Source organism: Neolamprologus multifasciatus, chromosome 13, assembly GCF_963576455.1.
Source record: "Neolamprologus multifasciatus chromosome 13, fNeoMul1.2, whole genome shotgun sequence".
Taxonomy (NCBI): domain Eukaryota; kingdom Metazoa; phylum Chordata; class Actinopteri; order Cichliformes; family Cichlidae; genus Neolamprologus; species Neolamprologus multifasciatus.
Genome location: NC_140451.1, coordinates 34,040,338 through 34,173,699, shown reverse-complemented (window position 1 = coordinate 34,173,699; position 133,362 = coordinate 34,040,338). Strand labels below are relative to the sequence as shown.

The window sequence follows — 133,362 nt, the reverse complement described above, 5'->3', positions numbered from 1 at the left end:
GCGGTGCTCCTCGATCTGCCCCAGCACCATCTGACAGGAAACGGGAAGATGTTGCTTTATGTTTGCTTTCGACCAAGCGAGGGTCGTCTCCAGGCGACAGAAGCCCCACCCCCGTGTACCTGGATGCATCCCGCGAGGACGCTGGTGGTCATCTTCTTGTAGAGGCTGGCGTACTTCTCGCAGTCGGTGATGAGGTCTCGGAGCTCGGTGACCAGCAGCAGGTTGGTGCTGTGCTTGTCCAGCGCCTTCACCAGCGCCTCCTTGGTCCCCAGGCGGCACATGACCACGGCGTAGTCTTTGTTCAGAGACGCCAGCCGGTACAGGAAGCGGATGAAGAGCTGCACCACCTGCGGGAGGAAGCGGGAGGTTAGCGGATGTTGGCAGCGTTACCTGTGAGCGCGCTCGGCGCTGGCTGACCTCTCTGTCGTTGATGAAGGCCGTCATGGAGGACAGGCAGGGCTCGATGCTCTCGTGCCACGGCAACACGTCCTCCTGGTAGTTGTCCAGGAACTTGTTCAGGATCCTGCGGAGCGCAAAGAGCCAATCAGAGAAGAGCATCCTCATCAATATTAAACATTAAACAGGAAGAAGCTTCACAGCGCGACTGAGCTATAAACGTGTGGCGGCGGTGGGAGGGCACACCCCTTTACCAGCACCTGAACACAGCATTTTGATGGATCATCATCAAGGTGAGCAGGGTCAGAGGTCAGCATACCTGAGGATGGACAGCTGGACGGCCCGATCGCCTCGGTGCTGCTCAATCAGACGGACCAGGTCCTGGTAGGTGTCCCGACTGTGAGTCACCTGCACGAAGACGAGACGCGGTGTTAGAAACACGCCTGCGGCGCGTGCACGTGCGCTCACGCGTGCGTCACATCACCTGGCTGCGCTCCTCCTCCAGCTGCGAGGCGTCGTCACACAGCAGCTGCTCCAGCGTCTGGATCACCTCCTTGGTGGCCGTCATCTCCTTCAGGCTGACGACCAGCATCTGCAGCTCCGTGTCCTTGAAGTCGAGCTGCTCGCGGCTCTCTGCGAGGTTAGCGAGCACGAGTTAAAACGAGCACAATCTGAATGACTTTGGCGAGGGATCGAAGCGTGCGTACCTTTGCTCTCCAGCTTGTGCACCATGGAGATGTGGTTGAGCGCGATGATGGCGAGCATGGTCTCGGCGCGGGACAGACTCAGACACTTCTTCAGGACGCCGGTGACGTCGCAGGCGACCAGCTGCTCCGCGAGGCTCTTGTGGTTGGAGATGAGCATGATGATGACGAGGAGCCCGTTCCTCACCGACGGCACGCAGCTGCACAGAGAAGGCGGCGTAAGCGCGGGAGCACGCGGCGTTAACTGTACTCGCCGACCCAAAACTCACTCACCCTTTTGTGGTCAGCATGAGGTCGATGGCGGCCGGAATGGCGTCCAGCAGGCCTCTGGAGCCCTCGGGCGTGGCCGAGCCGATGCTGGCGAAGATCTCCAGCATCATCTGGGTGCCTGACTCGGAGAGCGGCGGGCTGCTGCCTACGCTGCGCAGGTCGTGTTTGCTGGCGCCCGTGATGACCTTCAGAGTCTGAGAGGGGGAGGAGCCAGTCAGGAATCATTTCACGGCAAAGCGGCAGACGAGCAATGAACAGTTTTCTCACCGCCAGCGCCAGCTGCTGCACGTGCACCGCGCCCGAGAACTCCTGCATGCAGGACAGGATGGCTTTGACCCCGCCCTCGGTGGCAAAGGAGACCCTCCACTCGTACTTGAGCATGAGGAGGTGGGTCAATCGGAGCGTGCTGACGACCACGTCTTTGGAGGCGGAGCCAAGCAGCTCCACCAGCAGCTTCAGCACTTTGTCCCTATGAGAGAAACACGCCGTCACTTCCTGCCAAACACTATGACAACCGGCGCCCGCCAGCGCAGCAGTTTTTACGGTAACGCCACAAAGAAATAAATCCGACCGCGTTTGTGACGAGACTCCGCCCACATACCGAGGGTGAAGGTTAACATCGGGACGACAGGAAACCGCTTGTCTCACCGTACAGTCTGAGCCGAGTCGCTCCTCGTGGCGTTCTTCTCCTGCGCCCCCTCCACCAGCCGGGTGAGGAAGAGGACGGCGGCGAGCTGCTGGGCGTGGTCTGAGCCCGCCCCGCCCTTCTTCAGGACGTCCACCACCTCCCCCAGCTTCTCCAGCACGGTCTTCTTGCCTTGCACTCGTGGGTTGTTGAACACTGCAGGAAGAGAACACAGGTGAGCGACAGCTCGCTCCGATACCGAGTCTGGAACAGGCCCCGCCCCCACCTTTCATCTTGTCCTCCAGGTCGTCGGGGTATTTGCTGACGTCCTCTGTGGGCAGGTCGCTCTCCGTCTCCGAGCTGCAGCAGCCAGAATCCACAGGAAGCTCTTTCTTGGCCTTTTTGGAGACGGAGCCCATCGCCGAGGACGCGGCGGTCGAGGCAGACGAGAAGCCCTGCCCTCCTCCGCCGCCGCCACCCAGCCCGGACGAGCTTTCAGCTGCAGAGACGCACAAACGAGCACGGTGAGACGAGGGAGTGTCGAGGACGCGCTTACGAGAGGCGTGTTTGTTTTCTTACCCAGCAGCTCTTCGTCCTCTAGGCTGGCTCCGCCTCTCTTCAGGTAATGTTTGGCGAAGGCGTGGGAGCACAGCAGGTCGCCGAGGCACGACGACGGCAGCTTCTGCTTCAGGTAGTGCAGCAGCTTCTTGGCCACGTCTCCGGGCACCGACAGGCCGATGAGAGACGAGTCGTCCAGCTCCGCCTCCTGAGGACAGACGTGGTGACGATCAGGCTTTTCAAACACAAACCCGGATCACGTTTCCCCGCTCGCCGCAGACGAGCCGGGCGGCCGCCGCCCCGCTCGACGCAGACGAGCCAGGCGGCCGCCGCCCCACTCAACGCAGACGCAGACGAGCCAGGCGGCCGCCGCCCCGCCCTCAGACTCAGGTTGATGAGGTGATTTACGTCTGACGTCACAGGCAGCTGGCGGTCAGATCACCGCAATGATCCGCCTCCCCGCGCTCTGACTTTAAACCTCAAAGACGAGGCGTCTCCTACCTGGTCGTCGAGGCTCTGCAGCAGGACGCCGTTGACCTCCTGCTGCTGCTTCGGCTCCAGTTTCTTGATGAAGAAGAGGATCTCCCACCACTCGGCTCTGCTCAGGGTGACCGGCTCCGTGTTCAGACCCTCGGACAGGTAGGGCAGCGAGTAGAGACCGCCGGGAGGCTTCGAGAAGAAGGTCTGGCTCACTGAGAGAAGAAGAGGCGTGCTCAGACTGCGGAGGAGAGGAGCAGCGGACGGTGCTCGGCTCTTACCTGCTGAGAGTTTGAGCGTCTCCGTCAACGAGGAGGCCTTCTCCTGCGTCTCCTTCTCGGCCTGACTGCTGCTGCCACTGCCCAGGATCTCCACCATGTGCCAGTGGACCCAGTAAGTCCTGGACAGGGAGTTCCAGTACACCTGAACACAGAGAGAGCGGGTCAGGAGCAGGCTCGGGTTCACGCTGATCCGAGTGCAGTTTCTAACTAAGTTAAGGACTCAAAAATAAGAGCACGAAATGTGGATGCACCTCCGTGTACTCCGAGTGCTTTTATTCTGAAAGTATTCACAGCATTAAGAAAGCAGTTTATTTATATATCAGCCCCCAGCTGAACACAAGTGCTGAACACTTGACACGCCAAAGAAAAATAGTAATAATAAAATTAAAATGACATTTAAAATAATAAAATTAGCACAAATAGCAAAAACAATAATAAAATAGTATAAAAATTATGAGAATTACATTTAAAACAGTAAAATCAGCACATTAGATTCAAACAATAAAATCAGGGTCAGACTGTGTCATAAGCCAAGGAGTAAAAACGGGTTTTATGACGCGTTTTAAAAGTGGACGGTGAAGCGGCCTCTCTAATGTGCTGGGCAGAGAAGGCCCCGCCCCTCTGAGCTTCCTCTTGGACCTGGGTACCTGCAGGAGCAGCTTGTCAGCTGACCTGAGAGACCTGGGGGGCGAGTAAGGACGAAGAAGCTCAGAGAGGTAAGTTGGGGCAAGACCGTTTAAACATTTAAAAACAAACATGAGAGTTTTAAAATGAACTCTAACATATGCAGGCAGCCAATGGAGCGAGGCGATGATGGGAGTTATGTGCTCTCTTTTACGAGTTCTGGTTAAAAGTCGTGCAGCAGCATTTTGGACCAGCTGCAGACGAGAGAAGACACTGACTAACTCCACAATACAGCACATCACAGTAATCCAAACGAGATGGAATAAAAGCATCGATTACTGTTTCAAGATACGGCTGAGATAAAAAGGTCTTATCTTTGCCTTAAATGATAAAAACTGGACTTGACAGTTGCCCTAATTTGACTGACTAATTTAAAATCACTGTCCATCTTAAAACCCAGGTTAGTAACAACAGGTTTAAAATACTCTGCCAGGGGTCCCAAATCAATAGCGGAGCGTTCACATGGTCCACTGGGACCAAACAGAATCACCTCAGTTTTGCTTGAATCTTAGAAAGTTTAGGGACATCCGAGATTTAATGTCTTCTAGAGATGCTAGAAGTGGCTTAATAGCAGTGGAAGGACACTCCATGCCTTCTGAGGATGGTTCCCAGGGGCTGTAAATATAATGAAAAAAGCAGAGGCCCTAAAATTGAGCCCTGCGGGACCCCAGACTGACAGGCAGAGGAGGACTCATACCCTGAAAAGTTAACACTAATAGTTCTGTCAGAAAGATCAGACCTAAACCATTTCAAAGCCACGAATGCCTGCAAGATGGTGAAGCGAGTCAGTAAAATGTTGTGGTCTACAGTGTCAAAGGCAGCTGTTAGGAAAAGAACAACATGATTACCAGAGTCACAGGAACAGAGGATATGACTAAAAACCTTTAAGAGTGCTGACTCTGCTATGAAAGTTTTTAAAACCTGATTGGAAGACCTCTAGGACACCGAATCCATCAACTGGCGGTGTACAATTTTCTCTAAGATTTTAGACGTAAAAGACAACGTGGAGAGAGGTCTGTAGTTAGCCAACACGGTGTGGTCCAGGGCAGGTTTCTTAAGCAAGGGTTGTTCTATTTATTTATTTAATTATTTAATTATTTTCCGCCTTTGTTGTATGTTGGTTTCTCTTCTTCTTACTTTAGCACCTTTGTGGTTCAGCTACCCAAGAATAAAGTTACGTTGAAACAAGCACACCATTGTTTTTCTTGTGACATTACCAATAAGTCTGATGTGTCACATGACCCTCTAACTATTGGAAAAACAAAAGTTGTATCCAAGATGGCCGACTTCTACATGGTCACCATGGTCACCGCCCATCTGGAGGAGTTTGCCCCTCACATATACTAATGTGCCACAAACAGCACTTTACTATCACCAACCATTCCCATGTTATTACGCTGTATCCATAGAAATGCTCCACCCTGTACTGACAGCCAAATCTTGCTCTACACCTGGATGAAGCCCCACCCCCCACTTCAGCCGACCTATACGGGTTTCCTCACCTGTACGGGTGGCGAGCCGTCGTTGCTGTAGCGAAACTCTCCTTCGTCGCCGGCGCTCACCTCCTCGTAGTCCTCCAGCATGCGGACCATCATGCCGCTCTTCAGGTTGTCCTGGACGTACTCCACGTAGGCGGAGCGGCAGGTGAAGTCCGAGCGCGTTTTGAAACCATTTGCTTTCTTCTTTGGTGGTGTGGCGGCGGGGGCCGCGCCACCGGAGCTGGTGGTTACAGTGACAGGGGAGGCGCAGAATCGAGGCTGAAAAATGGACCTGAGGACGGGGCGGGAAGCCTCCTCGCCTTGATCCTCCCCGCTAACCACAACTCCAGTGAGGTGGGCGGAGCCATCAAGCGGTTGGCGGTTACGGTCCCAGCCCATCACTCGGACCAGCTCCGAGATCAGGTTGGCCATGGCCATGGTGAAGTCAAACTCCCGCTGGACGCGGAGCTGCTCCGTCTGGTGGGCGGAGCTGCTGGAGGAAGAGGCAGGAGAAGGGCAAGCGTCCAGCTTTTCAGAGCCTGACTCCGCCCCCGCCGTGTTGAGCTTGTCCATCAGAGACGTGACGCACAGGTAACGCTTCACCAGGGAGAAGAGCAGCTTCCCGGGAATCTGAACACACACAGTCAAGCAGGTTTACTGCAGCGGCGCCCCCTGCTGGGCGGGGCCACACCTCTGACATAAAGAAATGAGTCTTACCTGCGGCAGGTGAATGCCCTCGAAGGAGATGCCGTGCTCCTCGGACGACGTGGTCTCGGCGAACAGCTCCAGCAGCGTGTAGCGGTTATCGAAGTCCATGTGTTGCTCGATGCCGTCCTGCTGGCTCAGAGACAGCAGCACGTACGCCCGGCTGCCTGCGGGCGACACGGCGGGACACGCCCTCAGCGCCTGACACGACTCGATAACAGATCAATAGGAGGCACTGGCCCATAAGCACACATTTATACTTTAAACCATTTACACTGTCAGCAGGGGGAGGAGCCAGGAGGGTGGAGGCGGTGTTTAACAGGGGCTTAAAACATTTGATCAACTTATTGATTAACTGATCTTTTCAGACCGTGTCAGAGTAACCGCGGCATCAGGCTCGACCCGCGTTAGCGCTCAAAGCTCTGAGGTGACGACGAACGAAGGAGGCGGAGCTTTAAGAGACGTCGAGCACCAGAGTCCATTCATAAAAACGCTCATTTAAGCCCGAGTGTGGAGCTGCTGCTGATTGGCTGCCTGCACCGACGAGTGCGTTTCTGGACCCTGACCGTAACAAGTGACAGGACGCACACTTTAACGTGGCGGATGTAGACAGAGAGCTCCAGTGACTGCTCGGCTTCACGCTGCTGCGATCACAGCTTATTGATTATTAATCATCAGCACCGTTCTATCACTGATCATGTGACACCAGGGAGACGAGCAGCTTCCCAGGAATCTGAACACAAACAGGTTTACTGCAGCGGCGCCCCCTGCTGGGCGGGGCCACACAGGCAGCATAAAGATCAGAGTACTGATCATGTGACAGGCGTTGATGTCACCGACTGTCAGAGGGAGCAGTCTACGCCAGGACTCCATCAGTACGGGAGTTCAGAGATTCTCAGAACTTTCTTCTTCTGCTGCGACTCCAGCGCTGACGTGGAGAGACGTGAGGAGCAGTGTTGCTTCTCCAAGCAGGCATCAAACTGCTCCACGCCTTTGTGGCGTGTAAACATGGCTGCTGTCCCTGCCTGAGGCCTGTTTAAAGGTTTGAGTCTTCAGCCCTCGACGCTCAGGCGGCTTCTCCAAAGTCCAGATCTAAATCTTAAGGCGACCACGATCTCGCCGTCTTAACGTCAGCTAACGTCATTCTGCTAACCTCGGCCACGGTGACACAGTACACTGAACTTCCTGTACGCGAGGGCTCGCCCAGTTTTTTCTGCTGAACATTTCTGTTGCCACGGTGACGTGATGTCAGGCTGTCTGAGGGTTCACAAGCTAAAAACGTTAGTCCCAACATCATGACCGCCTCTGATTGGACATTCTCCCCGCTGGAAAACGCTTCTCCCAATTCACGATCTCGGCAGCTCGATCTTTGTCGCGGTTTCCCACTGAACGCTCTCACACGCTGACCAATCAGCAATCAGCTCTTGTCGTGTATCTGAAACCAAACCCACTGAAAAACACCCCTCTGCTCCGATTGGTCAGCTGGTCAAAGTTTTATATTTTACGCCACATTTTAGAGCAAGTTGGGAGGAGGCGGCGGCGTAGCCTCGGTCTATCAGCTGATGGTGCTCAGCACAAACAGCTGTGACGCAGAGCGCACAGACGTCATTGCTCTGATCGCTCCTCACGCTTCACTTCCCATTTCATTCATCACTTAAACTCCAGAGCGCCGCCGCCCCAAACCTTAAAACACAACTGACGTCACTCAGGCAGGAGACCCAGTCGGTCCTTTTTTAATATTCTGATGATTTTATCTCCCACAGCAGCTCCGGCTGTTAATTCTGTCCAACTGAGACTGTAAACGAATACCGGCGCCTGATCCACCTGACTCTGAAACAAGCCTGCAGTACCCTCACAGCCCACCGGGGGAACTAAACCTGTGTCCGATCACAGCGCTGTTTAGAGACTGCTTACCTGCGTCATGCGAGGCAAGCGCGCGCAGCATCTTCCCGGCGCTTCGCCTCGTCTGAGTCTCCTTGTTGCACAGCAGCTCCATCAGCAGGTTGAGCGCGCCCGTCTCCTTAAAGACACCGACGAGCGAGCCGATGCTGGCGTAGGCGCTCAACACGTGGATGGTGTGCATGATGTTGATAGAGAAGTCGCTCTTCTTGGCCATCTGCTTCCGGGCTCGGCACACCAGGTTCTTCACGTCTTCCTTCATGTCCGACAGCTCCACCTCGTCAAAGGTGACGTCGGACGGGAACTCTGTGCCGCTTGAAATGCCCGAGTCGGACGCCTCGCCGCCACGCTGCTTCTCCTGCTGCAGGGGGCGCTGGGAGTCCATCTTCCTCTTGCCCAGCAGCGTGGGACAGTTGGCATACACGTCCTCTGTCGACATCCACATCAGGATGTTTTCTGGTTTGGTTTCTCCAGACACGGCGCTCACGGACCCGCCCACTCCAGAGCTGACGCCGACCGTCCCGCCCGCTTCGCTGGCACCGCCTCCAGAGGTGGAGCCATCGTCGATGGCGACGAGGCACCAGCGAATCAGGTATTCCGTCTGCCCGTCGTGGGTGCGTCGCTGGCGAATCAGCTCCTCGGGATACGCCTGCAGTTTCGGGCCGAGCTGGACCAGCAGGTTCCCATTGCGGCGTTCGCCAACCATGGTCACTGATGGGAGGAGCCAAAAAGGAGAAGTGGTTATTCAAAGAAAAGAAGGTTGCTTATTCATGTTTCAGTAAACTTGACTGCATTCTGATGTCAAGACGTTCTAAAATGACCAAAAAAGGGACCGGACTGGAAAGTGGCAACCAATGATCTCCAAACCAAACTCCAGCCAGAAATCTGCAGATTTTATAATCGTTATTCTTTCGATTCCTCTCTTTAAAACAATTACTCACTGAACATGTGTGTGAAGGAGGAGGACTTCTGAAATGAAAGTGAAAGAGTAAAATATGCAGGCCCAAAGAGAAATGCCTCAAATTTTAACTGTACTTTTGTGGTGGGAATAAAGTCATGCAAGACCACACCGAGTTTTATTGTGTTCTAAAATTATCAAAAATGTAACTGGAGTTTGGTGTCAGAGTTAAAACAGTGTACAACCAGCAGGTCTTCTATGACTTCTCATATAAAGACACTAAAATTAACCAGAATCCGACTAAAGTTTCATCAGGAGGCCACGAGAAAATGACATCACCTGAAGTATAACTCCGTTTTTGTTGAGAAAGAGGAAAATAAGGAAAAGTTGATCAACCCAAAGAAAATCGTGAAAATAACTAAAATGACCAGAAAGTCAATGGAGCTGTGGCATAACGACAAGTAATGCACGTGACTGTAGTGTGATGTCAGGGTCACATCTGCACATTTCTCACTGGAATCTGAAGAATGTGCAGAAATCAAACTCACTGGACTTGATGGGGTGAACTCTGCAGATGTGACTGCAGCTGATAGAGAAGATCACTCTAAGAGGATCACAACTCCGAGTGGATGTTGGTGTGAAATAAAACAGATGTGACGCTAGTTTGATGTCAGGGCAAAATTTGTGGAATTCTGACAGGAGTTTGGTGGAAGCACAAAGTCGGCTGGTTTCCAGCTGTGTTTCGGCCCTGGGACGATCCCAGTGCGTCTCCCCGCTGTCAGCTGAGCTCCAACGGCTGCTAGCTTCATCGGGCTACGTCTAAAACTTGGGTAAGAAGGGGACTAATTTCTGGAGTCACCCGTGCTCGCCGCTGCCCTGCCTTTAGCGCAGTGTCATTAATGAAGTCAAAGTGACTTTTCATTGCATCAGCTCACCGACAGTCCTGTAGATTCAGGAATTAGCCGGGCACTTGATTTTTTTTAATCTGAACGCAACAAGCTAACGCGGCTGCTAAGGCTAGTTTGCTGCCGCAGTTAGTTTCACCTTTAACCGCAAAAATCTGCGCTTTGTGCGCACTTTGTCAAAGCTGCGGTACGTTTTGTTGGTTAACCTGCCAGCTAACTACCCATCACACCTAACCAGCCAACTTTTACTCATGGTGAGCCATATGGACGGAGCACTCAAAATGTCACACCAAAGCCCGTGTAAAAAAAGCTCCATTTAACCTTAAACCGCCCGCTGATCAAACTCACTCACTCTTTTTTGCTCTATATAATATTCTAGTAAATTCGGCGCCTCCAACTTCCCGTTTTTAAACACAAGTTATAATGAAGTCTACATCCACAGTCTTCCGCTCTGCATCATCGTCACCTCAGACATACTTCAGAGGACGAGTCAACAGTTCCCGACTGAGCCCTGGTGGCGATAGCGTGCCGTATCAGAGTGCCGAACCGAAGCTCGCCACCGACAAGCTCGCCACACGTCTCAGACACGGACGGGGCTGCGCGTGTTTCTGTTCTCCGAAGAGCGTTTGTTCTGAATTAGCAGTTTTCTGAATGGAGTTTGGTGCGCCGCTCTCAGGGCGGCTCAGGGTGGGCTATGTGGATGTGAACGGAGGGCCTCCGGCAGGAAAGCGGTTCCGCGGGCATCCACGGCCCGGCCCGTAGGACCAGCCGAGTGTCAGCTAAGTCCGGCTTACCTACTGCGTCACAGGCCTTCCCCCCGCTCTGAGTGCCCCCCCTGGAGCGCTGTTTTCGCTTCCTTCCTAAGGTTTCGTTTCTCAGCCCGCCGGTGTGGCTCTGCTCGCTCTCAGCCAGAGCTCCGCACTCCTGGATGCGCATTTGCGCACTGTGACAGGAACAGCGTCACTAACGGCCTCTTCTTGGACGCACGCGCCGACACTTTTCTTCTTCGCTGGGTTCAAAACTACGGTTGAATGAGTAGCGCGCACCCCGCTGGACGGCAGTGAGACATCAGCCCAACGAGTCCAACAGGGAAGGCGAAAACATCAGAGAGGTCTGTACAGGTGTAACTAACAGGTACACAGGTGCAACAAATAGGTAAGTGTAACAGTGTAACCGCAGAGGGTCAGGTACAGGTGATATATGTTAAGCTAAGGACTCAGTGTGAATGGAGGAAGGGCCTGGCTAACTCTTGCACATTAATATTATTATTGCTGTTTGGAGAGGAAAGCTCCAAAAACAAAAGTGTTCTGTTTTCTGAGTTACAGACATGGCAGTAACTCCTCCTGTCCCGGGGTCCTCCTCCGATGTACGAGCATCCCATTTCACGCTGATTAAAGATTAAATATCAGTTTTTAATTTCTTGTATTTTCTTCATTTTTCACTACCTGATGCTTTCCCCTCAGTCTGCAGCAGTGTTGGGACTAACGCGTTATTAAGTAACGCGTTACAGTAACTACGTTATTATTGTGGTAACGAGCACGGTAACTAGTTATTATGCCAAAATCAGGAACGCGTTAGTCGTTACTGGGATTTAGATAGGGTCGTTACTCGTTACTTCGTGTGGTGGCTATCGCGGAGCTTCCACAGATTCTGTAACATTAGCAAGTGGTGGAGGCAGCAGGTGGAGGAGGGAAAGGGGACGCAGAAGGAAAAGAGACCCGAGGCGGCCGCCGGTCCAAGTGTGAACTGAACTTCAGGTAAGAAGTTATGACCTGCAGTCTATCTGGGTCAGATATAAACCAAGTTTAGGTGGAGTTTATTTTCGTTATTCTGACTTTTTCCGTACTGCGTACTAGCTAGCATGACGGAGTTTCTATACAGCTGGGTGGGTGCTATGAAGTTAATGATGTTGAACTTTATTTTGTTCATAAGTTATTAGAGTTGCCAACCGTCCGTCTGGTATTCAGAGAAAATATTACGCGTTTCTTATTGAGATGATAAGGAACAATTTGTCCCGTAATTCAGCTACAATGAAAAAGACACAAAGCTGGAGTTATTCTGTGTCTTTGCTGCACAGCTGCCTCTTCTTCTTTCATTCTCCCCCCTCCCTCTCCCGTTTCTACTTCAATCATGAAAACTGATCAATGATCAGCTGATCGGCTTTTCTCTCTTGTTTGTTTATCGCCCACTTTGCGCTAGAAAGAGGAAACCAGCCGATGTCGCCTTAAACAACAGCAGCACGTTTTAGCTTGATCAGCTGTTGTTATAATTTATTTAATATTAATTTCTAGTATCAGCTGATGTTTGCTGGAGCCACAGCTGCAAAAAAGCTGCTGGTCATGATGTGGGTTTGTTTATCTGGTGAGAGGGAAACATGAAGATGAAACCAGGAGATGTCCTTACTGAATCATCAGAGCTGAACAGGTGATGGAGAAACAGGTTTACCTTTTAGGTGACATGGATGAGTTGAAGGGAAGTTATGAACTGTTTCTGAGAGACAGATAACCCCAGGATCCTTTTTTAGGTAGCTGACAGCTGGTAACTGTGCAGGGGCGGATCTAGCAAAGTTTTGCCAGGGGGGCCAGGATGGGCATTAACAGGGAGAGGTGGGCACAAAGAAATACTTTTCTTTCTTATTCTCATTTAAAATGTCTTGCTTTTAAAAAATAATTATCTGAATCTTACAACAAAGGATTGATGCATATATACCATCAAAACAGTGAACATCACTGTCACAACAGCGTTTGTTTTCATTCAAAGACTTTATGATTTTTCCTATAATGGTGGGCCGGTCTCTAGTCAAAACGCCCGGGCCGATTTTTTGTCCCAGTCCAGCCCTGTATGCAGCTCATCTGCAGTCTGGTGTTACCTACATCTTCCTATTCAGAAGGCAGAATTTCCGAGTTCTGAGTACAATCAAAGCACCACGACTGCAGTTTTTGTGTTGGATGTAAAAAGCGCACATGATGCTGTGACGTAGGCTAGAATCATGGCAGCAGTCAACGACGGTCCAGGCGTGGGATTTCTCTCGTGGAAATATGCACATTATTTGTTCCTTTCTATTGGTAGGTGGCACAGTGCACTTGTGGCAAGTAAGCAAGCTAGAAGACTGGCAAAGTTGTGGAAGCAACACATTAATAAGAGAATTCTGAGTAAAACCAAAGTTACTTTCCCTAGTAACTAGTTACTTTGAAAGTAACGAGTAACTTGAAGTAACTGAGTTACTTTTGATAGAAGTAACTAGTAATGTAACTAAGTTACTATTTTAAAGTAACTTACCCAACACTGGTCTGCAGAGGAGCGCCTGGAGGCTCACAGGTGTGTGTGCTGCAGTCAGTGTTGGGAAGGTTACTTTTAAAATGTATTCCATTACAGATTACAGATTACATGCCCCAAAATGTATTCTGTAACGTATTCCGTTACGTTACTCAATGAGAGTAACGTATTCTGAATACTTTGGATTACTTAATATATCATCATGCTGTTTACAACTACATGAATGTACTGTTGCTGTGATTTATTACTGTTACTGAAGGTCCGCGGCTCCGAACCGTAGTAAAGGGACCTCTGACTAATACGGTGGGTTCGTGTCGGCTCGTAGCTGAAAACTAGCTTTACTTTGTTGTCTGGGTCAACTTTGCTAGCAGAGACAGAGAGAGGCGTTGAAAGGCTGCTCCAACAGAACTTATTGTTTCAGAGGAAAACACGAACACGGTGTACAGTCGAGTCTTAATAGCTTACTTACAGCTGGGCTCGTCAGGCTCTCTTCTTGGCTGCAGTGGTTATTATTATATTTACATGCTTCCAGCTCCCGTTTCTGCTCGATGACAGCTCGTACTTTTCCTTTTTCTCCCTCCCTCGCTCACAGACACATAACGGGTATGTCAGTCCATTCTCCCTGCAGCACGGACTACACTGTCCATGATGCTACATTCTTTAGAGCTATACCTGTAGCATTCTGCCTGTTAGCTTAGCACAACAACAGGCGCTCTCTCACCCAGGAAACACGCAGAGAGAGAGCGTCACCCTGTAACCATGGCAACCGTAACGCTGCCTGGAACAACAGAACGTAGCTGTCAAACAAAACCCAAACAGTCCTGACCCGCCACAATATGAAACAGGGAAGTACCGCCGTGTAATCCATTTATTTCAACAAAGTAACTGTATTCTAAATACCACCTTTTTAAACGGTAACTGTAACGGAATACAGTTACTCATATTTTGTATTTTAAATATGTATCGGCGGTACATGTACTCTGTTACTCCCCTTTACTGCAGCCTGCAGTAAAGCGTCCACAGCTGCAGGGGGTGCTGACGTTTAATCTGTGAACTGCAGCAGGAACTGACCGAAGAATGAAAACAGGAAAGGAAGTTTGAAGTCAGCTGGAAATTTGGTTCTAAATAATTTTGAGTCGTGAAGATAAAGATGAGTAAATTCAAGACAAAATCAGATTTTCATTTTGTTTCCAACATTCAGGCCTCAGCGTGAGCGTGTGACTGTGGGCTCTGAGTGTGGTCTGACATAAGGTGTGCTGCATCTTTTTTTTTTTTGCATCTGTTAGATCTGCCTGGACCTGTGAGGTGGATGAAGCTGTGCAGAAGTGAGCGTGAAGGTGATGCAGCATTTTTCATGTTTCCCTCTGCAGGAGTCTGATGTTGTGATGTGTGGATCACTGAAGGCACTTTTACCTTTAAGCTGCTTCAGCACTTCCCTTTTGTGCAGCTCATATTCAACATGAGGACAAATCTTACACAGTAAAACACACAAAAACACTCCTGCTTGCTTTAAAAAAGAAAGGTGGTGTGGGTGGAGCAGGATAACAGGGAATGAGGACTCCATCATTGCGTACAGCGCGCCCTACATCCTGTTTCGTTTCAGTTACGATCCATGAATTTATTTTAGAGCTTATTCTTCTGCTTTGACAAGTTCTTCTCACTCAGATGTTTGACGTTTTTTTCCTCAGCCTCCTCCAAAAGTCTCTGCTCCATCCTGATCTCCCCTCCGTCACCTCCTCCCTCCTGAGGGTAGCGTGTGGTCTGTTCCTGGACTCTCTGAAAGCAGCTGTGCATGAGTCCCTGTTCAGAATAATCCTTCTTTACCTGACACCAGCCTCTCTGTAGTTCATCCTCTGTCTGAAGCGAGATATTTAACTCCTCCCCATTTTCCACACAGCTTACCTCTGATTGGCTACCCCACGCAAACAGCAGGTGGGAGGGTTTCAGCAGGTCCCAAGAGTTCAAATCCAATGAATTAATGAATTAACAACTGCATGGAAACCTGACTCTGCATTGATGACCTGTTCCGATGCATTGGTGGCCTGATGCCTCCTCTCTCACGGCAGTTCTGCTCAGGTCTGCAGAGTCCTGACTGCACAAATCACCGGATGTCTGGAACAAACCAGAACAAAGTGGAGATGTTTGTCCATGATGCACAAAAGCAAACCGCTCAGACGAGCTGTGAGCTCCTCGTCCACAGTGATGTGACACACTGATGAAATCAAACAGTCACTCATACCAGGTTTAATGGGACCTGATGAATTTTAGTGGGTGTACTCTGTCTGAAAAGTGTTTATGACAGAAAGGGTGGTTCGTTTTAAAATGTCCTGTTTCCATGACGCCTGATGGAATATCTCACCCTGACATTCTCTCTCTTGACTCTTCCCTCGTTTATATTTTGTTTAGTCTCTACAAGATTGTTTCTGCATGAAAAGCAGCAGGTGGAGTTGAGACATCTTAGGCTACGTTCACACTGCAGGCGAAAGCGCATCAAATCAGTCTTTTTTGACCCTCTGCGACCCGTATCCGATCATGTTGTGACAGTGTGAACGGCACAAATCCGATCTGGGTCACTTTCGTATGTGGTCCTGAATCCGATACATATCTGATGTTTTAGAAAGCTGCTGTTTGATGGTCATGTCGCATTAAATCCATCTTTTACGTCACCGACACAAGACAGACGCCAATTATCAGCGCCGGAGAAGCGCCCGAGATTCCTGGCCATCCAGTGTAGATGTCAGTGAAACTGTTGGGAAGACAACGTTGGAGAAACGTGAACATTTTATTTGTTCTGTATAATCTGCAGATTCTGACAGAAATCTGCAGCTATCCTTTGAAGCTCCGCTCCTCTAAAACAGCAATAAGGATCATTATTAGGCCAAATGTAGATAACAAAATAACTTTATAACTTAAAGCAAAATTGGGAAACGTAAAGTCCGAAACAATCAAACAATACTGTTGGTCTGGGTCTAAACAGAGCGCGTTGTGTGTGACGTCTTCGTTTGCGGGCCGCTTTGAGCGTTCACACTACAGCGCGTTTGCTGTCGCATTTTATTTGTAGACAAAAAAATCGGATTTGAGCTTTAAGAGCTGCAGTGTGAACGTAGCCATAGTTAGAACTGTAGGGCTGGCTCCCCTGACGACCAAAAAGATATCCAAGCACCCCGGATGTTCCCATTCCAGTCCAGAAGCCTCCTCCTGCTCCAGGAGCTGCCTGGCCTCCTGGGTGGTGCCTGTGAGTGTAGTCACTGTGGAAACATGCATGAACTGAGTGTGACGGAGATCTGGAACAGATTCGGTTTGTAATATTAGAACATCAGGACGATGTCTCCCAGCTAAAAACAGAAGATGTCAAAAATTCAACATTAATTGAATTTCTGCATTTTTTGAGAAATTTGTGGACGCAGATCAGGATCAACTCCAAACTAAAAGCAGTTCTAAGTCCGAGCAAATATCTTCAGATGTTCGTTATTGAGAAAGATGTCCCACGGGAGAGGCGGAGCCTGCGATTGGTCAGCAGGTCTGACTTCAGGAGTCCAAACCTGGACGTTTCGTCATGTTGATCTGAGGGGCTTTAGGACCCTGTGGAAGGAGTCTCTGCTGACACACACCTCCTCTGTATTCAGCGCACATGCCTCTTCTCTCCACCTCCTCCTCTCCACCTCCTCTCTGCAGGAGAGTCATTCTCGGAGCAGACGGACACCCGCCCGCCCGCCTCTCTCCTCTTGCGGCTTTTTTGGAAATACGGAGCTTCGCATCGGGAACCCGCCGCCGCTCAGCCCGCTCAGAGCGCACCCAACGCGGCTGCGGGACGGCCGCGGGGGTCGCTGTCACCCTGGATGCGCAGATGGATGGACGATGAACGGATGGACGCTCTCGTGTCTCACCTTGGGAGGTGAGTATGTGCGCGTGTTTGTGTGTGCGCGCGTGTGGCTATCACCGTGCTGACGTCAGACCGGTGAGTGTCGGTATTCGGGTTTACGATGAGGGTTTTTCTGTAAACATCCTTGCACGTGCGTGTGCGCGCGGTCCATGCACGTGCGCCTGTTGGTGGTGATGGTGGGGGCGCAGCTTTGAAGATGAGCTTTATTATTAATGTGCTGTGGATTATTTGATGTGAGCCGCAGCTCAGAGTCACAAATACACCAAAACCGTCAGGAGCACCTCCAACACCACAGCCAAGGAAGCAGCACACTATCTGAAGGCTGTAGGGAGGGGGGGCCGAGGCACAAGATCCTCTATTAGAGCTCTGATATACCAGGTGCTTCAGGTGTTCAAGGTTCTCCAAACAGACCATCATCTGGTCCAAACATGAAGCAGCAAACTCAGCAGAAATGTCCCGTATGTCAGATTGTCCTCCTGCTGATGGGTTCCTGCCAAAACATAAAGCACCTCAGGTGTTCATCAAGGCATCTCATTGGATGCAGCTCAGCAGGTGAATCCTCTGACACACACACCACGGGTGCATGTGTCCGTGCTGTGAGGACAGCAGGACGCTTTCACAGACATCATACCCCTCAGACCCCGCCCACTACCTGTTTGACCCACCCTCTGCACCACGCCTTGGGTCGGTCAGGTCCCACACCTCCAGGCTCCCCTTGGCCATTCGGACTGTTACCCCACCCACTCGCCACACCAATCTGAGCCGTGTTCTGAGCGACCGTCACACACGGACCAGCGCCTTTCGTTGCACTTCCTGCGTTGTTCTCCAGCGTGCGCCGTGTCTCATTTTGTATTTATTCCTGCTGCCACAGTTGGTGTGGAACACCAGCACAATGACATCAAAGGGCTATTCTATTCTATTCTATTCTATTCTATTCATTTCTATTCTATCTTCTCTTTTTCTATCTTCCAGCAAAGTTCAGTATGCAATGCCTGACCCTTGACCTCTGACCTCTCTGAGAGACCCCTTGAGGAGGAAACGAGTTCTGAGGAGAGATGGAAGGTGGAGGAGAGAAGGAGAGCCGAGGAGAAGAGCCTGAAACCTCCTCCGGGCTTGGGAGCGTCTCGCGGAGAGGAGGAGGAGAAGCCTGCAGACAAAATGGCCTGATCAACACGCACAGGCTGGGGGCGGAGCCTCGGGAGGTGCTACTGTCAGTGTACTCTGCTCCTCAGTATCAGGGTCACGTGGTGGTGAGCACCTCCCCTCAGCAGGAGCACAGCAGGGGTCCTCCCCAGCTCCTGAACCCCAGCGCTCTCCTGCCCCAGCATGGCGTGCCAGACCCTCGCCTCAGGCCGGCCCCCGGCTTCTTCCTGTGCCCGGAGAGTGTCCTGCGGGCCTGGGGGGAGGCCGGGGGAGGCGACTGCTGTGAGACCACCTTCATCGAGGGACTTGGACCAGAAGCCTCCTCTTCTTCTGCCGCCGCCGTCTCCACGAAGGAGGTGCTGCTGTTTGCTGACGGGAAGTATCTGGAGTTCTCTGGTGAGGAGGCAAAGATTCACACGCTGTCCTATGACATCGACGACGATGACGACTTCCAGGAGCTCGAGGTAAATAAGCTCACCTCATGTTCACACACTCACACTCTGATGACGAGTCAGAGTCCAAGCACCGACCTTCTGATTGGTGGATGGCCCACTCTGCCTCCTGAGCCGAGGGGAGGGCAGCGGTCTGAAGAACGAGTGCCGGGACTCTTTTTGTAGCTCTGGTTGAAAAGTGTCATCGACACGTTCACTGAGGGACAACAGGCTGCAGTTCCTCTCATGTCCACTAGATGCTGCTGTGAAACGTCTCTGCGGTAGTCAAACGGGCTTCCTCGTGGGGGCTACCACACCAAGGAAGCATGGCTGAAACACCAGTGTTTTTGCCATTTACAGTCATTGCTATGACAACAACAACCACAGTTGGACATGGATTAGTGGTCCAGTCAGATCTAACAGAGGAAGACATGAGAGCCACTGTGAGTCAGCTCGTGAGGCTTGATTTGGTGGTCAGCGAGCTCGCCACGATGGAGGTCAGGCCATCAAATCGAAATAAAATAGCGTGTGAACACAAAGTGTCTGTGCTGTATGTGACGTTCATGAAGCACATCCAGAGTTGATATCAGCTGATCTCTGCTATCATCAGAGACATCAGGAAAGATTTAAAGTGTCTGTGGTGTTGCTGTTAGAGCTGAGCTCTGAAGCAGCGTTTGGCTGCCGGCTCGTCATCTTGGTGAGTTCAGGTCATCATCAGTCGCTCACAGATGCTCTAACACAACGTTTTCAAGCATTGCAGATGTTCTGACTACTTCAGACCTGCTGGTTGCTCCCCTTTGGGTATAAACGTTCATGTTTACTATTGTGACTGTGAGCTGTGGCATCCAAGGGCAGAAACAGCTCAAGGTGTCTGGGCTCTTCAGAGATCAGGGGAGGAACCTGCACTTTGAGGGATCTCAGAATGAAGGAGGTGTTTCAGATCAGGGTTGCTCCTGGATGCTTCTCTTTGGAAATGTTTTAGCCAGAAATACGGAGGACCACAAGAGCTTAATGTGCTTAATTAATGAACTGTAGGATAAAATCTGTAAATTCATTTTTGAATTCAAATTTTATAAACTGCACTTCAAAATCCATTTCCTGTTCGCTCAGGGATTAACATGTGGATTAGCAGTTGGATTAGCAACTTCATTTTGTAAGGATGTAAGGAGCTCTCTGATTGGTTGGTCAGACACAGGCTGGCAGACATGTTAATCCCTGAGCGAACAGGAAATGGATTTTGAAGTGCAGTTTATAAAATTTGAATTCAAAAATGAATTTACAGATTTTATCCTACAGTTCATTAATTAAGCAGAATGTTTTATTCCGATGCGCGTGGCTCTTGTGGTCGTCCATACAGACTCATGGAAACGTTAACGTTCTGTCTGACCTGGGAACACCTCTGGATAACAGGAAGTGAAGCTAGTAAAGAAACATCTGGATCTGATTTTTGAAGAGGGCAGGTGGGAGGAAGGATGGAAGGAGGGAAGGAGGGATAGAAGGATGGAAGGAAGGCTAGAGGGAATTACAGACAGACAGGTGGATGGAAGTCCGTCCGTCGGTGCGTGCTGGGAGTCAGAGTGCTTCCTGCAGAATGAGATCAGCACTCAGCTGCAGCTCTCTGAGCGACACGTTTGACCTCCTAACAGCCAATCGCATCAGAGACGATTAGCTGAGATTTTGTCTCACTGAAGTCCAGCGTTAATCTACTCTGCAGCTCTAATGGGTGAGTGTGTGAGTGTGTGAGTGTGGCAAGGTGTTTCTGCGCAGTGTACCAGGGGCACGGAGAAAAGTTGTCGTACCATAGGCACGAGGAGTGTGTGTGTGTGTGTGTGTGTGTGTGTGTGTGTGTGTGTGTGTGTGTGTGTGTGTCACACTCAGTCACATTTTGGTGAATCACCTGAAGCTGTGAAGTGAAACCAGCCCAGGAGTTTAAAGCTCACGGGAAGTTGTTTTTCAGAAGGTTAAGTTAAATCAGTAATGGGTTAGGGTGAGGACATTTGTGAGGACATTTGTGAGGACATTTGGGGGACATTTGGGGGACATTTGTGAGGATGTGAACCCGAGGCCTCTGCAGCAGGGACACAAACACCATCTGAGACGTTTTACAGCTGCCTCCATTTTGACTTGAGGCGTGATGCGAGCCTCCTGAACGTGTCACCCTCAAACCCCACAGCGAGCTGACGGCCTCTCTCTTCATTCATGCTGCGTCTGTGGAAACAAACAAACGTGAGGGCACAACCAATCAGGAAGCTCCATGTGCTGCAGTTCCTCTGGTGACCAGCAGAGGCAGCAGCACTGAGTCAGTCCTGTTAAGTAACAACTGTGTGTGGGAGGATGTTTTAATAACTCACCTGGGTTAAGGTTTGCATTGTTGGGGGCGTGGCCTCTTTGACTGACAGGTGGGTGGCGACACAGACATACACTTCTCGCCTGAAAAGCTGCTCTGGGTGAGTGATTGATTCGTGTTTTTGATCAGAGCGATTACTCCAGCGAATCAGAGAGCGAGGACGCCTTCCTGCTGATGCCTCCCAGAGATCACCTGGGCCTCAGCGTCTTCTCCATGCTCTGCTGCTTCTGGCCGCTCGGCATCGCCGCCTTCTACCTGTCACACGAGGTGAGGACTCAGCTGCATGTTTACGTTTCTCTGAAATAAGAAATCAAAGAGTTCTCGTGTTTTGAAGCCAGAGGCTTAGCTGCAGTGTTGAAGAGTGAACAGAACACTTTAACCTGCGATGTGCATGAACGAGGGAAACAATAGCAAGCGCACAAACTGAGACTGTAACCCCTCCAAACGGGAGCATTTTAGGTCAAATTACTCTTGAACATGAAGCACTGACTCTGTTTCACTGATGTTAGGGCCGTTATGGTAATCCCAGGCAGGGATTCAAATCTCGGCAAACAGCAAAAACAAAACGACGGTGAAAACTCTCCACCAACCTCCGTCTGTACGTAGTGTGTCCAGGTTTACCGTAATAACCCTTAAATCTCTGAAAAGCACAGACCACTGGAATTCTTTCAATTGAGCAAATGGTTCAGATTCCAGATGTTTGTCACAGCAGCAGGTTAGGCTGTAAAGCTGGGGTGAAGAGCTCGAGGCCGGTGCTCTGCAGGTTTAGACGTGTCAGCTGGTTTAAACGGCCTCCTCAACATGTCTTCAAGTTCTCAGAGTTCTCCTGGTGAAGAACTCATCACATGAGTCCGCTGACCCAGGGTGATGTCTAAAACCTGCACCGGCCCTCGAGGTCTCCACCCCTGCTTCAAAGTGTTAAATACATCTGTCCTTAACAAGGTTATTATCGTTAACAAAAACTAGAAGTGAAAAAACATTTTCGTTAACGGAAATAAAAATAAAAACAAAAAAAGGAAAACTAACTAAAACTATAATGAGTGTTCACAAAACTAACTAAAATTAACTGAATTTATAGCAGAAATGTGTTTAGTTTTCATTGATGTGTGCGTGTCATACAAGAGTCAAGGGTGAAAATGAAGTTTAGTTTCCAGATTTTTTTCTTGCTGTGTCTCATTATGCCAGCAGGTGGCAGCACGTTAGTCGAGTCGTCTGTGTTGCTGCTCCGTCCACGCGCAGAATCATGTCAGGAAAAGTCGGGAGCCAGAGTCCAATTTGGGATTACTTTGAATATGACTGTGTTTTGGATAAAGCAAATGTCTTGTAGTGGAAACAGACAAATTATGACATTTCTAAAGGGAAAAAATCCCACAAACCTTAAAGTGCACTTGAAAAGCTCACACAAGAAGGCTAACCTAGCTTAGCTTGAGAAGGTAAGGGAGCACACTCAACCCTCATCCCCAGAAAACAGAAGCTAACCCCAGGCAAGGCAGCGTGATGCATCCCGAGACAACAGGACGGGGATATCTACACAACTGTGTGAGTCAATTACCTTCAAAAAGTTTATCAATTCACTTGAACCAAAATTACGAACACCCGGTGCTGCGAGAGTTAATAGTCTCATTGGGGCCAAGATATACGTTTTATAGTTGCCTGGTATCAATGGTTGTTCATCTGCCTTTATTGATTTATTTATTTAAAGAACCCATAGGTGGGAATGTGAGTTGTCTGTCTCTGCGTGTTAGCCCTGCGACAGACAGGCGACCTGTCCAGGGTGCAGTATGGTAGCTGGAATAGCAACATACCCAAGGATGAGCAGAATGACTGATATGATGAAACTGGGATTTTGTTACACTTAATTATTGCAAACACAACTAAAACTATAACTGAAACTAATCAAAACTAAACTGAAACTAAGGATTTTCAAAAAAATAAAAACTAAACTAAACTAGCAAACAATTGGTAAAAACTAATTAAAACTGATATAAAATTGAAAATCTGAAGTCAAAACTAAATAAAAATAAAAACTAATGAAAATTGCAAAACTATTAAAACCCTGCTCCTTAACAAGCTACCAGAGGGCGAGATGCAGAGTACACCCTGAACCAGTCTGTGTGAGGCTGCGTCCACACTGGCCCGATAGATTTGAAAATGGCGTTTTCGTCTGAAAACACTCCGCGTCCACACTAGTGTGTTCAGTTGTTTTCACAGAGTTGTGCGTCCATATTGAAACGGCCGTAAACGCTGACGTTCTCGTGCTGCACATGCGTGAAACGCAAGAAGATTCGACCTGCCTCATTTCTGTCTGCCGCTTATTTACTTCCGTCTCGTTGAAACGTGGCGGCAGAATGTCGAGGAAAAGCAGCGAGTTTGTTAAATGGACTCACAATGAGGTGGAGTCGTTGCTGCGAGTAACACAAAAGTACTCTGCAGCGCGTACAGTCAAACAAAACAGCTGCTGTGTAACGCCCTCCGCTATCTTAGTTTAATTGGTCACATGACTGCATCACATGACTAACATGCGTCATCGTTTTCTCGGTTTTCGCTGTCCACACTGCGACGCATGAGCACCTTCTTCAAATGTGTGCGTTTTCGAGAGCGTTTTCAAAACGGCGTCTCAGTGTGGACGGGAGAGAAAACGATGCGTTTTCAAACGGAAACGCATTAGTGTGGACGTAACACAGAAGTACACAGACACCTGTTACTGAGTGAGAGACGCCACACAGCAGCCTGTCAGCCGCCCCACGCTGTGAGTGTGTAACCACCACAGCACTGCACAGCGACCACAGAGGGCTGAATGAAAGCACAAACAACACAAACAACAGAACTCAAGTCGTCCTACAGAGTTGAGACTAAAGCTCTGGAATAAAACGTGGCAACATTAACAAACTGCAAATACGATAACAGGTAACAGGCAGACAGGCAGAGTGCTCAGCCTGCAGCCTCGCTCTGCTCTCTCAGCTCTGCTCGTCAGGCCTGAAAGCATCTGATTGGCTGCTCTGCCCTCGTTGCTCTGATTGGTTCTCCGCACTCTGGACTCTCTGTCCCGTTCGGCTGCGCTGCACAGCATCAACCCCCCCCGCTTTTCCGCATGCCTGTCCTCTGCTCTGACACGATCGATATCGTTCAGCTGCGATAATTATTCCTGTTTGTCTAACTACAGTCTGCTGACTGCTACGTTAATGCTAACAGCTGCTAACTGCTACGTTAATGCTAACAGCTGCTAACTGCTACGTTAATGCTAACAGATGCTAACTGCTACGTTAATGCTAACAGCTGCTAACTGCTACGTTAATGCTAACAGCTGCTAACTGCTACGTTAATGCTAACAGCTGCTAACTGCTACGTTAATGCTAACAGATGCTAACTGCTACGTTAATGCTAACAGATGTGATGATGGGGTCACTGCTAACAGTTAGCAGCTGTGGTTTGTCTGTTTGTGGGATGGAGACGTGATGCTGGAATAAACTACCTGCATGAAACAATCACGTGACCCGAACATGTCGAGTGACCGTTACAGTGATGAGTCAATGTGTGTGTGGATCATTGCTTCAGAGCTGCGTCTACACACACTGACACAGTTCACCTTACATAACTGATCTGCAGTCAGCTGGAGGAGGAGAGATGCTCCGCCTCCTGTGACCTCACACAGGTAGAGTCCAGGAAGGAGAACAGCTGAAAGGAATAAACCCACAAACCAGCAGACAGCTACACACAGACCAGGAATTTCAAAATAAAACAGGAAACAGTCACACCTTCTGGTTACAGTCCAGTCATGCTTAAAGTTCCAGAGTGAGAATTAAAACAACGACTTGATTCCAGCATCAGTCCGACAGTTTGTAGACGAGGTTTGAACTTCCTGTTCCAGACTCTCTGCAGGCTTTGTTAGTTTGACAAAAAATGGCGGCTGACGACTGCCGATTGCTGATTGGACGGCAGGAAGTCTGAAGGAAGCGGCTAAAAATGCTGAAAAGTTTAAATGGAGCTCTGGAGCGATCGGAGGCGGAGGGTTTTGGCAACAAGCTTTCTGGTTGTCACATATGTGGTTTCCATGGCAACTGCACACCTACAGCTTCAAGGGAGCCTGGGCTGGTTGCCACTGACAACCCTTCCCACACTGAAATCTGTCAGTGAGAAGCAACAGAAAGCACTGCGGCAGGAGGAAGAGGAGGAGGAGGATGGTTGTCCTGTCTCTGTCAGAGGTTCATCAAACCAAAATCATCAAAAAAGAATATTTGAATCGTTTTGAGCACGAGGAGAGATCCTGCTCACGGAGTGAGCTTTACATCATGTTTGAAATAACAGAATCAAACCTTTAACCGTAACACGAAGAAGTCCCACAGCCTCTCTGAGAGCAGGCGCGTCGTTAAAGGTACGATAAAGGTCAGAAACATGACACAACATGTTCTCAGTAATAATGCTTCTTTGAGTCCCGTGGAGATGTTGCAGCTCTAAACATGCTGACATGACAGCGGCTGCAGCCAGTCAACCTGAGGGTAGTTGGACGTGCTCATGCTAAACGGCTGCGTCTGAACGCTCTGCTCCACACTGAGCTTCAATCCTCAAGTTTCTTTAACTAGTTTTTATTGTATTTACTGCAGTTAGTTTACTAACAGGGCAGTCAGACACCCTGGACCTTCAGTTACACGCATGTCAGGTACAGAGGGTAGAAATGTAACCTCAGTCTGATGCTAACAGAGGTAAGCAGGTCAAACACCAGGAAATACCTTTTAAAATCAAGGACGACACAAGCTGAGCTCACACAGGAAGACAAGCTTCCACACAGATTACGTGAACAGTGTGATTATTGTGTATGACGCCACATCAGGACTTTTGTCTCATGATGGAGGAGGAGAAAATGCTGTCAGGACACTTTTACTGTGAGAACAAACAGCTGAAAGTGTCCTGAGAGCAGACGGTGCCGTGCAGACTGAAACAATCTGTTTTTGTTAAGCTCCTGTTTATAATCTGATTTGGTGCTTTTAGAGCGAGTCCAACACGCACACACAGATTCATTTCCTGGAGATTAACTCACACTACTACTGGGACGACCCTAACCTTAAAAAGCATTTCCCTTTTGTCCCGGTCAGAAAGACGTGTCTCTAAACACACTGAGGACCCCACAACACCAGTAAAACCAGGCTACACGCACACAGTTTGAGCTTGTTACATAACTCTGGCTTCACACACACACACACACACACACACACACACAGTGGGAGCATCTCCCCACTGGACCAGTCACAGGAGGTCCTGAGCTCACTGGCGCCCCCTGTCGTGTGCTATGACAAGGAAACTAATTAAATCTTACTGGAAACTGTGGTGATTACAGTGGTTATTTCCTGCCCACGAGCCAGTTAATCAGGTTTACAGAGTTAGCTCAGCTGTCACCTGACACAAAGATAGATGGTCGCTGTCAGCGCACGGCGAACATCAGCCTCGGAGCTCTGACACACACCAGACTCCACCGATAAACAGAACAAGCTGCTGTCTCAGTCGGGAAGTTTGATGAATGTGGTGTTTTAACCTGTTACACTGCACAGTGTTGCTCTGTCAGCTCTGACACACGTGAAAGCAGTAAACATATTCAGACAGACTCAGGCCTGGTCCTCCTGTATGACGCTGTCAGGACAGCTGAGCACATCGCCGTCATGTTAGCAACATTTTTCAGGTCCACTCACTCAATAAGTGGAGTCCAAGCAGAAGCTGATGGAGCAGATATCTAACAGAGCCCTGAGGTCAAAACCAAGCAGGATGCTTTGATCACATCATCTTTATTAAAACGCGATTAAAGAGCAGAGGGACTGATGGCTCCTCTCTGCTGCTCTTCCTCTGCCTTTTAATCTCATTTCTTCTGCTGCTGTTTTGCTCAGCATCTCTTTGTAAAGCTGATTATCTGCCGTCACTCGTGGCGTCTCCCCCTAAGTTCAGACCTGAACGCTGCAGGTTTCATCAGAGAGAAGATGGAGACAGATCTTCATCACCTGATTGAACCAGAGGAAAAATTCTGATCGGTAACAAATACTGAGGTGTACCTGGACTAGAGACTTGAATCCTCTAACAGCAGCAGTGGTTGGTGGAGCTGCCTCACAGTGAGGTTTGTTCTTCTTCTTCCTGCAGGGTTTCTCTCCGGCTTCCTCCCACAGTGGACGGATGCTTTAGCCCAGTTTCCCACTGTCACTGCCGTTCCAGCTCACCTTTGTCGGCTGGAGCGTTCGTGCCGTTTCCTGTGTTTGTGTTTCTTTTCCCAGCTCGTGTCACTCGGACGAAATAAGGAGCTAACCTTTGTCTGACTTGTTTTTCCGTCTCTGTCCCTCTCAGACCAACAAGGCCGTGTCCAAAGGAGACTTTCACCTGGCCAGCTCCAGCTCCAGGCGGGCTCTCTTCCTCGCCGTCCTGTCAATTACCATCGGGACAGGTATCTATGTGGGCGTGGCCGTGGCGCTCATCGCCTACCTCTCCAAGAATCACCACTGGTAGCCTAAGACCACGGAGCGAACCCTCACCTTCCCCTGGAGTTCAGCTCCCCAGTGAGTGTTTCAGCATGTTGGCCGTCATCTCGAACTGGAGGACTTCCTGTGAGCGCACGATGGCGTCGGACACGCCGCTGTGCTGTTCTGAAGAGCCATTCGGATCCCAGGAGAGGAGATGTGAGAACAAAGAACCAGCAGCATTTTTAAAGCTTCTGCTGGCGTTGCAGTTTGTTTAAAAGAACATTTTTGGTGTGATTACTCTCATTTCCATCACTTTAACTGCACCTGCATGAAAAGTTCCTCATTACTGTCGGAGGACGTGACTCAAAAAGCTCGAATGAACCCTGGAGGTGATGCTAACGTTCAGGGTGTCACAGTTTCTCTCACAGGACGTTTTTAATGTCAGATGTTCAGCCTGAATAAAAGGAGGAGTTTAAAGGGACACCATCAGCAGCACTAATAAGTTAAATATGTATTTATATCCTGCTCTGTGGCAGGAAACCATCAGCTCACCTGGTTTAGCTCTGGACTTCACCTGTTGGCCTCCATGTAACACCTGTGAGACTTTTTGGATTTCATTCTTCTTTTGTAAATTTGCTCTCTTCACACTTAAAGACATAAAAGGCTAAATGGGACCAAACTGTAACAGGATCTACAGAGATGATAAACACAAGAGTGTGAAGGGAGAGATCACCACACACCTGTGCTCAGGTGGACTGGCTGCTTCCTGTTTGCGTATCAGGACAGACACAAAGACTTTTTATTCATTTATTTATATTTTTGGACAAACTGCTGAACTCTGTCAGCTGATCCGATGACCTCATCGTGTCCTTTTGGCTTTAAACCAACACAGAAACACCAACAACCCACCGGCTGGGACGCCGTGTCTGAGGGTAGAGACACATCTGTCACCTGTCATGGTCTCTGCAGGTTCAGCATCTGGAGGTCAGGCTGGGACTTCATTTAACATCTGTGTTCAGTTTGGTTATGAAATGTGGACAAACATTCGTTTATGATTCTTATTGTCTGTTTGGTTTTCATGCACACTGATTCTTCTCTTTGAAAGTCTACAGACTTCTGGTCCAGAATCAGGACGTCTCAGTGAATATTCAGCAGAAAACCTTAAAAGGAAGTGTTGTGATCATGGTTCTAATGCAGGACCCTGATTGGTGGATGTGTAAGACAGGTGCTCGGGTCCTCGTCTACAGGTGAGCACTGGGCAACGACGTGTCATAGCCATGTGTGGACATGCAGAAAATGTTACGTAAGAGTATCGGTGCGGGAATGTTGTGAGAGGTTTGTCCGGGTGTTTCTGATGTTCAAGTCCAAATAAGTTTGTCTGGATGTCCAACTGCAGATTTCTGTCTAGAACTTTTATTCTTTTGTTCATCCACAGATCTGATTGTGATTTTTGGGCTGGCCTCTCTGCTACACCCTTGGTACTGCAGGTTTGATGGTGGACTTTAAACAAAAATCCTTTGAGTGATATGGGAACATATGAGTCCTTAGACATCCACTGATGTGTGAACGTACTGTGGATTCTACATCTGTGTCAAACTTCAGAGGTTTTAAAACATCAAGTTTCATTTTGAGGGCATCGATCCGGGATTGTTATTGAAAGTCTTTAAGTCTCCGTGGTGCAGACCACCTTTATCTTTCGGTAAACAAAACCTTGCGTCTATCTCTTTGGTCCTGATCTTTGTTGGACACAACGTCCGTTCACAATCTTTGCTGAAGGCCGTCAGAAATCCAAGAGTCTCAAACCTGATGTTGAATCTCCACCAACATCTGAAACCAGTCTGGTGTTTGCACGTCTGCACACTCCTTTTTAGGAAGTCCACCCAGGTCCTTTACTGAAGGCTGTACATGTCCAAAACAAACTGAGCTCATGGTGATCCTTCATAGAGAAAATGTTAAACCAGGGGTGGCAACTCCAGACCTCCAGGGCCTGCAGGTTTCAGAGGTGTCCTTGATCCAACACAGCTGATTCAAACGGCTGAATGACCTCCTCAACATTTCCTGTAGTTCTCCAGAGGCTGGCAATGACCTAATCATTTGATTCAGGTGTGATATCTAAAACCTGCAGGACACCGGCTCTTGAGGCCTGGAGTTGCCCACCCCTGTGTTAAACATACATATCAGCTGTACAGGCTTTGTGAAGGTCATTGACTCAAAGTCCATCCAGCACTCGTGTTTAACTGTGAAACCGACTGTATCCATGATGAGTCATTATTTCCCAGTACAAACCTGCAGAGCTGCAGTGAAACCAAACAGAAGAACACCTACACATGTTCCTGAAACTCTGATAACAATCACTGCTGTCAGACCCTGAAGAATGATCTGTTAATGACTCCGCCCACCTAGGAGGACCATCTACCACACCTGATTCACTGCTAAGCTAACCTTCAAGCTAATCGGGCTCTGACTTCAGACCATCGGATAGAGTCTGCAAATACTGAGTGGATAATAAAGCCTGTTTTTAATGATAGTAAAGTCAGACTGAAACAGTCGTTGGCTGTTATGGATTTCTAAAATTAACGGGATGAGTCTCGTGCATTTCTTCACTGAAATCAAGCAGAATGACCCTTTAATCAGAGGTTCACTTCAGGTTTAAGCTGCAGGTGTGGCTCTGAAGGTGTTCAGATGGGTGCTTTTGTTTGGCGTGTAGGCGTACAGTGGCCGTGCAGCCACTGGGTAACGTAGCGGGATCGTTATGATTGTTAAAAAGCTGCGGTGCGCTTTATCAGCCTGGACTGGAAACAGGAAACGGTTCATCCTCGGCAGCTTCAAAGTCTGGGCTAAAGGGCTGCAACCCTCATCACACATGCTGTCCGCACACGCTCACTGAATGTGTTTGACTTTAGCATCTGCTGAATGTTTCAGATTGAACTCTTAATAAACGTCAGAATTAAAGGAGCTTTTTGTCAAACTGTTTGCTGTCTGTCAGTTGTTTGACTCTTAGCCTAACATGCTAAGCTACATTATAACTTCCTGCCCAGCTACAAATCAAACAGCTGCTCTGGTTAGCTGCTTTTAAGACTTCCTGGACTTTAAGTGCTCGCTAATAAAAATGTAAATGTTTGTGTCTGAGGTACTTTCATTGGGTTGTTTGCAGACAGTTCAGCCTCACACACATCTCCACCTGAGAGGGTGTTCCTGCTGCAATCTTTCCAACCACAACAATCCTCTCAGGAACAATTCTGGAGAGAAAAACACAGACTGGATTAGATGGTAACTTCACACAAGCACTTTTCTATACTTCAGTGGTTTCAAACATTCACACTCAGGTGCATGCAGAGTGAAGCAACCAGTAATCAAGCCAACAAGTATCCGATTACTCTTGAGTTATACTTGGGAATATTTCTTAGCTACAGCAGCTATATTTCTAAAGATGCACCGGATGTCAGTAACAATCCAAATCAACGGGTCGGTGCTGTTTCTCCGGTCACGTGGACTTTGATGGAGCTGTAAGCTGCACGCTGAGCTGCTCACAGTCGCCGCTTCTGGAAGTGTTCCTGAGCGTGTGCTGATTTATCAGTCGTGTTTTTCATGCAGCGCCACTGCAGTCATCAGCCTCGTCCCTGCACACATTCCTCCAGGGTGTCTCACTATGCTGATGATACTCAGTCTTCTCCCAGCACGACATCCCAGTGTACTTCAGACCCACACACACTCAGACACACACTCAGACACACACTTCATAAACACACAACATAGAAGAGCCACCTCGAGGGGTCGAGACTCGGCTGTTCATCTGCATCTAAAGGTCAAAGGTCACTCTTTGAGGACGCCAATGTTTACATGTTGGACAGAGAGGACAGACGAGTGAAGGAAGCATCTATGTCCACTGTGAACGACCATCTTTGGACAGAGGGCGGGGCTTAGCACACCAGCTGTCTGCCATCTATAATCCAGTCTGAGATCCTTCCCAGACGCCTTAACGCCCACCCACATCCTGCATCAGGTGACCTCGATAGGTCACATGATGGTGTGGGCAGGGTCTCACATAACGGCCCGTGCCCTTTTTCACACCTTGGCTCATTTGATGAGTCACATGATCAGCAGTGGGTCAGCGACCCTCTCAGGGACACGCCCACTAGGGCTTAAATACCTGGGACCCTCCACCGTTTGGTGTTACAGCTGAAGAAGCTGAAACTTCTTAAAGAAGAAGAAAAGTTCCTTAGAGTACCGATTACAGATGCAGCTTTTTCAGACTGCTCTCCAACATGCTCTTTTTATACCTAATCATGTGACTGACCTGCTTCCAAATAACCTGAGTGGTAGCTGTCACGGCGAGTGAGAAGAGCCGTGTGGAAAAGGAAAAAGAGGATCCAAATGCAGGCAATCGTGAAGGTGATTTATTGAACACAAAATATAGAGAGGCAAACAGCAAAACGGAAAACTAAACTACAGAGCACAAACAAGAACCTGAACATAAAGGAAGGAAGACGATGGTACATGATGATGACGGCAGGGAACACACGGATGAAACATGGAGTTTACACAGACGGACCAGCAACTACAATGACGGAGGACGCGACTTAAATGCACACAGAGAAACACAGGGGGATTATACACAGGTGGGAGTAATCAACGAGACGAGACAAGAGGTAAAACTGAACACACTCACATGAGACGCAGACCTTCACAATAAAACAGGAACAAGAAACCATCACACAAAGACGCAGACTCGACACTGAGAGAGAGACAGAAAATGACACATGGAACTGAACTAAACCTGCAAAAACATGAGAACACAAAGCCTACGAACAACTCCCTAAACAAGAATAACTGAAACATAGATTCATAATCATCATAAGAAAAGAATCCAAAATGCAAAAACACACCAAAACATGACAACTCAAAATACTGGGTCAAACTGACCCAGAACCGTGACAGGTAGCCAAATCTTCCTCCACCTGTTTTGTTTTAGCACCACCTCCATTCCCACTCATCCTTCCCAACTTTGTGAGACATGCCTCTGCCATCAAAGTCAACCTGAGGGCTCCCACATTTATTATGAGTAAAATATGAGTTAGATATGTGCAGATCATTGTATTCTGTTTAAATGTACACAGTGGTTTTAGGAACTGGGTTGTACACGAGCAGCTTACGGTGCATGGCTGAACGGTTCAGATTCACTTTACTGAGTTTAAAGACAGACATTCATCCTCACACTAAATGAATGAACAATGCAGCAATGAATGTGTCGTGAATTGCAGAGTTTAGGACCCAAATACAAACACATGGTGATGGATAAACTACACTTCAGTTTTATTTATAGAGCACAAAATAACAACAAAAGCTGCCTCCAGGTACTTATAGTATAAGATAAAACCATCAGATGCTAACGCTGAGAAGTGACCACAGCAGGAATAATAGACGTAAAACTAAACAAGACAGTGGAGACAGGAAACTATCAGAATAAAACAGGAAATGAGGACCAGGACGAGTTGAGGAAACAGATGAATGAACTTTAGGATAAGACAGCAGCCACAGAGGGAAGAAACTGTAAAACACAACCAGAGCTAAACACTCAAGGAAAGAACGATTAAAGAGTTCATTTGAATGAGCTGCAGGACGTCCCTGTAACAGCCATGATCACGTCTGCAACACATGCAGAGATACAACAGACGACAGTCGGAAACCTTCAGGAGAGCAGAGAGGAGACTACAGGGCGGACCAACAGGAGGATCGGCAGAAGAACACTTAAAATCATCCTTTGATTTTTCTGAAAGTCGACAGAGCCCCTTATAATCCCGTGTGCCTTATGTATGAACTCTGGTTGTGTTTACTGACCTCGAAACGATTTTATGTACACGGTGCTCGAAAATCTGTCAAATGTTTCAGTACGACTTTGCTAAGCTACGAAGCCGCACCCTTGATGGATTGTTGGAGCATTACATCAATTCAATTTATTTATATAGCACCAAATCACAACAACAGTCGCCTCAAGGCGCTTCATAGATACAGAGAAAAACCCAACAATCATATGACCCCCTATGAGCAGCACTTTGGCGACAGTGGGAAGGAAAAACTCCCTTTTAACAGGTAGAAACCTCCAGCAGAACCAGGCTCAGGGAGGGGTGGGGCCATCTGCTGTGATTGGTTGGGGTGAGAGAAGGAAGACAGGATAAAGACATGCTGTGGAAGAGAGACAGAGGTTAATAACAGATATGATTCAATACAGAGAGGTCTGTTAATACATAGTGAGTGAGAAAGGTGACTGGAAAGGAAAAACTCAATGCATCATGGGAATCCCCGGCAGCCTACGTCTATTGCAGCATAACTAAGGGAGGATTCAGGGTCACCTGGTCCAGCCCTAACTATATGCTTTAGCAAAAAGGAAAGTTTGAAGCCTAATCTTAAAAGTAGAGATAGTGTCTGTCTCCTGAATCCAAACTGGAAGCTGGTTCCACAGAAGAGGGGCCTGAAAACTGAAGGCTCTGCCTCCCATTCTACTTTTAAATACTCTAGGAACAACAAGTAGGCCTGCAGAGCGAGAGCGAAGTGCTCTAATAGGGTGATATGGTACTACAAGGTCATTAAGATAAGATGGGGCCTGATTATTTAAGACCTTGTATGTGAGGAGCAGGATTTTGAATTCTGGATTTAACAGGAAGCCAAAACAGGAGAAATCTGCTCTCTCTTTCTAGTCCCTGTCAGGAATCATTTATGGTAAATGGCCTGTTTGTGTACAGCGCTTTATTTAGTCCCTATGGACCCCAAAGCGCTTTACACATCCAGTCACACACTGGTGATGGCAGCTACATTGTAGCCACAGCCACCCTGGGGCGCACTGACAGAGGCGAGGCTGCCGACACTGGCGCCACCGGGCCCTCTGACCCCCACCAGGAGGCAGCGGGTGAAGCGTCTTGCCCATTTATAGGCGTTCCTGCTTGTTGCTTCAGGAGATCTCTTATTGTTTCTAGAATAAGCTTTGATATTTATCTTATCGAGCTCTGAGTTTGTTCATTTTTATTCTCCCGCTGGTCTCAGCAGGACCAGTTCTGGGTTTAGTGGAGCATCATCAGGAGTCACTTCCTCTCCTTTGTTTCCGAGCTCGTCTTCAGCACGTTCACCCTTTGAGCCAAACTCAGTGAAAGCCAACAGGAAGTGCAGTCACACAGAGTCAGGAAGTCCTCATTAACCCTTCCTGTCCCCAGCCTGCGATAAACGTTCACACATGTGCAGAGCTGCAAACGTTTTGCACAACGAGCGTGACTGCTTCACCCTCATCTAACAGGAAGGGGGAGAGGTGAGAGAGGAGGGGGTGGAGCCTGAGGTGACTGATTGGTATCAGCTGAGTCAGATCTGAGAGTGCAGCAGGAACCCTCGCTAATCTAAACAGGTACAGGAAGTGACGTCACCGAGGCGGACGGACCGGCTCTCTGTGGTCTGAGACTCGACACTTTGCAGGAAGCTCAGTGAGAAGGATGGAGGTGAAGATGCTCGTGTTTGTGCTCGCCGCTCTGGGTAAGTCTGTGTGTGTGTCTCAGCACAGTCAGAGGTTAAAGCTGAACTCTGTGCAGGTCGGGTTCCTGCAGCAGCTCCACTTTCTTTAAAACAGAAACTATGCTTCAACTTCAAAGCGGCGACTTGTCCCAGACATGAACATGAGCTTAATGTGGAGGAAATGAAGATGAAGATAACTGCTCTGGTTTCTGATTAATGGAAAACGCCCAGATATTTTAGAAAGTTGATCAAATATTTACTTCCTGTGCTGAGCGTCAGCTGAGCGTCGTCACCACGGCCTGCCTGCCTGATCAGTGTTGTTTACATGTGGCTGCTGTGTGGTCAGCTTCTTAAAACAGTTTAAACTAAACGAGGCTGTCGTCACTGAACTCCACCGTTGGCACATTTCAGACTCGATGGTCTCGATCCTGCCTGCATGTTTAGACGATGTTGAGGTCTGCTCGTCCCACACCTGCGCTGACCTCTGCTGACCTGCTGAGGTCACCTTCTAACTGACATTTCTGCTGCAGCGACGCTCACTTAGTCACGTCAGCAGATTTATGGGCCAAACCTTCAAACCTTCATCCCACATCTTAGAAACAGAAACGCTGGACTCTCTAAGTCTGTGGATGTTTCTGTAACACCGTTACTGGTTTCATTAACGAGCCGTTAATCGCTCACCGTGACCTGTTTACAGCTTCAGCCTTCACACCCAAACACCGGAAACCTCATCAGCAAGACTCAAACAAAAACAGCCGAACAGAAGCAAAGATCGCTGCATGACTAAAAACTGTCTATGAGAGAGGCGGCTCAGACTCTCGGTTAAACGAAGTCGGGTTGCTGTTTGCACTCAGAGCGCGGTGGCTGCAGACATGATGTTTAAGTCATGTTCAGTCTGTCGTGTTGAGCTTGACTTTGAGCTGATATTAGACCAGAGAGGCGGTGACACCACGAGTGCAGATGAGAAGGAAAGATTTCATGTGAATTTCGAGCTGCTGCTCTGAGCCACGTGTGACCATCATTAAAGATCAGAACCAGCATTGTTAGAAAATCACTGTGATGCTTTAATCTGATGAACATATTTGATTTATAAGCGTTTTAACTGTGATCAGAGCGTGTATCCATGCAGGTCAGACCTGCAGGTACCTGAACTACAGGCACAGACGAACGCCGTTAGGTGTGACAGCCGTGCGATGCTCCGGCTCGTCGCTGCAGCATGAAAGGTGAAAACTGTTTGTACTGAGCAGAGATGCTGAGACCATGTCTGCCTTTATGTCAGCCGTTTTTCAAAAGGCTCTAAAGATGTCAAACTACTTAAAGATTAAAAGATGCCTACACGTGTCATTATTATTAACTCTGTGTGAAACTAGCTAACACACAGCACAGCGTCTTTAAATGCAGTGAGGCAACAGGAAGTGCTTCTGTCACCACAGAAAAATGGTGCTTCCTCTCAGACCACGTACCCCGTCTGACTCACCATCCCACAGCCAATCACCACAGAGCGCCCCCCCGCCTGATCCACTCTCTCATCAGCCTGTTTCCTGTGGCTGTTTGACAGTTTGACACCCGCCTGAAACTCCTCTGAAGTTTATACCTGAACGTTCAGAGTGTTTGAGTCGTACGACACTCAAACAGGAAGCTGATCCCTGTTCTGTTTGAAAAACCTTTATGGAAACTCAGTGTTGACTCATCCGTCCTCTTCTGCGTGTCAGGGCTGTGGGGGGGCTGCAGGCCAGTTACCATAGGGCGGGGGGCGGGGCACAGACTGCCAGTCTCAGCGCTAACACGGACAGTCGCACGCATTCACACCTGAGGGCAACAATATTAATTTATCCAGCATCAAACCACAGCGAGAGCTGAAGGTGCTTCATGTTGTAAACAGAACGATCGGACGCCCCCCCCCCCGTGAAGAATGACTTGGTGACAGTGGAAAGGAAAAACACCCTTTTAACAGGAAGAAGCTTCTGACACGTCTCTGATGGTAGCTGCTCTTCTCTTCCAGAGGTAACGTTGGTGTCTGGCTGCCATCGCCGCCCCCCCATGCCCGGATCCCCACACAACATCAGCAAGAATGACCGCGGCCTCCAGCAGGTCGTCCTCAACGCCACCTACTTCTTCAACAACGAATCAAACGACACCTTCCTCTTCAAACCCGCCACCATCGACAGAGCACAGAAGCAGGTATGACGGGGTCAGAGTTCAACCTGCATCTGCAGGAAATATGGCAGGCGTGGGTTCATGCTGGCGTAGGGGGCGGATCCATGTGAGGCGCTCGCTAAGTGTGTGTGTGTGTGTGTGTGTGTTTCAGATTGTTAAAGGAGTTCGGTACATCGCAGATTTTCAGATTTCCAGAACGGTGTGTCGTAAACGGGACAAGAACAACGACCTGTCCAGGTGTGACTTCCAGCCACCCGGCCCGCTCCACCAGGTGAGTCTGAGCCGCCACCTGTAGAGGAAAGACTGACCCTGACCCTTTCTTTCTTTCTTAACTTTGACTCCATCCAAACTCTGAGAAACAGGATGTGTCATCGGTTATAATAAAACCTTTAACGAGAGCAGGAGCAGAGAAGACTCTGTTAGGATGAAGGTCGAGCCTCCTCGTCTCATCTGAGAGTCCGTACAGTTGCTCAGTACAAGACTGTAAACACTGTGAGCTGCAGTGCATCATGGGAAATGTGTGCATTATTGTTGATGCCAGAGACAGTTTGAAATAAAATGATTACATAAAACCACTTCCTGCAGTATCACTGGAAATCCTGGCAGTGGAAGTACTGCAGTAAAACTTGCAGTAAACTTGCAGTAAAACTTGCAGCAGAACTTGCAGTAAAACGCGCAGTAAACGTGCAGTAGAACTTGCAGTAAAACGTGCAGTAAACGTGCAGTAAAACTTGCAGTAAAACTTGCAGTAAAATGTGCAGTAAACTTGCAGTAAAACTTGCAGTTAAACTTGCAGTAAAACTTGCAGTAAACTTGCAGTAAAATGTGCAGTAAACTTGCAGTAAAACTTGCAGTTAAACTTGCAGTAAAACTTGCAGTAGAACTTGCAGTAAAACGTGCAGTAAACGTGCAGTAAAACTTGCAGTAAAACTTGCAGTAAAATGTGCAGTAAACTTGCAGTAAAACTTGCAGTAAAACTTGCAGTAAAACTTCCAGTAAAACTTGCAGTAAACTTGCAGTAAAATGTGCAGTAAACTTGCAGTAAAACTTGCAGTTAAACTTGCAGTAAAACTTGCAGTAAACTTGCAGTAAAATGTGCAGTAAACTTGCAGTAAACTTGCAGTAAACTTGCAGTTAAACTTGCAGTAAAACTTGCAGTAAACTTGCAGTAAACTTGCAGAGGTGTATGTTGTACTGTGAAACGATGCTGTGAAAACCCTGAGACGCTTCTTGTTTTTCAGGTGTTTCAGTGTCACGTGGATGTTTGGATGATTCCTTGGGAAAAACCACAGAAGAAGAATTTCAACTTACTTTGCAAACAGTGAACGCAGCAGCTGACTCCTCCCCCTCCTGCTGCTGTCGCCCATCTTCATCCACTGAATAGAAACTGTCAGTCGTCCCCGTTCATCTGTTCTCTGAATATTTCAGTATTAAAGATGAAACTCTGAACTCTGCGTGAACGTCTTTATTTCAGCGATAAATCGACCCATCGACCCGTCTGAGTTTTGAGGTTTCTCTCGTGGATTCATCAGGACTTTAAATCCTGTGGCTGATGGAGACGAGGCCCCCTGCTGGTCAGAGTGTGAACGCCTCTGCTTGCTCCATTAAAACCGTTTCTGTCATGAATCCCTGCAGAGATGAGCATGTGGCTCTTATTTCATTTAAAAGTCTTCTTTGTTTCCGGAGCTTTGGGCTGTCTGTGGCTCACGAGGACCAGTGTTGGGGAGTAACGGAATACATGTACCGCCGTTACGTATTTAAAATACAAAATATGAGTAACTGTATTCCGTTACAGTTACCGTTTAAAAAGGTGGTATTTAGAATACAGTTACTTTGTTGAAATAAATGGATTACACGGCGGTACTTTCCTGTTTCATATTGTGGCGGGTCAGGACTGTTTGGGTTTTGTTTGACAGCTACGTTCTGTTGTTCCAGGCAGCGTTACGGTTGCCATGGTTACAGGGTGACGCTCTCTCTCTGCGTGTTTCCTGGGTGAGAGAGCGCCTGTTGTTGTTGTTGTGCTAAGCTAACAGGCAGAATGCTACAGGTATAGCTCTAAAGAATGTAGCATCATGGGCAGTGTAGTCCGTGCTGCAGGGAGAATGGACTGCCATACACGTTATGTGTCTGTAAGCGAGGGAGGGAGAAAAAGGAAAAGTACGAGCTGTCATCGAGCAGAAACGGGAGCTGGAAGCATGTAAATATAATAATAACCACTGCAGCCAAGAAGAGAGCCTGACGAGCCCAGTTGTAAGTAAGCTATTAAGACTCGACTGTACACCGTGTTCGTGTTTTCCTCTGAAACAATAAGTTCTGTTGGAGCAGCCTTTCAACGCCTCTCTCTGTCTCTGCTAGCAAAGTTGACCCAGACAACAAAGTAAAGCTAGTTTTCAGCTACGAGCCCGACATGAACCCACCGTATTAGCCAGAGGTCCCTTTACTACGGTTCGGAGCCGCGGACCTTCAGTAACAGTAATAAATCACAGCAATAGTACATTCATGTAGTTGTAAACAGCATGATAATATATTAAGTAATCCAAAGTATTCAGAATACGTTACTCTCATTGAGTAACGTAACGGAATACATTACAGAATACATTTTGGGGCATGTAATCTGTAATCTGTAATGGAATACATTTTAAAAGTAACCTTCCCAACACTGACGAGGACCAGCTGAAGGTTGTAACTGGAAGTCTGGCTGTTCCAGGCTGCAGGTCCAACACCAGGACACAATTCAAATGTGTGAATGAAGAACGTGCTGCAGGCACTATTAACCCTTTAAACCCTAACCGGTTGCCAGCAATGGGTGAGGGTTTAAAGCTGGGGTGGGTTGTCCAGGCCTCGAGGGCCGGTGTCCTGCAGGTTTTAGATATCACCTGGGTCAACACCCCCGCTTTAAAGGGTGAATCACTCTGAGGCAGAGCAGAACAGCATGATGTAGGAACCAGACTTCACACTGCAGACACAACCAACCAATGGGCTTTGATCAGGGGCCATGACAATTTGCATATTAATGATCCTAACCTGACCTCCTCGCCCGTTGTTAGTCAGCGTCACTGTGCAGATGTGCTGTTTGAGGTCGGGGACCTGCAGTCAGCTGAGACTGAAAACGTCACCTGATGAAAAACGTCCAGAATCGACTTTTTAGGATGAATTGATCATGTTTGAGGAAGCAGACGATGCTTCACGTGTTCTAGGAGCACGCCGTCTCACAGCAGGGTATGTTGTGTTATATATTACATGTGCATGCTGTGGGATGTCTTTGAGGGTCCGTCTCCTTAACCTGACAAACCTAAAGACCAAGAAGCTGTGATTCTTGCAGGTGTGCTCGAGACATCATAAAATAAGGACTCTGGAGCTCTGCGGTGGGAGAACCGTTACTTCTGCACCTGTCGAGGAGCACGAGGAAGTTGTGCATGGACTCTTTTAGTTCTGTGACAGACAGAGAGTACCGTACAACAATAAAGTATTTGACCTCTGACCTCACAGCTACCTCTGTCACTCTGACCTGCTGTATGTGTACAGACTGTCAGGAGAAAAGCCGAGCTGCAGAGTCGGCGACAAACTGTAGTGTAATATTTTCTAAGCTCGAGTTACTCACCGGTAATCTACACAATCTGTGTAATCAGAGTAAACCTAAATGATGGCTCAGCTGGGCGGTCCATCCTCCCCCCTGGGGGGCTTTAGTCTCAGTTTCTGAGCTTGTTGTGTTTCTGTAAGCTGCACCGTCACTGGGTATTCCTTTCCTTCACCACCAGGTGGCAGCACCACACCAGCACAGAACCTGAGGGGACTTAAACTCAGCTGGTGCTGCAGGCAGTTTGTTCACGTCCTGCAAGCTCGGTTCAGTCTGAGCATCCTCTCAGCCTGTTTCATCTGTTATCAACAAACAAACACCCTCCACTTCAGTCTGTCTGTGGGAGTCTGGATTACATCACTCATGGAGACTGTGATCTGTGAGGAAGACGAAGGCTGCGATAACACTTCAGTTTTTATTGAAAGGCTGCAGGAAAAAAAAGAGGCGGTGCGACTGAAATACAGAGCTCATCACAGAGAAACACATTTGGCACAAATCAACAGAAGCACTGATCAATCATCACTGTTCAGGTAAAACAGAAACGCCACCAAACTGGACGACTTCACCGTGAAGTTCTCCGGCTGTGAGGAAACCTGTGGCTCTGACGTCACACTGATGATGTCACAGAAACGCTGCTTCTCTACACGGATCCGAGTCAGAGATAACGACACGCTGATCAGGAATTATTAGGAGAGTGCGTTTCAGCCTCGGGCCCCTTCACCGTCTCCAATCTCAGGTTTTGTTTGTTCGGCTCGTCCGTCGTGCTCTGACCTGCACGAAAGACGCTGCACACGTTTGACCTGACACTCTCCTGGGGTCAAAGGTCAGACAGGAAGTCGACAGCCAGTTTGGATCATTCGTCACATTTATAAAACAAAATGATTCAGTTAAACGAGTTAAACCAGTTCTGAAGATTAACGGACAAATACTGAAGAACTTCAACCCAAAGATTATTATAAAATCTGCTAATGCTAAGCAGCTCATTCAGTGAAACATCATCCATACTAAGCCACTAAACCGCCTGGATTATAAAATCAAACTAAATAAAGCACTCGTCAGTCTTTACAGGGACCCGCTCTGCTCGTTTCCAGCTGCTTATTTATCCTGTCTGAAACAAGCTGCTTCAGCTCCCGGCTCTTTAAGCCCCTCCTCCCTCAAAGCCCACTGTCCTCTGACTGGCCAGCTTCCAGAGGTCTGCTGAGGGGCCGCACGGAGCTGCTGAGCTGTACTGACAGTCAGAGGAAATCTGTGGCGTCACGACGTCATCAACAAAACAGGAAACCAACGGAAACGCTTAAAGTCGGTGACGTTTACAGTCGGTGACGTTTACAGTCGGTGACGTTTACGCGGCGCTACGGAACCAAAGCTGCTCGCCTTTAATACACGAGCAGAATAAGACGAGTTTGTAGGGTTAGACCCTAACCCTTAGACGAGGAGGACAAGAGGAGGAGGACAGCTCCTCGTAACAGTTCAGACTCGCTCAGAATGTGAGTCCACGCTTCGCGACGTCCAGACATCAACGTGAGGGACGTGATCAGCGAGGACATCAAGCTGCGTCCACAACAGAAGCAATTTGCTCGCCACGTTTCGTGACAGCTGATCGCACCGGGTTCTGGTTACCCAGGTAACTCTACAAACAGGCCATACCCGTGTTCATCTGTGGTATCCTGCGCTCTCATTGGACGACATTTCAGTCACCTGTCTGGAAGTTGAGAACAGAAAGGCTTGAAGCCGCCATGTTGCTTCCAGTGTGGACGCAGCTTCGGTGCCACAGGTCTGAAGCTTGGTCGCTCCCAGCTGATGGGCGAGTGGCAGCAGGAGGTCACCGACAGTCACCGGCGTGAAATCGGGACTCACAGAGGAAGCCGCTCAAAACGTCTTTGTGATCATTTTAGTCGCTAACAGAGGAGTCCTCTGTGGACACACTCAAACATGTCGCTAAGCAACGGTGCCTTCAAAGTAAAAGGTGCTTATTTTGTTAGTTTCTGTGGATAGAGACAGCTTTTATTTTGAAGAGGAGTCATCACTGGTTAGCTAGCTAGCATCTGCAGTCAGCATCTTCCACTATGGGAAACTGGAGCGACCAACTTCACACTTGTGACTACCAGCAACCTGCTGGGAGGACACATTTTTCCTTAGCGACCAGCAGTTGCCAGGTAATCCCTACATTAGTACTGTCACAAAAGATCTCCCCTATCCATCTATCAATCTAACCCTAAAGCTACGCCTGAATCCTCCCAAAGCACCCAAGCTAACCCGTTCAGACGCTAGCCCATCAAACTGCTATTGTATAAATATTTCAGTGCTGTCGGCCAATCAAATCACATTACAAAGAAATCCTGGGGGGGGCAAGATGATTGGTTAAACAGTCTAATGTGACATCAATCACTGTAGTACGTAAGCACAGTTACAGGTAGGGAGCTTAGCTCAGTCACACCTGTGTTAGCCTCTCTCATGGTTGGCTGTCACTAAAGACACACCCACAATCACATCCCAACGTGTGTGAGATTAAAAAAAAAAAAAAAAAAAAAAAGAGCAAGCGCAGTAGTGCAGACGATAGCCAATCAAAACACATTAAATCGTCCCAAGCGGGCGAAGCAGTTACTCAAGCAGCCTGTAATCTGACATCAGCGTTAGCAGGAAGTTGATCATCACGGTGAGTAACCGCTCTTCTTCTGTGTAAACAAAGTTAGTCAGAGGCAGCTAGGTTAGCTCAGGCTAACTGCTAATCAAAGCATCTGTAAGCCTGCACTATGACTGAAGGGAACAAACTCCGCCCCTAAGAGTGTAAAATAGGCCACGAGCTAACGTGCTAGCTTAAATCCACTAGGTAGCGTATGCTTTAGTTAGCTTGAGTTAGCTAGCAGGTGAACGCTGTAGTCGCAGTGGTTTTCAGTGAAGGAACGACAAAAGCAGAAACACAAACCTCGTTTGTCTGGACACTTTTGTTCTGAATAAAAAGTCTAAACATAGCAGTCAAACAAAATACCGTCGAAAAGGGAAGAAATTATCAAAAAAATCTAAATCTAAAGCTGCATGAATCTGAAAAGGAAAAATCAACAGAGATTAGCCAAAAATGGGAACGCCGCCCAATTCCTGGGACAGCCTGTAGGTGGCGCTGGGTGAAGTCATTCTCGGGATATTTCCAAGGCTGGAACGGGTTAACGCCGTGTTAACAAGTCACAAAAATGTCTGTCTGCGCGTCGTCTTTTTGAATCTTCTACACCTTGCTAAGGTCGAGTTTGGCGATGTACGGCGAGCGGAAGGAGCCCAGGTACAGATTCCCATCATGCTCGTGGACCTCGCTGATGTAGGCTGCAACCAGGCCGTTGGGGTCGTGGAAGCTCCGCGTGCACACGCCACCGTCGTGGAGCTCTGCAACCAAACTGTACCGGGGAACAAACTTCATCAGGATATCCTGGCTGAAGAGCTGCAGGAGGGGGGAGGAGACAGACAGGAAGGAGTTAAAGGGAAATCAGGCGTGCTCTGTGACGAACCCGGCGTGACCGCTGCTCATGTTTTCCAGTGTCTGATGCAACAGCGCTCGCTCCAGGTCAAAGTCTGCAGACAGAGCAGCCAATCAGATTACAAAACTCTGGGTTATGACTCATTCATGTTCCTGGACACCAGGACGAAGGCGAGGCGCTCTGACACGTGTCATCACCCCAGAGTTCACCGCCGTTTACCCCACAAACCAGTTTTAACTTTAGCAACGTTAGTAATGATCGTTAAATCGGTCGGGGTCAAACCCAGCTGACTCGTGGCGCTCACTCGAGTGTGTGCCGAGGATAATTAAACCAAAGGTCAAAGGTTGAACACTCTGAATGAAGTTTCCTCCCAGACTAAACATCAGAAGATGACCCCCGGTGACGGACGCTCCACGCGGTTTACGAAGCGTCTCATTAGCTGTAGCAGAGGCTGCTTCTGATTGGATCGCTTCCAAACTCGTCCCACCCTGCTACACAGCTCAATCATCTGATTGGCTCTCATCTCTGCAGATATTTTCATCTCGCTTTTATTCGTTGATGAAAACTTCATCTTTGTTCTCGTTCGCCATTTTTAATACATCGTCTGTTTTCATCAGATAAAAACTGACGGTCAGCGACATTAACACATGCGTCAGGTGACATCACAGAAATGACCCTCCCCCGCTCAGGCGCCAACGGATGTAGGCCGTGCTCCTGCACAAACGGCGCCTTTGCTCTGACGTTAACAGAATCCGCTCTCAGCATCCACAACGTGTCAGAGGCCATCACTTCCCCGCCACCATGTGACCGCCATCACCTCCCCGCCACCATGTGACCGCCATCGCCTAACCCAGACCATGTGACCGCCATCGCCTAACCCAGACCATGTGACCGCCATCACCTCCCCCCATTACCTCCCCGCCACAATCTCCCCGTCACCATGTGACCGCCATCACCTCCCCGCCACCATGTGACCGCCATCACCTCCCGCCATCACCTCCCCGCCACCATGTGACCGCCATCACCTCCCCGCCACCATGTGACCGCCATCACCTCCCCGCCACCATGTGACCGCCATCACCTGTGTATAAAGTCTGTTTTTACCTTGAATATGAACTTTTTGATCCAGGGTCTCTGGGACAGGAAGTCCAGCATTGAGAAGCCGGGGTTCGGTCTCACCGCCGACATGGCCACCCAGTAACCTCCGGTGGAGCTCGGGCGGATGTTGTCAGGGAAACCCGGCAGGTTGTCCACGAACGTGTCCATCCCGCCTTTATTCAGCCCGGCCACATGGACCCTGGTGCAGAAGAGCGTCACATGACACCGATCAGCTGTCTGTGATGCTGAGCAGCCTCTGGGGGCCCAAACCCAAACGCTCACATCACAGGGAACCTCACCCAGCAGCGGGTGATGTCACAGCAGATATATCCATTTTTTATTAAATGTTTACAAATGTTTTATTTATTTCAAAACAAAAGCGGCTTAAAAAACATTTTTCCAAACAGAACATTTATGTTTTAGTCTCTTTAATCAGAAAAGATGATTCAAGCTTAAAATCCTGCAGGTCAGACTGACAGCTGCAACAGAAACGTTGATTTATGTCATCGTGACCTGAGTGTAATCAAACTGCATGTTTCTGATTGGCTGCAACTCAAAACAGATGTGACCACAGACCTGTTTACTGTTCACACGCCGCTCAGGAAGGAAGCAAAACACCTGACACACACACACACACGCGCACGCACACACACACACAGACAGACACACACACACACGCGTACGTGCACACACACGCGCACACACACATGCACGTGTATTCATATCTTCGTGGGGACATCTCATTGCTTACCCTAAACATAACTGTAACCTAACCTGACACCAAAACCACATTTTGAGTCTCAAAAATACTTTCACACTGGGGGGGGCTGTGGATTTGTGTCCCAATAAGCACTGTTGGTCCCCACAAAGACATTAATACCTGTACACACTCACGTCTGTCTGTGTGTGTCAGTGTGTCGCTGACGTAACATGTTACGTAACCGTGCCTGAGCAGGTGTGAACTTCACTGACGGTCCTCGCAGCGCAGACGCGTCCCCGTGAAACAGACGTCCTCACTGCAGCAAACATGTGAACCCCACAAACGCAGAACGCGACTCCCTCGCTCACTCACACACTTGATGTAGGTTAAAAAAAGAAAAGAAAAAAAAGGGTTGGACGATCTCAGAGCCTGTTTCCACGGCAACCGAGATCCAGCATCAGCGCCATCGCGCTCCATCGCAGACGGTTGTTTAACATCCATCATACATGAGTGGCTCACACAGGAAGTTAAAGAGCGCAGATGGCGGCCTGGTTTGATTTGCTCGAGATTTTACGTTAAATCTTTTTAACTCTGAGGTTTCTCGTTTGTGCTGCACGTTCTGAACTTCTCTGCCTCGGATGCTCTCGCATGCACAGGTGAGTCGGGCGGGTTACCTGCGGATCCGGGCCATGGTGGTCTCCGCCACCAGCACCGACTCCTCGTCCGGCAGCAGTTGGATGCCATTTGGGAATCGCATGTCCTCCATCACCACCGTCAGCTCCTTGGTCTCGGTGTTGTACTCGAGGACGCTGCGGATGAAACGGCTCGCGTTAGAGAACCGCTGCCAGGCTTTTAATGTGACATGTCACAAACAGGAAGTAGTAATCACACTAAAGTGAACTGATACACAGATGTTTCAACATGGATGATTAATAAACGCCATTCTAATAAAACGTTAGACGCAGGTACCGGCCGTCGGGCGTGGCCTCCATGATGAGGTGCATGTAGTCTCTCCGCTGCCACCTGCTGCTGGAGTCGGTGAAGTACACCTTCTTTCCATCTTGCGTCACCGCCACGTCGTTAATAAATGACAGCTTCCTCCCTGCGACGACCTGGCCGCCGTTCACCAACCTGGTCGCCTCACCTGCAAAGAAACACACAGTCCGCTCCACCTGATCACGTGACTCAGCACGAACACAGTCCAGCTGTTAGCTTTGATCCAGATGTGCTACGGTAAAACCCAGAATTAGACTTTTGGGCGCCCAGCAGGCAGGAAGCGTGGGAAGGCTGTACGATCACTCACCTGTGGTGGGGTTGACCTCGAACAGACCCAGGTAGGCATCGGCTACAAACAGCGTCCCGTTGGGTCCGACTCTGATCCCCAGCGGCCTCCCGCAGTTGGGCTCGTCCTCTCTGGAACCTGCTGGACATCGACCAATCAGAAAGGGTGCAAGGTGTGCTTGGACACAGACGTGTGAGGAAGGTTAAAAAGAAATCTTCTCAGGTTGTTCGATTCTTTTATTTTGGCACAAACAGGCTCCAAACGTCAACAAAACTCAGAGCTTCTGCTTCCTGCTGGAGGAAGCACCACAGCGAGCTCACGTTACCTTCGCTGACCTGAACTTCCTGTTCCTGACACACCTGGCTGAAAGTTTAAACTTAAACCAGAGACTTCAGTTTAATCAGCTGGTTTGAGTTGGAGCCAGCAGACGGCGTGCTGTTACCTGCGTCTCAGGTGTGCTGTGACGCAGGTTTAGCGTGTCGCCGGGTTCATGCGAGGTCTCTCGCGTGTTTGTGTTGAAAGCAGCAGATCAGGGCTGAAGGTCGAACTGTCAGTTATTTATTGGGAAACTCCAAAGTGAAGCAAGCGTGTGGCTGCAGGCCGGCTGACAGTAACGCCTTGCTCAACGCAGGCTGACGGTTTGATCCCGTCACCCTCGCTCAGCATGTGACGGAGCTCAGGCTGCCTCACCTGCAGCTCCGTCACATGATGTGAAGTTTAAAGCCCTGAGCAGAGGGAGGCGGGTACACCTGGACACAGGTGAGCGCCGCGTCGCACCTGGACACCGGCCAATCATTTAGGTTTCGTCTAGCCGGCTAACACATGAAACCTGGACACGCTGAAGTGTTTCTAACCTGAAGTCCAGGCCACGTCCACAAACTCTGACAGCACGTGAAGACCGGAAGCCCACACGGGCACGACTCACCACACGGCAGCTTCCCGAGTCTCGTCACCACGTGGATCCTCCGACCGACCAGCTTCACGATTTTCCCGTCAGCTGTTCCCGAGAACAGAACATCTGCAGACACAGAGGGACAATCCGTCAGCTCTCGGCGCTCCTCGCCATGGTCGCCGCCGACGTCTGACACCAACCTCCGATGTTGGCGATGGACTCGGGGCCGATGAGCTGGTCCTCAAACAGTCTCTGAGCTTCTCGGAGCTTCAGGTTGGGCTCCCAGCAGCCCTTCATCATGGGCGGCTCCTTCAGCCTGCAGCGCCACGGCCGACCAGCAGGGGCAGCAGCAAAAACTCGTTAACTTTTATTTCAAAGAGGATTTAACGTGAATATTGTGACTTTCTCTGAGTTTCAATTACAGAGTTACTTTCTGTTTTTATTCATTAGTTGTTCCAGGATTGAAACATTGGGATCTTTCACACGTTTTTATGGATTTTATTTTGAAAATATCTAAACTCATTTCCGATGTTTGTAGCCAAACTAATTATTCATTAAGCGGCTGACTTGCGTCACTCACGTGAAGACTTCAGGCTTGATGGGAGACTCGAGGATGAGGATGATGACCAGGAGAGGAAGAAGCAGGAGGACGCCCAGAGAGAGCAGCGTGACCCGGAAGATCTTCCCGCTGTAGGTGCTGAGAGCAGAAACAGAGACGTGACTGCAGCGCGGGGCTCCTCGGGGACCCACCCGGGCTGACCCACCTGACCCCCACAATCAACCGCGTTTCCCACACCAGCTCCATTAACGCAGGCCGCCGTCCTCGTAAACACACCTGCACGTTTACAGGTGCGCATCACGAGCTAACGACGCGAGTCACCGTGTGTGCGTGAGAACACGGAGGCTAACAGAAACACGCAGCGTGTCCCCGTGGGCTGCTCGACACCGCCTCGATGAGAACCCAGCGGCTCTTACCTGGACCCTTTGTGCCGCTGCTCCGGCAGCTCGTCGGTGATCACCTGCGGGCGGTGCAGCCGCCGGAAGCGCAGTCCCGCCGACTCGTTCATGTTGCGCTCGGCTCGGTTCGGTTCGGCTCGGTTGCAAAGCGCGCGGTCACCGTGTGCAGGTTCGGTTTGTTGGAGCGAGTGAAGCAGCAGCTCTGAGCGAGCAGCGGATTCGTCTTCTTCTGAATGTTGTTGGCGGTTGGCAAACAACAAAACGGCGCATTACCGCCCCCAGCCGGCCTGCAGCGGAACGACCTCTGCAAAACCCTCAGTCCTCCCAAACATTTACCCTCTTTCACAAACGGGAACAAGGCCCGCTAACCTCCACTTCTCGAGTCCAGTAAATCAGTAAGATCCAGCTTCATCTTCCACCGAGGCTCTGGGTCAGTGGGTCAGTGGGCTCCACCTGGTACTGTGTGACATGATCCATGGTTTCCTCACATGTCCCTGTTATATTTCCCCACATCAACAGTGTGGTGTTCGAACCAGTATGTCCACATCTTATTCCTGAAATGTGACCATATTTTGAAAAACAGAGGACACTTGGCCCAGTCATGAAGAACTGTAATAATGTTTACTTAAAGAAAATGTTAACATATTTAAACGATGTTTTCTCTGTGCGGTTAATGAATGGTGAAATAAAAAATGTCATACAGGCTTTTAAAGCCAACAAGTCCAAAAACAACAACAAAAACTTAAAAACCTCTGGAATTAAAATAATGATGAAATAAAGCCTCATCTGCATAAGAAAATGACCGGTCCCGCGACGGTACGAGGGCTTTGGCTTCTTCTAAACATCATCAGCCGCGCCCTGTCTGTCTGTGAGGCAGAACAACCACTCACAAAGCAGCAGCTTGGGGATGATGTCACACATATGGGGCCTCTGTAGGCCTATAGAAAACTCTGCGACTCTGTTTCTCTGCCCGACAGAAGCTAACAGCCGGTTACTAACCTGTGGTTTGTGGCTTCCTCCGCAGCTCTAGCTGCCATTTCATTGGCTCTGACTCCACAGTGAGCTCCATACAAACCCACCTGTAAGTCTGTCATCTGTAAACTGGCCAACGGCGAGCTTGAGTCTGAACAGATGATGATGTCACGGTCTCGTGTCTTGTGTCCATTGAACAGCTGACAGTACTGGGAGCGTTACTGTATACTGAGTCCATCCGTGACCCTTTTCCCCACTTTGACTGGCTCTGATCTCTGATGCATCTGTTCATAAAATACTAATAATACTGATGAATGTAAGCCTGTGCTGTATGTGCGTTTAAAGTAAATGCCCTGTCCCTGTTCATGGAGGTATTGCTGTAACTCTGACTGATGTTGACCTGATGCTCTCTGAGCCACAATCCATCCACAGCCCAGATTTTCACCCAACCACAGTCCAAGAAACTTAAATTTACTCCCTCTAACTCCTGACTGTGTAACTGAAGCTTCACTTCCTCTCCAACTCTTTCCTGTAAAACATTGTTTTGCTCTTATCGACTGAAAAATTTAAACCCCACTTTTACCACCACTCTTCATCTTTCCCAGTCGCTCCCAGCAGGAAAAGATGAATTGCTCCATGGAAGGAAACCCCATCCCACCCTCTATGTCACATCATTTATCATTAAGGAAAATAACACCATGCTCCCGTTTTCTACAGGAAGCCTCTCCCAGTGAATTCTCACTCGAATTTGTCTTAAAAATCTTTTATCCACCTGAACATCCGCCCACTGGTTTAGATCCTCTTCTGAAACACTTTGATCTTTATATACGCGTCCTTTACTTTCTGTGTAGTGCATTAGTCTTTCATTCATTTGCTCCATTATTTTACAGATGACAGTCTGTATTTCCCTGGTTCATGTACGGGCACAACCTCTGCCTCCTTCCAGCTTTGCCACAGTTTTTCCCAAACTCTGTCCTATAACTCTAACAAACGACCATCATAAAGCAAACCTGAGCTTCTCCTGGTTCTGATTATTTGGATTTCTGGAGAAAAATGAAACTTCCTGTTTTCAATGCAAGCTGAAAAAAAAAACAAGATGGGGAAAAATGAAAACATAATAAAAGTCATTAATAAATCCAAACGATCTGAAACAGTTTAAAACACATAAAATAAAAATGGGGTCACGTGATGCGTCGAGCTGAGCAGACGTGAGTTTGTGAGCTCTGCACTGGACAGCTGGAAAATGTTGGTATTTTGGCTCATTTTGCCAACAAATTGCCTCGAATGTTTATATAACGTCTTTAGACGAGTCACACCCTGGATCGAGCAAACGGAGAGAACAATGCAAACGAGGAGTCAGAGCGAAAGCTGGCAGTGACATGGTAGCTAGCAGTAGCCCCGGATATGAAACCATGTGGGACGCTGAGGACGCGCTGAGCTCTCTGCGGGAAACTCCAAGAGGGAAGTTTTTTTGGAACTCTATTTTTGATAATATCAACTGGGATAAAGCGTGGCTTGTTCCTTTTAGATTTTGTATTACAAACAAAGTTAGAGAATTACATTTGAAAATATTACATAACATATATCCATCCAACACGTACATTTCAAGATTCTGTGACATTGATAGAAAATGTACCTTTTGTAAAACTGAACTTGAAAGTGTTACTCATTTGTTTCATGGCTGTTCATATAGTGCTACATTTTGGAGAGAGCTTGAAAATTATATACTGTGCAAGACAACATATGAAATCAAAGTTGAAGGGAAGAACATTATCACTTATTTTGAAACTAAAGAAAAAAAATATGTGATATATCTTTATATCTTATCAGGGAAATACCATATACATGAACGTAAATTTCAAAACTCAACCCCATCATTTAATTTGTTTTTGATTGAAATTGAATATTACTTAAACTCTCTTAAATTAACTTCCAATAAAAAAGGTTTGTCATTGATTGAAATTCATTCAGAAATGTTTAACGAATGAGCTGTCACAACTTTCAAGTACAAAGTTGTTATGAAGTCTGTCACATTCCCCCCTTTTTTTTCCTCCTTTATTTATTTATCCTTCTTATGTCATTGTACTGTATATTGTTACTCTTATTTGCCCTGTATGTCTACTGTACAAACTGAACTGGAATGACCGACTGTTCACTTTATAATTTCAATAAAGTTTGAAAAAAAAAAGTTTTCTGCGGGATGACGTGATTGTGGACAAGGTGACTTCTAACATATCAAAAGTATTGGACAGCAAGATATCCGAAGTCATAAAGACAATAAACTGAGAAATGCGACAATCTGATAGAAAGTAGGGCTGGGCGATATATCGAGTTTTTTAAAAATATCGATTTATTTTTATACGAGATATAAGATGTGACAATATCTTTTATATCGATATAGTCTATGTTACGTTATAATTATAGTTGTGGAGCCACAAGTTTGCCTCTCTTTCGTCCACTTTTGTCTTTACGCAACGTTACTCGGCCTCGCCTCTCCTTCACTGAACACAACTCCCCCTCCTCCCCCATCGCTTCACCTGCAGGCAGCGACAAGATGGACACGGCAAATCTCCGTTAACGAGTTACTGCGCATCGCCCCGTGCGTGGGGCTGGACGGCGTCAACGTGCTAACGAGCTAACCACGCTAACGAGCTAACCACGCTAACGAGCTAACCACGCTAACGCCATGCACGGCCTGAAATCCTTTCATTTTCTCAAAAGTTGACAGCGCGCCTTATGTATGAATTCTGGTTGTGCTTGATGGCCGCGAACCGATTTAATGTGGTACACCACGCTCAGCAATCTGTCAAAAATGTTGAGTTTGCTAAGCTACGGAGCTGCACCGCTTGATGGATTGTCGGAGCATTACGGCTACCGAGGAGCCTCGCGGAGTGATACGTACTGTGCTTCAACGTAATATTACCGTATTGTGTGTGTATAAGGACCATAAATGGCGCCTGTAAGACACACGGTTATGAAGCGGATTTCAAACTCCAGGCTGTCAGTCACGAACTTGGAAAGAGCAGCTGTGAAATCTGTCTTTGTTACTATGCTCAGCGTCTTTTAGTTTACATTTTGACTGCACAATTGTGAGCTTTTTGTTATGCACAAAAACAACATTGTTTTCTTTTATTTATGGAGCAATATTATTTAATAAATGCTCATAATTTATTTTTGAGTAGTTTTTTTCATGTACATCTGCGCTGTATGTTAATAAAAGTGCCCATGTGACATCTGGGACACAGCTTTAAATAAGAACTCTCTTTTTGTTCTTACCTTATAGCTTTATAAAAAAATATCGAGATATATATCTTATATCACCATTCAGCTAAAAAATATCGAGATATGAATTTTGGGTCATATCGCCCAGCCCTAATAGAAAGTCAAATCTACAGAATCTGAAACAGATTTAAGATCTTTATTGTTTTATGGTTAAAACTAATTTGATGTTGTTCCAACCTTAAATAAATCAAAGCACACAGACCAACGTGAACATTTACTGTTTATTTCTGTATTTACATCATCGTTGCTTAACTGCACAGTTTGATGATTTCAGACTATAAATGTGCTGAATTTAAGATGACATGAAGAAATAAAATACAATCATTTAAAAGTTGGATCCATTGGTAACGAGAGAAAACCGCCCTCAGTGTCTCGGCGTCTTTCTTCCTCCAATCAGCAGCGGCACTGACTGCCGCTCCTGATTGGAGCAGAGCCTTCACCTGTGCGTGACACCCCGCCCACCTCCCTCCTACTTCTTCTTCTCCTGTCTCTGTTTTCTGTACGCCTCGTGGGCCTCTATGATCTCCTTGACAACGGACGGGTCGTCCAAAGTCGACACGTCGCCGAGATCCTCAGTTGTTTCCATGGCAACCTTCCTCAGGATCCGCCTCATGATCTTACCTGAGCGGGTCTTCGGCAGCCGCGTCACCACCTGACAGACAAGAGTGGCAAACTGAGCTCTGATTGGACGACATAGCTGAACGCCAGCAAATAATGTGATCAATAAAATAATCAACGACAAATTACAAACGAAGAAGAAGAAAAACGTTTTGTGACCGAAGCAGGAAACAATCAGAATATATGGATGTAAATCTTCCTGTTTGTTGTTGTTTCTGGTACTTCCTGTTTCCTGCTGAGGGGTGTAGAGGCGAGTTCAGACACACACTGACCAGGAAGTGCTCGGGGACGGCGTATTTGGCGATCTTGGTGGCGACGAGGTCTCTGAGCTGCTGCAGCACGGCGGGAGCGTCATCACTGAGGTCCTCCTTTAAAACCACGAAGGCGAAAGGCACTGAGGGCGCACACAGACACACACACACAGACACACACACAGACACACAGACACAGACACACACACAGACAAACACACACACACACACACAAACACACACACACACAGACACACAAACACACACACAGACACACACACACACACAAACACACACACACAGACACACACACACAAACACACACACACAGACACACACACACAGACACACACAGACACACACAAACACACACAAACACACACACACACACACACACACACACAAACACACACACACAGACACACACACACAAACACACACACACGCACGCACACAGACACACACACACACAGACACACAGACACACACGCACACAGACACACACACACACACAGACACGCACACACACACACAAACACACACACACAGACACGCACGCACACAGACACACACAGACACACAGACACACACGCACACAGACACACACACAGACACACACACACAGACACGCACACAGACACGCACACAGACACACACACACAAACACACAAACACACACGCACGCACACGCACACACACACACACACACACACAAACACACACACACAGACACGCACACACACACGCACACACACACACACACACAGACACGCACGCACACAGACACACACAGACACACAGACACACACGCACACAGACACACACACAGACACACACACACAGACACGCACACAGACACGCACACAGACACACACACACAAACACACAAACACACACGCACGCACACGCACACACACACAAACACACACACACAGACACGCACACACACACGCACACACACACACACGCACACACACACGCACACACACACACACACACACAGACACACTCTCAGTGTAAACTTCGACAAACATCTGGAATCTTAAATCTGATTGGACAGTTGTTCTGCCCCTCAGCTCTCTGCCTGCAGACTCAGTGACAGCCCAGCAGGGGGCAGCAGAGTCTCATGCGCTTGATGTCATCATCATCAATAAAACCAATCAGACTTTGTCATCTCTCCCTTCCTTCCCTCCTTCCTCGTGTCCTTACCTTCTCCCTTGATGTCATGTGGGATTCCTATGACAGCTGTTTCTGGAACAGCTGGATGTTCGTCCTGCAGGGAAGAGCACACGCGTGTCAGCCGCTCGAAATCACACCTGTGGCATCCACATCAATCTCCTACGTCGCCTCTCGACTGATGGCTTTCATGTGATTTTCAGAAAACATGACCTTTAACCTTGACCTCGGGGTCAGATCCTTCAATGTGCTCAAAGGTTTACAGAGAGTAACACTCGGCACGTTTCTGAGGCCTGTGTGCGTCTCACCAGAGCGTCCTCGATCTCAGCCGTGCCGAGGCGGTGACCGCTCACATTGATGACATCATCCATGCGGCCCGTTATCTGGTAGAAACCGTCCTCTGAGCGGTAGGCTCCATCGCCGCTGAAGTAAAAACCTAAAAGAAAAACACGCGGCTCTTAGACGGTGACTCTACAAAACTACAGACGGCCGGGGTTCACGCTGCGACACTGACCAGGATACGGTTTGAAATACGCGTCGACGAATCTCTGGTGGTCGCCGTAGATGCTCCGAGCAATCCCCGGCCATGGCTGACTGATGCACAGCGCTCCGGTGATGTCGTTACCTGACAGTTGCTCGCCCTGGTCAACAACAACACAACAGCAGGACGCACAAACTGATGACAGAGGCGGTTTAAAAGCAGCTGATAACATGCGCTTCTGTGCTCACAGCCAAAGAAGAAGGAAGTCAAACCTCAGCTCAGCCTCAAAACTGAAACTGTATCCATATTTGATTTTGTGTGTATCTGTTGGCTGTTCCTTCTTGTTTTTTTAAATTTATTTAAATTTCTTTTTTTTCACAGGTGAACAACAATTAGTTTTGAGGGAACTTAACCATGGTCCGTTTTTTTTTTCATCTTGTCATTTTACTTTTTTGCTATTCTGCTAAATCATAGTATTTCTGCCACTTTTTAGTATATGTGCTGATTGCAGTATTTCTGCTATATTATATTTTTCTTTCTAAATATAGCATTTCTGCTATATAATTGTATTTCTGCTATGTTATAATATTTGTGCTAAACCAGAGTATTTGTGCTGAAACATAGCATTAATTTAAAATTACAATATTCATAGTTCATCACAGTGTCTCTGGGAAATCACAGTATTTCTGCTATGTTGTACTATTTTTCTAAATCATAATGTTTCTGTAATGTTTAAGTATTTTTGGCTAAATATATTCTTTCTGTTATCTTATACTATTTCTCCTAAATTCTTGTATATTTGAGAAGTTGTCATGTTTCTGGTAAGTTACAATATTTCTGCCAAGTATTATGTTTCCTCTAAGATATTGCAGTTCTGCTAAGTTATTACTTTTTAGCAAAGTTCTTTTGCTTCTGCAAAGTTTTTATAATTTCTGCAACTTTTCAGCTTTTTCAGCTAGTTTTTGCAGACAGCTTCAGCTTTAAAGCATCCACACTGCATTTTCGCAGGAAATGCAAATTTTTCTAGTTATTATTTGAATTATTTCCATTTATCAACCTCGTAAACCTGCAGTTTCTGTGACCTCCAGCAGAGGCAGGAGTGAGCCACAGACTCCCATGGTTACTGATACAAAAACTGTTTCATGAACCTGTTTTTACTGTTTGCATCATTAGGGGCGTGGCCTCTCTGACTAACAGGTGGATGTAGCTCCACCTGAACTGGACCTGTGGACCGTGTCTGTGCTGCTGGAGACTTTTTAATGACATCATCTGAAAATATCATGGCTGCTATGATGTCACTGTACTAAGGCTGAGCTCCAGGTTTAGGATTTTGATTGGACGTCACAGATATCTGAGTCTGCGATGCAGACGGACGACACCTGAGCGCTCCACCCTGAGAATAAATGCAGGGTGACATGCTCGCTGTGGGTGCAGGTACCCGATGAAGAGCCTCGAAGGCGCCGTGACGCTGTCGCTGAAGCTGCTTCCTGTGAGCTCGCCTTCACTCATTATTTTGTTTGAATAAAGATCCTGAACGTGGACTTACTGAGGCAGCGCGGGCGCTCAAAGGCTGCAGGAGGCATGAACTTTGCATTAAATGAAAGCGTGTCAGAGACTTTTACTCATATACTTCTGCTCCTGATGTCTGAAACACTGAATATCTGAAAGTTATTGAACAGATTTCCAGTAAACAACTCAGACCCTCCAGTTCATCCTGCTCTCTAACGTCTCACGTCGCCACCCTGACAGCGACGCCACTGTAAGTGGTCGGGTTAAATCCCGCACAGCCAGCGGCTGAACTGCGTTAACTCTGAGAGGATTGGAGTGAAAGTGACCTCGAGCTCCTCCCAGGATGAGGAGCTGAAGGAGGTCTAATCTAATTGAGTCCTCTCTGATGAAAAACCCTCAACGTCCGCAGATTACGCCTCTTTAACGAGCGGATAATTAATTTGGAGACGTGGCGATCGGAGTCCGAAAGTCTGTTAATCAAAGCAAACAGATGCTGCGGCGCCGCCTTAATGGAGAGATTAAAGAGGGTGTCACTGGAAGGCTCGCCATCTGAAGGTCTGAGCGCCGCTGATGAGACGCAGGATTGATGCGAGGCTGCTTCATCAGCAGGTCCGTCTCTGAACAGCTGCTTCATTCAGTACGTAATGATGCTTCCTGCTCCTCTCTGACGGGACCATTGGCTCCAACATGGACTTCCTGTTTCATCGTTAAAACGTTCGCTGAGGTCAGAGGTCACTCACAGGATGCTCACAGATGAGCTGCCCCCTGCTGCTCATTAGGAACAGTTTTATCGTCACGCTTCGTCTGAATCTGTTCTTTGTATGATGCTTCGAGTTCTGAAGGTCAGCCGGGGTCACAGGTCACAGGTTCATGGGGCTCACGATGACCCCAGCTTAACCTCTTTGTTTGGGTTCTTAAAGACGCGCATATGCCAGATACCTCCAGGTATGCAACCTGTAGTGTTGTCACCTCAGAGGTGGTCCCGAGACCCCCTCCCAGGTGACTGAGCCCCGACTCACACCTGGACCCATGTGACCCTACCAGCCCCTCCCAGGCTGGATATTTTATTTATCCGCCACGTGACCTTTCAGCTCGTCACGCATGCTCGTCTGATCACAGCCGCGCTGATCGAGTTTCATGATAATCGCCTGTTTGAACTGTATGAGGCTGAGCGTTAGCATGACTGGGGGCGTGGCCTCTTTGCCTGCCGGATGCATGGTAGTGTTAAGTCAACACAGGTACAGAATAAAGAGCAGAGACAGCCGCTCACCTTCTCTCCCATCAGGACGGGCTGGATACCAAAAAACGGCCTCATGGCCATCGCTGGAACGATGGGCGCTCCTTCGTCAGCCGGGCGTGGGGCGATGCAGACTCCGCCGGTCTCTGGGGGGGACAGAAACATCACGCCGCTGTGAGGTTATCACAGAGGACACTGCTGATGCGTTCCATGCTTTCTACCCGCCGCCACCAGCAGATGGCCTCAGAGGTCGCCTCTGACTGCAGCTTTAATTTCCTTTAATTTCTTAATTTATTGGGATTTTCCTCCTTTTAAGAGTCAGAAGCAGCTGGCAGAGAGTTTAAAGTCCGATTTAAAAACACACTCTCGGACACTCGGTGTCGTGATTGTCGAGGAATTAGGTCACACGCGCCCTGCTGTCGGTGATCCTGCACCGTCTCATCCCGGGGGGGGGGGGGTTCTGTGAGGCTGCAGGGGGGTCGGGGCATAAAGTGTGCAGGATTTGATCTTAATTCATTTTCTGCAGAGCTGCAGATGTTCCGCTGCTAATCGTTCAAATTAGGGTAAAGGCTTCACTAAAGAGAGAATCAGACGGACTTAGAGTCGGATCAGCGCCGCGAACAAAGACACCAGAAAACTTCCAGGAATTAAACCCGACCGCCGACGCCACAGCGAACACCCGGGCACGCTGTTCTTGGAAATGAAACTTAATAATAAAGCTGCACATGTTTTCTAAACGTGTGAGCAACGATGCGATCAAGAATATTTCCAGTGTTTGTTGTCATAACTTCAGGACCCGCAGACGCTGCTCACACCTTCAACTCGTCGATTCCAACTGTAAATAAACAACGTTTCCCTCCAAACCCTTGTGCAGCGAACGCCTCGGCTGTGACCGGGAGCGCCCACTCGGCACACCTGTGTGTGCGACCTGGCCAGTTAGTCAGACTTTGGCCCTGCCTCTGGGCCGTTGAGCAGCAGAGGCACACCTGAGTCGTTCTGCTGCTTCTCACAGCTGAGCTCAGGTAAGACTGAAGGCTTTATTCTTGCCCCGGCGCCATCGTTCATCGACGATCAGAAGTCATGCAAAAGTCAGGTGAGCACTCGCTGATAACAGTGTGTGGCTGAGTCTCACCTGTCTGCCACCAGGTGTCCACTAAAGGGCAACGCCCCTCTCCCACAACACTGTGAAACCAGTGCCAGGCCTCGTGGTTAATGGGCTCTCCCACTGTAAACGCACACACACACACACACACACACACACACACACACACACACACACACACACACACACACACACACGCACACACACGTTAGGACTTCTAAGTTTAATAATGAAACTCAGGTTATAAAACTAACTTTGTTGACATGTAGTGCGTAGATATTCCTCCCCAGAACGCTCAGAGCTGATAAAACCGTCCAACCTGATCCGAGCGTCCTCAGAGACGAGCGGTCGTACTTCTTCACCCAGCTCTCGTCGTACTTCAGCAGCAGTCGCAAAGCTGTCGGAGCGCCGTAAAACTGGCTGATCCTCAGACGCTCAACGGTTTCCCAGTACCTGCCTGAAGGAACCACAGAAACGAACATGTGGAAATATGAAATACAGATGTCATGTGACATGCTTTCAGCTCAGTCACATGACGTTTCAGTCACATGACTGAGCTGAAAACATGTCGTGTATTAAAACTTTGTTTGAAACAGAGACACCAAACACCTGCAATCAAAACCCAGGAGTAAAAAATCCACAGTAGTCTAACATCCATCACTCCATTAACATCCATCCATCCATCATCCATCCATCATCCATCCACTAGGGGTGCAACGATATACAAAATTCACGGTTCGATATTTTTTCGATACAAAAAAATGTTCATGCCTTTTTAATTTGTCATTTATTAAATTTTCACAGCACATTCTGCACCACATCTCTGTGCGTTCATCATTTGTTTGAAGCCAGCTCACCTCCTGCAACCACTTTTCAGAGAATACGCGCTTCTTTTGTGGTTCGGACTCCTTCTGACATTTCTTTGGAGGTGGAGGAACATCACAGTAACTGCTTAAAGAAGCTTCTTCGACATCTTTAAGAGTTCTAAACAAATGTCTGTCCTCCTCCAGAAAATCTTATGTACGCAAACACGCGTTGCAACTTCTTATCTTGTGCGCGTTTTTTATTTTGACAGCGAATGCGCACCTGTGGACCACTTATGTGCAGCCCTGGTTATTTAGCTCGTCATATTGCAGCCACAGAAATTCTTTTGTCCATGAAACCATAAAGCTGCACTTTCTTTTTGCCTTATAGTCTGATTTGTCATAACGTTTCCGTTTTGTGGTAAGCTTTTCTTTGGCTGTCACTGCTTCACCCTGACCTTCTTATTTGGCTCAGCAGAACTAAAATATATATCCTGCTACTTTTACACACGCACTCACATAACGCTCAGCGATTCTCTGCGCGATCAACCTCTCACATGTTTAAGCTGCGGGAGATTTCACTTGTCATGTTTGCATAGTAAGCTAACGATTGATAAGACGATGTCAGAGGAATTGGTGCGCAAATTATCATCACTCACCAATCAGTGCTGTCGCTCTCTATACACAGTTCACGCGATTGCAAAGTGAAAGCAAAGAACAAGCGCAAATTCAAACGCGATTTCAATATGTCACATATTCACAGTGGCTCACCGATGCCAGTGACATAATTACCCAGCTACATTTCCGAAAGAATGCAAAAGCATTGACATATATTTTTCCTTCCTACGATAGGCCGACGGGCAGGGCAGAGATAGATTTTGGTAGCCCGACTGGCAAAATCGCTAGCCCCGGGACGTCAGGCTAGCGATTTTGCGAGCCCGACGCAAAATCACTTTGAGAAACGATTGAGAAATCACTCATCTTTGGAAAAGAGAGTTTATTACAGAGAAATGGCTCTTTCCAAAATAAAAGCTCTACTATACGCTTCTTCTGGGCTATATTCTCAGCAGCATATTAAACATATCAGGTCCCCATAAGGAGAATCATGAGCTAACGGCTGTCTAAATGACTCGGGTAAAGTTTGTAGCATGCGTGCTTGTTGTTTTTGTCTGCTTCCACTTGTCTTTGCACAAGGATGATGTCAGAGTAAATGTGCAGTCATATTCGTTGTGTTCCCACTAGTGCTGTCAGCGTTAATCTGAAATGACGTTAACGCCACAACACGGCAAATCTCTGTTAACGAGCTACCGCGGATCGCCCCGTGCGTGGGGCTGGACAGCCAACACGTTAACGAGCTAACTGCGCTAACGTACTAGTTCCCACCAATTGAGCATTGCGTGACACATCCGACATACTGTTTTACTTTTGTCCATGACGCGCTTACCTTCAGGGTCATACTTCACATGAAGACCAAAATAGTTCCAAACGCCAGATCTGAATGAGGGTGGGGGAGGTTCAATTTGTCATGTTGCAACGAGCTTAGCTTCTTTCTCGCTAGCTTGCGCTGTGCTCAGTGGATCTGTGTTCGACTACTCCGCCTAGGCTGCACTGTCGGCGCAGATCCACTGAGCGCTCAACACAGACAGCACCGTCAGAAGAAAAGTTGATAAAATAAATTACAAATGTTGTATTGTTCGATACATATGCATACCGAACCGAAAGCACTGTATCGAACGGTTCAATATAGATACGAGTATCGTTGCACCCCTGCCATCCACCCATCATCCATCCATCCATCCATCCACTCATCATCCATCCATGTGCCCACCATCCATCCATCCATCCACACACTCATCATCCATCCATCCATGTGCCCACCATCCATCCATCCATCCACACACCCATCATCCATCCATCCATCCATCCACCCATCATCCATCCATGTGCCCACCATCCATCCATCCATCCACACACTCATCATCCATCCATGTGCCCACCATCCATCCATCCATCCATCCATCCATCCATCATCCATCCATCCACCCATCCATCCATGTGCCCACCATCCACCCATCATCCATCCATCTGCCCGCCATCCATCCATCCATCCATCCATCATCCATCCATCTGCCCGCCATCCATCCATCCACCCATCATCCATCCATCTGCCCGCCATCCATCCATCCACCCATCATCCATCCATGTGCCCACCATCCATCCATCCATCCATCCACCCATCATCCATCCATGTGCCCACCATCCAGCCATCCATCCATCCATCCATCCATCATCCATCCATCCATCCATCCACCCATCATCCATCCACCCATCCATCCATGTGCCCACCATCCATCCACCCATCCATCCATGTGCCCACCATCCATCCATCCACCCATCATTCATCCACCCATCCATCCATGTGCCCACCATCCATCCGTCCATCCATCCACCCATCATCCATCCATCTGCCCGCCATCCATCCATCCACCCATCATTCATCCACCCATCCATCCATCCACCCATCCATCCATGTGCCCACCATCCATCCACCCTCCCATCTATCCATCCATCTGCCCACCATCCATCCATCCATCCATCCATCCGCCCATCATCCATCTGCACGCCATCCATCCTCAGCCGACAACCAAAGAGACCAGTACAGAGGAGCAGTTGTTCTACTCCAAGGCTCTCCCTGTTCATCATCTGACCAGGACGCCTCCTCGCTGATTTCCATTGGGCATCCCCAACAGGAATTAAAACTGCAGAAATACCCTGAAAGATTATGTATCTCACCTGGATATTGGAGCACCTCAGGGTCTTTACCTTACAACATGAAGCCCCTTCAGGTGACTATTGTGATTTTATGCTATATAAATTAAATAAAATGTATTTAAAATAATGGAATATAAACCACAGCAGGGGATTAAACGTCTGGAGTACTTACTAACACTCACACTGAGTGTGAACCCATTAATCTGATTTCTTTTTATTTCTGATTAAATTTTACAGTTACTTCCTGTTTACTTCTGCACCCATCAAACAAGACCACAACATGACTATAAAATCACATTCACCTTGTGGCGCCTCTTTAAGGTCAGAGATGTTTGAGAAAACAGAGGAAGTACGGTAATAAAACAATGGAGGTGCGATAAGCTGCCTGTGCAGGTAATAAAACACCTTTAATGAGTCACTAGAACACCTGGTTGTACTTCCTTGAGGTCACCTGTGAGGAGAGGGCGGGGCTTCATGAGCTTCACGTGTTACTCTTACCTGGGTTTGGATAAACAGGTGTGCTCTCAAACAGGACGGTGGTGGCGCCGTTGCACAGCGGGCCATACACCACGTAGCTGTGTCCCGTAATCCAGCCGACGTCTGCCACGCAGCCGAACACGTCACCGTCCCGGTAATCAAACACGTACTGTAACAATAAGATTGTCTCAGTCAGCTGAGACTGAAGACGTCACCTGGATGACGAAACGTTTCTCCCACAAAACGCTACGTCCAGATGAACAGAGTCAACTTTTAGAGAATAAAGAAAAAAGGATAACAGACGCATTTGTTCATTTATGAATAAATTCGGCACTTTTGGTGCTCCACATATAAACTGAGTGTGACACACTAAATGAAACTCACAGTGTTTGTAGCTGAGCGGCTGAAGCAGCTGATCCGAAGCGTTTCAACCACAAACACCCCCCCCCCTCCCCCTCGTCGCTCCTTTTTCACATAAATCAGCTTTTGTTCTGTTTCACATCCAAACAACCAGCGAGCCAAAAACTCTGAGCCGCTAAGCAGCTTTAGAAATTAGCACTGATAAATATTTGGCACACATGGAGGTGTGTGTGTGTGTGGGGGGGTATGTTTATATTCATTTATGAACAACAACATCAGGTCATCATGTGACACATGCAGAGGAAGCGATGTCTCAATAAAGGCTAATTTAAAGCTTTTCAGAGGCAGGCTCGCTCTTCATCATCACCCTCTTCTTCCTCCTCGCCGCTGAGGTCATTGTGTTGTGGCCTGTTATGTAATTGCTCTGCTTTGTCTTCAAGGACACAAGCAGCCCATTCAAAAACATGAAACTCTATCAAACGTCCTGCCAGAGGAGGGTGAGGGAGGAGGGTGAGGGAGGAGAACCCCCCCTGCCTCCCCCACTGAGAACAACGTCTCAGTCATTCTCAACTCTGCAAACGTCGTTAGAACAGGTTTCAGGTCGCTGACATAGAAATCATGCCTGCAGCCAATCAAAAGTTGGCACCTGACGCCAGAGAGGAGAACCTGCACCTGAAACATCGTTCTCCTGCTGACGTTCCTCAGAACCTCCATACGGAACATTTTAGGAAGAGGACGAGTACCTGGAGTGTCAGGGACGCGTACAGCAGGTATCCCGCCTGTGTGTGGACGACGCCCTTCGGTTTGCCCGTGCTGCCCGACGTGTAGAGCAGGAAGAGGAGGTCCTCGCTGTCGAGAGCCTCGGGCGCACAGACGGCCGGCTGAGAGGACATCGCCTGCAACATGACAGCTCAAACGCTGATCAACAACTCAATATTCAGATTGTATCGATCAAGTATCGATCTCACCTCCTCCAGCTGGACGTCCCTCTCTCCCATCACCACCGGCGTCTCAGTCCTCTGACCGACGAAGACGTGCTGGACGGAGGGACAGGTCTTTACCGCGGCGTCCACGGTGGCTTTGAGCTGGATGACGCGGCCTCCTCTCACACCTTCATTAAAGGTGATCACAGCTTTACAGCCAGCTGGAGAGCAGCAGAGGGACAGTTTGTCATGATTTAACGATGAAGCGGCGTTCCTCAGGGCTCAACCCCGGGTCCTCTTTCATTTCACTTTATTGCTTCTTTTAAAAGTTTCCCCGCGGTCACGCTCAGTCAGAGATCACTCCCAGGTGTTTGACATGTGACGTCACCTGATCTGTTACCTGAGGAGCACACACTGAGCACTTCTTCTTCTCTTGTATGACTTTACAAACTCACTCGTCAAACGTTGTTACTCATTAACAGACGTTCCTCTGAGGGGTATTACAGTTAATCTGCTTTATGAATGCACTGTGTGTGTGTCACAGACACTGTGAGTTTGTCACAGACACTGTGAGTGTGTCACAGACACTGTGAGTGAGTCACAGACACTGTGAGTGTGTCACAGACACTGTGAGTGAGTCACAGACACTGTGTGTGTGTCACAGACACTGTGAGTTTGTCACAGACACTGTGAGTGTGTCACAGACACTGTGAGTGTGTCACAGACACTGTGAGTTTGTCACAGACACTGTGAGTGAGTCACAGACACTGTGAGTGAGTCACAGACACTGTGTGTGAGTCACAGACACTGTGTGTGTGTCACAGACACTGTGAGTGAGTCACAGACACTGTGAGTGTGTCACAGACACTGTGAGTTTGTCACAGACACTGTGAGTGTGTCACAGACACTGTGAGTGAGTCACAGACACTGTGAGTGAGTCACAGACACTGTGTGTGTGTCACAGACACTGTGAGTGTGTCACAGACACTGTGAGTGAGTCACAGACACTGTGAGTGTGTCACAGACACTGTGAGTTTGTCACAGACACTGTGAGTGTGTCACAGACACTGTGAGTGTGTCACAGACACTGTGAGTTTGTCACAGACACTGTGAGTGAGTCACAGACACTGTGTGTGTGTCACAGACACTGTGAGTGAGTCACAGACACTGTGAGTGTGTCACAGACACTGTGAGTGAGTCACAGACACTGTGAGTGAGTCACAGACACTGTGAGTGTGTCACAGACACTGTGAGTGTGTCACAGACACTGTGAGTGTGTCACAGACACTGTGAGTGAGTCACAGACACTGTGAGTGAGTCACAGACACTGTGAGTGTGTCACAGACACTGTGAGTGAGTCACAGACACTGTGAGTGTGTCACAGACACTGTGAGTTTGTCACAGACACTGTGAGTGTGTCACAGACACTGTGAGTGTGTCACAGACACTGTGAGTTTGTCACAGACACTGTGAGTGAGTCACAGACACTGTGTGTGTGTCACAGACACTGTGAGTGAGTCACAGACACTGTGAGTGTGTCACAGACACTGTGAGTTTGTCACAGACACTGTGAGTGAGTCACAGACACTGTGAGTGAGTCACAGACACTGTGAGTGTGTCACAGACACTGTGAGTGTGTCACAGACACTGTGAGTGTGTCACAGACACTGTGAGTCACAGACACTGTGAGTGTGTCACAGACACTGTGAGTGAGTCACAGACACTGTGTGTGAGTCACAGACACTGTGAGTGTGTCACAGACACTGTGAGTGTGTCACAGACACTGTGAGTGAGTCACAGACACTGTGAGTGAGTCACAGACACTGTGAGTGAGTCACAGACACTGTGAGTGAGTCACAGACACTGTGAGTTTGTCACAGACACTGTGTGTGTGTCACAGACACTGTGAGTGTGTCACAGACACTGTGAGTTTGTCACAGACACTGTGAGTTTGTCACAGACACTGTGAGTGTGTCACAGACACTGTGAGTGAGTCACAGACACTGTGAGTGTGTCACAGACACTGTGAGTGTGTCACAGACACTGTGAGTGAGTCACAGACACTGTGAGTGTGTCACAGACACTGTGAGTGAGTCACAGACACTGTGAGTGTGTCACAGACACTGTGTGTGTGTCACAGACACTGTGAGTGAGTCACAGACACTGTGAGTGTGTCACAGACACTGTGAGTGAGTCACAGACACTGTGAGTGTGTCACAGACACTGTGAGTGAGTCACAGACACTGTGAGTGAGTCACAGACACTGTGAGTGAGTCACAGACACTGTGAGTGAGTCACAGACACTGTGAGTGTGTCTGACGTTGTGAGCTGCCTCATTTCATCTCATTTGAAAGTTTTACAGTTGAATCCGAGTCCTGAGCTGCTTCACAGATGTTGTTTTAGAGAAAGTTTGATCCTGTCAGCTTTAAAATGTTCATTATTGTCACGATTACTAACATCATAATTCTCTGAATGTGAACATTTAAATGTGTTTTTGTGTCCGACAGTGAAAATCTGCCAACAGGAAGTCAAACTGTGGCTGAAAACTAGAGTCAACCTTTGAACTGCATAAAAATATAAGAGTCTGGTGATAAAACGTTGCTGCGTCTGTTCCAGAGGTCAGAGGTCAGTGTTGGCTCTGACTAAAGCGAGTGTGTGTCTGCTGCTGGTTTTGGTTCATGTGAAGAAGCTGTTGAAGTCCAGACGAACTTCCGCTCTCAGCTCACAATCTGCAGATAATCCCAGATTTAATGCAGATGAGCATCAAATACGCAATAACAGAAAGTTGCACTGCCCTGTTTGTGCTTATTCAGCCATCAGCCACAGAGGACGCTGGAAGGAGGCGGGGATTGGCTGAAAAAATATGTGTTGGTAAATTTACCAGCAGCAACAAGAAAAAAACTGAGAAATAACTGCAGAAACCCTAAAAAGATTCAGAGGACAGAAGAATCGCTGGTTTCCTCATTTCCTGCTGCTGCTGTCGGTTCAAACCACCGTTGGGTTTTATTGCTCCTCCTCAAACGCCACGCTTCACTGATTTGTTTCCAAAACACATCCCTGGACGGCGAGGCTGACCTCCACGTCCCTGAACCCTCCGACCAGACGCACCACAAGCTAAAAATGACTCTGTGTGATTCTGCGGGAATCGAACAGTCCGAGCTTTAAATGTTCAGTCTTTGTGAGAGATTAGATCGCACAGAGAGCGTGGGGGACTGGCATGCAGGAAATGGTCCGGCAGCAAACAGGTCACCTGTTCAGCCAGGTGAGGTTCAGCAGCAGCCCACAGGGTAAATGTTTAACATGCCGCGGATCCAGGATGCCCTCAGGAGCTTTGAATTAGGGTCACACGGTTTATTACCCGTGACCATCCCATGGTCACCGGTGAGCGGTGCAGGTGTCGACAACAATATAGACGCTAGGAGACTCGTACCGCTCGCTCTGATGGAAGGATGGAGGGAAGCTCAGGGTTCAGTATCTAACCCTAGCCATGCTCCGCCTCCTGACAGGCAACTTTGACCTATTTGGCATCATCGACAAATATGTGACCACAAAGGAACCGTGAGGCTGAAGAGACGCTGAACGGGAACATGTTCATGAAGCTGTTGGTCTCACGCACAGCCCGACTTCTTCTCTGGTTTCTTCTTTGTTCAGTGACTGAATGTGGAGCCAACGACGCATCATCAGGAACCATCTCTGTGGTGATGAAGATGAGGACCTCTGCCCACAGCAGAGGTCACATGATGACTTCATGCACTGCAGGCGTGCTTACACCGACGTTTCTAATAATGAGGTGTTTGAGATTTTCCTCGAGTGGCTGAGGAATGGTCGCAATCCGGCCTTTCAACCTGTGCTCCACATGCGTGCAGGTCAGTGACATCTCTCAGGTTTCCTCTGGTCGGTGGAACAGGTAAGACTGCTGAATCTGTAAGTTTGCTCAGAGGAATCATTACTCCCTCAGTGTGTCAGCGTTCCTAACATGAATGAAGCACCTTTACATGTCTGTTTGTTGGTGATCTGCACCTGCTGAAACAACTTTAGCATCCTCACCTCCTCAAAGCTCATCTTTCCTTAGAGACCCAAAGAATTCATCATAATGAACATCAGAGGGCTGATGATGATGATGATGATGATGAAAGAGGTGTACTCACCGTCTTGGATCCTTCCTGCTAGAGCATCAGAGCTGAATCCGGCAAACACCACGGTGTGCACCGCGCCGATACGGGCACACGCCAACATGGCTGCCACCGCCAGCGGAGACACGGGCATATAAATGGCCACTCGGTCACCTTTGTTGATCCCGTGACTCTTCAGGGCGTTGGCAAGGCGGCAAGTTGTCTCCAGCAGCTCCCTGCAGGTCAGACAGAGTGAGGATGATGACGGTGGCTGATTATTTCCAGCTTTGTGTATTTATTCTCAAAGGGAAGAGCAGCTTTGCATAACTCGTAGTTTGAAATAATCCTTCTTTGTCTGAGTTCATCATCCGTCTAAAACCAGCTGCTTCAGCTCCTCCCCTTACAGAAAACAGGACTAATCAGACAGCAGGACATGGGAGGAAACGATTTACAGCATCCTGCCATGCGATTGCATTTGTCTCTAACCATCAGGAACCCTCATGTTAACTTTTATCGAGTGGAAAGAAGTTAGCGTTCATCCTCCAGCTTCACTGTGTTTATGCTAACATAGCTGTGTTGCTAGCGATCACGTAGCACATCATTATATACCAGCTAGCCCAACTTCAGTAACCCTACAAACGTCACTGCTGTTTAGTTTTCTGTCTTTATTTATGTTGGAAGTGACAGCAGAGCTGTATGTTTTAACTTTTCATAAAGAACATGCTATATCATGTTTAGGTGGAAACTAGCGAGCTAACGTCCTGCTAACTTCTATCCATCCATCTATCCATTTTCTTCAGCTTGTCCGAGGCCGGGTCGCGGGGGCAGCAGCCCAAGCAGAGAAGCCCAGACCTCCCTCTCCCCAGCCACCTCCTCCAGCTTATCCGGGGGAACACCAAGGCGTTCCCAGGCCAACCGAGAGATAAATAAAGCTTTATTTAGTCTAATCTAATAACTTTATTCTCAGCCAAACCAATTTACTCCCCAACAAATAAAACACCCAAAAAAGCAAAACAATAACATTTTTAAGTTATCTAAGTGACTTATATATAATGTTTAACCTGAGTAGCCAAAGACCACGGGGGCGTCTGACAATGATGTGCAGGGAATTCGCTGTTGTCCTGGGTCAGCTATCGAGCTAGTGGGTAACAGACGTATCTGAAAACGTCGGAGCACTTTTGCAAATATGTGGTGTCTTGATAAACCGAGCAGATATTTGAAGTTTACACAGCTACATTCTCGCCTGAAAATATGTTTACGTTTATTTTGTGACCCAGAAAGAATAATAAGAGTAATATTAAAGCTAAGCAGCGGCCGCCATTGATAGAAACTGGAATTGGCGCTATGAATTCTGGGATATGGTGTGCCACGAAGGACACCCGACCCATCCTTCAAATCTGGGGGAAAGGAGGACACATTTGTCGACCAGATTCAGAGGACTCTACGAATTTGGACAGCCTTCTTCGCGTTGCAGGTAGTGATGGGATTTCCGGCTCTTTCGGCTCAGCTCACTAAAAAGAGCCGGCTTTTTCGGCTCCCAACCGGCTCTTCAGGTTGTTTTGTTGCTTTAATTAATTTATTATTAACAACAATATAAAATTATGCACAAAAGGAATTACTAATGTAAAAAAAACCCATGTTTTTATTTATATATGTTTATATATAAATATATGCGGTGTTTTGGAGCATGTACAAACTGCAAAACACATTTCTAGAGTTAACTGAACTTGCAAAACAGAGCTACCTAGATAACTTAAATTACACAATTGAAAGCATATGTGTGTTGTTTGTGTATTTATACACAAGCACTCATATATATTCAAATAATTTAAAAAAAAGTTCATTTACCTGTTACTACCACACACCAAATCCGGTCGTTGATACTTCCTGGCTTGTGTAGCCACCAGGTAACAAAAGCTCAACACTGCCCCCTACCATCCTGGAGCACTTCTGTTGTGTTTTGTATGTGCTTCGGAGTTTGTACGTGTTTTGGAGTTTTTACGTGCTTCGGAGTTTTTACGTGTTTTGGAGTTTGTACGTGCTTCAGAGTTTGTACGTGTTTCGGATTTTTTACGTGTTTTGGAGTTTGTACGTGTTTTGGAGTTTGTACGTGTTTCGGAGTTTTTACGTGCTTCGGAGTTTTTACGTGTTTTGGAGTTTTTACGTGCTTCGGAGTTTTTACGTGCTTCGGAGTTTTTACGTGTTTTGGAGTTTGTACGTGTTTCGGAGTTTTTACGTGCATTGGAGTTTTTACGTGCTTCGGAGTTTGTACGTGTTTCAGAGTTTTTACGTGTTTTGGAGTTTGTACGTGTTTTGGAGTTTTTACGTGCTTCGGAGTTTTTACGTGTTTTGGAGTTTGTACGTGTTTCGGAGTTTTTACGTGCTTTGGAGTTTTTACGTGCTTCGGAGTTTTTACATGTTTCGGAGTTTTTACATGTTTTGGAGTTTTTACGTGCTTCGGAGTTTGTACGTGTATATTTACGTGTACCGTAAATATACTTTTATTTATTCACTCCAAATGTAATACAGTGGGGCAAAAAAGTATTTAGTCAGCCACCGATTGTGCAAGTTCCCCCACTTAAAATGATGACAGAGGTCAGTAATTTGCACCAGAGGTACACTTCAACTGTGAGAGACAGAATGTGAAAAAAAAAATCCATGAATTCACATGGTAGGATTTGTAAAGAATTTATTCGTAAATCAGGGTGGAAAATAAGTATTTGGTCAATAACAAAAATACAACTCAATACTTTGTAACATAACCTTTGTTGGCAATAACAGAGGTCAAACGTTTACTATCTTTACCAGGTTTGCACACACAGTAGCTGGTATTTTGGCCCATTCCTCCATGCAGATCTTCTCAAGAGCAGTGATGTTTTGGGGCTGTCGCCGAGCAACACGGACTTTCAACTCCCGCCACAGATTTTCTATGGGGTTGAGGTCTGGAGACTGGCTAGGCCACTCCAGGACTTTCAAATGCTTCTTACGGAGCCACTCCTTTGTTGCCCGGGCGGTGTGTTTTGGATCATTGTCATGTTGGAAGACCCAGCCTCGTTTCATCTTCAAAGTTCTCACTGATGGAAGGAGGTTTTGGCTCAAAATCTCACGATACTTGGCCCCATTCATTCTGTCCTTAACACGGATCAGTCGTCCTGTCCCCTTGGCAGAAAAACAGCCCCATAGCATGATGTTTCCACCCCCATGCTTCACAGTAGGTATGGTGTTTTTGGGATGCAACTCAGTATTCTTCTTCCTCCAAACACGACGAGTTGAGTTTATACCAAAAAGTTCTACTTTGGTTTCATCTGACCACATGACATTCTCCCAATCCTCTGCTGTATCATCCATGTGCTCTCTGGCAAACGTCAGACGGGCCTGGACATGCACTGGCTTCAGCAGCGGAACACGTCTGGCACTGCAGGATTTGATTCCCTGCCGTTGTAGTGTGTTACTGATGGTGACCTTTGTTACTTTGGTCCCAGCTCTCTGCAGGTCATTCACCAGGTCCCCCCGTGTGGTTCTGGGATCTTTGCTCACCGTTCTCATGATCATTTTGACCCCACGGGATGAGATCTTGCGTGGAGCCCCAGATCGAGGGAGATTATCAGTGGTCTTGTATGTCTTCCATTTTCTGATGATTGCTCCCACAGTTGATTTTTTCACACCAAGCTGCTTGCCTATTGTAGATTCACTCTTCCCAGTCTGGTGCAGGTCTACAATTCTTTTCCTGGTGTCCTTCGAAAGCTCTTTGGTCTTGGCCATGGCGGAGTTTGGAGTCTGACTGGTTGAGGCTGTGGACAGGTGTCTTTTATACAGATGATGAGGTCAAACAGGTGCCATTCATACAGGTAACGAGTGGGGGACAGAAAAGCTTCTTACAGAAGACGTTACAGGTCTGTGAGAGCCAGGGATTTTCCTTGTTTGAGGTGACCAAATACTTATTTTCCACCCTGATTTACGAATAAATTCTTTACAAATCCTACCATGTGAATTCATGGATTTTTTTTTCACATTCTGTCTCTCACAGTTGAAGTGTACCTCTGGTGCAAATTACTGACCTCTGTCATCATTTTAAGTGGGGGAACTTGCACAATCGGTGGCTGACTAAATACTTTTTCCCCCCACTGTAAATAAATCATATAATACAAAAACCAACTATTTACATTTCAACTTTTAACTATTTAAATTTTCAGCTTTTTCCTTTTACAATTTTAAAGTGAAACAACACAAAACACTGCAAACCACAACACAATTAAATATAAATTAAAATATGAAAACAAAAAGAAGATGCATATTCTCTGTCATATGGACCTGCATGAATAAACTTTCTGAATCCTTTATCATCTGCAACTGAAAATAGTTGTGGATGATTACTATACCTTTTTAATGTGACGTTGTTGTCCCTGGCTCTCTTTCTCTCTCTCTCCCTCTCGCTCTGTTCCTGTGCTACTGAGTGTAACTAACCCCCCCCTGCCCAGCGCAAAGCACAAGACTGCAGTGTTGCCAACTTAGCGACTTTGTCGCTATATTTAGCGAGTTTTCAGACCCCCTAGCGACTTTTTTTCTAGAAAAAGTCGCTAAAAAAAGACGTGAAAGCGCATATCGCTTTTACTCTCAACAAGCAGCGGGTGCTGTAACGCAGTCAGTTCTTCTTTTACTCTTATGCTGTTTTGTGGATCAGGTTTAAAACTACTTATAAACACACACAAAGTAACTCCACCAGAGTGCCTATTTCGGGTCACTTTTGCCGGTCCAAGCCCGGGTAAAGGAGCAGGGTTGGAATTGTGACATTACAAAAAACAATAATTGCTAAAAGAAATTTAATTTGTAGTTCTAAATAAATTCTAAATGCATTTAGGACGTTTTTTGCTCACTTTATGTCTCGTCCACGATGTTATTTCTCTCTCCAACAACGTAGGTTACAATTACATTAGCATGACCAATTATGCAAATTAGGTGATGACGTCATTTAGCGACTTCTAGCGACTTTTAGGACAACCAATAGCGATTTTCCTTACTGAGGAGTTGGCAACACTGCAAGACTGGCGTGCGGAGTGAAGTGGAAAAAAAGTGCGAGACAGAGGGTGAGAGAAAGAAAAAAAACAATGAACGAGTCGGCTCTCAAAGCCGTTTCGTTCGCGACCAACACTTCACTAGTCGCAGGACTTTTTGGGACACAGCTCTACCCATATGGAAAAGAAATAGTAAAAACTTATATGACTTAACTCATGAAAGTGCCCACTTTCATGAGTTAAGTCATATAAGCCTGATATGATTTACTCATGAAAGTGGCCACTTTCTCATTACTTTCATATATTGTTTTAGTAAGTATCCAAAACATACAAGTTTCATTATATAATTTTTCAAGGGATCTTATATGTGTTTTTACTCTTGTATGCTTTTCATACAAGTTTCACACAAGACAGATACAAACTTTATAAGATTTATAAATATCTTTTCCATATGGGTAGAGTCATTGTGGTTACTTCCTGTTTTACTTTGAAGGTTAATCTTCTGTTGGGCATCCTTCTAGTTTTACATCCTGCCTGGTGTTTCTTGCTGTGTAATCTTTGTTCTCTTCGAGATGATGTTATTCCAGTTGGACTTTGCTGTGTTTGGATTTGGTTATCTCCTTTGGTTAGCTCCCATGCTGTTGGCAGAGAGACTCTCAGCTGAATATATCAATCAGAGCATCACAGCTGTAACTGAAACCCTGCAAAGTGAAGCTGCTGACAGCTGAGGTTTCTGGAGCCAGGTGAAGATGCACAGCACATCAGAAACACCTGCTCCACCTGTACGTTGCTCTAACACCTCTGTGGCTTTGCTGCGTGCTGATAAGATAAAGAGCGGTGTCATCTGCATAGAGGGAGGTCATGGCTTGATTTCTATCAGTACAGCTGATTAAATGATAACAGGTGTTCTTACCTGTAGGTGACCTTCACCTCAGTGCCGGGTTCATCTTGCTCCCAGATCAGGGCCACTCGGTCCGGATGTTTTTCCACGTGGACATCCAGGCAGTTCACTGACAGACAGACAGACTGAAGCTTCAACAAACTGAACTTTTTATCAAACAATAAAAACCAGATTCAGATCACACAGTGCTCACACAGATTTACACAGATCTGAGAGTCATGGGTCTTTGTTTTTGTAGAAAATGTTTCAGATCTTTGAGTTCAGCTCATGATAAATGGGAGCAAAAACAAAAGTGTTGAGTTTCTGTTCAGTGTAATATCAGTTTGTTTTCCTACAGAGCAGCACCAGGAGAATAAGCTTTAAACATTTCATGCACTGTCCCAGTATCTCCGATCATTTCCAGGGCCCTGTCGTCATTTAGTAGACTGGTGACTCCAAACGTGAGCAGAAACAGCACAAAGTGAACCTTTCAAAGCCAAAAATACAAAGTGTCACAGACAAGGCAGCTGCATAAACTCGAGGCTGGACACAAATGAGGACGGCAAACAGAGACAACGGCACGGGGAGACTGAGCCCATTAATACAAGGTGACCCAAAGAAAACCCAGAACCAACACAAAACAGGACGGCACTGACCACAGAGACCCAAAACCCCCACAAGGGAAGGCTGGGAACTACAGGGAATAAACCCTGACCACAACACGACTGGAAATACGCGGAGCTAAAGAGCTAAAGAGCAGTGACGAATGTGGAAATCAAGCTCAACTAAAACCAGAGCAGAAAGTTCACAACCTCAGAACTTTAACGCTCTACGACCTGAGGCACCTGTTAGTCAAAGAGGCCACACCCCTAATAATGCTTTAAGCTTCAGTCCTACATGCTACACCTGTAGAGGTGTTATGGGGGTAAATTATCTACAGAAACCAGAAATGTTTGTGTATCAGGCTGTAAATATGTTGACTCACCACTGCCTCTGCTGGACACTAGAAAAACTGCAGGTTTAAGGTTTCTTTTTCAGCCCTGGATGGCTCAATGCAGAATTCCTCCTCACGGCTGCTGAGTCCTGTCAGCAGCTACAGGAACGTCTGATGGAGGTCTGAAGGTTACGCACTGATAGATTTACAGACCGGTCTGACTCTGAGTCTCAGAGATGGTGTTTGTGGTGAAAATCACACCACCAATATTTCACTTTACTCACTTTGCTTCTGGATTTTAAGCCAGAAGGTGGATTTTAAGGTGGATTTCATACAGAAACTGAATAAAATACGATCAAAGCAAACGTTTGAAGCTGAGGAAACAAATGTTTCTCTTCATTGTTTAATAATCTTTAAGAAGACAGGATTCAAGCCAAACATCATCACACTCCTATATTTACTCGTTTTATCTCATCGGGTTTCAGTTCATCGTGAAAAAACCTGCAGCTGCAGCTGTGTCCTCTATCCCTCGTGTTTTGTGGCCTCAGCATCTCTCGGATCCTCTAATGATTAATTCTGCATCTGATGCAAAGTGCTGCAAACACATCGTGTGATGCAGAGCGTCTTCATTTATGTTCTGATTGAACATTAATCTGAAAATGGGCTTAAATCTGCAGATCCTGTCACGCAGCAGCTTTACAAAGTCATTTATGTAACAAAGAGCAGGAACAGAAAAGAAAAGCATCCAATCAGATTGGAGAGAAATCCTCCAGCCGGCGTTATTGGAATATTATTGGATTATTATTGGATTATTATTGGATTATTATTGGATTATCATGAGAGAGAGAAAAACAACAGAGGAGGATAAAGAGAAACGCAGTCAGGTCACACCCTGCAGCGAGGCAGATACTCAGTAAACCATTATAATTACTCACTGTCTCAGTTACTTCCTGTCATGTGTTTACACACTAACATGCACACAGTAAGCTGACATGTGAAACCTCCAGTCTGATCGCTGACTCTTATTTAACCCAATAAACAAACACTGACTTTAAATCTTGATTTCTATCAAATCGTATCAATAAAGCTCAACGAGCACAGTGACAGCAACAGTAACCTCTGCTGCAAACACTGAAGCAGAAACATCTGAACATCAGAAACTTCAGCACAGACCAGGACGTCACACAGAAATGTCCCAACAGGACGCCAGCTCCTCCCCTGCCTCAGGTAAAGAGCTGCAGGTGTGTTACTGTCAGGTGGCTTTATTGTCATTTTGACCGTGTGCAGAGGTTCAACACCCTGGTGCAGACAATCAGCATGAAGGGACTGCATGAAGTGCAAGTGTGCAAAAACACAACAACCGTGCAATAGAAATGTGCACAAGACTGAGCAGGATGTAACTGTGTCAGTCACGGAGTGTTCAGGAGTCTGGGGGGGAAGCAGCTGTTTCTCGGGGTGTGTGGCGTCCTCCACGATGCTGGTGGCTTTGCAGATGGAGCAGGTGTGGTAGGTGTCTGTGATGGAGGGAAGAGAGGCTCCAATGATCCTCTCAGCTGCGCTCACTATCCGTTGTAGAGCATTGTGATCCGATACGGTGCAGTTACCATTCAGACAGTGATGCAGCTGCTCAGGACGCTCTCGATAGTCGCTCTGCAGAAGGTGGTGAGAATGGCAGGAGGGAGATGGGCTTCCCTCAGCTTCCTCAGGAAGTAGAGACGCTGCTGGGCCTTCTTAGTTATGGAGCTGGTGTTGAGGGACCAGGAGAGGTTCTCCACCAGGTGGACACCAAGGAATCTGGTGCTCTTGACGACCTCCGCAGAGGATCCATCGATGTTCAGTGGACAGTGATCTCTCCGTGCTGTCCTGAAGTCAACAATCATCTTTTGTTTTGTCCACATTCAGAGACACCAGTCCGTCAGCTGTTGCACCTCCTCTCTGTACGCTGACTCGTTCTTGCTGATGTCGCTCAGTGTGGCGGTGTTGGAGATGCTGTTGATCCAGACTGTCTGAGGCCTCTGCGTCAGCATCCAGGTGCAGAGAGAGGCTCAGTTTAACGATCAGGTGCTGAGGAATGATTGTGCCTATGAACAGCATTCATCAGGTGTGTTACTGACAGGTGTGTTACTGACAGGTGGGCTTGAGCTGAGCTCTAGGGGTCACCAGTTTCTGCAGTAATGGTCTGAAACATAATCATGTGACAGTAAAGGTGACCTTTGACCTGTTGAATATAAAACGGCACTACTTGAGGGTTTGATCCGGTTTGGATGAAGTCCAGGTGAGTGTGTGCAGAACCAGAGGCGAGAGCTCTCGCTGTGTTATCAGCCACGCACATTCCTCCAGACCACGCCTCCTCCTTCTGCCAACAGCTCATTATCAGCTCAGTCAGCGGCGGTGGCTCCGCCCAGCAACGTGGAAGTAACGGGTGTGGTAAAAAACGGAAACAAACGAGCACATGAGGAGATGTGCGTATTCATAAAAAGGTGAATACGTGATGAGAGAAGCCAGCGGCACATGACTGAACTTTACCTTCATTTTATGATCATTATATGTGCTCACATGCATTAACACAGACACAGACACGCCCACACATCGATGCGTTTGTTTAAAAGGATTCATTCATGTGCAAAAACACACGACTGTCTGCATGAATAAAGCTGGTCTGAAAGCAGAGCCATTATTAACCTTTAAATAGAACAAACAGACACATTTCTGAATGACGTCTGGTGAGTCGTCCTTTCTTCTGGCCTCATTAGCAGCCACCGTACAAGCACTCAGACGGGCCAGAGCTTTAAACTGTGACTGATCAGCAACAAAAGAACACCCCCATCACACCCCCACCACCATTACACCAGCAGCTCCGACTGGAAGCAGGTTTCAAACTGAGCTCAGGCCTCAATGATCAAACTGTGTGACAACAAAACCTTCATTTAGCCTCTTCATCAGAGCTGCAGACCCAGAGTCCTTTACAAACACACTCCAGAGAAAACCAAGGTACAAAACTACTGACTTACACTTTATCAGATAAAACATTTAAACGCATCAGTAAATGTAATTAAAGCAAGCAAGCAATTTATTTATATAGCACTTTCAGATCAGCCCCCAGCTGAACACAAGTGCTGAACACTTGACACGCCAAACATGATACACTGAGCATGTTAAAGAATAAGAAAATAATAATAATAATAATAAATATATATATTAAAATAAAAAATAACATGATTATTAAAATGACATTTAAAATAATAAAATTAGCACAAATAGCAAAAACAATAATAAATAGAAAATAATGATGAGCATTACATTTAAAACAATAAAATCAGGGTCAGACTGTCACAAGCCCAGCAGCTGCTCAGCTCTGTTGTTACTGTGTGGAAACCGCAGACGGTAAAAATGGTGAAAATCTGACTGAAGTTCGGCTTTTTATCGACTTTTTCTTCATTACAAACTTTGACTGAAGCGCACAAACAGCCGCGCACACAGGCGAGTAAAATCAGGCACATTTTGAATGAAGTCTGGTGCAGACACTGGCTCCCCGCACAGAGGAGTTCAGGGCTCCTGCGCTCAGTATCGATCACTGATTAATAACCGTTATTAGCGTGTTATTGATTGGCACGCGCAGGAAACGTGACCGACACCGGGAAGTTTGACTGAGCACGACGGAGGAACTCGGATTAAATATCGGGATCATCAGGTTATTGATCGACGGGGAACTCACCGGACACGTTGAGCTTTCCTCCCAGGAACCAGCCGATCCTCCCGCTGCTCAGGTCGCAATCCCGGACCCGGTGGAACGGTTCCACCCAGCGGAGCCTGTCGGCGGCGGCGGCCCCCCAGAACCGATCCGGGTCCGTGACGGAGAGGCGGTACAGGTCCCCGTGGGAGAGCCGGGACAGCTCGGTGCTCCAGGTCCCGGGGGCAGGAGCGTGATAGGACAGACACCTGCCGGGTCCCGGAGCCCTGCGGCGGCTCAGCGCGGCCCAGAAGAGCCCGGACCCCCTGTTGCGCGCGGCCATGGCGATCCTGAGCGGTCATCTGTGAGACTGGAACACCTCCGCTCCTCAGAGCCGGCCCCTCGGCCCTCCCACCCCTCAGGTGTGTCCAGGTGCAGCAGGTATGGAGGAACAGTGGTGCCGAGTTTCGGTGCTCCAGCACCGTTATGAACATAATTATACCTGAAGTCTGAGTTTTGGATCGAAGAGTTAAAAATTAAATTCTTATTTATGAAATAAAAATAAAAAATGAATTCACTCATTATTACTTATTTAGAGAGTTTGTCTCATATTTATTCAGAAACATGTAATAAAAATATGTTTGCATTTTTAATCCCATAATGATGTTTTTATATTAAAGTCAGGATGTCAACTTTAATCTGCTCGTGTTCACTTTTTATTGTCACATTTATTCAACTACAAACAACTTCCTGTCTTGTCTTCTTATTGTTAACTGTTACATCACTTCCTTTGTGAACATAAGAAACTATTTAAACTTGAACTACGGTGTCCCCGGCTGAGCCTCATGAAGCTGCCCGCTCACATTAAAACCTGCAGATATTTAAAAGTGATGGCGCGCCTGTAAAGTCACACCTGTGCGAGCAGTTTGGGTGTTTTGCATTTCTAAAGGAGGCTCTGTGAGCCGAGTGTCCACAGGTGTGGAAAAACCTGCGGCACAGAAACAAGCAGAGCGAAACACAACTTCCTTTCTGCGTGTTTTATTAAAATGTCAGAGCGAGGTCTGAAGATCGCACCAAACGAGTCAAACAGGAAGGCCGTTTGTCATCGAGTGCATGAGGTCGTACTTCACACTCAGTTTTCGCTAAAGGAAGGAGGTGATTTGTCTTTCAGCCAGCGATGAGCACGAGGACGCTGAAGAGAAGCTGTTGGATTTGTACAAATGAAATGTCTGCAGTGGACAGATATCCATGGTTACAGCTAGGGCTGGGTATCGTCACTGATTTCTAGAATCGATTCAATTCCAATTCACAAGGTCCCAAATCGATTCGATTCACGATTCGATTCAATTCGATTTGATTCGATTCACTTCGATTTGAATCTGGGTAATTTTGACAGTCAGAAATATTATAATTCAGATCAGTACATTTACATATTTTTGTATCTATAAAAAGGAAGCTGACACACGCAAGACTTTATCAAAGGTGTGAGCATCACAGCAGAGGCCTTTGTGTCAAAGTAGCTGAAGATAAAACAGAAAAACATGAAGGAGATTTTTCTGGGATTTTATACAAATATTCTGCAGTACATCAAAAACGAAAGAAAACCATTAATCAACACATGAACATCACCTCTGACGTTACAGCGGTTTTATTAGAGACACGGCGTTTTGCATTTTGCATAATTTTAAAAAGTTTAAATTTGTTCAGTATTGAACAGAAATTAGGTTTTCTTTTCAGAAGTATATAAAACGAAAATAAAAAGTCGGCCGACAGCCTGTAAACAACGGTAGACTTGTGCGTAACAAGCAAGCGAATAATGCAGAAAACAGTACAGAGAGAGAGAGAGAGAGAGAGAGCTGTGCATCGTGTTGTAAGCAAAACAGCAAAAGTCAGAGTGAATACATGACGATGTTTATGTGAAGCGTAGTTTGGATCTTCTTTTGCTGCTCGTTCGGTCAATATTGTTTGGAGAGAGATCAAACTAACAGCTTTAGAATCAGTGCATAAAGGGCGTGAACACAAAGCTCGACCCGCCCACAGATCAGAATCAGCGAGCTGTCGGCTTTCAGCCCCGACCGTGAGAAAGGCGACATCTCACTGATTCTGATCCGCGGGTCGCGCTGTGTGTTTACGTCTCTGTGCAGAATCCGTGTTCCTGCTCTCATTTACTGTCTTAGCTGTTTGGTGTTTGTTGAAATTTTGTGAGATTTCACCAGAGATTCTGGCATTTCGGGCAAAATAAATTTATATTAAAAAATCAATTCAGGATTTTAATGAATCGATTTTACGTTATCCAAGCCAGAATCGATTTTAATCGATAAATCGATTATAAAAACCCAGCCCTAGTTACAGCCTCGACCAATAAGGAGCACGGATGCTGACGGCTGGTCAGCTGCACAAACAACTACTGTAATCTGCACATTTCCACTTTTTTATTCTCAGAATTTTCTTTATGTCTTTATGTTTATAAAGAGACGAGCTGAAACACGAGGCTTTCAAAGATTAGAGACAGGAAGTTACCGCCGAGTGTTTCCTGTGTGGATAGCAACAGTAAAACATGACAAAGACACGATGAATCTGACGTAAACAGCTGATTCCTGCTGTCACTTCAGCTTTAACCCTGTGAGCGTCTGAGCGCCTGACCAGCTCGCCGACGTCCACGTTAAATCTGCGGCTCCTCGCATGCCTGTCAGCCAATAAGCTGTCACAATTATTAGCCCGCATCGAAACTGGGATTAACAGCTGCAGCTCTGACACGCTGACATGGAAAACATGGCGGTCTTTAACAGGTAAACAGAGACAACAGTAGCAATCAGCGGTCGCCACGGTGATTAAACTGCTCAAACACAAAGGGTCAGGATTATCTGCTGATTGGATCCTTTAATCTCACCTCTGTTCAGCTGGAAAACAGCTGGATTACATCAGCAGCTATCACAGAGGGGCACGGGACACGACAGAGGTCAAAGGTCACAAAGCAGGACAACTGGTCAGACGGGAAAACTCCCGGCGCTCTATTCTGAAAGTGCAGAGGTGTGTGGGCTGGAATCAGACTGTATATAAAGAACGGTCATTCACCTGTCAAAGAGGCCACGCCCCAAATAATGCAAACGTCATTCTTCATTCATATTGAAATTCGGCACGGCGATCTTTGTTTTCAAAATAAACAGACGTCACATGACACATCAGTAATAAGTTATTACCAAACAGACACGAGTTTGACGACCACGCGGCGCCACGCTCACAGCTTTGGTGCAGAGCGCGACTGTGGCCGCTGAGTTCTTGCAGTTCTTAAACACCGTAAACACAAACGGCGAGTTCTTCCACTCGCCGTTTGTGTTTACGGTTTCATCGTTTTGCTTTAAAGACTCGACACCAGCTGGGCAGAAATTATGGATGCGCCCGGGACCACCTCCTGTTCGATGCTGCTGATTGGCGGGGGGGCGTTTCCCTGCGCGCCTGTCTGCTTCACGTGAGCTTTGGTCTGCAGGTGAGCCTTGAGAAAGGTGAACAGGCGGAAGTGTTTACCGCAGTCGCGGCAGCTGTACGGCGTCTCGCCGCTGTGGATGCTGCGGTGCCTCATGAAGCTCGTGGCGAGGTTGAAGGTCTTGGGGCACAGCGAGCAGCGGTACGGTTTCTCCCCGGTGTGTGTGTAGCGGTGGTCGCGCAGCAGCTCCTTCAGACGGTAGCTTTTCCCACAGATGTCGCAGTGGAAAGGTTTCTCCCCGGTGTGGCTCCGCTGGTGTGCGCGGTACTGCGACGGGTTCGGGAACTTCTTGCTGCAGACCTCGCAGCTAACGATGGCGTCGACGGCGGGCAGCTCGTCGGCGGGCAGCTCGTGCGAGTGTTTGCTGATGACGTGGTTTTTCAGGCAGCGGAAGCTCTTGCCGCAGACAGAGCAGAGCTGCCGCTCGCCGGTGTGCGTCGCCTGGTGGCTGCGCAGGTTGGCGGCCTGCGTGAAGCCCTTCCCGCAGGTGGGGCAGCGGAACGGCCGCACTTCCTGGTGCACCAGCTTGTGGCGTGTCAGGTGGCAGGCGTGGTAGAAGCCCTTCCCGCAGACGTCACAGATGAACGACTTGTCGAAGTGCGTGATGCGGTGCGTCTTCAGCACGCTCACGCAGGCGTAGCCCTTCCCACAGATGTCGCAGTGGCAGCTCTTCTCGCCGGTGTGCCGCGCCTTCACGTGCAGGTCGCGATGCGCCTTGTGGTTAAACCTCTTCGGGCAGAAGTCGCAGGTGTACGGCAGCAGCCCGTGATTTTTCAGCTCGTGTTCACGCAGTTTCAGGACACCAGTGAACCGCAGGCCACACACCGAGCACGCCGGGTGAGCCTTCTTCTCGTGGTCGGCGAGCCGCTCGCTGTTTGGAAACAACATGGCGCAGTGCGAGCACTGTAGGTGAGTCTCTGTTGCCTCACCAGACGCCACGATTCGAGCGTGCTTCCTGCGGCCGCGAGGCCTCTTCCTGACCCCGCCCACTGCCATTGAGGCACTGCTGGATGGAGGCGACATCGAGCGAGCGTACTCGTGGTCATCGGCCTGAGGCGCAGACGAGGAGGGGGAGAGCTCTGTCCCCTGACCTGTTATATCACGCGTGCTTTCATTTCCACCTGCAACAGAGCAACAGGAAGTCTGTGAGCGTTACTCGTAGACGGGACAGTCGGACTCGCACATCTTAAAAAACTATCAAGTAACCTGAGAAAGTATGATGTCACAGCCAATCATGATGCTGTGATTTCACGCTACAGACGACACCAAACAGGTGCCTGTCCGGAGGTGTGGCCTGCTGCATAACACCCACACCGTGGATAAGAACCTCCCCTTTTTCAGGTTTAATCAGTGACAAATCAGACTTCTCACCGTTAGCGTGACTCTCCAGTGACACCAGCACACACTGTGAGTCGGCGGCGGCGTTCTGAAAGACAGAGGACAGGTGTCAGTGCTCGCTCAGCGCTCGTTTTCTGGCAGTTTGCTGGACTCACTCACTGACCTCGTAAACCAAGATGTAGGTCTGCTCTGAGGGGGGGAAGGGAGCGCCACCGCCGCCTTCGCCTGCAAAACAGGAAACAGCAAGTATACAACCTGAGGCGTTTAGGTGGTGATGTAATCATTCTTTCAGGGACCCCGTCCCAGCTGTTCAACCTGCAGCCAATCAGAGGTCAGAGTACTGACCTCTGGCTGTCTCTGAAACATCCTCGCTCCCATCATGCATCTGGCCCACGTTCTCGCCGCTCTTCATAACGCTCAGATTGACCAGCTTCAGGATTTTCTCCACAGCTTCAAAACACAGATGCTCGACGAGAGCGCCGAGTTTCTCCTGTGAGGCAAACACACACACACACACACAGACAAACACACACACAGTTTCATGACTCATGTTTTCTGATGATAGGTGATGGATCTTCATTGGGAAAGTTCTGGTTTTTAGGTTTTCTTCACTGTCACTCCGACTCAACCAAACTGTCTGCACATGCTCACACATATGAGGGGAAAAGCTTCATATTTGATTCAGGATATTTCCCAAACACAATGCTGAACGCTGACCTATACTTGGAATCTGTGAGGTAAAAGCAGAAAAACAGCTCCTGCTGCAGGTGAATGTCTTTACCTGTGTGTTAAAGTGAAACTTTTCTCTTTCCAACTTAAAACATGCCGAAATGTAGGCGGCTTAGATTTCAGTCACAGGTAAGAAGGAGGAGCCAATTTTCAGGCTCTAGGTCTAAGTAGTCTCGGTTGTAATGATTTGTGTCACTGAGTTAATAAATTATTGACGAACTAAAATTGGAGGATTTCTAAATGGAGCTCGGGATGGTGACTTTGGGACTTTGGGAGTGAGTAAACCACTTCAACGCCTCGCGCTTCTTCTTCGTCTTCTCTCGCACGCACACCGTGAGCACGTGAAACCGGAAGAGCTGGAGTTGAGCTAGCTGTTAGCGAGAGTTAGCTGGGCTGGCTTACCTCGGCTTCGAGGCTTTGTCTGTTTAAAGAAGCTCCCTCCACAGCGCTGAAAATCTCCGTCACCACCGCCCTGGCCAGGCTGTTGACGACGAGCGCCACGTCATTCCTGAAAGTGCTTAAATCAGCCATTTTTAGGAGTTCCCGCTCTCAGTGGCCAGTTAGCTTAGCAACCAAACCGCTAATGTGGATAGAGGAAGTGACGTAATTGGCTGATCCCGCAGGCACTGGTCGGGAAAGGGAAGCGGAAAGTGAATAAAAGTACATTTATTGATTTTCTGCTGAATCTACTGAAGGTGTCGCGCATTAGATAATAAACATTATGAAAAACCCTTAAATTACATGATTTTAAAATAGAGTTCGAGGGGGCATCCTAGCACGGAGCTGGCCTTTATGAGCTGGTCCAACTGCTTCTTCTCAGCTGTAGATAAGTTGCTGTTCTAACAAACAACATCATGATGGCTGATGATACACGTGTAATTTAATTCAGATAACACAGAAAAAAACTGTATTAAATGGTATAAAAACATTTTTATTTTCAAAGGTGCCTGTTTTTCTTCTAATACCGGCAGCAACGCCTAAAATGGAATTAAATCATATTTTCAATTCATCCTTCAGTTTCATTACATTTGCTTTATAACAGAAAGATGAAGATGAGTGAATCTCTTGGCCTTTTATGAATTTTATTTGTATTTTTTCACCTATCTGGTTAATTTTGGGTACTGCTAAGTAGATATGGAAGTCAGTGGGTGGCAAAAGTGATAGAAACAATTCACAAACCATTTGAATTAAACATTTATGGTACTCAAAGCTTCCTGTAAAAACTGAATATAGAATTTGGAAACTTTATAGAATGATGCTCTTTTAAAACGAGTAGTAAATATGTGCCTCTTTTTTTTCAGCTGATGTGTAAAATTAAGTTTTAATCAGTGTTTGTGTTAATAAATCACAACAAAGCTCAGCTGATTCCAAAAATACTTCTTTATTTTCCACCCTGCTGAATCTCCACCTGTACAAGCATATACTAATAATAATAATAATAATAATAATAATAATAATGATAAAATGTTTGAAATCTTACATTTAAATTACATTCACAGAGTTTCAGTCAAGCAGGTCCAACTATAAAACACAAAAACCAACAGGAAGAAAACATTAGATATTCTCAGACTCCCAAAAACCATGGATATAAAACATAAACACACACACACACAAACACACGTCTTTCACAGTCTTTTAGAAAAGACTCGCTCCAACCCCTCGAGGCTGATCTGAACGTCACAGCATCGGTGTTCATCTTAACGATGAACATTAGTTTCCCAGGAGCACAGCGAGCACAGCCAATCACTATTTTGTTGTTTCAGAACGTAAGTTAGCATACATCAGTATGCTAGTACTGATTAGCATGCTTAATGCTAGTGCTCTGTTAGTATCAGGCTATTTTAGCACACTAACAACACTTTGTCGCACAGTGCAGAAATTACCACCGTAGCATGCCACTAGCATGGTAAATCTGAAATGTTCAAATATTAATACAAAAAGTTAATAGTAGTGATTAAAGCTTTTTTGAAGTGCTAAAGTTTGCTAGCTGATCCTTATAGTATAACACTGGGTTTACATATATTAGCATGTTAGCTAAAAATAGCTTTAAGTAATAGCATTTTCTATCAAAATATGTTATCATGACTAATCATATTTTCCCATTATTTGTTTCACTGTTAACACTTATTGACAACTAAAACTTAAAATCATTGTTTTTCATCTAAAATCAGAACTTTTTTTTTGTCGCTAACACTGAGAAAATAAAGTCAGCTACAAAATGCTTACATGATCAATCCTGCTGATATTTTAACAGGTGTAGCACACCAAAACAATATTTATATTAGCTCTTAGCTTTGTTAGCAAACCAGCAGCTAGCGTTTGAACACACTAACTTTGCATAGTAACAAGTAAAGTTTTGGCTGTGTTTGTTTCAATTGGCTGTGCTTCCTGAAAGAGCCAATCCCATCACAGCGCTGCCTGAACAGAACACCTTCCTCCTCTTTGGTCAGATCGCCTTCAGCTATGTTCGTCTGATTCGCTGCAGCTTTGTTGCTGTGGTGAAGAGGCGGTTCTTATCGAGGCTCCGCCCTCCTCCTGCTGCTGCTGTTTAGATGAGCTGGACAGGTCAATGGCCACCTCCTCCTCCCCCTCGTCCTCTTCCTCCTCCATCAGCTTGTCCTCCTCCGGCTCCCGGGCCTTGCCGGAACCTCGTCGTTCCGAGGCATCGCAGAAGGAATCGGAGCGCGTCGAGTCGGACGCCGGAGGGCTGGAACACTTTTTGGACATTTCCAAAGACTTCTTGTGCATCCCTGTGGGGGCGGAGTCACATTCAGGTTCAGTCCAGTGCGAACTGCAGTGTTGTTTACATGTTTGTTCACTGCTATGGTAACATGAAAACATTCAGGCCCGTGTTACACGCAGCACTTCATTGTTTACTCTAGAGGCTTATTGATCACTGATCGGTGTGTATTGATGCTGCTGTGGTGCACGTGTGGCACTGACGTGCATGCGGCTCACCGAGCAGCCAGGGGGCGCACGATCCCATCATGCCGTTCTTGGCAGAGTTGAGGATGGACTCGGGCAGCGGGATGGAGTGTCGCACCATGGCGCCGTACAGACCGTACTCCGCCATGACGCTGCTGCGACCCCAGCACTTCTCACGCTTACGCCACTTGGCCCGCCGGTTCTGAAACCACACCTGGAAACAAAAACAAAAAACCAGGAAGTACAGAGGTCAGAGGTCGTGCCCAACACTTGAGCAGGTAAACGAATAAATAATGTGTTACACAAAGAAATAAAAACAACACGATTTCACATGTTCACAACATTTCTCAATAACACCAACAAAACAGAACAAAGTTCAGATCAGATTAAAGCCCAAATATTAAAAAGCAAACAGCCTCTTCAAATAAATTCATTAAATCAATAATAAAAACAATTTGAAAAAATACTTTTTTTTCAAATTGAGAAAACTTGTTTTTACGCTGATGTTCCCCTCACAGGAAATCTGAATGATTCCGGGTTTTCTCATTACAGATGTTCCTCGGATCAGTTCTCCACTCTGCTGATTGGTCAGATTGATGTCAGCTGATCGGGACCCTCACCTGTATCCTGTCCTCGGGCAGCTCCGTCTTCATGGCCAGCATCTCCCGGGCGTACACGTCGGGGTAATGAGCCTCCTGGAAGGCCTTCTCCAGCTCCTCCAGCTGGTGGGAGGTGAACACCGTCCTGAACACAGCAGCAGAGCCGATCATGTTTCATTCTTCATCTTCTTCATTACTGACATCACTGATTATTTTATTTACACCTCTAAGAATTGTTCATGACTGAAAATTAAAAAGAAATCAGGTTAAAATATTAAATCTTTTTATTTTATTATTATCATGTCTTCTCTTCTTAATTAAATAAATTAAATAATTACTGGAACCTGATTATCGATTATTATTTATTAAATTCAGTAAAGAAGCCACGGTTTGGTTTGTTCCTCCTTTTTTTTCTGTGATTTGATTGAAAAATGTTTTCTGCTTTTCACTAATGGAACAATCACGATTCATCATCAACATGATAATATTTATGACACAAAGCTTTCAATAATAAAATAATAATAAATGTTTTAATAATCACGATGAATCAAAGTTTTTGTTTCTGTTAAAAACGAATTAATTCGTAGTTTTAACTTAATTAAAATATATTTAAGCCTTGCGTGAACCTGAAATGTGTCTTTAAAAATCATTTTTTCGTTTCTTCTTTCTTATTTTTGCACGTTGCTGAATTCAGAATAAAAGTCTGAATGTGTGTTTGGGTTTTTTCACCGTTTCTCTTATTTGTATTTTTGTCCGAATCCAACGGAAACAAACACGCAAAGAACAGAATAAACATTTTAAAAAGCCCAAATGTTTAAAAATTCGTTTTAAAAACATTCGTCTCGTTGAGTTCTGCAGTTTTCCTCACCGGTGTCTCCTCTTCTTCCTCTTCTGAGAGTTTCCGGAGCTTTTGGAGTCGTTGCGGTCCGACAGACACTCTTCATCTGCGACAGCAAAGAGAAAAAATCAAATCTGAACGAAAAATCATCAGAAACAAAATAAAGTTGAGATAAAGGAGCCAATAAACTCGGGTCGGTGATGACGCTGAAGGCCTCGTGACTAAATCCAGATTAAAAGAAGGCAAAAAATATTTTAGGGACGCGTCAGCACAGAACCCGAGCCGGAGCGAAGGGCTCGCATCACGGACCCCTCTTCCAGCCTGTCTCCGTACCGGAATAGGCCTCCCGCTGGGCCTCCAGGTTCTGCAGGTAGTGGCTGTCGGGCCGGGCCTGCAGCAGCGGCAGGTGTCCGGGCAGGAAGCACGGCGCCCCGGCGGGCTGCTGCGCCGCCAGGCTGCACAGGAAGCCGAGGCCAAGGGGCAGCGACCCCCCCGGGAAGGAGAAACCGCCGAGGCCGGGACCGGCCCCGTGCTGCTCCGTCCCGGGGCCCGAGGCGAAAGGGGCCCCGCCGGGCTGCTGCCGGGCCTGCAGGTCCGTCTCCAGGCCCAGCAGGTCGGTGATGGCGAAGCCTTTGGAGCGGAGCCCGGGGCCGTGCAGCCGGCTCTTGTCGATGCCGAAACCGGGGGACAGCAGCTTCACCCGCGGCTTCTCCTCGCTGAGCTCCTCCCGCCCGGTCATCATGGAGCAGAGGAGGTGATGATGCAGAGGAGGTGATGAAGGTGGAGAACAGAGCGGCAACAGGCGGCGGGCAGCTTTATCAGGCCCGGGATCCCAGCGGCGGCCAATCAGGGCACAGAGCGGGAGGGGGTGGGGGTGGGGGGCTCAATCCCAGAGGATTAATTGCCACCAATTTCCCTCCAATCCGATCAGGATTTCAGAGGAAGAGGAGGAAGAGGAGGAGGAAGACTGTTTATCTTTGATGCGGCCAAACATCACAGAGCATCCACCAATCAGCTGCGGCCATCAGCACCATCAGATTTCACAAACCTAATCTAGGCTCCATCAGGGCCGCTCAAACTGTGGGGCGCGGCCCACGGGGGCCGTGCTGACAGCAGGATGGGTCCAAGGGAGCCGCCGACTGACCGATGACCCTGGTGCACTTCTGTTTGTGCTCTTTTCATGACCCTACAAATGACCTCTGACCTCTCTTCACAGGTGTTTGATGCTTTGGATTTGCTGTAATCTGACTTCAGCTGCTGTTAAATGTACAAAATAAAGAAAACTGGACTTTAAAAGTGCTGAAAAGTCCGTTTTAATGATCGATGAATTTTATTTACAGACAGAAAAATCTAAACTCAGCAAAATAAACAATTAAGGAAGTGAGTAAAGAATCAGATGCACAGTTCCTACTTTATCCGTTGGACTTGTTTCCTGGATTTGGTGCCATTTTATTTATTTTTTTAAACATTGATTTATTTATTTTCCTTTCTGAGGTTTTGAACCTCCACACACAGCATGTTCATCTTTTATATTTCATTTATTGTCATTATTCTGACAATAATGTTAGAAGAATCGAATAAAAGTGAAAATAAAGATAATAAAGACGATGATGCGGGTGGAGCGGGTGGAGCTGATGAGGATAAACAGAGAAAATCAGCTGTTTGTCTCTTTGGGCAGAAAACGAAGCTCCTGCTGATGAAAGTCAGGCTGGAAATTAGGGCCAAGTTGGCGGTTAATCCCTCAGGATTGACTGTGTGTGTGTGTGTGTGTGTGTGTGTGTGTGTGTGTGTGTGTAAGAAGGTAAAAATGGTCAACTGGTTTTAAAAGCAATTAGAGGAATCTGCTTATCAGAGATAATTAAAGCAAATTTGGGCTGTTTTTAAATCCCTCTCTGTTCTCCTTCTTCTCTTTTTTTATTGTGGGCGTCACAGTTTGAGCAGATTACAGATTAAATCATCCGACGCGTTCATGCGCTCGTTAATGTGCTCGTGTTAAATTAGAGCAAAGAAGCTCATCGCTCTCACTTCATCGGGACGCCCGAGTCTCCGACATTCGAGCGCCAAACAAAGTCAGGGGTCGTGTCCAGATTCATGGGCTGCGTCCTCCTGAGGACCCGGCCTTCGCGGTCTACGTGGGCCGGGTCCTTTGAAGACCTTTGAATTAGCGTCAGCGCTGTCTCTGTGCAGTTTAATAAACTCGGCCGTCTGCTCCTTGCTGTCTAAAATATAACAGGACACTGGTGTAAACTCTCGACTGTCTCACACTTCTGATGATCAGCTGTCTGTTTGACGTTTATTCAGCTGTGTGAAAACCACCCGATGGATTAATAAAGTTTTATTTTATCTAATCTAATAACTTTAATCTCAGCCAAACCAATTTACTCACGAACAAACAAAACACTGAAAAAGCCCAACAATAACATTTTAGGTTGTCTAAGTGACTTTTATATCACGTTTAACCTGAGCAGCGAAAGTCCGCGGTGATCTGAACATGATGTGCCGGGAGTTGTGCCGTTCTCAGCGGCTTCAGTGACCCTCGAGCTCCCGGCGAGCTGTCAAGCTGGTGGGTAGCAGACGTCTCCGAAAACGTTGAAGCACTTTTGCAAATATGTGATATCTTGATAAACCGAGCAGATATTTGATGTTTACACAGCTACTTTCTCTCCTGAAAATATGTTAAAAGTTTATTTTGTTACCCAGAAAGATTAGTAAGAGTAATTTTAAAACTTAGTAGCGGCCGCCATTGTTGGAAACTGGAGCTTGGCTGGGCCGCGCTATGAATTCTGGGATATGGTGGGCCACGAAGGACACACCCGACCCATCCTTCAAATTCGGGGAAAAGGAGGACGCGTTTGTTGGCTGCATTCGGAGGAGTCTACGAATTTGGACAGCCTTCGGCGCGTCGCTGTGACGTAATCGGTCTACAGATGTGGCCTCAGGAGGATGCAGCTCATGAATTTGGACACGACGTCATTCCTGATCAGTCAGCTGCAGATCAAAGGTCAACACACCTGCTGCTTTACTCTGAGCTCATTTAACAATAAAACTTTATTGATTGTCAGTTTCGGGATGAGTTCCTGCCCCAAGTGGAGGAGTTCAAGTATCTCGGGGTCTTGTTCGCGAGTGATGGGAGAAGGGAGCCGGAGATCGACAGACGGATTGGGGCTGCAGCTGCAGTAATGCGGACGCTGCACCGGTCCGTCGTGGTGAAGAGGGAGCTGAGTGTAAAAGCGAAGCTCTCAGTTTACCGGTCGATCTACGTCCCTACCCTCACCTACAGCCACGAGCTGTGGGTAGTGACCGAAAGAACGAGATCACGGATACAAGCGGCGGAAATGAGCTTCCTCCGAAGGGTGGCTGGCCTCTCCCTTAGAGATAGGGTGAGAAGTTCAGGAGGGGGAGGGGCTCAGAGTAGAGCCGCTGCTGCTCCACATCGAAAGGAGCAGCTGAGGTGGTTCGGGCATCTGACAAGGATGCCTCCTGGTCACGCTGGAGAGATTATATCTCTTGGCTGGCCTGGGAACGCCTTGGTGTTCCCCCGGATAAGCTGGAGGAGGTGGATGGATGGTCGTCAGTGTGACGACGTTAGCCGTTATCGCCCAGACATCATTTTTAAAAAGTCAAACAAGAAACTAGAGAAACACGAGAGACTGAGACAGAGCTGCACAGGTGAACCTTTACGTGCACGCCAAGAGTAGGAGGAGGAAGCTGATTGGATGAGCGGTGGAATTACTCAACCTCAGCTGAAAGTCTGTAGAGTCTGATTCCTGACGAGAGCTGAAACATCTGTGCACATCTGTGCACATCTGTGCACATCTGTGTCCAGGAGGAAAGGGGGAGACCCTGAACGCACCGCGGCGGCCTGCAGAGCCCACGAGGCGTTCACAGACATCAGTTTATCTGCCTGTGTTTGAGCTCACACGTGTTTCTACAAAACTTCACCAAATTATTCGTTTTTGTGTTTCTTATTTTATTCGTTCAGTTATATTTAATAACTTTTTATCCTTTAGTGATTTTTATTGGCTTGTTTTACCTTCAGTGTTATTTTTTCTGTCTTACTGTTCAAATCTGGTTTTAACCTTTAACCTTTGCTGCTGTTTTAATGTTTATGTTTTGTTCATCATTTTATTTTGAGCTTTAATGGTTTTATTAAACCATTAAAGCTCAAAATCACATTTGAAATCTGAGACGGCTGAGTAAAAACACGACGTTCTTCTTCTCTGCCCCTTTAATCGGCCGCTCACATTTGCAGGAAGATGAAAGCAGAGCTCGGAGGGTCATCAGGACACGCCCATCTCGCCCCGCCGCTCACAAACAAGATGGTAACAACAACGAGCAGAGGCGGCACGGCTCGTTATCTTCTTTAATCTGAGGGCGCTCTTTGTTATCTCACTGATAACAAAACTGCAAAAACGGCTGAGCATTGATGCGGCGGCCCTCAGCGTGCCGCGGCGGCGGCGGCCCTCAGCGCGCCGCGGCGGCCCTCAGCATGCCACGGCGGCGGCCCGCTCTGAATCAGTGGATCTGTGGGTCAGTGTGTCCTGAACCAGCTCACACACAGACTGTATATAAAAGATGGACAGCGCTTCTGTGAAACATGAACTCATGTTTGTCCTGACAGACGCGAACCCGCCCCCGCCGTCACGAGCAGGGGGGCGGTGCAAACGTTTCTCATCAGAGCTTTTAAATATCGATGACGTGTAGCAGACCTGAATGTTTACGGAGGAAACAAAGGGGGAGGAGCTTCAGGAAGCGGAGTGGCTCGCTGGGATATGCAGCAGGTGGTTTCTCCGTCTTCACCACGTTGAACCAAACTTTCATGGCTTCTGCTCGTGACGGCGGGGGCGGGTTCGTTGATTATTTTGGCGCCAAGCCGCTCTGGGTGAAAGGAGGAGGCGGGTTTCCCCTGAGAGCGTGGACACGCCCACATAAAGGAGCAGCAGGAGCATCCATTCGTCAGGCTGCCGTAACCTCCACACACCAGCCTGACCTCTGACCTCTGCAACAACAGAGACTGACTGAGAGGCACAGCCCTGCAGAGCAGTCATCAGATTTCACTTTTGCATCACGCTTATCAGCCGGGGTGATGCAGAGGTCAGAGGTCAAAGCTGACCGTTTTCTACTCTGTGGCGTCGGCGGCGCTCACGGCGTGCTGACACGTGAGCGTCTGTGACTTTCATGAAGTCTCAGTTCTCGTTTCAGCGTAAAGAAATAAACCAACAATAATCTGATAACATCGATATCTAAACAGAGCGCTCCATCCTGAGGAACAGCCAATCGTCTGAAGATGGCGCGCGGAGGCGTGGCCTATGACCGCACCACAAAACACCTGAGAGCTGGGGCTGAGAGCACGCCGTCTGCAGGAGGCGGCAGGACGGTGAGGTCGGCCAGCCTGAAGCACTGCGAGGAGGAAACCTGCACCAAAGAGCCGAGACAGCTTCATAGGCAGGAACGCAGCAAAGGGGAGGAGCTTCATGTCGAGCTGGGAGGAGCCCCAGCACACTGACACCGGCGCCGCCTCCTTGATGTAACTGAACACACTTCCTGGACTCGCAGTGATGTCAGTAAGCTTCACAGCTGACCTCTGATCAGCGGCGACGGCGAGCGGCACGTTAATTACAGAACAAAATGATGAAGGATGGAGATGAAGCTCAGAGAAACATTCAGACCTTAATCTGAAGATTATTTAGCGCTCGTAATCAATCAGTTTCCAAATCTTGGTAATCCACGCCGTTTGAACATAAGTTTGTGCGCTGATGTTTAATCCAGCCTCAAACTGATGTTCAGTTTATAATCTGCACACAAAGAAGAAAGAGCCGAACGCAGAGGAAGAGGAAGATGAAGATTGAGGCTAAAATGGAAAAGATTAAATTATCTCATAACTCAGAGAAAAGCTTCCACAGCCGTCAGTAAAAAGTTACGTTAACAATAAATCACAACAAGGTGATTAAAACCTGCACGCTCGCTAACATCCAGCAGGGGGCGACTCCTCTGACTGGATAGAAGTGTGTAAGGAAACGAGATGACCTCTGACCTCAGTAAACTGTGTCCTGATTGGTTTCTGCTCCAGCGTGCCCTCTGCTGCTCGTCTGCACTCCAGGGCCGGGTCCCAATTCATGGGCTGCATCCTCCTGAGGACCATCGCGGTCTACGTGGGTCCTCAGGATACACGAACGGCGAGTACTCTGAAGCGTGCGGTCGCTGGATTGGGACACAGCCTCTGCCCTTCTTTTTAATATCCTCCTCTTTATCAGGTGTTCCTGACTCCTCCCAGAAGGGGGCGTGGTCACCTCACCGGCACACCTGTTTCCCATCTTCACCTCGGTCCTCCTCGCTGGACCGCGAAGCTTCAAAGAGTCAAGTGCCGCTTTGTTACCTGCCTGCTCACCTGTGCCACGTACTGGCCCCGCCCACCTTCAAGCCTGCAGAAATCAGAGCTGAGAAACGTACCTGCACCCGTGTTTGTGAAACTGTCAGGTAACGGGCTGTGGGAGGCAGGAAGAGGACCCGCTATTCTTTTGCTGTAGCAAGAATACTAAACAAGAAACAGGAAACCACGAATGAGGAACGACGACACAGAAACTAAACTGGGAGCGTGGACGACACGTGGAGGACACGTGGGCTTAAATTCACAGAGGAAGGAGAACCACGCGGGGAACGCAGCGGGGAGAGATCAAACACAACGCGACGGGGAGGAAGCCAAACTGAATACACTGACACGAGACTGTCAAAGTAAAACAGGAGGCAAGGAGACATGACTGACAGAAGGTGCACGAACGCAGAAGAAGACTCACCTGTGCTAACACCTGTGGAACCAACAACCACTCACCCGAGCCGGCAACCACACAGCCGTAGCTGGACGTGGTCGTGTGGAGGACTCAATACTCACCTGTTGTTCACCTGAAAGTCTTCATTAAACGTCGTTGTTCGTCTTCTAAATGGAGGTTAGCGTCAATAAAAAGAAACACGACAAAGAAAAAAGACGAGGACAAACAGGCTGACGGCAACAGGGGGACAAACGACAGGCAGGAAGTAAAAGCCCGAGCACACAAAGTAAAGAGGAAATGACTGAAACAGACAATAGTGTCTCACAGACACCGATGCTTCTGTGTGGGAAAGAGCTGAGTCGTGATTTGTGGGAGAAAATCATTAACTTTCACATTCTCATCACATTTTAATGACCAGTGTGATTTAATAAAACAGTTTCAGCTTTTATTTTGAAACTCTGTCTCAGCTTGTGTAAATGAAACAGCACAGACAGGTTCACACACTGAACTTAGAAGAAGCAAAGTATTGATCTCCTTGTATCGATCAGATACCAGTGTTGGTATCGATGTTTGGATGGAGCCTCTGATGGACTCGGAGGGAAACCAGGAGACGTTTCATCCGTTTCCTCTGGTTGAAATCGAGTCTGCTGAACACCTGCAAACGTTCACCTGCAAACGTTCACCTGCAAACGTTCACCTGCACCCACTTTACTCCGAGGAGGCCGGAAATGAAAGCAGACCCTCACCAGAAGCCGCTCAAAGGTTTCCGGCTGCCGTGCAGTCTCACGGGGAGTTAATGGGACCAATTACAGCGGCAGCTGTGATGAAATTAAGGGCGGCGGGCTGCTGGTGCGTGGGCTCGGCCCGCCGCGGCCTGTAAGCGATAGCAGTAATTCAGGCGGCAGACGGCTACAGCTCCCCGCGGTTTTTGTTGTTCATTGTTGTTGCAGCTCCATTGTTTACTGCCGGCAACGGCAACAATAGTCTGGCCACACGTCGGCACCCCCCCTCGCCCCCCCCCCCACAGCCCTCTGTGTCCCACTAATTATTCATAAATGCACATTTATGCAAATAGATTAACCTAATTCAGTGATGTAAACAGCGCCAGGATTAAAGTTTTCAAATTAGACTGGAGTCTGTGTCTGGAGCTCTGAACCATATACTCTTATATGAGGCCTGCAACCCCCGACACACACACACACACACACACACACACACACACACACACACACACACAGCCTCATTTGCATCCTGTAATCTCAGCCCTAAAGTGCGTGAGGCCAAGCCAGACAAACAGCAGCATCCAGAGAAAGCTCCAGTCTGTCTGCTGCCATTAGCTTTAATGGCTAATGATTAAAAAATTTAATGCTGCACGGAGACTCGCTGCGTCTGGCCTGTTTCTTCAGCCACCCGCCTCAGGCATCACGCCACCTCGGACACCTGATGCCGACGCGTGCCGTCTCACTCAGCAGGCTAAATGCATTATGCTAATTTAAAAGCTTGACCTGAATGAGCGATTAAATGTCATAGAGCTTTTGTTTTCGCTGCTTTCTGAATACAATTAGCCAATTCTGCTCGGCCTGTCCCAGGAAGTTGGTGCCCAGTGAGACAGGAAGTGACAAAAGCACCTTCATGTTTACCTGCAGGAGCGCCAAAGAGGCTGCTGGCATTCCCTCTGCAGATTTACAGGAGATGGACACTGATGTGATCAACCTCCAACCCGGAGTCCTGGTGACCCTTCATTTCTAACCTCAACCCGAATCCTGACCTCAGCCTTCAGCTCGCCGTGTTGTGGGTCTACGCCTCCTTCAGAAGGTCAGGGTGTAGTTTACATCTATTCATGTTGCCTTTAAGGAATTCATCACTGGTCTGAGGTAAAGATGCTGTCCTGAGAATATTAAGATAAGATAAGATAACCTTTATTAGTCCTACACGTGGGAAATTTGTTTTGTCACAGCAGGAAGTGGAGAGTGCAAAAGTTATGAAGCAAAAATTAGAGTACAATAAGATTAAATACAGTACACAACTGTACAGAACAGAATAAAATAAAATAATATATACAGTAGAATAAAAATAGAATACAAATGCTTAATACAACTGAGTAAAAATACAACTTTGTCAGAGGGTTTTGCACTTAGTGTTATTGCACATGTGTGGATGTGTTTGATCAGTTAAAGTCTTTGTTGTGGAGTCTGACAGCCGTGGGGAGGAAAGACCTGTGAAATCTCTCCCACACCGTGGGAGCTGCAGCCACTGAAGGAGCTGCTCAGTGCTGTCAGAGTCTCCTGCATGGTGGGAGATGTTGTCCAACAGGGACGACAGCTTAGCCTCCATTCTGTCACTCACCACCTCACTGGGTCCAGAGGGCAGAGCAGAGCTGGCCCTGATCAGCCTGTTCAGTCTCTTCCTGTCCCCAGCAGAGATGCTGCCGCCCCAGCAGACCATAGAAGATGGCTGAGGCCACCACAGAGTCATAGAAGGTCTTCAGGAGTGGGCCCTCCACCCCAAACGACCTGAGTCTCTGCAGGGTTACACCATCTGTCATCTCAAACAGATGTACATAGAGATGTTTCAATAAAGTTTCATATGGTTTATTAAGCTACAGCTGCACAGATGAAGCACATCAATACAAAAATTCACACGATAACAACAATCAGTTGTTGCTGTCAGTGATGGAGCCGCCTCATTGTGTGTCCTCATTGTTATAGATGTACGCCAGAGTAACACAGTCACATAAATATAATTCCATATGAAGCAATGTTTAATTATTATTTATATATATGAAAGAGATTATTTTGACAAAGCTGAGTCTTCGGCTTCTGTAAACATGTTGTTTTTGTTTATGACCTGTGTGTATGAGTGTAGACGTGTCAATAGTTAAACATGTGCAAGTATTCATATCGCTAACCTGAGGTTGTTTGTGTGATGCAGGTATCCTCCACGTGTTGAAGTACTCGCTGTACTGTGAACATGAGCTCAGTCTGTGGCTCAGGTTCGTCTCTGCTCCTGGATTAAGTCTGATTGTCATTTTCTCTCAGCTCAGATGTTAATTAATTAATTATCAGGCATAATTGTGATGTGTGGTCGCTCACACTCTGCTCCACCATGTGGCCGCCCCCTCCATCTTCACCCTCCCTCCCGCCATCTTCACCCCTCCCCATCCCTTTCTTTGCATGCCTCACTCTCCTCCTCCATCTGTCCTTTTCCCTCCCTGATCCTTTTCCTCCTCCAGTTTCCACCCATGCTGGGATAACTGGGAAGGAGGGAATTCCAGGACTCACAGACGAAGACCTCAGTCAGACCTTCATCAGCCATTCTCCATCATCTTCACACCTGTTAGTAAGAAAAAGCACTCAGAGGTTTTTTTTTAAACATTTATTAATATTTGACGGTGTTTGGTTGTTTCTTAATATTTTCAGGCATTTTTAAAATATTTTATTCTGATCTTATGAAATATTGAACTATGAATTAGTTATAGTGCATAAATACTTACGTTAATACTGTTAAATCATATACATATGAATTATAATGAGCTGACTGAGGAAGTGTGTGTGTGTGTGTGTGTGTGTCTGTGTGTGCTGGGATTAACACAATGAGGCTAAGAACAGATTGGAGGACAGAATAAGAATCAAATCGGTTTAAAAATGACAAATATTAACAAACAGATGAAGATGTTCACCTTCACACAGACTCGGTGTTTCAGCTTTGAACAAACTATGTTCAGAGTAGAGGACGCAGCATGACGGATCCCTGCTAATGATTGATCAGCAACATGCTAATGAGAGCCTAAAACTGAAGCTCCGCCTCCTCAGGTGGTCTGTCAATACAGTGACCTCACAGCAGCTATATTATTGGTCACATGATGTCATTAAAAATGCTCCAAAAGGCTCCAACAGAACAAACACTGTCGAGAGGTCCAGTTCAGGTGACGCTACCAGCTGTGTCACCATCCACCTTTCATTCAAAGAGGCCACGCCCCTAATAATGCAAACTTCAAACAGGTGAGCTATAAGGAAATCCTCCCTCTGCACAGGTGTTATGAAGCAGGAGATTATCTACAGAGGCTGGACCCGTGGACATCAGCCTGTAAACATGCTTGTCTATGGGAACGGACTCACTGCTGCCTCTGCTGGACGCCAGGGAAACTGCAGAAAAAACTCCTGCTTCTTGGGGATTATTTTATTTATTGCTAATGTGAAGACAAAACCATATGGCTCGTGTTCAGCGCTGAATATAAGATAATCCACAAACAAAGAGTGATGTGCAGACTTCCATCTTGATCTTCAAAGCAGGTTTCAGGGCACTGCATCCATGCATCCATGCATCCATGCATCCATGCATGCATCCATGCATCCATCATCCATGCATCCATCCATCCATCCATCATCCATGCATCCATGCACCCATCCATACATCCATCATCCATGCATCCATCCATCATCCATCATCCATGCATCCATCCACCCATCCATCCACCCATCCATCCATCCATGCATCCATCATCCATCCATCCATCCATGCATCCATGCATCCATGCATCATCCATCATCCATCCATCCATGCATCCATCCATCCATCCATCCATCCATGCATCCATCATCCATGCATCATCCATCATCCATGCATCCATGCATCCATCCATCCATCCATCCATGCATCCATCCATCCATCCATCCATCCATGCATCCATCATCCATGCATCATCCATCATCCATCCATCCATGCATCCATGCATCCATCCATCCATCCATCCATGCATCCATCCATCCATCCATCCATCCATGCATCCATCATCCATGCATCCATGCATCCATCATCCATCCATCCATCCATGCATCCATGTATCCATCCATCCATCCATGCATCCATCATTCATCATCCATCCATGCATCCATCATCCATGCACCCATCATCCATCCATGCATCCATCATCCATCCATCATCCATCCATCATCCATCCATGCATCCATGCATCCATCATCCATGCACCCATCATCCATCCATGCATCCATCATCCATCCATCATCCATCCATCCATCCATGCATCCATCATCCATGCATCCATTCATCATCCATCCATCATCCATGCATCCATTATCCATCATCCATCCATCCATCCATCCATCCTCCATCATCCATCCATGCATGCATGCATCCATTATCCATCCATCCATCCATCCATGCATGCATCCATCCATTATCCATCCATCCATGCATGCATGCGTGCATTCATCCATGCATCCATCCATCCATGCATGCATCCATCCATCCATCCATGCATCCATCATCCATCCATCCATGCATCATCCACCCATCCATGCATACACCCATCCATCCATGCATACATCCATCCATGCATCCATCCATCCTATTGGTATGGCGAGTAACCTTCAGTAATAGTAATAAATCACACAGCAATAGTACATTCATGTAGTTGTAAAAAGATGATAATATATTAAGTAATCCAAAGTATTCAGAATACGTTACTCTCATTGAGTAACTTAATGGAAAACGTTACAAAATACATTTGGGGGCAAGTAATCTGTAATCTGTAGTGGAATACATTTTAAAAGTAACCTTCCCAACACTGCATATAGTTGGCGCTAGACCAGGTGATCCTGAATCCTCCCTTAGTTATGCTGCAATAGACGTAGGCTGCTGGGGGATTCCCATGATGCACTGGGTGCTCCTTCTTCACTCATTATGGCCCTTTCTCAATTCTCAAGTACGTGAGTCTGTGCTCACGTTATTGGTGAGTGCGGACTTGCCGAGAATGCGAGCACAGACTCACAATTTGTACAATTGGAACACCAGCGTACTTGATGATGTCACAGGTCCGGAGTTTTTATTAATATGTTAGAAAGCTTAACTTTGATCTCAGCCAAACTGATTTACTCAGGAACAAATAAAACACTGAAATAAACCAAACATTAACATTTAGAAGTGATCTAAGAGACTTATAAATCATGTTTAACCTCAGTAGTGAAATCTCTATTAATAAAAATAGTGTACATGTACATACGTGTACATACCTTAATAAAAACAAGCAGGTGAGATGTTAGAACGCCTTTATTTTTATTTTAGTAGACACTCAAAAATTACAATAGACAGCTTCTGGTGTTTGGAAGAGAACTGAACAAATATTTAAATTATAATCGGATCATTTTGAAGCAGCCTTCATAATCTCCAAGTATTAACACGCTGTTTTTGTTCCCGGTGAAAATGTTTCCTCCTGAATTGAAATATATCTCAGCCAAAACGATTTACTCACGAACAAATAAAACACTGAAATAAACCAAAAATTAACATTTCGAAGTTGCCTTAGAGATTTATATATCATGTTTAACCTGAGTAGCGAAAAGACCGCGGGAAGGGGGCGGGGGGTTGAAAACGATGTGCTGGGAGTCCGCTGTTCTCTAGTAATCCTCGACCTCCCGGTCAGCTATCGAGCTGGCGGGTCACAGACGTCTCTGAAAACATCGGAGCACTTTTGCGAATATGTGATGTCTTGATAAATCGAGCAGATATTTGAAGTTTGCACAGCTACTTTCTCGTTTGAAAATAACTTAAAAGTTTAGCCCCGCTCGTCCGCCATTGCCGCGTTTGAGTTTTGGACGAAATGCATTCTGGGATATTTAGCTGTACCAAGTCCACACAAGTCACCACCGATGCATGCTCGATAAAATGGGCGGAGCGAGAACACATCCGGGACTTTTTTGCGTTCTCGGCTTGATGCTTACTTTGAATTGGAGCAGTACTTGGTCTCCGACTGATGACGTATCACGAGTACACGAGAACACAAGTACGCATATTGAGACAGGCCCTATGTGTTAACAGACCTCTCTGCACTGAATCATATCTGTTATTAACCTCTGTCTCTCTTCCACAGCATGTCTTTATCCTGTCTTCCTTCTCTCACCCCAACCAATCACAGCAGATGGCCCCGCCCCTCCCTGAGCCTGGTTCTGCTGGAGGTTTCTTCCTGTTAAAAGGGAGTTTTTCCTTCCCACTGTCGCCAAAGTGCTGCTCATAGGGGGTCATATGATAGTTGGGTTTTTCTCTGCATGTATTATTGTACGATCTACCTTATAATTTAAAGCACCTTGAGGCGACTGTTGTTGTAATTTAATAAACTTGAAAACCATGAAGTTATTAAAAAGGGAAGAGGACTCAGAAATGATCCCTGAGGAACCCCAAACCCACCCCAAGATTTCTGAGGTGCTGATGTGTTGAGTAGTTAGCTGTGAATAATTATGGCCACAACATTACTGCATGTATATACAGATACTGTAGTCAGCACGTCACCGTTTTACTGTCAACTGTAAATCCTGTTGTTTCCTGATATTGTGATTTGTGATTGCACAATTTGCTGATCAATAATCCATCAGGATCAGTGCTGCCTTCAGGCTCTGTGACACACTGCCAGTCAATAACCCTCAAATTAAGCAAATTGCAGGCGAAAGAGAAAAACAATCATTGTTGGATGAGCTCAGACGGGTCCTCCTTCATCTCTTCATATTCACTGCTTATCTCATTGTTGCCTCCAATCCAAGTTAGCAGGGATTATCTCCATGGAAAGGGCATTAAGAGGTGGATAACCTCAGCTTGGAGGCAGTTAATCTAGCAGCATGTTAATGAGTCTTGTAGTGGATTGCTTAAATTAAAAGCAAATATCAACAGTCATTTGGCTAAAGGAGCCCACGCGACGAGGGCCTGGCCTCAATAATAATGCATTAAGTGATTTGAGTCGCTGGGTCGTTGCAGTAATCGTGTAATGTGAGTGAAAAACAATAAAATTAACAGGTTATCAGGAAATTAAGGAGGCGAGGGGAAGAAGAGGGGGAGACGAGTTTGTGTGAGGATACAAACAGGATTTGATTCACCTGGATGAAAAAACAGGAGGATCAGACAGAAGCACACACACTTCACTGTGTGAGCTTCAAACAAACAAAAGACAATAGGAGGAAAATGTAAACACATTAATAAGGATTAAAGTCAGATTAAATGGAGGGAGAAGAAGAAAAACACTCAAATAATATCCTCCATCAGAAATAAGCTCAACACAAAAGCAGCTTCACAGGCCGCCAAATCAAGAGGAATGATTTCACCTGAGATGCACACAGACGTATTCCCAAGAGTTCGGATCCACGGCGGTCAGCACAACCACACGAATAGAATAGAAACCGGAGGAGTTGTACTTACATCTTCTGCCATCAGCTTGTCCTCGGTCACAGTTTCCTTCCACATATAGTTTTGCAAAAACTGCATAAAAAGCACTTGCAGCAACAAAAACATAATATTCCAGAAACACGCTTTGCTGATCCGATCAGCTGTTTGTAACACTTCCTACGTCCATCAGCGCGAACTATCGCATGTCCGCCATGACCTGCCCGAAACCGGAAGTGACGTCATTTTCACGGAAATGTAGTTTTTACCATCAGGGCCTCATGAGCCTATACTGGTGTTTTTAAAAGTTATGTTTGACTTTATGACTTTCTGTGTGGTTTCTGGGATGCTTAGGACTCATATTGCACTGCTGGAAATAGTTTATTTTGATGCATATGCTGCTTTTTTGCAAATTTGCATTAAAATATTTATTTTCGTTTTTCCTGCAGTGTATAAAAATTGGTGTATTTCAAAAATAAAACTATGAAGACACTCAAAATAAATTTCCTGTTTTGTGCAACTTTTTTGTATTTACAGTTTTGAGGGATAAGCCTCTTAAATTTCTCTAACTAGAAATATATGTTAAAAAAACAAAAACGATTTTCAATTTTTTTGTAGTTTATTGTAATTTTTTGCAATTTATGTAATTACTATGCACTTAATGCAGACATATTATTAAAATCTGGGCTGTAATGGTTGTATTGATGTATATCAACTTGAAATGCTCCCAAAAATGGCTCCACAGCATGTAAACATATAATATAAGCTCTGGCGGACTTGGTTCTATGGTAGGTCTTAAAGGGTTAAAGAAGTGCAGTCGCTTTTCTGTCCAAGCTCCTCAGACGACTGATTTTTATGATGTTTTCGATGTGTCCTGTTCTCTGCTGTTATTTGAAACGTTTTGTGTTTTGGGCAACAGAAATGTAAACTTCACGTTTTTATCTGCTGACGTATCCACGTCGCTCTCATCCTCCGTTAGACAAGCCTCTCGTCTTTCTCCGTGCTGTCACTCGTTGTCTCTCGTTTCTTTGAACCTTCAGTCCTCATTCTCTGCCTGTTTATCATCTCTGAGCTCAGTTTGTTAAAACCTCTGGGCGTACCAACAGCTGATGGGCTCCTCAGAGAAGAATTAGTATGAACATGAAGCTCAGGATCGGGACTTTCTCCCAGCGAGTAAACCAACCCACACAGCGGCATTAATGACCTCGTGCTGTCGATGGGTCAGACAAGCTTGGTCTGTGTCGTCATCTCTGCTTTTCAGGGAACCTCAGCACGAACGTTACTGAGAACACTGATTACAGACCAAAGCCTGCAATGAAGCCAGAAACAGCCTGACAAGGGCGATGCAGGTGGGTTGCAAAGCAGCTTGCAGATGTTTACCTGAGTGAAAAGGTAAATGCACGATCTTTATTAATAAATAGTTAAGCTTTTATAATCCAAACCTGGTGTGATTCTTCTCAGACCTTTGGAGTCCCTCAGGGATCTGTTCTTGGGTCCTGTTGTCTCTGAGATCCAAACGGTAACTATAACTATAACTAGTATAGCTATAACTATATAGTATTATATTTATAGTATATATATATAGTATATAACTAGCTATAGTTAACTATAACTATAACGATAACTGTGTCAGCTGATTAAAAGAGGAGCAGAGAGCGGATCCCTGAGGCCAAACTCCAGGTCGACGTAAGGTTTGCTCATCCATCCACTTTCCTGGAGATACAAACTCGAGGCTTCGGTTGCCGTGGAAGCGTCTGAAACGTGACCTGAATGTTTGAGAGTTACGTGAAAAAATGTTTTAATTTGATCTTCTGTGGATAAAACCGTAAATCTCCAAACTCAGTTGTCTGCTGGCTCTGAAGGTAAGAAATCCTTTGTGTTAGTGTGTGCGGCCTGACCTTTGACCTCTAAGCGATCTAAAATGATGTGAAAGTTTAGCTTTGATTTGATTCAGTTTGTGTTTGATCAGCTTTGCAGCCACTCCAATCGCTGAGCAGCAGATTGCCTGCAGGGTTTAAACGTTTCGCCGCGCTGATATTAAAGATCAGGAGGCTGTGAGGCGATATGTAATCTAACAACCGCCAAACGCAGCTCACAGACATGATTAAGGATTCATCTTCACAGGCTTTATTTACTCTACAATATGTCACTTATTGTCCTTTTTCTGCACAGCGCGACCTTTGGGCTCATCTAGAAATAAACACGTGAGTTCAGGTTCTGCTGCAGCTGAGCCGCAGAAACGCGTTCGATGGTCAGCGGAGGCTCGTACGCCCGACATGTCACATGACAGAAGGACGAGTTTGTGAGGACGCCTTCGATCCAACAGTCAGAATAACTGAAAGTATGCAGCACAGAGGCGACTGCTATTATTATTGTTATTATTATTAATGTTATTATTGTTATTATCATTGCTATGCAGTGCAGAGGTGATTCAGATATAAACACATAAATAAAAACATGTTTCCTGAATTTCGTGGGTTACTGCTGAGAAAAGGTTTTTCAGCCTGGCGTGATTTATAACATGTTTGATCCTTGTTACAGTTGTAGGTTTGTGTTGCTGGACGTCTCTTTTTCTTTAGGTTCATCTTTATTTCGTTGCATTTGTTTTTAACTTTGTTTTTAACTTGCATGTTTTTGTTTGTTTTGTCTTTTTTTCTTCATTTATTTTGTCTTTGGGGACTTTGCAGATGTGTCCAGATTCATGGGCTGCATCCTCCTGAGGACACAACCTTCTCGGTCTACGCGGGCCGGGTCCTCCGAAGGCGAGAAGGCCGGAAGTGCGAGGCTGTGAAATGTGACGGTCTGGCCTTCAGATTAGCGTCACCTCTGTCTCTGTGGAGTTTAATAAACTCCTTGCTGTCTAAAATATAACAGGACACTGGAGGAAACTCTCGACCGTCTCACACTTCTGATGATCAGTCTTCTGTTTGACGTTTATTCAGCTGTGTGAAAACTATAACTTTAATCTCAGCCGAACCGATTTACTCAGGAACAAGTAAATCGGTTCTGGTGACCCTTGACCTCCCGGTCAGCTATCGAGCTGGTGGGTAACAGACGTCTCCGAAAACGTTGGAGCGCTTTTGCAAATATGAGATGTCTTAAAAAACTGAGCAGATATTTGATGTTTACGCAGCTACATTCTTGCCTGAAAATATGTTAAAAGTTTATTTTGTATCACAGAAAGATTAATAAGAGTAATTTTAAAACTTAGCAGCTGTCGACATTGTTGGAAACTGGTGTTTGGCTGGACCGCGCTTTGAATTCTGGGATATGGTGGTCCACGAAGGACACACCGACCCATCCTTCAAATCGGGGGAATGAAGGACGCATTTGTCGGCTGCATTCGGAGCAGTCTACGAATTTAGACGCCTTTGTTGCGTCGCTGTGACGTAATCGGCCGACAGATGCGGCCTCAGGAGGACGCGGCCTTTGGACGCCACCTGTGTCTTTGTGTCGTCCTTTTTAGTCATTTTGATCTCTTTGCTTTTAAAGGTTTTTTGCTTTGTGTCCTGTTGTTCCATTAATGCCTCTGCAGGTCATCGCTGAGTCTCTGTGTGTTTTACAGACTCGGTCATGGTTGGATTTCTTTGACCGCCTCGGAGCGTGCTGGAAGCTGAGCTGGTTTAAAGTGAATGAGCGAGCGCAGCGAGACGACCTGGTTTCGCTCTGGTCGTCGACGCATACGTGACGTGAGCGCTGCGTGTGTGATTAAGTGTGTGTCTCTAGGATCCATTAGTGTGTGTGAGGGCTTAGTGCTGCACATGAATTGTTTTCTGTCTCTTATATGAGCTGATTGAGGAGGAACTGCAGCTGTTGACATCTGGACTCACGCACGCTACATGTGCATTAACACATGTGATCACTGCGGATGAACTTGAGTTTGTGTCGTACGATGAGATCAGCTTAAAGGAAGCGATGCAGAGCTGCTGCTGGTGGATGCTGGTGGAGACCCTCAGAGCTGATTCTGAGGTGGAGCTCAGTGCGTGGACTCGGGAACATCAGCATGGATGCAAAGATGCAGGAGAGGGGGGGTCAAACCGCGGCTTTAACATCAGTGGTTCCTAAAGCAGGCGAGGTCCCAGCAGGCCTCGCTCCGACGCCACCTCACAAACGTGTGCAGCTTGGGTCGCTCCCGGGTCTCAGTCCTGAAACAGTCGTCGGGAACATTTGAGGAAACAGGTGATATTTGGATTAGGTCAGAGCTCGGGGGGGGGGGGGGGGGGATTAGCTGGTTGGACTTCCTTCATTTTTCAATCTATTTTAAACACTCCCTTTAGATTAGCCGTCAGAGTCAGAGTGCATCAAATCAAAGAAAATTGCATTAAATTATCCCATTAAGATTATTATATTGGGCTGCAGCATTATATAATGGGACAGACTCATCAGCCTCCATCCAGGAGCCGTGCTGCTGCACGACAATGGGATTGGCCCGTCATGATGCAGAAGCTGCATCGTCCTCGCTTTATCCTCACTCTGTCGCTCCACAGGACGAACTACTCGGATTACTTACTGCAGTAAAAGTACTACAGATCCCAGCAGGCTTCTTAAACAGAATAACTGCTATGATGCTTCCAGTCAGGTTTTAGACAGAACCACAGCTCTGAAACCGCTCTGACCAAAGTGTTCAATGACACATGTCTGAATACAGACAGTGGAACAATGTCAGTCTTAGTTTTTTATATACTGTTTTGTTTGTTTGTTTGTTTGCTTGTTTTAATCAGTTTTAAATCATGCTTTTTATTTGTTTTTGTTTCTAAAGTCTCTGTAAAGCACTTTGAATCACCTTGTTGTTGAATTGTGCTATACAAATAAACTTGCCTTACACTACAGTGTAACAGCGCTCCTAGTGTCTCCTCCACCACCTGGACACACCCACCTTTCTACCTACCTCTCCACCTTCTCACTTTCTCCGCCCAGTCTGTGTGTTTCAGGGGCGGAGCTTCGGTGTACCTGGAGTTATTCTCTGTAACTCTTCATAAGTTTGTTAACGTTTTAGTTTTCTGACTGACTTCCTTTGTGCTGTCCACATGCTTCCATAATAATCCCAGTGACAGTTTCTGGTACCCTGGAGTTATTTTTATTGGTTCTTTTTATTAGTTTGGGCTCCTCGTGTTTTTTTAGGCTCTTCCTGTTTTATTTTGATAGTCATTTTGTCATGTCTGTGTGGCAGACTGTGGGGATGCTCTCTGTGCTTAACAGTGCATTTATTTACAGTGCAGTAAATCTGCACATAAACAATCCCCGTGCGTTCCCCTGACTCCTGGTCGTGTCTTCCTTCCCAATAAGTCTGTGCTCTCGGCTCCCGTGTGTCTGCACTCCCCGTGCTCGCTGCTCTCTGGCTTTCCACGCTCTTCGTGGAGTCTCATGCAACGATCCTGCGCCGGAGGAAGCTCCATCATTCTCTGCTCCCCCCGACGAGCCTGATCAGCAGCAGGTGTGTGAGGTCCTAGGCGTGACCAGCCATCCGGCAGGGCCACACCCACCAGGCCTGGGAGTGTCACTGCTGCACTCACACACACACACACAGACACACACACACACACACACACACACACACACACAGTCTGTTCTCATGCTGTCCTCCTGTAGCCCAGCATCTCTTTTTTCCTCGTGTACTTTCCCATTGTAGTGTACATTTCAGTGTTTTTCTGTAACCGTTGTTCTGTGATGTCTGTGTTGTGTGTGTAAGGTCGGGGGCGGGTTCATTCCACTGCATGTGGCGAATAAAATTTGAACTTGAACACACACACCTGCCTATACCCACACGCACACACACAAGCAAGGACAGCAGCACAATAATATAAGTCCACAACTGCTCAGGGACGCCGGGTCGCTCAGACTCAGGACGCTGACACATTTATTTTGAAAGCCTTGTATTGAATTCTGTTTCCTCCTGTCTGTCATTGTTTCGCTTGTACCTCGATCAGATGATCCTCAGTGTGCCGTCTGTGCTTCCTCCCTTCCTCTCTCACGTGTTTGTCTGACTTGTGGACTTTTACTTGTTGATATTTGACGCAGGTCACTTTATACTGTCGGGCAAAGAGCCGAGAATAAAACAGAGAAACAAGCCAGGACTTGGTGACAGCGGGAAGGAAGAACTCCCTTTTGAGAGGAAGAAACCTCAGTCAGAAGCAGGCCCGCCTGCTGTGACTGGGTGAGAGGAAGGGTTAGTATGAAGCTGTTTGTTGTTGTCCTCAGAGGTCTTGTGTGAGGCCACGTCAGCGCTGTGGAGCGTCTGGATCTGAACGCTGTGTTTGAGCATGGAAGCAGCAACTATTCACCAAGGAATACCTGGAGTCCAGTAACGGATCTTCATTAGTTCCTAGGAAGTCCTGCAGCTCGAACAGAAGAGCTCGGCTGTGAGAATCTAAGAGGGGCTTTGCGGCACCTCGGACTCAAACGCCACATCGTTCGGACTTTACTGGACAATTCCCAGAAAAATCCATCCGCGGGTTCTGAGGGGCACACGGAGAGTCGGGAAACATGAGAAGTGCTGTGTGTGTTAGAAACTCCTCCTCCTGCTGCTGGCGGCCCTCTGGGGGCCGGCAGGGGCCTCTGACACGGCGGCCCTGGGCCTGTTTCCTCCTAATCCGCCGTGTCCTTGGGCCGCGCAGGTTTTGTGTCTAATGACTTGTTTTGTGGCCTAAGCAGCAGAGTTAAGCCTCGAGAACAAGAGCAGGCTGAACAATAATAAAAGAATCGATAATAAAAGCAGTTTAATCTGCCTCTTAATGTGACCGCGGCCGTCTAATCCACGTCTTCCCGGCTGTGCGGCTGCGCCGTGTTTTCCTGCGGGATGAGATGGTGTTTAATCGACTTTGGGAGAATTAGTCATTCCTTATTACCGTCGTGGTTTTTACAGGACTTTCCTGGAAAATCCCATTCAACACACATTTTAATTTCATTTCTGCGGCTCAATCATGTTGAGGGCAATGTAAATAATCCAATAACATTAATCATCATTCCTCTTCTCCTCCAAAAATAGAGGCAGCAGCAGGCGGATTGGACGGCCGAGACGCTGCCGTTCACTCTCCTTTATTGGTTTTTAGAAGCTCTGATGGTTTTATGAAATGTCATCATGACCCCAATTTACTGAGCGCGAGCAGAACGTTCCCTCTGTTAATCCGAGGGGCGCCCGAGCGGCGGTGCTCGCCCTGTTTCCGCTTCCCGATGATCCAAAATCACATTTTCACCTGAAAGTCGGCTCCTTCGCCATCGACCGCTCCGTGTTTCTTCTTCCTGTTTCTAAAGTAATCCGTCTTCCACCAACACGAGCAGCTCGCCATGCGAGCTCGCCCCCAGCTGCAGGAAGTTCCAGTGGTTGTGCTACATGCTGCTTTGCTGCACCTGTGCTCAGGTGTGTCTCGTCATGATCAATCTCTGACGTCGTGCTCTGACGACTCATCGTGTTTTGATCGATGTGTTTAGCGGTCACGTTATTTTTAATCGATCTCCTTAAATAACTGCTGTCACTCCTGTTTGGGGTGCAGAAAGCGTTTCCCTCTGCGGCGGCAGCGGCGGCGTGCAGCAGGTCGTGACCGTGCAGCAGCTGCAGAGTGCAGATGATAATCGGAGCTGATGAGCTGCAGACATGATAAGACATAAATAAGATTCAGCCTAATAAGGCTCAGAAAATAAGGCAGCTCAGTCCAGATGTCTAATCCACGCTGAAGCTGCGTCTTACCAGATGAAAGTGGAATCTTCTATCAATTATTATCCTAACATGCTGAATTATATCCGCAGAAATCCTTCAAATGATTCCCAATAATCCTCCTGATGGGATCACGTGACCCAGAGCACAGCGGCTCAGGAGCTCAGTGCTCTTACGATGGAAACGGTTTTCATCCTGATGTCAGCACAAAAACTCAGAAGTCATCAGAAGAAGGAAAGGTCAAAGGTTAAACATTTAACCCTCTGCAGTGCGTTTATTACCTCTCGTAAATCACATCAGCTGTGCGTTGATCTCTGTCGTCACACAGACGTCAGTTTACCTGTCAGCCGCGTAAACCCGCATGGTGTCCGCAGCCATGTGGGCTCTTTGTCCTCCTGTCAGGTAGAGCTGGGTCACATCGCACCGCTCACGGTAACACCGGTGTAATGTTGGGCAACGATAAGAAAATGAAATATGGCGATAGAATATGGGTAAAACACGCATGCGCAGCACCTTTGTTTACATACACACATGGCGGAAAAAGCATGGCGGCGACGCAGAATGAGAAGAGCGAAAGCGGATTGTTGAATGAAACGATGAACCAGAACTGGTTTGTAAAAATGCAGCTTCACTGGTGTGGAACTGGTTTAGCTTTCGTCCGTCAGATACACAACAAAGCACTATTTTTGGTAGCTAGCATGCTAGCGGGCCGTCGTTATTACCGTGTTGTTTGGAAAATACGGCGCACTTAAAATCAATCCTTTGATTTTTCTGAAAGTGGACAGAGCCCCTTATAATCCCGTGTGCCTTATGTATGAACTCTGGTTGTGTTTACTGACCTCGAAACGATTTTATGTGCACGGCGCTCGAAAATCTGTCAAATGTTTCAGTACGACTTTGCTAAGCTACGAAGCCGCACCGCTTGATGGATTGTTGGAGCATTACGGCTATCGTAGGCGGAGCCTCGCGGAGTGATACGTACTGTGCTTCAACATAATGTTACTGTATTGTGTGTGTATAACTGTTTTTAAGTTTTGTGGATATTATACATGGTTATGCTGAGGATGTGTCGGCCAGTTTCCACTGGAAATGCCTTTTGGTTAAACTGTCAACAACGAATTTGCATTTGCACTGTTACATTTTTATATAACTTTAATGCACATAAAAAACAGCTGCTTGATTCAGTGAAAATACATTGATGGGTTTTTTGCACTAATAAAGTTGAGGAGTTGTAAAGTATTTTGTCTCATGTCAGTTATATCGTTATCGCAAATTTTCAAATGTATATGGTGATAAATATTTGTGGTCATATCGCCCTGCTCTACTGTCAGGTTCATAAGACGTGTGCACAAACACACGCTGACATTCTGATATTCGTGGACATTTCTCACACATTCATGCTTCATAATGATGAAGAATCTTCGATTTGAACCTTGAACCCTCAGGGGTAGAAAATAAACGCTGCGGTTCCTCTGAAGTCCAGCAGGGGCAGCAGTGAGTCGGTTCCCCATGTTACAGCCTGATACACAAACTGATGAAATAATGTTGCCCTTCACAGCAAACGTACGGGACGATGACTTTATAACTCACCTGTTTAAAGTTTGCATGGTTATGGGCGTGGCCTCTTTGACTAACAGGTGGAGGCGGCGGCTAGCTGCTAGCTGTCTGCTTGCCTGAACATCTGAGGATGTTCACGCTCGCTGAGCTTTTCTTCCTCGCCGTGTTTCTGTGTCGATTAACAACTTAGTTGGATTATTGCCTCACGCTGACGTAATTGTCTCTAAATGTCATTTGTGTGTAAATCTGCGGGACGATTATGATCCACTCAGCGAGCTGCTTTTGTTCTGCTCGCCATCAGACTGATGAAAATAAAAAGGCACAGAAGATTACAGAACCATTAACGTCTCTGCCACCATTAACTGATAAACAGCTATTAGAGGCTTACAGATGAAATTACATATATGGAGCAGAGTGAGGAGGAGGAGGGTTAGGGTCCGACTTCATTCATGAAGGTCTGAAAGTGTGAGAGAGAAAACGATCTGCAGTCAGTTCAGCTTCTGATCCTGAATCTTTCACTTGAAGAACACCTGCGTCTCTTTGCATCTCTGCATGTTTGTGTCTCTTTCTTGTGTGTTGGCAGCTTTTGGTGCATCTTAGATTTATTTGTCTTTCTGCTCGTTTTCATCACTTCTGTCTCTGTTGAGCTGATCCTTTTGCGCCTTTGTTCTTTGTCTCTAAGCCAGTTTCTCTGCGGTATTTGTGAATCATGTCCAGGTCAATGTGAGCATCTTTCACATTTCTTCAACTTTACACACTCTTGTGGTTTTTCCTCTTCATCATACGTATTTTTCAAGGCTGTATGTTGTGTGGAGCAGGATTAGACACTAACACTGAAATGCTGCAGAGCACTGAATGGAAACATGCTGTAGCCAATCAGAGCCTGAGCTGTTTGTGATCTCAGTGATGCTGCAGTTCGCTAATTTTACAAAGTTAAAAACATTTTAACAACATGTACAAATTCAATTAATCGTTTTAATTTGATATTTTTTATTATATATAACAATAACCTAATTATAATACATATAATAGAAAAGAATCATTAGCTTTTCTTTATTATTATTATTATTATTGCCACGTCCACGCCGCACACTGTGACGTCATCACACGGCGCCTTGTCGTTGACGGAAGTCCAGAATGAGTAGATGTGAAGTGACGAAGAGGAGGAAAGTGACCGGGTTGTTTGGTTAACGGGAGCCGCCGCTCACGGTTTCTGCTCGGTACGTCAACACTCGTTTGTCCCGTTGTCCCCGCGCCAGGACGCTGTTAGCCTGATGCTAGCCTGCAGCTAACCGGCTGATGCTAGCGGGCTCAGCTAGCTAGTATCTGAGAAACTGCTGCTACAAACACGGAAACGTTTATTTTCTGCCTTTTCTGTTTAAAGTGACTCATACAAAACGCGTTTCACCTAACAAAACAGCGAACGTGATTCCAAACCAAACTCCATTTAAAAAACTGCCAGTTTAACATTGTTTGCATGCCAGCTTAACATGCGTCCTGTTTTCCTGGCAGCTGTTCATTTCAGTAAGCTAACCTGAAACATGAACTGCTTAGAAATGACTTCACACTAGACTCCTTATTCCAGTAGAGCGTGTAGCTTTTAGCGAGCTTGTCTGAGGTGACGTGGTAGATGTTGAAGTTTATTCTATGTGTGTAGAGACGCTGTGAAAGGTCTGCTGTCGAATGTGATTGTTAAACCATTTCCTCCAGGGATCAATAAAGTGTTCTGATAAATGTGGATATTGTGTTCTGTCTTTGGTCACCAGCTCTTGCATCTGCACACAGAATGAGAGGCGATGAAGAGACCAAAGCTGGCCGGAGCTTTCCTCTTCGTGTGCTGCCTGTTTGCCTACCTGATGTTCGTTAAGCATCACTACTCGACCTCCAAACCGGAGGCCTACAGACTACCTCCTCACCGCCAGCCCGACTCAGACCTCAGCACAGATGACGGGCCCACCTCTGATGCTGGACGGCGCTTCCAGTACGGCATCATGTTTGATGCTGGGAGCACTGGGACCAGAATCCATGTCTTTAAGTTCCAGATAGAGGACAAAGGTACAGCCGAACAACCAGTGTAACTCACACCAGACCCCATTCACATATCTGATGATAGCACGATTTGTTTGCCTGATGTATCTTCAGACGCTGTAAATGTCAGAGTGCAGCTGTGTAGTCACGTATCTACACTCCCTACGCCACATAAACTGATTCCCAACCAAAGTCCATTCAAATATCAGTGAATTTAACAATCTGTCGATAAATACACGGACTCAGACAGACTCAGGGTGCTCCTGTTTTTTAGATCTGTTTGGAAACTTAAAATCCTGCAATCCTGCACCAAACTCCATTTAAAAACTGCAGTTTTTGCTGTAACCACTCTGGATTTATTTCTTTATTAATTTTGAATTTTTACACAATAAATGCATTTTAGCCATTTTGTAGGTAGCTTACATGACTTTTAATTCGAATATCTGTTAATCTGGAACCCTATCAGACTCTAACCCAATCAGAAAACTGAGAAATAGCGTGAATAATATGGTGGCTTTGAGAAACTCCTGACGTATCTGAATATTTGATGTTGGTATTTTCTACAGCAACCACTGTGTATGCAGCAACGAGACACGTTGATGTTGACGCTTTGAATCTTTTTACATTTTCGTTTCAATTTAAAGGAACTCGATGGCGTCCACTGTGACTCCAAACCAAACTCCATTTAAAAACCTTCAAGTTTAAGTTGAGTTTGTGTGAATTTGAATGATGAATATTCAATGAGAGTATGCGTGTGTTGTTGTTTTAGTAGCAGCTGATATTAATGTGTATCAGGGTGTGTGGGTGTTAAAGCTCTATGTATACATCCTCTCAGATCATATAGTGCTGCTTTTAGTGTATTTAAATCCACATGTTGGCTCCGAGCATTAATTACCAGACGTGAATCCGTGCAGACAAGAGGAGCTTTCAGCCTTTAAGTCCTGCTGCAGGGAGCTGCTGCCAGTTCAAATGGACACAAACTCATTAGTGTGTTTTAGAGCTTTCTGGTTTATTAGGCTTAGAGAAAGTTTCCTGCAGCGCTCGGCCAAATGCCTTCGTTATCGCATTTAAGCGCTAAGCTAAATCACACAGGCTGAGTGCTGTCTTGGCTCCTTTGTTAGCATCGCAGCTAACTGGACTAATGGCAGCACCTGTTAGTTATACATGCTGGGATTGTCATTAAGAGCTTAATGACAGCTCAAATGTAGGCACAGGTCCAGGGTCACTCGGTCACTCAGTGAAATTCAATTAAATGCGCCGACGTATCGCCTCTTTTATCTGTTTAAAGCTCACAGTCACATAGTTTTATCTTTTTTCCCGCAGGAGCTCCAAAGCTGGCCCAAGAGACGTTCAGAGCCATCAAACCAGGGCTGTCAGCGTACGCCGACGAGCCGCAGCAGGTAGGGCGCACACGAGGGGCCACGGGAGGGCTGCACGGGTCCCACACTGGGCTCAAAGACGCTCGAATGGGCCGACTGACTGAACCTACAGCAAACAGCCCAGAGTGACATTCAAACACTGTCTGCTTAGGAAGTGTGCAGTTATCAGCGCTGATGTTCAAACAAACAAACAAACAAGTTCCCCAACACGCTCACATTTGTGACCGAGTGTAGTTTTGAACCTACAGTCCGACATAAAGACTGAGCATGCTCAGAGCCTCCCTCTGTGTCCAGTGCACTGCAGGGATCGTGGAGCTCTTGGAGGTCGCCAAGTCCAGCGTCCCCCCTTCGTACTGGACCTCCACCCCCGTGGTCCTGAAGGCGACGGCTGGGCTGCGTCTACTTCCTGGAGAGAAAGCCGACCAGCTGCTGGACAGAGTGAGACTCGCACGTCACCTGATCTCATCTTTATTATTTCACGTTTCAGTTTTTAAATTCTTTTATTTATTTCTTATTGTTCAGACTTGATATTTTATAAAAATCATTTAAATTTTTGAATAAATTTTTTCCCTCATTGCAGTTTTTATTTTCCTGTATTTCTAAATGGAACAGCTACACTTTGGGTTTTTTCAAAATAAAACGATAACTCCAGCACAGATGTTTAAAATGATCAGGTATCGATCAGGTCAGACTGATAACTCCTCTGGCTGCTCCTCCTCCTCCTCCTCTTCATCGTCATGTTGGAGCCAGAACAGAGAAAGTCTATTAAATCTTTTAAGTAATCAGTAATAACAGGACTACAGCAGCGAGCCAGAATGTGGTTTAATCTGAGGCTTTGCTCTTATTATCAGACGAGCTCTGGTGCTGCAGATTATGGGGGGGGGGGTCATTTTTACAAAAATGCATCATTAAATATTAGATTATGTTTAAACAGAGATCACTGATTGATGGGAGGCAGAAATAAAACTGTTTCACTTTGTGAAGCTCAAAGATCGTTCGCTTCGTGTCCAGGTGAGGGCGCTGTTCCTGGAGTCTCCCTTCCTGTCCACAGACGACAGCGTGTCCATCATGGACGGCACTGATGAAGGTAAGATGCTCTGATTGATCAGCCCGCACACTCCTACTTTCTAAAGATGACCTTTGTTCTGAAAATATTACACAACAGAAGCCTCGTTTGCTGAGGGCTTTTAATGTGAAATGCATACAGGAAGTGTTGAGTTCCTTATGCAGCATCTTAGCGGTGTGGGATAGGCCCGTGGGCCGGCTCTGGCTCCCGGGCTGAGATGAGGTCATGTGCAGCTGAAGAGAACGCCGCAGAGCACGACGGCACAGAAACAGGAAATAGATCCATCTGGAGCGATCTGAGGGGAGTTCCTGGAGGGTCGTGACCCCTCGCGAGGTCTCGCCCTCAGCGGGATCTTCATCTCGTTATGACATTATTAGATCAGAGGGAATCTGCAAGTCTCCTCGGGTTTAATCTGTGACGGTGATGAACCGAGCTCCGGCTCTGATTTCCCCAACGGAAAGCGTCAATATGGAGGATTAAAGAGGAGACGACGGGGGAGGCGGAGCTCGGCCTGCGGCTCAGCATTTGATTTGTAGACACTTCCTCTCTACAGTTACAGGAAAACATGATCAGGCTCCACAGCGAGGCAGCAAATCTTTAATTACTGGGTGAAAATCATCCAGTACTATAAACTGGGAGGGGCGGGGATAAACCAGTAGGTGACAGTGTGACGCTGACCACATGACTGAGGTCAGTGAGGATGTTCGTCACCGCAAGTTTCAGTTCAGGGCGGCGTGGGTATCCAACTTTGAGTACGAGAACGAGGCGATGGCGTCGGTGACATCAGCCATGCGACGCACACACAGAGGCGGTGAGGCTGGCCGTGAGGGTCAGACTCTCGCTCACCGCCACATGAGTCTCGTTCACACGGGAAGCTTTTTTCTAAGTCGAAATCCGGCCTTCAGTATCGTGCAGGAGCTGAACCCCCGACCTCCTGATTGGCTGACGACCCCACTCGTGGGTGTGGCTACCTGCTGAGCCACACCCACGGTCAGCGAGGAGAGAGGCGGTGATAATGTGTCCTTTCAGCTGCCTCTGTTTTTAAGAGGCAGAGCGCACAGTGTACTTCCTGTTTCACATGTTTGATTCCTGCAAATCGTCCAATCAGGATGCAGAGTGAAGGTTACCCAGTGAAGTCACTGATCAGAAGTAAAGTGCATCTGCTTATTCAGGTCAACTCAAAGATGACTTTAGTGTCCGCGGTGCAGTATTTGCACTCAGCTGCATCCATTAGTGCCTTTTAGCAGCGACCTCTGACCTTTGGGCATGCAGGAGTGGGTGATTACGGGGCTCGGTACAAACTGTATCATAGGGGCTTTACCATAAAACTCTTAGCCCGATACACTAAGAAGCAATTTCCTAACAAAACAAACAAGAGGCGGAGAAAGTCGGCTAAACACGGGCACTTAGCACCCGGCCGCCTCCCAGGAACCACTCAGAGGTCCCATTAACAATAAGTCGCTTCACTCGGACGGGCCCAGGGTAATCTGAGCCGGGATAAGCATGCTGGCCAAGAACGGCACAACATCGGAGCCACAGTCAGGCGGGAGTTCAGACAGACCTCTGAAAGGACAGTTTAGTCGGGAACGCCGCACAGGACTCTGTCCATTAGAGGAAAAGCAGAAATCATTAAAAGACGAGCAAGGACGAGCAGTGATCCCGCTCAGGAGAAAGAGAAAAGATTTCAGAAATAAACGGGACACATAATCCCCCCGTTAGATTAAGTGGGACATTATCCCACACCAACATAATTGCTTGTATGAACTACTTTAAAAGGATTGGATTATGTGCAGGCGGGCCTGTTGTCCATACAGAGCGAGTATTTAAAACACTGAACTTACATTCCCATACATGTCCACCAGCAGAGACATTACAGCTGGGCCAAACATCTGCAGCTCAGGGTCACAGCTGCATCCAGGAGAGACACATACAGTACGTCCAATCAGGATCCAGCGAGGTGTTCAGGACTTGAGTTCGTCCTGAATACGACACGTGTGTTGTGGTCACATCTGGTTACTATGGGGGGGGGGCGCAGTGTGAATTAAAAAAACACTTGGACACTGCGAGCATAATGGAGACAGGTTTTTGACGGCGCTCCCACACAAACGCAAACGAAGCCAAATGTGTTTCCAAACCAACTTCCTGCCAAAGACTAAAACTTATGATGAATCTTGGTTTTGGTGTCGTCTGCACAGCAGCTGTTTGCAGAGTCGGGTCCACATTGTTGCGTCTCGTAACAGTGTCTCCCAGAGAAACGGTTCATATTGATGGTTGCGTGTTAGCGTGCTTGCTGCTGCTGCAGCACTGAAACACGTGTGAGCAGCTGAGTGTCGTCTGCATAGAGGTGTTGAATCCTGTAACCTTTTCGTTTTCTCCTTTCAGGTATTTCTGCTTGGATCACCGTCAACTTCCTCACAGGTGAGAGCGCTCACCATCGTGTCTGTTTAGTGCAGCAGGGACGCGGCGTGTGCTCCTGAGCTCCCAGCTGATGCTTTTAGGTTTTGTATGAATCGTCCTGTCATTGGGCGTCTGGGGTACCCGTGTCATTGGCGTGTTTGGGCTCTGAGTCTTCAGTGGACGATGGCGGTGTGGAGTTTGCACACGCTGCGTCTTCATCGATCCTCTTCTTTGGTCATGTGATCATGCCGTCAGAAACTCCACCCTAACCATGAGGCTGGATGTTCACGCCCACGACTGAACGTCAGGGTGAAACCGCCACCTCGTGTTCCCAAACAGATGACCTCTGTCCTCTCAGAAAGCCCCGAACCTCATGTTGGTCCTCACAGAGGCGGGCCTCCCTGTAGCACGCACACTGGGTCCATTTTTAACACGGCGGCAGGAAGTGGATTGGTGTGATTTATGATGCGTGTGTTTCAAACCAGATTAATGTGCACAAGAAACGGTGATTACCTGTTATTGGATTAAACTGCAGCTCGCTCTTCCTCCTAATCTCCCCCTCCTCCCTCCCTCTCTCTCTTTTCAGGTGGTCTTCACAGTGCTCACTCGCCCACAGTGGGGATGCTGGATTTGGGAGGTGGGTCGACTCAGATCACCTTCAGCCCTCAGGACGAGGTGAGGACTCACACAGGTGAAAGGGTGAGGAAGAGCTCTGTCCCCTCAGTCAAACTACCAGGATGGCTCCGTCTTAGGCTTTAATCTGGAAACGCCTCGCTAATCCCAAATAAACAGCCTCACATCAGGCAGGGGAGGAGAAAGGGAGTGAAGAGGGGTCTATTTAGGTCAGGCTTCGTACACGAGGGATTGGCCAGTTCTTCTTCAGCCTGTGAGAGGAGGAGGAGGAGGAGGGGGATGCAAACGAGGAACTGAGGCAGCAAAAGCTCCAGATGAAGCTATCTTCTTACTGACAGCATCAGCAGGAGGAAAAAACCCACCCGGTGTTTGAGAGTACAACTCGCAGAGCTGTGCAAAAGTCTTGAGCCACCCTCAGGCTCTGCTGAGCAGCTCTCGAGCTTCCTGAAGCTCCTTAAAGTTCTTCTGTGGCTGCTCTTCCTCTCCTGTTCAGTCCTTGTACCGGACCTCTCTCACAGAAATGACAGTGAATCCCACACACCTGAGCAGAGGTGCAGTTAGTTAGCATCAGCTGTCACACAAACTCATCATCTGTTCCAGTTTCTTTACCAAATCTGTCAAAAATGCCAACGATATCACAGCTTCTCATGAAAACAGCATTTTGTCTCCAACACGGTGATTCCAAAGAGCTGTCAGCTGAAACTCTGCACATCTCAGCGTGGTGTCAGTGTGTCCTCAAAACCCTGAGGAAAGTGGACAGAAGAAGCTTCCTGTTCCAGCATGACAACGATGCAAACACAGTGTCAGTGAAAGCACACCTGGATCTGACAACACACAGCAGGACACCATCAGTCACGGATGGCAGAGCCGCCCTCAGCAGGACTGAAGCAGTGTGGGATCGTCCTGACAGAAGAAGAAGCCTGGAGACGTCTTCCTGGAGACGTCTTCCTGGAGACGTCTTCCTGAGGATCCTCACAGAGCTGACAGACAGCTGCTCACACCAAATACACACACTTCCATGTGTGTGTACTGTATTTACATGTATGTTTGCACAGTACTGTCAGGAGAAATAAGCAGCAGATTGATTTTCTGTGTGGATTTGTCCCACCCAGCGTGGAAGCAACACTCGAAGGCAGTCGTCTGTTTTTAGAGCCGACCCAGCAGAAACCTGAAGTTATTTTCTTTCTGTGCAGAAAACCATCCAGACCTCACCTATCGACTACATCCGGACCTTCCAGATGTTCAACCACCCACATGTGGTCTACACTCACAGGTACACACACTCACACTGTGCCTGTGCTGATTGGCTGATGTGAAGTCAGCTGGTGGGTCACACAGCTGTCATGATGCTGACATGATCGAACTCGTCGAGGTTCCGGTTTAATCGTCGTTTTTGCTGTTCGAGTCTCAGCAGCGACGTAAACACGCAGGAACTGACTGTGAGCTTAAAAAGTTAAAAATCTAAAGAAGCAGGAAGAACCGAACGTGTCGGGTCAGACACATTCTTTTTCTGATGATCAGCTGATCGATTGTTGATTATTGATGTGCTCTCTCTGCAGCTATCTGGGTCTGGGCCTGATGTCGGCTCGCCTCGCCATCTTGGGAGGCGTCGGTGCCCCGCCCCGTACGTACCTGACCTGTTTTCCTTTTTCTTGTTTTTCAGTTTTCAGATTTTCATCTCAGCCTGTTATGCCCCCACACACCCACCCACCCCCGCCCGGCAGATAAATAAGCCATTATCTAATCTTTTAATAACACACTGCAAGATTAATTCCTTGCTGGCCAGCTGTTGCTGCGGTTTAACTGCTGCAAGAAGCTGCAGCTCAGATCCTCTCTGCTGTCGGGCTGTTTATGTGCACGCAGGCGTCGCCGTGTCCGTGGCGGTGTCGCATTCAGGCGTCCTGCTTCCACCGTTTTAACCACACATCATATATTTGTGACTTTTTGGAAAACTGCTGTAGCAGACTGACAGGAAGTGTGTGCAAGCAAACTGCTGCAAACATGAGCCATCGTCACTGTAATAACCTCACCGCTGCCTCTGCTGGGGGTCGGAGGAACTGCAGGGCGCGTCTGTCTGCCAGTGCTGTGTCGTTGTTTTACTGTTCGCAGGTTTGAGATGAGATAAACAAACGTGTGTGTGTCTGTGTGTGTGTCTGTGTGCAGTAGGGGGCAGCCCTGAGCTGGTCAGCCCCTGCCTTGCTCCAGAGTACTCGGGCAGCTGGGAGCACGCTGACGTGGTCTACACTGTGAAAGGCCAGAGCACAGGTGAGCAGATCATCTCTGATTGGTGGTGTGGTTGCCATGGTTACTCATGATGCAGCTGGGGTTATGAACCTTTTGTGTGCACGTGTGTTTCAGGGGAGCCGGTTTACGAGGCGTGCCTGAACAGAGTGGAGAAGGTTTTGTACCAGAAGGTGGCGAAGGTGTCCGGCGTGACCGACATGGACTTCTACGCCTTCTCCTTCTACTACGACCACGCCGTCGACATCGGCGCCATCGGTGAGGAAATACTGCCGCTCTGCTGCTCGCCTGCAGGGGGCAGCACGTCACGCTGATCCATCATGGCGTAAACAGGAAGCCAAATAAACCTCGACGAGGACGTGGCGTCTGTTGAAGCCGCAGAAACGCTCGGCGCTGCTGCGTTCGCGACTCAAACTTCTTTGGCGGATTTTAGAAGACGAATTGTTTGTGAAGCCGCGCCGTTACAGGGGAAGTTACCCGGCACACCTGTTGTCCCCGGGGGGCGTCCCATTTATCAGAGCGTCCTGAATGTGGCCCGGCGTTACCTGCAGACCAGGTGTGAGGAAGGGTCAGAGGTGGAGCTTCACGTTCAGGCGGCGTTCGCTCACTGACTCGGGTTTAATCGCTCGTAGGCGCAACTTTCATCAGAGCCTCGTCCCAGACTTCCTGTTTGGTGTTTACCAGAGCCGATTGGCTCACAGCCGCCCCGTCCCGCAAGCTGCTGTTTGTCACCTTTAACATGACGTTTGACTGTGGGAGCCCACAGTTCCTGAACACAGCTGATCCCAGAAAAGCTGGAAAACCGGGAACGTTCGTGTTAAGGAGCTGCTGCAGGTTTCTGTTTAACCCTCCTCTCTGTGTCCAGACGAGAAGAAGGGAGGAAGCATCAGAGTGTCCGACTACACCGACGCAGCGAAGAAAGGTGAGACGGCGCCCTCTGCTGGACGTCACTCAGAGCTGCCGTCATCATCAGTGAAGCCAGAACGTTTCTGACCCGACTCTAGTCCACATGATTGATTAGTTTATGCTAACAAACCCCACAGAGGTCCAATAAATGTTGATATCAGCAGATTTCTTTTAAATCTGACCGCTGTGGGTGTTTTTCTCCCCGCAGGGTGCAGCGACGCGTCCGTCGGTCCTCAGCGGAGCCCCTTCCTCTGTCTGGACCTGGTCTACATCTCAGCCCTGCTGCAGGAGCTCGGCTTCCCTCCACACAAGCAGTTCAGGGTGAGCTTCCTGTCTCGCTTCTACCGATTCCTTTAAAACCATCGATCCGTCTCACCTCTCTGACGTTCTCTGTGTCCCAGCTTGCGAGGACCATCAACCAGGTGGAGACCAGCTGGGCTCTGGGCGCCACTTTCCACTACATCGAGTCCCTGAAGACACACTGAAGCTCTGAGCTTTTATTTTGAAAAGCCCGGGGTCCTGCTTACTCTGAACACAGCTGACTGATGTTTGTGCCAAAGCAGAAATCTGAGCGGATAAAAACGTGACGTGTGTGGAAGCGGCTCATTCAGACCGGCGGTCAGGAGGCCGGCTGAACTCGCTACGGTCCCAGCGTGGTTCATTAATCGATTATTTCACATTTTTATGACAAAAAGGATGCGGTGGAGCCAAGGGTTTGTGAGCCACTGAAGGGAAAAATAAAACCCTGTTTATGTGTTTGTTCTGTGGCTCCATTAGATAAACCTTTGTTAGTCCCACACGTGTTTGGTCACGGCACAAAGTTAACCATTCAACACGTTAGTGCTCTTCTCTTTTAGGTTTCTGGGATGTTGTTGGTAGTGTTGTGGGGTTTTCCGTAGATGTGTCGGTTTCTTGCGAGTTCTGCGTCAGTGTTTTGGGAATTTGTGTCGTTGTTTCTGAGCGTCGCCTGAATGACCGTCAGCGTGTCGTCTCGCCTGATCAAACTAAGCCGGGCTCAGTGTGAGCAGCTCGTTGGCGACTGATTGTTTTTATTCTGAAGGACTTCCTGTTTGTATCCCTGTAGTTTCATGATGAGCACATGTTTAAACGGTTCCTGGAGAAACCCGTCTGTTTGACTTTGGCGTCGCCTCCTCTGATGTCAGCTGTTCCTGAGTGGAAGCTTCAGCGTGTGAAACTTTCACATAAGATCAGGATGAGACAAAGAAGGGTTATTATGAACTGTGAATCATGGCGAGCTGCTCTGTGAGAGCCTCAAATAGACCTGAGTGTCCTTCTGTTGCATGGAGAAGCGCCTCCTCTCTGTAACGTTCGTCTGAGTTTCGCTGACGATCATCTTCAAACCACCGAAGCAGCAGCTGGGCTCTCAGCAGGCCAGAGCTACACCGGCTTATTTCACACAGAGCGGCTCTGCATCAGTCCCAATGTTAAATTGAAGAATGTGAAATGTTTTCCTTCAGCTGATCCTGTGGTTCATATGAACGATGTTTGCAGGTTTCTAAGGATGTGTTTTTACATTCTGAATCATAAACTCTGTATTGTGATCATCAATTCATTGGAATAAAAACTGGAAACATTTCATGACCAGCTTTGATTCATAAAAACCTGAAGGTTTCACTTAAACACATTCAGGAAAGTTTAACAGAAGATGATGGAGGTGTGAAGATGTTTGTCCTCAGCGTCCTGCAGCAGGAAGCCCACAAACACAGGCGTGCTTCAGGTGAGTGCGTGCAGGTCTGCTCTTCTCTTTTTGTAGGTCACTCATGTGGCGAGCGGCTTTAATGCTTTCAGTGTGAGTGAAAGCACCCGATTGGCTCCTTACCTTTGAAAACAGGAAGCTGAAGTTTGCTCGTCACAGAGCTGCAGCGAAACCAGCGAGTCTGCACCAGCTGACGTTTCACCGTCATCCTGAAGCTCCAGGTGTTTCAGGAGAAAGCACGCCGATGAGGAGTAAAGGACGCCTCGCACACCGAACACCACCTGCTCTCACTCACACCTTGACCCATGTGACCTTAATGACTGGTGTGATGAATGGTGGCTCTCCACCAGCTGTTAGAGCCTCCTGGATGAAGGTGAAAGAATCAAGTGACCGATAAGATGAGCAACACAAGACCACACGGCTGAGTGTGACCTGAAAACTGTCGGCGAGGCTGCAGCGTTGAACAGCGAAGCAGAAAATGATAAAATGACGGCAACAACAGAACTTTAAATCAAAACCTTGAATGATGGAACCAGCGGTCAGCTCTCAGCTGTGAGGAAACACACGTGTGAGTCTGAACACGGCTCGGTCATGAGGTGTTTGTGTGAGGTCTGACCCTCCACCTTCACTCAGGCAGCTGTGGCTACACCTGTAGCTGCCTTCACCAGTGTGTGAATGCGAGAGTGAATGAATAGTGGCATTGTAAAGCGCTTTGGGTGCCTTGAAAAGTGCTGTATAAATCCAATCCATCATCATTATTATTATTATTATTATTAGACCTCCTGAGACGATACAAACTCAGCGTTTCTTCAACTCGTTTATTGCAAATATGTGTAAAAACAGTACATGTCCCAGACGGCCTCGGGTGTCTGCTGAGGGCCCTGCTACAGTCACTGTGCTGTCTGGATTATGATGCTAATAAAGTTTTAATGTTTAAAAAAGCAGCGGTGATGAACCTGCAGGCAGCATGTAAAGCTAATGCTATTAAAGATATCACAACTGAATTTGGCTAGCAGCAAACCTAGCTTGATAATATATTTACCATATTGTGTAAATTAATAAAAAATATTTCATATGTTTAATATTTGTTCCAGAATAGTTTTACATAAACAAAGCCAGTTTTTTCTTTTACCTCCACATACCATACGTATGACATCACAACCTGATTGGCTGGTTGTGACGTTGATCCTGGACGAACGTTACTATGTTGCGGGTCCAATGGAGCCCAGTTTACAGCGAGTCAGCAGCGTCATAAAGATCTGAAGAAACGTTTCTGTGATGTTTAGTGTGAATGCTTGAATGCCGTCTCCTTCAAAAACGTTCAACTGAGAAAAACTTAATTCAACAAAAATTTCCCATGTTTTTCAATGGGAGACTCTTCAAATTTTCATTAAAATTACCCATTTTTCAACTCTAACTACTTCCACATATATTGACATAGAGCCACCATTCAAACTTTAAAATGAAACCAAGACATTTAACTATTCAACTTGTATTTATCTTTTCAATATCTATTATACTTTTTCTTCTGTTCCAGTTTAAGTTTCATGCTTTTTTTTTCAGCCGTTTCAGAGTTTATAATGGGTGTGTATGGGACGGAATGTTGGCGCTAGAGTGAGACAGCTCAACTGCTAGAGTGAGAGGAGGCGGGGGATTAATCTTAAAATCTTCTCTTTAAACTGCTGCTGTGTCCGCAGCGTTTGCTCTACAGGTATGATTTTACCCTCGAAACATAGCCATTGCTGTCCTCTTTCATCCATTGTGTTTATTATTGTAATAGGTGTTATGGTTCTTTCATAAATGTTACCAATGCACAGCCTCCTCCCTCCAACTCTTCCACAGACTCTAATGTTAAAATGGCTCAGAAGGTTCGTTTGAAAATCAGGAGTACAGGCTGTCTTTACACTGTCACCACGTCCATATAATAAACTCCACAGGCATGAAAACTGAGAATTTGGTAGACTGGACATTGCTCCCGCTCACGGTGAAAGAATTTTGTCAATACGACTCCTAGTTTTCATTTGGGAACAATTTGTTTCGGCCTGACTTTTCTGTTCATTTTGTGCATGTGTGTGTATGGAGCCATTGGGTGCAGTCACTATAGCAACCAGGCTCACACCTGCCTGCCTAACGAGCTCTGTCTCACTCTGCCAAGATTCATCTTAAACACTTCTCTTTCAACTGCTGCTGTGTCCACAGTGTTTGCTCTACAGCCATCATTTTACCCTCAAGTCATAGCCATCGTTGTTCTCTTTCCAACACCGTGTCTTTAAAAGCTCAGACATTTAAACTTTTTAAACTGTGTGGATCCAAGTGGAGGGATCACATTGAATCACTGAATGAGTAAAAAGAATATGAACTTTTAATATTCATTCAGACGTTTTCTGACTTTAAATTTTCTTTTCTCATTTCTTAGGTTTTTCTAATTTACATTTAAAACATTTTCAGCTATTTTCCAACTTCTGTGTGGATGTCAGCTTTTAGCACTTCAGCACTTTTGTTTTCAGATTAAATTCTGTTTTTTTATCTCATTCAAATTTTTTAACTTAAAATTCAGCAATTAATTCATTTCAGTGCATACATTCAGATTCAAGCATTCACACTGCAGTTTCTTCAGAAAATGCAGTTTCTAGTTATAAATGATTGGCATGTGTGCATGCATGCATGCGCGTGTGCATGCGTGTGAGTTAGAGTCTCAGGGCTGTTTCTGCTTCATCTCCCTCCAGCTCTTCCACACCAGGACATCTCGACTTTTTCCCCAGACGACGAACCAGCGGGGCAGCCTGAAGCCGTTGTATTGACCCACGCCGTCGTCATGGCCCATCGCCAGCAGCATGGTGACGTTACCTAGCAACCAGGAAGAACTGGAGTCAGCCAGAGAACAGAGGCAGGTGACCAACAGCCCGGCACGGTGAGCGCATACCTGTTTGATAGGAAGTCAGCTCCTTCCCGCTCACACTGTTGGCAATGTTGGCCACGGCGACAGCGGCGTGGAGGCCGGCGTTGTACGCCGTCTTGGGCTCGTTGACATTGGCGCAGTCACCCACGGCGAAGATGTTGGAGAAACCGTCGACCTGCAAGTGGTCGTTGACCTTCAAGGCCCCGTTTTCAGCCATGCTGTCACCTGTGAGCAGAAACCGGTCGCTGATCAATGCAGCCGTTGTTAAAAATAAATGTCGGCGTGATTTTTCAGGCTAGCAGAGGCGGGACTCGGCATTAGCACTTCCTGTGACACTGTAAGAAGAGTGACGTCGGGCGACCCTGTGGTCAAACCGCAGCGTGGAGTGAAAGCAGGAAATGAGCTCAGTGCGTGTGGGTTTGCTGTTCTTACTGAAGGTGGCGCTGTAGGCTGCAGAGTTGATCTTGAGCCCGGTGCAGCAGACGATCAGATCCGTGACCAGCGTTTCGCCGTGGTCCGTGATCACCTCCGTGTTCTTCGTCATCGTGTTCAGCGGCAGCTCCGACAAGTTGCTCACTTTCTGTCCTGAAAACACGGCGGTGGAAAGTGAGCCGAACCCCGAGCTGACGTCACCCGTCTGCAGGCGTGAACTCACCCAACACAAGCTCCACCCCCTTCTCCAAGAGAACCTGATTGGCCTCGCGTCTGATGCTGGGCAGCAGCTCCGGGTCAGCCAGCCCGAGTTTGGAGTGGATCAGAACCACCTGGACGGGTCGACGCGGAGGAGAGAGCGGGGTCAGCGTTCAAAGGGCAGCAGGGGTCAGAGGTCAATTTAATTCAGTTTTATTTATATAGTGCAAAGTGTGAAGCGCAGTCAGCTCAGAGACTCCACCAATCTGAAGACACGGCTCAGTAAGCACAAATTTAACAGGAAGCAGGCTGAGGGCGAGACTGACGGGGGGCGAGGGGGGGAGGGTGGGACAAAGACATGCTGTGGAAGACAGGTCAAAGGTCATCACCTTCTTATCAGGATACTCGGTCTTTATCTCTGCAGCCATCTCCACACCGGTCGATCCTCCACCGACCACCAACACCGAGTCAGCAGCCTGAACCTGCACACAGACACACACACACGCACAGACGCACACAGACACACACACAGATACAGACACACACACACGCACACAGACACACACACACGCACACAGATACACACACACACACACGCACAGACGCACACGCACACACAGACGCACACAGACGCACACAGACACACACACAGACACACAGATACACACACACACACGTGCACACACACACACACAGACACACACACGCACACAGACACACACGTGCACACAGACACACACGTGCACACAGACACACACGTGCACACAGACACACACACACGCACACAGACACACACGTGCACACAGACACACACGTGCACACACACACACACGCACACAGACACACACGTGCACACAGACACACACGTGCACACAGACACACACGTGCACACAGACACACACACACGCACACAGACACACACACACACACGTGCACACAGACACACAGACACACACACAGACACACAGATACACACACACACACGTGCACACACACACACACAGACACACACGTGCACACAGACACACAGATACACGCACACAGACACACAGATACACACACACACACGTGCACACACACACACACACAGACGCACACACGCACACACGCACACAGACACACACGTGCACACAGACACACACGTGCACACAGACACACAGACACACACACACGCACACAGACACACAGATACACACACGTGCACACAGACACACAGATACACGCACACAGACACACAGATACACACACACACGTGCACACAGACACACAGATACACACGCACACAGACACACAGACACACACACACGCACACAGACACACACGTGCACACAGACACACACAGCGTGAGGAATTTACATATTTTTAATTTGACTTCTTGAACTTTTCTGGGTTTTTGTTGTCGTGTGAAACATTAAAAACAGAAACAATCTGAAGCTCGGCTCCACCAGAGGCAGCTCGAGGCTCCTGCAGCATCTCAGCTGTTCCCAGGACTGCGCTCGTCTTCACAGAGATGTCCGATGTTGTTCCCGGGATCTGCTGGAGTCGCTCTCCCAGTTTGGGAGTCGCTGCACCGAGTGCTCCGATTACCACGGCGACCACCGTCACATCTTCTGCAGCTCTTCTCTGAGCCCTTGGTGCTCCTGCAGCTTCTCGTGCTCCTTCTTCCTGAAGTTGCTGTTGTTCAGTATCTGTCACTACGGCCGTGTCCTGGTCGTCTCCACCACTCTGCCCGGTTGGTCCCACAGGACTCTGCTAACCCGTGTTGTATTTCCTGTCAAAGGCCTTTTTGTACCATTCTGAAATGTGCACCATCTTTCAGTTTTAGCTCACCTCACCTTTATTTAAGCCTCTGTTCACCACTCACCTTCCAGCTGTTCATCGGACCTGAACTGCAATAACTAACTGGAAACACGTGTTGTTCTAACACTTGTGTTTGTATATGTGCGTTAAACATTACAATAATTAAACAAACTAACGGTTTTGAAACAATATTAAGTAATAAAATGAAACTAATTTCACTCACTAATACTGGACGATAAAATGTTTCGGTTCAGTACAGAGATAAACTTTAGTATAAAACTTTTTAGAGTTTTATAACGTGTACTTTACTCTGCGTTTACATGAACTTTTCTATGGCAGCATTTTTTCTGCTGGTGAAGTTCAAACTAAAATGTATTAAATTATTAAATATGAAGATTTGAAATTCAACCAAATTAAATGAAAAGGTTAAATAACAAACAGCAGTAAAACCTGGATCGAACCTCTCTGATGAAGTCCTCGTACTTCTGGACCGCCTCCTTATGTGACGCCACCGTGTTGAACTTCCCGGGGAACGGCCCGTCGGTGCCGGTGCACAGGATGAGGTGGGAGTACTGGACCTCCTGCGACACAAACGACACAGATTCAGCTGCAGCTTCACCTCCTCATGCTGCAGAAGAAGCTCCACAGGGAGCTGCTGTGGTCCTCACCCTCCCTCCCTCCAGGATCACCAGCTGCCTGTCTGTGTCGACGAGCTCCACCCGACCCTGAACGAAGCTCTCGCCAAACGTCTCGGCGTACGGGATGAAGGTCTTCTGAGCAAAGCCTGCACACAGCACAGCACAAGTTTTTTTAAAATTAAAATGTGTAAAAATAACAAATTTTTACATAAATCTAGAATAAAATCAGCAAACACAACAAGATAGAAGAATAACAGTCGACGAGGTCAGAGTCATAATATAAGTACCAGAAACTACTTTTAGAACTGACAGGAGAACAGGTGAGGACATGTGAGGACAGCTTGGACAGGTTGTACAGGTGAGGACAGGTTGTACAGGTGAGGACAGGTTGTACAGGTGAGGACAGGTTGTACAGGTTGTACATGTGAGGACAGGTGAGGACAGGTGTGGACATGTGAGGACAGCTTGTACAGGTGTGGACAGGTTGTACAGGTTGTACATGTGAGGACAGGTTGGACAGGTGTGGACATGTGAGGACAGCTTGTACAGGTGTGGACAGGTTGTACAGGTTGTACATGTGAGGACAGGTGAGGACAGGTGTGGACATGTGAGGACAGCTTGTACAGGTGTGGACAGGTTGTACAGGTTGTACATGTGAGGACAGGTTGGACAGGTGTGTACAGGTGAGGACAGGTGTGGACATGTGAGGATAGGTGTGGACAGGTTGGACAGGTGAGGACAGGTTGGACAGGTTGTGCAGGTGAGGACAGGTTGTACAGGTGTGGACAGGTTGGACAGGTGTGGACAGGTGTGGACAGGTGTGCTCGTGGTACCTGGCTGTACGGCGGCTCGCAGAGCGCCCGGGTTGTGATGGAAAGCGTCTCTCATGTCGATCAGAGTGAAGCTGAATCCTCGATACTTCAGGTCTTGAGCTGCGGCGATGCCACCAAATCCTCCGCCCACCACCACCACATGGACACCCTCGGTTGACACCTGACCCCCCATCTCTGCAGCCACACACACACACACACACACACACAGGAAGTTACTACTACAGGTTGACCACACCTGACATCGTCACCCCAGAGGTCTGAAGCTTCTTAAACCTGCATTCTCTCTGACGCCCAGCAGAGGGCGCCCACTCTGAAGTCTGATTCAATTGGGTTTGCTCAGCTGACCTTTGACCTCAGTAAACTCTGTCCTGATGAGTTTCTGCTCTGTCGCTACTTTCAGGTCTGACTGAATCAAACAGGAAGTCTATTTTGGTCCTGTCAGTGGGCGGGGCTAAACAATGACTGACTAGTTGCTCGTGGCCCATGAAATCCAAACGACTGCTTCATGTTCGTGGACATGCACGGCTCCTTTTCAGCAACTCAGCACACCTT

At 47.3% G+C, this 133,362-nt stretch overlaps 9 protein-coding genes and 2 long non-coding RNA genes across 26 annotated transcripts in view; 4 read left to right on the top strand and 7 right to left on the bottom strand.

Annotated features, from left to right (window-relative positions):
- The window catches only part of cul9 (cullin 9), a 29,060-nt gene extending 18,184 nt beyond the window's left edge, over window positions 1-10,876 (bottom strand). For 3 of the 5 annotated variants that reach the window (XM_085182205.1, XM_085182206.1, XM_085182207.1), the window contains exons 1-17: window positions 10,675-10,875; window positions 8,093-8,788; window positions 6,191-6,345; window positions 5,498-6,103; window positions 3,312-3,453; window positions 3,055-3,245; window positions 2,575-2,761; window positions 2,282-2,494; window positions 2,019-2,211; window positions 1,638-1,839; window positions 1,374-1,564; window positions 1,104-1,300; window positions 881-1,029; window positions 716-804; window positions 418-523; window positions 120-347; window positions 1-30 (exon numbers count right to left, since the gene is read on the bottom strand). The exon at window positions 1-30 is cut by the window's left edge and continues 61 nt beyond it. In XM_085182205.1, coding sequence (XP_085038331.1) covers window positions 1-30; window positions 120-347; window positions 418-523; window positions 716-804; window positions 881-1,029; window positions 1,104-1,300; window positions 1,374-1,564; window positions 1,638-1,839; window positions 2,019-2,211; window positions 2,282-2,494; window positions 2,575-2,761; window positions 3,055-3,245; window positions 3,312-3,453; window positions 5,498-6,103; window positions 6,191-6,345; window positions 8,093-8,788; window positions 10,675-10,816 — 3,717 coding nt within the window. In that variant the 5' untranslated portion in view covers window positions 10,817-10,875. The other 2 variants (XM_085182204.1, XM_085182208.1) reach the window with 2 other exon arrangements.
- Window positions 10,877-13,193: 2,317 nt separating this feature from the next.
- On the top strand, window positions 13,194-30,514 carry syndig1 (synapse differentiation inducing 1). Of its 7 annotated transcripts, none has more exons than XR_014877485.1 (5): window positions 15,148-17,051; window positions 18,012-18,646; window positions 21,090-21,227; window positions 27,282-28,378; window positions 28,507-30,514. XR_014877485.1 is itself a non-coding variant. In XM_085182216.1 (4 exons), the coding sequence occupies exons 2-4, from the start codon at window positions 18,095-18,097 to the stop codon at window positions 27,438-27,440; spliced, it is 849 nt and encodes a 282-aa protein (XP_085038342.1). In that variant the 5' UTR covers window positions 15,148-17,051; window positions 18,012-18,094; the 3' UTR covers window positions 27,441-30,514. The 7 variants fall into 7 exon arrangements, 1 of the variants encoding a protein (XP_085038342.1); XR_014877484.1 differs by having other exon boundaries at window positions 28,500-30,514; XR_014877486.1 differs by having other exon boundaries at window positions 27,282-28,619; window positions 28,830-30,514.
- A 3,937-nt stretch (window positions 30,515-34,451) lies between these two features.
- On the top strand, window positions 34,452-43,155 carry cst7 (cystatin f). The gene is made up of 4 exons (XM_085182217.1): window positions 34,452-34,909; window positions 36,891-37,069; window positions 37,197-37,316; window positions 38,287-43,155. The coding sequence occupies exons 1-4, from the start codon at window positions 34,870-34,872 to the stop codon at window positions 38,368-38,370; spliced, it is 423 nt and encodes a 140-aa protein (XP_085038343.1). The 5' UTR covers window positions 34,452-34,869; the 3' UTR covers window positions 38,371-43,155.
- Window positions 41,019-49,266, bottom strand: apmap (adipocyte plasma membrane associated protein). 2 transcript variants are annotated; one of them, XM_085182213.1, is made up of 9 exons: window positions 49,037-49,266; window positions 48,642-48,758; window positions 48,262-48,377; window positions 48,095-48,187; window positions 47,191-47,310; window positions 46,857-47,031; window positions 46,562-46,696; window positions 45,194-45,386; window positions 41,019-44,052 (listed from the first exon to the last, which is right to left on the bottom strand). In XM_085182213.1, exons 1-9 carry the CDS (start codon window positions 49,126-49,128, stop codon window positions 43,843-43,845), a joined length of 1,251 nt encoding a protein of 416 aa, XP_085038339.1. In that variant the 5' UTR covers window positions 49,129-49,266; the 3' UTR covers window positions 41,019-43,842. The 2 variants fall into 2 exon arrangements, with proteins under 2 accessions (XP_085038339.1, XP_085038338.1); XM_085182212.1 differs by having other exon boundaries at window positions 47,191-47,307; window positions 49,037-49,261.
- A 4,140-nt stretch (window positions 49,267-53,406) lies between these two features.
- acss1 (acyl-CoA synthetase short chain family member 1) lies at window positions 53,407-80,127 on the bottom strand. Its single transcript, XM_085182209.1, has 14 exons — window positions 79,635-80,127; window positions 75,019-75,115; window positions 69,130-69,329; window positions 65,027-65,202; window positions 64,802-64,954; window positions 63,720-63,867; window positions 59,966-60,103; window positions 59,677-59,769; window positions 58,578-58,690; window positions 55,832-55,958; window positions 55,626-55,753; window positions 55,351-55,414; window positions 54,163-54,284; window positions 53,407-53,924 (listed from the first exon to the last, which is right to left on the bottom strand). Exons 1-14 carry the CDS (start codon window positions 79,930-79,932, stop codon window positions 53,742-53,744), a joined length of 2,040 nt encoding a protein of 679 aa, XP_085038335.1. The 5' UTR covers window positions 79,933-80,127; the 3' UTR covers window positions 53,407-53,741.
- Window positions 80,128-82,778: 2,651 nt separating this feature from the next.
- On the bottom strand, window positions 82,779-85,671 carry LOC146505967 (uncharacterized). Its single transcript, XM_085182210.1, has 5 exons — window positions 85,543-85,671; window positions 84,757-84,901; window positions 84,575-84,636; window positions 84,445-84,499; window positions 82,779-84,194 (listed from the first exon to the last, which is right to left on the bottom strand). The coding sequence occupies exons 1-5, from the start codon at window positions 85,669-85,671 to the stop codon at window positions 82,948-82,950; spliced, it is 1,638 nt and encodes a 545-aa protein (XP_085038336.1). The 3' UTR covers window positions 82,779-82,947.
- Window positions 85,672-86,505: 834 nt separating this feature from the next.
- On the bottom strand, window positions 86,506-90,314 carry vsx1 (visual system homeobox 1 homolog, chx10-like). 2 transcript variants are annotated; one of them, XM_085182214.1, is made up of 5 exons: window positions 89,836-90,314; window positions 89,533-89,608; window positions 88,686-88,809; window positions 88,084-88,279; window positions 86,506-87,890 (listed from the first exon to the last, which is right to left on the bottom strand). In XM_085182214.1, the coding sequence occupies exons 1-5, from the start codon at window positions 90,242-90,244 to the stop codon at window positions 87,598-87,600; spliced, it is 1,098 nt and encodes a 365-aa protein (XP_085038340.1). In that variant the 5' UTR covers window positions 90,245-90,314; the 3' UTR covers window positions 86,506-87,597. The 2 variants fall into 2 exon arrangements, with proteins under 2 accessions (XP_085038340.1, XP_085038341.1); XM_085182215.1 differs by having other exon boundaries at window positions 88,099-88,279.
- Window positions 88,219-90,798, top strand: LOC146505965 (uncharacterized). The gene is made up of 2 exons (XR_014877489.1): window positions 88,219-88,343; window positions 88,618-90,798. It is a non-coding gene; the product is annotated as an uncharacterized LOC146505965 (long non-coding RNA).
- Window positions 90,799-104,952: 14,154 nt separating this feature from the next.
- Window positions 104,953-114,639, bottom strand: LOC146505964 (uncharacterized). Its single transcript, XR_014877595.1, has 3 exons — window positions 112,120-114,639; window positions 106,055-112,018; window positions 104,953-105,958 (listed from the first exon to the last, which is right to left on the bottom strand). It is a non-coding gene; the product is annotated as an uncharacterized LOC146505964 (long non-coding RNA).
- Window positions 114,640-114,721: 82 nt separating this feature from the next.
- On the top strand, window positions 114,722-125,425 carry entpd6 (ectonucleoside triphosphate diphosphohydrolase 6). Of its 3 annotated transcripts, none has more exons than XM_085182817.1 (14): window positions 114,722-114,863; window positions 115,429-115,698; window positions 116,995-117,071; window positions 117,345-117,488; window positions 118,062-118,137; window positions 120,499-120,534; window positions 121,100-121,212; window positions 122,340-122,419; window positions 122,706-122,770; window positions 123,310-123,411; window positions 123,505-123,645; window positions 124,253-124,309; window positions 124,502-124,614; window positions 124,695-125,425. In XM_085182817.1, the coding sequence occupies exons 2-14, from the start codon at window positions 115,440-115,442 to the stop codon at window positions 124,776-124,778; spliced, it is 1,347 nt and encodes a 448-aa protein (XP_085038943.1). In that variant the 5' UTR covers window positions 114,722-114,863; window positions 115,429-115,439; the 3' UTR covers window positions 124,779-125,425. The 3 variants fall into 3 exon arrangements, with proteins under 3 accessions (XP_085038943.1, XP_085038942.1, XP_085038944.1); XM_085182816.1 differs by having other exon boundaries at window positions 114,723-114,863; window positions 115,410-115,698; XM_085182818.1 differs by having other exon boundaries at window positions 114,725-114,863; window positions 115,410-115,698; window positions 121,100-121,188.
- A 642-nt stretch (window positions 125,426-126,067) lies between these two features.
- Window positions 126,068-133,362, bottom strand: part of aifm2 (AIF family member 2, ferroptosis suppressor) — a 9,881-nt gene continuing 2,586 nt past the window's right edge. Inside the window, exons 2-9 of one of the 2 annotated variants that reach the window (XM_085182820.1) lie at window positions 132,811-132,984; window positions 132,008-132,123; window positions 131,801-131,920; window positions 129,929-130,021; window positions 129,565-129,673; window positions 129,342-129,494; window positions 128,934-129,134; window positions 126,068-128,857 (exon numbers count right to left, since the gene is read on the bottom strand). In XM_085182820.1, the coding sequence (XP_085038946.1) occupies window positions 128,706-128,857; window positions 128,934-129,134; window positions 129,342-129,494; window positions 129,565-129,673; window positions 129,929-130,021; window positions 131,801-131,920; window positions 132,008-132,123; window positions 132,811-132,982 (1,116 nt within the window). In that variant the 5' untranslated portion in view covers window positions 132,983-132,984 and the 3' untranslated portion in view covers window positions 126,068-128,705. Of the gene's footprint in view, window positions 128,858-128,933; window positions 129,135-129,341; window positions 129,495-129,564; window positions 129,674-129,928; window positions 130,022-131,800; window positions 131,921-132,007; window positions 132,124-132,810 lie in introns of both variants that reach the window. The other variant, XM_085182819.1, reaches the window with a different exon arrangement.

What these genes read in the sequence shown, in the direction of transcription:
- syndig1 (XM_085182216.1), top strand. Translation starts at nt 18,095, where the DNA reads ATGGAAGGTGGAGGAGAGAAGGAGAGCCGAGGAGAAGAGCCTGAAACC. An exon ending in ACGACTTCCAGGAGCTCGAG is followed by an intron (nt 18,647 to 21,089) that starts GTAAATAAGCTC and finishes GTTTTTGATCAG; the next exon opens with AGCGATTACTCCAGCGAATC. An exon ending in CCTTCTACCTGTCACACGAG is followed by an intron (nt 21,228 to 27,281) that starts GTGAGGACTCAG and finishes TGTCCCTCTCAG; the next exon opens with ACCAACAAGGCCGTGTCCAA.
- cst7 (XM_085182217.1), top strand. Translation starts at nt 34,870, where the DNA reads ATGGAGGTGAAGATGCTCGTGTTTGTGCTCGCCGCTCTGG. An exon ending in TCGACAGAGCACAGAAGCAG is followed by an intron (nt 37,070 to 37,196) that starts GTATGACGGGGT and finishes TGTGTGTTTCAG; the next exon opens with ATTGTTAAAGGAGTTCGGTA. An exon ending in CACCCGGCCCGCTCCACCAG is followed by an intron (nt 37,317 to 38,286) that starts GTGAGTCTGAGC and finishes CTTGTTTTTCAG; the next exon opens with GTGTTTCAGTGTCACGTGGA.
- apmap (XM_085182213.1), bottom strand. Translation starts at nt 49,128, where the DNA reads ATGAACGAGTCGGCGGGACTGCGCTTCCGGCGGCTGCACCGCCCGCAG. An exon ending in ACTCGGGAAGCTGCCGTGTG is followed by an intron (nt 47,311 to 48,094) that starts GTGAGTCGTGCC and finishes GTCGATGTCCAG; the next exon opens with CAGGTTCCAGAGAGGACGAG. An exon ending in TCAAAAAGTTCATATTCAAG is followed by an intron (nt 44,053 to 45,193) that starts GTAAAAACAGAC and finishes CCCCTCCTGCAG; the next exon opens with CTCTTCAGCCAGGATATCCT.
- acss1 (XM_085182209.1), bottom strand. Translation starts at nt 79,932, where the DNA reads ATGGCCGCGCGCAACAGGGGGTCCGGGCTCTTCTGGGCCGCGCTGAGC. An exon ending in TCTGAGGACGCTCGGATCAG is followed by an intron (nt 59,770 to 59,965) that starts GTTGGACGGTTT and finishes GTGCGTTTACAG; the next exon opens with TGGGAGAGCCCATTAACCAC. An exon ending in GGACACCTGGTGGCAGACAG is followed by an intron (nt 58,691 to 59,676) that starts GTGAGACTCAGC and finishes TGTCCCCCCCAG; the next exon opens with AGACCGGCGGAGTCTGCATC.
- LOC146505967 (XM_085182210.1), bottom strand. Translation starts at nt 85,671, where the DNA reads ATGGCTGATTTAAGCACTTTCAGGAATGACGTGGCGCTCGTCGTCAAC. An exon ending in CCTACATCTTGGTTTACGAG is followed by an intron (nt 84,500 to 84,574) that starts GTCAGTGAGTGA and finishes TCTGTCTTTCAG; the next exon opens with AACGCCGCCGCCGACTCACA. An exon ending in ACTGGAGAGTCACGCTAACG is followed by an intron (nt 84,195 to 84,444) that starts GTGAGAAGTCTG and finishes GCTCTGTTGCAG; the next exon opens with GTGGAAATGAAAGCACGCGT.
- vsx1 (XM_085182214.1), bottom strand. Translation starts at nt 90,244, where the DNA reads ATGATGACCGGGCGGGAGGAGCTCAGCGAGGAGAAGCCGCGGGTGAAG. An exon ending in AGGAAGAAGAGGAGACACCG is followed by an intron (nt 88,810 to 89,532) that starts GTGAGGAAAACT and finishes TGCTGTGTTCAG; the next exon opens with GACGGTGTTCACCTCCCACC. An exon ending in TGCCCGAGGACAGGATACAG is followed by an intron (nt 88,280 to 88,685) that starts GTGAGGGTCCCG and finishes TTTTGTTTCCAG; the next exon opens with GTGTGGTTTCAGAACCGGCG.
- entpd6 (XM_085182817.1), top strand. Translation starts at nt 115,440, where the DNA reads ATGAAGAGACCAAAGCTGGCCGGAGCTTTCCTCTTCGTGTGCTGCCTG. An exon ending in GTTCCAGATAGAGGACAAAG is followed by an intron (nt 115,699 to 116,994) that starts GTACAGCCGAAC and finishes TTTTTCCCGCAG; the next exon opens with GAGCTCCAAAGCTGGCCCAA. An exon ending in CACCGTCAACTTCCTCACAG is followed by an intron (nt 120,535 to 121,099) that starts GTGAGAGCGCTC and finishes CTCTCTTTTCAG; the next exon opens with GTGGTCTTCACAGTGCTCAC.